The sequence below is a fragment of the Ursus americanus genome, chromosome 14 (genome assembly GCF_024610735.1).
Source record: "Ursus americanus isolate L20-20 chromosome 14, mUrsAme1.1.p, whole genome shotgun sequence".
In the NCBI taxonomy this organism is placed as follows: Eukaryota; Metazoa; Chordata; class Mammalia; order Carnivora; family Ursidae; genus Ursus; species Ursus americanus.
Genome location: NC_142140.1, coordinates 43,468,464 through 43,607,740, shown reverse-complemented (window position 1 = coordinate 43,607,740; position 139,277 = coordinate 43,468,464). Strand labels below are relative to the sequence as shown.

General features: G+C 56.2%; 3 protein-coding genes across 7 annotated transcripts in view; 2 read left to right on the top strand and 1 right to left on the bottom strand.

Moving 5' to 3' along the window:
- Window positions 1–19,346, top strand: part of KLHL26 (kelch like family member 26) — a 27,086-nt gene extending 7,740 nt beyond the window's left edge. Inside the window, exons 2-3 of the mRNA XM_045778664.2 lie at window positions 14,143–14,325; window positions 16,535–19,346. Of these exons, the coding sequence (XP_045634620.1) occupies window positions 14,143–14,325; window positions 16,535–18,116 (1,765 nt within the window). The 3' untranslated portion in view covers window positions 18,117–19,346. The remainder of the gene's footprint in view (window positions 1–14,142; window positions 14,326–16,534) is intronic.
- An 8,732-nt stretch (window positions 19,347–28,078) lies between these two features.
- Window positions 28,079–102,795, top strand: CRTC1 (CREB regulated transcription coactivator 1). Of its 4 annotated transcripts, XM_045778418.2 has the most exons (15): window positions 28,079–28,242; window positions 68,315–68,431; window positions 69,655–69,702; window positions 71,254–71,391; window positions 72,385–72,446; window positions 74,161–74,255; window positions 76,502–76,587; window positions 80,263–80,303; window positions 80,818–81,038; window positions 86,201–86,334; window positions 89,465–89,776; window positions 91,895–91,999; window positions 95,066–95,152; window positions 95,743–95,923; window positions 97,282–102,795. In XM_045778418.2, the coding sequence occupies exons 1-15, from the start codon at window positions 28,117–28,119 to the stop codon at window positions 97,491–97,493; spliced, it is 1,965 nt and encodes a 654-aa protein (XP_045634374.1). In that variant the 5' UTR covers window positions 28,079–28,116; the 3' UTR covers window positions 97,494–102,795. The 4 variants fall into 4 exon arrangements, with proteins under 4 accessions (XP_045634374.1, XP_045634375.1, XP_087723279.1 ...); XM_045778419.2 differs by lacking the exon at window positions 69,655–69,702; XM_087867153.1 differs by lacking the exon at window positions 91,895–91,999.
- A 414-nt stretch (window positions 102,796–103,209) lies between these two features.
- On the bottom strand, window positions 103,210–110,904 carry COMP (cartilage oligomeric matrix protein). Of its 2 annotated transcripts, XM_045778547.2 has the most exons (19): window positions 110,752–110,904; window positions 110,419–110,504; window positions 109,974–110,025; window positions 109,346–109,515; window positions 108,518–108,655; window positions 108,168–108,242; window positions 107,915–108,073; window positions 107,703–107,807; window positions 107,508–107,615; window positions 107,142–107,301; window positions 106,454–106,572; window positions 106,201–106,253; window positions 105,916–106,097; window positions 105,597–105,775; window positions 105,437–105,485; window positions 104,871–105,067; window positions 104,073–104,245; window positions 103,487–103,626; window positions 103,210–103,400 (listed from the first exon to the last, which is right to left on the bottom strand). In XM_045778547.2, exons 1-19 carry the CDS (start codon window positions 110,828–110,830, stop codon window positions 103,354–103,356), a joined length of 2,271 nt encoding a protein of 756 aa, XP_045634503.1. In that variant the 5' UTR covers window positions 110,831–110,904; the 3' UTR covers window positions 103,210–103,353. The 2 variants fall into 2 exon arrangements, with proteins under 2 accessions (XP_045634503.1, XP_045634504.1); XM_045778548.2 differs by lacking the exon at window positions 108,168–108,242.
- Window positions 110,905–139,277: the final 28,373 nt, after the last annotated feature.

The window sequence follows — 139,277 nt, the reverse complement described above, 5'->3', positions numbered from 1 at the left end:
GAGTATTAGAGAAAGACTCATCAGGCAGGTGGGCAGGCAGGAAGTAGGACGAGGCCCCACTTGCCTGTGGCTGTGCTGCCTGTAGTGTCCAATGGAGATGGGAGGCAGAGGTGGACTTCCGGCCTGGAGGGCTTGAGGGCTTGTCTCTGCTCTGGAAAGCCCTCGTGCCTCTCCTTGCTCAAGGGCCTCAGGTCTTCCAGAGAGCAGCTCCTGGTGCTAGGAATGTCCCTTCTCCTGAGAAGAGGCTTTGGCCTAGCCTTAGCCACCCTGGGAGGTCTCCCCAGTTTCAGTTCTGCCCCCCTCCCTGCTCTGAGCTTCGCCTTGAGAGCACTCACCACACTACTGTCTCCTCCCGTCATCTGTTGGTACGTTATGTTGGTTCCACTTTTGAGCCACATCCCTGTCTGGCCCCTTCTTCCATCTCTTCCTCATCCCTGCTCTGAGCCACCATTGGCTCTTGCCCTCCCAGCTGCTGCCCCACACTCCAGCCAGTGGGTCCCTCCTGAGATAGGCATCAGACCATGTTGCTCTGCCTGCCACCTGGGGCAGGTTCTTCACTCTCAGAACAAATTTTACTTCTCCACCCCCACCCCCACCCTCATAGTGAGGCCTTGCCCACCCACTGGGCCCTCTGCTTCCCCAGCCCTACTGGTCTCCCAACAGCACTCCTCTGGCACCCCTTGGCCTTTGACCAAGGCTCTTCCTTGGGGAGAGTGTCCTGTCCCAGTGCTTTGTACAGCTCCAGGGTCGCCTCCTTGGGGCCTGGTGGCTCTGTCCACCCGCCTCTCTGCATCCTCTGCCCTGTGCTCACGGTACATTCTGTTTGCTTAAAGACCGTGTCCCCTAGAATGTGTGCTCCCCAGGGCAGAGCTTCCCCGTGCTGGCTCTGATTTGCTCCAGCAAATAACCCACACCTAGTCTGTGACAGGATTTTGAGGGGACCTGGCCTGACCTAGAGGCTTCTGGAGCAGCCTTCTGCACGCTGCGGGCTGAGGATCCCCCTTTTCCTCACGGTGTTTAGTGGCATGGTCTGGGTAGAGAAACAGAAGCAGGCACGATGTCCGTGAACCAGCCCATTAGAGAGAAGCCAGCGAGCAGTGCCCTGTTTGCGTGTGCTTCGTCTGGGTAGCGAACAGGATCTCAGCCCGTGTGCTGAGGACGGAAACGGCCAGCCACTCTCCCTGTCCAGCTGCCTGCAGTGGGAAGTGGGGGCCGGGGCTGCGGGGTCCCCACTGCCGGCAGACCCGCCTTCCTCCTGTGGTAGCCGCTCCGCAGCTGTGCAGACGAGCTCTTAACACTTGTTAACCCCGAGTCTCCAGTCTCTTCCTCCTGCCCCCTCCCCTTTCCCGGTTCCCTCCGGAGAGGGCTGCTCAGGACTCACAGAACCCGTCCCCCTCGGCTAGGAGAGCGCTTCCCTAGCATTCCTCCTGTGCGGCGCGGGAGCGGGTGTTGGGGCGCTGCCAGCGCGGCTTCAGACCCCTGGCCGACCGGCCGAGTGGCTGATTCCTTCGCACACACCGCCTCACCACACGCTGAAAATATTGTGATCCGGGAGGAAGTAACCGGCACCTTTGGGGAATCGCAGACCTTTCCTGTGAGGGAAGCAGCTTCCGGAATTGAACAGCTCAGCCTAGAGGAAATCTTGAGGGGCGGACCTTTGGGCTTTTAAAGGCCTCGAGGGGGGTCACCCGAGATCGAGGCCCGAAGTTGTTTTCTGACGCCACAACTGCAAAATTCCACAGGGGTCAGAGACGGAGCGGGCGGGAGCGGGCTGGGCTGCATATCCGGAGAGCTCTCCTCTCGATGGGCTGTGAGAATTTGAAGCAGCCTGCTGAAGGAAGCGGGAGCAGAGACCCGATCGCCAGAATCCACCGAGAGACCGGAGCTGCGAGTAGGGCAGTCTCCCAAGGTGGGGTTGAGGGGGTGGCACTGTTTCCCGGAGGCGGCAGGCCCGTAAAGGAGCCCCCATGAGGACCCCCGAGGCAGCCTCCATGTAGAAAACTGACAGGACTGTGTGTGAAAGTTGTTAACTGTGTGCTTGCCTTGGTGAAATCTGGTGGGTTCCAGGAGGGTGTCTCTTGCTCTCTCTTCTCCCCTTCTCTGTCGTGCAAGGGGGTGAGGCAGGGCAGTTGGGAGCACACAAATGTTTACGCTCCACGTGAGTCACTTACGGAAGCAAGGGGTGGTGTTTTTCTTGCTGAGGCTGATGGCATCGCACAGACCCGCAGCTCCAGCCTTAGGCTTGCTTCCAGCATTTTAGCATTTAGAGCTTCGTGGTGGGGGACATGGGGAGCTTGCTGACCTTTCATGGGGAAGCGGCTGTCTTGTCATAGGCAGGCAGGACTCAGGCTGAGTATGGCCACTACCCACTTGCTACAGATCACCCAGCTTGGACTTCCTCAACCCCCCCCCCCCCGCCGCTTCCCCCCCAATCCCTCGGGTAGAAAGCCTGTGCAGCTCAGGGAGAGGTGGCAGCTGGAGAAGTGGTAACTCCATGGTGTTTTTTTCAAAGGCTGATCTGGAATGTGGTGGACAGGAGCCCTGGATCAGAGGCTTCTGAGATTGAAGGCCCCCTTTGGTTATGAGTGCCAGAAACTCAATTCTCTGCCTTCAGTTAGAAAATAAAAGTTCATTGTTCACATTAAAAAAAAAAAAGGTTTAGGGACAGTTCTAGTTTTAGGTACATCGAGATAGATTCAGGGCTCAGATGATTCCCTTGGATTCTGTGACTCCTTTCTCTCAGCTCTGCCTTTCCTCCTGGCTGGGCGAGGTGACCCCACCTTGCTCCGCACTATCTTAGCAACCCCAGGGGGAATGTGAATCTCCATTCTGGTTACTCCAGCAAAAGTCCCAGGGAATGCTCTGATTGGATCACGTGGGTCACACCCCCATCCTGTGGCCGGGGATCTAGGAGGCTCTAATTAGTCACGAGTCTCCCTTTTCAGCCCAGAGATGGGTCTCCTGATTCCTACTATTGGGGAATAAGAGGTTCCCTGAGGAAAGCAGGAGGCCCTTACCAGAAGAGGGGAGGGATATTGGCACCCCCTAAAATGGAGGTATTCATGACAGGCCCCTTCTGACGCCTGAATTTGTGCTGCTGTTGGAAGGGCCAGGCTGAGCCATCTCCATATCTGCCTCTGCCAGTGTCTGGCCTAGCACCTCTGGTCATGAGCATGTGCCATTTGGCAGAATGGTCTCCTTTGGGGCCTCAGCACCTGTCCTGCTGGGTGAGGTAGCTGGGCTGGACACTGAGATGCTGGAATTTGGCAGTTCTAGAATCTCACTGGGTTTTCGAGCGAGCGGTGCTTTGGGGCCACGTAGTCATGCACCTACTTGCCTGACCTGTAGAGTGAAGGGGTTTTGCTTATTCACGTGGCTCCATCTCCAAGCCCAGTGCAGGGGAGGTGATGTGGGGGGACGGGCTCTGACTGGGATCAGCCTTGTGTCAGTGGGTGGGAACAAAATAGGCATGGCCTCAGCCTGAGACTTGTCTGCTAGTCTGCCTCTGCTGCCCCTCACGTGGAGGCCCTGGCTGGGCTTTGAGGGGAAAAGGAGGCTGTGGAGAACACTGGCTGGGTCATGAGGGCAAGCATGGCCATAGAGGAGACCTTCTCCTTTCAGAATATTTGGAGGGTAATGTGGCAAATGTGCATGGAAGGGCTGGTGTGGACTTGGAAGTATGACATAACAGGAAGGTTAGGTATGGGGTGCCTGGGTGGCACAGCGGTTAAGCGTCTGCCTTCGGCTCAGGGCGTGATCCCGGCGTTATGGGATCGAGCCCCACATCAGGCTCCTCCGCTATGAGCCTGCTTCTTCCTCTCCCACTCCCCCTGCTTGTGTCCCTCTCTCGCTGGCTGTCTCTATCTCTGTCAAATAAATAAATAAAATCTTAAAAAAAAAAAAAAAGAGGAAGTTTAGGTGGGGGCAGGAGGAGTCAGCTCTTCACCACAGGGAGCAATATGGGCAAAGGGTGGAGGCCAGACATTCTAGAAAAAATCCTGCTCAGTGCATCCTGGATTGAGCCCAATCAAAGAATAACATACCCAGTCCCAGAACTTGGACCAGGAGGTTGCGTGGAGGGGATGAAGAGAGCAGATGTATGTAGTAGATATCTGCAGCAAGTAGAGGTAGGAGTCGGGCTCCAGCCAGCCAGTGCTGCCACCTGGTAACCATCCACCAGCCACCTCACTGATCCATCTACCCACCTATCCGTCTGTCCGTCCATCCATCCATCCATCCATCCATCCATCCATCCATCCATCCACTCATCTACCCACTCAGCCATCCAGCCATCCAGTCAATGAGCAAGACTGAGCTCTGAACACATGGTGCCGGGTGCTGGAACACAGCGGGAGACAGAACCTGCCCTGCCCTCCCGGGTGAGGCTCCTATTGCAGCCTCAGAGAGATAGGCTGGAAACGGATGGTGTACCAGATGGAGCAATGATCAGGGAAGACAAATAGAGCCGGCCTGGGGTCACAGAGTCATAGGGGCCTGGGTGTGGCTCTCCCAGTGTGACCCGGCAGAGTGGGATTACGTCCCTCATAGTGGCTGAAGGATTAGTGGGATAGTCCACACCCTTGCCCTGCCAGCTCTGAGGAGCCATATCCTTCCTGCTGGCCAGCTCTACGTTCACTCACGGTTCAACGTCCTTTGAGAGTGGTCTCAGCCCAGCTTTGGTCTCCCCATCTGTAACACGGAAGTGATATGGGGCCTACCTATCTGAGGCTACAGGGACGCCGGTACCAGCCAGGGCCTTGGGTGGGTGCCTGACCTCTCTGTGCTTCAGTGTCCCCGTCTGTAAGATGATGATAATAGTGGTATCTCCCTTTCCATATTGCCCACGGGGAGGTGAGCTGGGAGCCGTGTCTGTACGCACCCTGGCCCACAGCCCTGCATGCAGTGGGTGCTCGTGCTCCAGGGCAGGGAGGCGCGGAGGTACTGTGAAGGCAGAGAGCTTGCTGCTCGTGAGGGAAGTAGGGTCCTGGTGTCCACTTTTCTTTCTAGGCTTGAGAAGTGGCCAGAGTGGGGCAGATTTGGGATTGGAGGAGTACTGCCACAGGGTCTTCTGTCCATTCCTGGTAGTTGGCCCGGTCGCCATGTGTCCTAGGCTTAGTCAGAGGCTGGGGTGATGGCACAGGGCCCAGGCAGGAGGTCACAGCCCAGCTTGAGGGACACTGGGCTGACAGTGGCCAATGAAGAATGAGGCTGTGGAGGGCCACGGGGGGCTGAGGCAGGAGAGTGATGGGCTTCGATGTTGGTGGCTTACCCAGGTGGGAGGGTGGGCAGTGTCTGCAGAGTTCTGGCTGTGACCCAGTGAATATTTGGGGAATGCAGGGATCCAGGGCCTGCCTGGAGTGGAGCCGGCACCTAGCGGGGCCGCCCCAGGCCAGGCTCTGTGGACACGGAATCTTGGGCGGGCTTCTGGGTGGGCTCGCTGGGGTCTCATTGTGAAGCTTGTGCTGTGTGGGGGCAGACCCCAGCCACTACTCCCAGCCCTGAGGAATTTACTTCTTGGGACGCCTGGGTGGCTTAGTTGGCTAAGCATCTGACTCTTGCTTTCAGCTCAGGTCTTCATCTCAGGGTCATAAGTTCAAGTCCTGCGAAGCTTTACTTCTCTCACCATGCTGGATCCTGGGTCCTTGGTCCTTGGGAGGATTCGGGATGGTTCTCTCAAGGTGAATGTGGGTTCCAGAACCTCTGGCTGCCTGTCTCAATGACCTCTCCACCCTCAGCCTCCCTGGCTGTCACGTGGGGGCTCTCAGGAGTTGCCAGCCCCAGAAGCCTGCAGGTGGTATGGTTACTTCCTGCTGGGAACTCCCTGACACCCCCTCTCTTCTATCACCGTGTCACTGCCTGGTGAGCCCAGACAGGCAGGAGCCAAGGACATACACGTAGGGAGATGGCTGTGATGGTGATGCCATGAAGAAGGTGGAGTGAGCAAGTGTGGCCTGGGGCTCCTTTGCAGGACTCTGGGAGGGCATCTCTACAGGCAACATGTTTCCAGGGTGGACTCAGAGTGGGCTCTGGCCCTGCTCCCGCCTCCGGCTCTGGGAGGCAGGTTGGGTGGGAGGGGGCGGATGAGACTCTGCCCCTGTCCATTGGTGTGGTGTACTTGCCCTCCTGGCACAGGTCCACTCATGGGTGCACAGATATGCTTTGGCTCTGGGCATCCTGTCTTAAATTATCGAAGAAGATGTGGGAAAAAAACAGCATGATGACCGGGAGCGAGGAATAAACAACCACTGATGGCCTAGAGAGGGCCCAGGCTCGGTGGGGGACATGGGATCTAGGGGCCCTGGCTGGATTTCTTCTCTCCCTTTCTAGGTCTTTGGCTCCTTTCCTCTGGGTGTCTGTCTTCCTTTGTCTGGGTCTCAGTCCCTCGCTCTCTGAGTCTTTGTTCCCCCTGGATCTCTGTTAGTGCTTTGGTGTCCTGGCTTGCCGGGACACTGCAGTGAGGGCCTTCATCTGCTCCTGGGCTCCACGCTTGTCCTCCCAGAAGCCCTGGTCTTTTGTCTGCTCCCTTGGGAGCCCAGGGATCAAGCCCTTATCAGGAGGGATAGCCCCAGGAATGGGCCTGTTGCTGCCTGAGGGGTGAGGAGGGCGGGCCGGCCTCTGGCGAGCAGTCCCAAGAGAAAGCACACTGACGTGAGCATGGGGGCTGCTGGCCAGCCTGAGCATTTGAGGGCCCGTGCAAGGTGCCAGAACATGGTGACTCTATCCTTTGGGCTGGGAGCACAGTACCCGGAGCTGTGAAATATTGTGGTAACTATGGCAACAGTAGCTGGGGGTGTCTGCCTTTGTGGGGCATATGGGACTCTGGCTCAGATGCACTTTTACCCACGGAGCTGCGTGCCTAGGAGCCAGCGCTTTGGCCTTGGCAGTCAGCAGGTTGTGGTAGAACAAGAAGTAGAAGCCAGTGCTAGAGCTGCCTGTGACTGCAGGGGCTGTGCTGGGCCTCAGTTTCCCTGTCTTGGAGGGGGATTCGTGAGGTTGCATGGGAAGAACCACGCCTGGCATGTGCTCAGTCAGTGGGCCTGCCTTGTTAAGAGTCAGAGGTGGATGGGAGGGAGAAGGCAGAGAAGTTTCCAGTATGGCTGGAGGACAGGGGGTAGGGGGAGGGTGTTGTGTGAAATAGGGCAGAGAGGTGGACCAGCTGGCCACCAGAGCTTCTCCGTCCCCCACCCGGCCTCTGGGTTCTGTCTCCTTCTCTGGGTCTCTATCCCCCTTTCTCTGGGTCTCTGTCTACTCACCCCCCTCCCCCCAGTCCGGTCTCCCTCCCCACTTCATTCTGGGTCTCTGTCCCCTCGCTGGGTCTCTGTCCGCTCTCTCTCCAGTGAAGTGCAGCATCTTCCCTGCTGATGCACCCGGGACCCTCGGGCGGAGTGGCCTGGAGCTCCCTGGTACGACATCGGCCGGGGTGTGAGCCAACCAGCTGTGCTGCGCTGCTGTGCTCCGTGGAGCCACATGGACAATAAAACCAAAATTGGCTTTGAAAGTGGAAGTGCTCTCCGTTTTGAGGGGAAGTGAGGGAATTTGCATGTCAGAACAGCATGTTAAAGGGGCAATACCGGCAGACTCTGTTCTGGCCCGAGCTTTGGGCTCCATGTGGGGGTGGGAAAGGATTTTACAAAACCCCAAAGAAATGTTTCCATGAAATTCTTTCTTGTTCTTGCCTTTCCTTTTTTTTTTTTTTTTCGACATTCCAATGAAAAGAACTGTTCCGGGGCTTCAGATCTCTCCTGTAGGGTTGGGAAACCAACCATGGAGACCAGGGTCAGCAGCCAGATGAGGGCAGGAGTTGGGCAGCACCCACCCCACCAGGTGTCGCTTCCCGGGCAGCCCCCACCTCCACTGTGGGGCCCTGTCACTGTGGCATGGGGACCGCAGTTGGTGTGGTTCTGCACTTCCTGTGGCCTCCCCCGCTTGGCCTTCTTATCTTGGGCTGGGTCCCCCTAAAGCAGACCCTCGAACAAAGATTCTAGCCCATGGTGTATCTGGAGGTGACCTCATGAAGGACTGGTGTTGGGGGGAAGGAGCCCACATACGGGGTGCCAGCCAGGAGCTGGAGACAATGTGGGCAAAGGGCTTGGACAGCTGAGGATCTCCCGGGGATTGTGGACGTCTTGGCCACAGGTGGTCTGCCTGGGGGTGTTTACCCTACTCAGTCTGACTTTATGTTAGCCCTGGTGTAGGGGAAACTCCAAGGGATGCAGTGGCTGTGTCCCCACGTCTAGACCAGGCCTGGGCCCGGCCAGGGATGCCTAATGACAGCGGTAGGGGATGCAGTGTGGGAGTAGGGGGTCAGGACAGCCTTGAGCCCAAGCCAGGCCTGAGGGGGCACGCGTAGCCCCTCAGAGGCCAGATCCAGGCCAAGGGTGCAGCTGGGGCGGCAGTAAGCGGCCTCCAGAGACGTCCTGACCCGGCTGCTGACGCATTGGCTCCGATGACTCAGTGCGGGTGACCGTGGCTCGGGTGGCCGTCTGGAGACTCGGACAGGCTCAGGGCTGCCGCCGCCGCCTTCCTGGGGGCCCGTGGCCCCGCCGCGCCGGCCGCCCCCTGTCTGGGCTGGCCTGAGTAATGGGTCCTTCCCTTAGTCATCGGTCCCAGGCCTCAGCCCTCCCTCCTCCTGCCCACCTCCGCCCAGCCAAGCCTGTCTGTCCTGGGGACTCCAGCCCCTGCTGGCTTCTTCCCTCCTTCTCTGAGCTCCCCAGAGCTGTGAGGTGTGTGTGTGGGGTATTGATTGGGGCTTCAGGGACAGCTGTGCCATCTGTGAGATGAGAGAGGAAAAACAGCCTCGTAGGGTACCGTGAGCCTTGCCAGGGGCACGAGGAGAAGGGCCTGGGGGAGGACGAGGTGTGTACAGAAAGGGGCTGTTTCCTCCCCACTCAGTGCATCTCAGGCCTCATACCCTATAAGCAGCTATGCAGTGGGCTTGGTCGGGGGCTCTGGGCGAGGGCTGTCCTAACTCCTGCATAGGAGCATTTTCATGCTTGGAGTGCGCACGGCCTCTGCACTCAGCTGAAGGTCAGCCCTTTGTCAGAAGGTACAGTAATTCTTTATACCCCTTTGGAAGGTAGTTATCTGGCTTCTCATCTTTGGCCCCCAGAAACGGTATTTGGTGAATATCCTCCTGCATCCATCATCTTGCACATGTAAGTATATCTCAGATAAATCCCAGAGTAGACTTGCTCGATCAAGGATGTGAGACTTTAGAATTTTGCTAGGTCTGTTGAACTGCCTTCCTGGGGATTGTTACACTTCACACTCCCACTGGGAACCGAAGTGAGTGTCTACTGCCAGACAGCGAAAGCTTCTGCTCATATGAGGGGTGAAACCAGTCCCTTGCTGAGTGTACTTCTCTTATTGTGAGCCATGCTGACTCTTAGGTCTCTCCAGCCAGCTGTGCTTCTTTTCCTATGAACCATCAGCCCACATCCTTTGTGTACCTTCTGTGAGATTGCTGGTTTTGTATTGATTTTTTGGTGCTCTTTATATATGGAGGACCATAGTAGACATATGTCCAGGAACCAACCAGCTCCAGGATGAAGTTGCCCCTGGTGTGAAATCTTTCTTCTGGAGGAAGCATGCATGTGCATGCCAATCCCTGGAGCTTAGAGGAAGCACATGAAGTCATCAATCAGAAACTTCTAAGAAGAAAATGAAGCCAGCTGAAGCAAAATGGCAAAGGCTGGGGTGGGGGAGGGGGCACACACGTACAAAATCTGTGAGGCAAGGTGTCCACAGAGAGGCACCTGCTGTGTGCCAGTGCTCTGTGGGTGGTTCCAAGCTTCAAGGTTCTAAGCACTTGGCTTCAGGGGCATGTGGGTGGCTTGTATGGGTGGTGGCAGGATGCGGCCCCTCACTGGGCCATGCCACCTCCTCAGCCCAAAGGGAAGCCGTGGGAAGTAGCTGCAGCCCCTCATTCACCAGGAGTTGTTGGGGACGAGGGGGAGCCTCATGGCAGCCCTATGACATCCATGCTTCTGCCTGCCCCATTTGACACCCAAGAAAGTGAAGACCCAGGGGACCAGGGTATGTGTTGAAGTCACAGAGCTGATGGATGACAGAGCAGGGGTCAGAATCCTGCCCTCTACCTCTCACACCAGTAGCCCATGGGGCAAGGGCCGTGGTGTGGCCCTGGCAGGCTTCCTAGAGGAGCGTGTCTCACTCACTGAGCTGCATCTCCCCACCTTTGGGTCCTAGACCAACCTTGAGACACTCTGCTTAGGTCCAAGCTCTGAATGTGTGTAAGGGATCCTCGTGTTGATGCTGTCTATGTGTTACCTTCTTACGCCCCATAGCCTCTGCAGTGCGGAGTGGGGTCTGTGGAGAGTGGCACTGCCATCCCCAGGCTGCCCACACCTGCCGAGTCTGAGTCTGGGTCTTGACGTGGTCCCTGGTTATTCACACGCATGGTGAAATTTGAGATGCACCTTTTCTCCACTCCCTGGCCCTGGGAGGGAGGGCCCGAGGGGTCATATCAGCTGTCCCTGGCCTCCAGGCCACTGTGCTCCACAGAGAGGTCGAGTGCCTGGCCCCAGGCAGGAGGGGCCTGTGGTGTGATGGAAGGTGGTTGCCTGTGCTGTCTGGGTGCAGGCCAGGCCCCAGGTGGGGCTGAGGGAGAGGGTGGGCTTCTCAGGGCAGCGTTTTGTGGAAGCCAGGCCTTTGGGACCAACACCCAGGATGCAGCTAAGCCCTCTGCTCCAAGGGAGAGGCTGAGTGTCACTGTCTAACTGTGGAGGTGGCAGGGCTGGGGACACCCGAACTTTCTGGCCTCTGCACATTTCTGCTCCAGGCTCCTCTCCCCTCCCCAGCTGTGGGACACTCAGCTGCAACGTGAAGCCGGTTCTGGATGATTTGACCACTCTGGGTCTCCATTCCCCAGACTGTGCACCAGTGAAGGCAAGGCCTCTCCATCTTGTTCACTCTGTGTGTTACCACCCATGGGAAAGGGGCAAGGGGCTGACAATGCCAGTGAGGTGAGAGGAGGACGGGGGGGAGGGGGCTCAGACCTGAGCCTTGGAGGCTTAGAGGCTCATGTGGCATGCGGCCTCATCTCAGGCAGTCTGGATGCCTGTTGGGGTGTTGGTGAGAGGACACAGTGGGAGCCTGTCTGGAGATGTCCCGGTGGGGGCTGTACACTGGAGGGCAGCCCAGACCAGAGGATGGGCACACTCTGAAGACTGAGGGTCCGTGAACCAGTGACATTCTTGTTGTGATCCGCAGAACTTGGGGTGCATTGTGGGAAACTGGAGGAGCAGAGGCTTGAACTCCCAGCAGTGGCCTGGTCAGGCATGATGGGCTGCATGTGGGAGGGGAACGGGGGCATGCGAGGTGGGCATCCTCTTCACCTGGCAGGGAGAGGCGACCAGACCCAACTAGAGACTTGGAGTCTTTCTGGGCCTCTGTGGCCTTCAGGAAGGCTGCTTGGCAAATCTCCCAGGCAAACCCAGGCTCTGGCCACTGGCACCACCAGTGTCCCAGCATTACCAGCCCAGGGGAGCACGGTGCTGAGGTCTGAAACATGCGCTACAGCCTCTCAGGGGTGGGAGGTCTGCCAAGTGCAGACCATGTCTCCCCTGCCATGTCCTGTGTCCCCTATGCCATGGCCCATGCCCCCCCCCCCAGGGTCCAGGCCCTACAGCTCCTCTGTCCCTTGGTTGGTTTGCCCCCCTTTCCTGAGGCTCTTGTGGAGGGGCCACTGAGGCTGGTGGCCTGTGCAGGTCAGGGACCTCCAGTTGGCAGCAGCTGCATTGATTGAACGCCGACAGTGTGTCCTGTGCTTGGCATCAGCTCTTTTATCCCCAGTATTGTTTTGGGAGCTGCTGGACAGTGAGGGCTGAGGAGCCTTCTTTCTCCTGCTTTCTTGGAAAGACCAGTGCCCACATTCCTGGCCTTCATTTGTGGGCAGGCGTCCGTCCCAGGAATGGGAAAGCAAGTTCCAGAGAGCTGGAGGCTGTGGGGAGAGAGCAGAGTACTTGGCCTTGGCCTGGGGTGGGTGAGGCATGGGCTGGGAGAGTCCTGGTGGGGGTTCTTGACCCCACAGTGGCCTGACCCTAGAGGTGATGGCATTGTTCCCTCCTGTCGTGTTCGGGGAGGGGGTGTGAAGTGATGCATTAGGGGCTCCTAAACCATTCATTCTTTAATATATTCAACAAGTTTTCCAAGATGAAACAGCAAAGGGGACAGTGGTGCTGGAGGGGAGGGGGTGTGGGGGTGAGCGGGGCAAGGGGGAATGGACCACAGAAATTCTCATATACTGTGAGGGTGCTGGTGATCATGGCAAGGTTTTATGCAGGACCTGAGAAAGCTCAGATATCCTTTTGTTTAGTCTTATTTATTTTAATTTGATGTGAAATTCACATAACATCAAATCTACCATTTTAAAGTGAACAATTCAGTGGCATTTGGTGCATTTGCAGTGTTGTGCAAACATCACCTCTACCTAGTTCTATCTATTTCCCTCACCCCCAAATGAGACCCTGTGTCCATTAGCTGTCACTCCCCACGCCCCTCCCCCAGCCTGGCAACCACGAATCTGCTTTCTGTCTCTATGGATTTGCTTGTTCGGGATGTTTCATAGAAAAGGAATCATACAATTTATGACCTCGCGTGACTGGCTTCTTTCACTCAGTGGGATGCTTTGGAGGTTCATTCACATTGTAGCTGAATCAGCTTCATTCCTTTTTATGACTGAGTACTATTCCATTGTGTGGATGACCGCACTGTGTTTATCCTTGTACCCTTTGGTGGACATTTGGGTTGTTTCCACCTCTTTTCTTTTTTTTTTTTTAAACTTCATTGTTTGTTCTAAGACAGCCTTTGCCTCCTGAACGCTATTTTGAGGTGCAGCAGTCTCTGTTTAACTTGCTCCATCCCCCCCATTGAACTACCCCCATAGGAAAACCCATCCTCTTAGGGTAGATAGTCTTGGTTTTGTGGCTTCCCCACAATTTGCTATGCCCCACCCCCTGCCCACTTCATTGGCCATGACAGACAGGGAGATCCCACCCACTCCATCACATCCTGGGCCTGGGTTCAAATCCTGCTCTGTTGTCTTACAGCTCTGGGACTATGGACACTACTTATTGTGTCCCTATCCCTGGAAAGTAGGACCAGTGGGCCTTTCCCCTCCACTGGGCAGTCACCAAGTAGACCCCAGAGCCAGAGTCTTTGGAAAATGAATTTGTGGTCATGTGGCTGCCCTCCCCTGGGTTGTTGAGCACAGGAGCTCACTGGGCAGGTGTCAGAGTAGCTAGGCCTCCAAGGAGGTTGGCCTCTCCTGGCCTGTGACACCCCTGACTCTGGGGACCAGAGCTGCCTGGAAGTCGTAGGTTCCCCCTCCATGCCCGCACTGGGGCTCTGCGCCAGCACCTTAATCCCACGGCCACCCTCAGTGGGGACAAAAGAGGGCTTTGCCCTCTGGGGTGCCTTGATAGGGCATGGGGGACAGTCATGTGACATGGAGAGTTGGTCTGTCCACACTATGGAATATTAGTCAGCCACAAAAAGGAGTGAAGCATTGATTCGTGCTACAGCATGGACGAACCGCACAGACGTGCTGAACGAGAGAAGGCCGACACTCAAGGCCACACAGCGCATGATTCCATTTACGTGACGTGTCCAGAGGAAGCAAATCCAGAGACAGAAAACAGATTGGCAGTTGCCAGGGGCTGGAGGAGGGGGGTGAGGAGGGACTGCTGATGGGGTGGGGTCTTATTTTGGGGGGATGAAGATGTTCCGGAACTAGCTAGAGGTGATGGTTGCACAACGTTGTGTGTGTACTAAATGTCACTGAATTGTTCGCCTTAAAACGGTGAAGTTGATGTTATGTGAATCTTAGCTCAATTAAAAACCAAAATGGGCGTTAGAGCTTCCTCAGGTCCTCGGAGAAACCCTGCCCCTTTCACAGTGGCAAATGAAAGCCGGAGAGGCAGTGTCCTTCGCTAAGGCCAGTTGCCAGGCAGGTGGTCGATGCGATGGGGACCCAGGTTTTGTTTCTGCTCCAGGGCTCGTTCTGGGGATTTTGCCTGTGCCTGGGACAGCTTCAGAGCCCAGGTGAGCGAGCCCAGTGTCCTGGGCAGAGACTAGACAGACCTGAGGCCTCTGAGCTCAGCCCTGACCTCTGCTCTCCTGCAGCATGGCTGACAAAAATGGAGCTCTCAAGTGCACCTTCTCGGCGCCCGGCCATAGCACCAGCCTCCTGCAGGGCCTTGCTGCCCTCCGTGCCCAGGGCCAGCTGCTGGACGTTGTACTCACCATCAACAGAGAGACCTTCCATGCACACAAGGTGGTCCTGGCTGCCTGCAGCGACTACTTCAGGTGAGCACAGGTCTCGGGGGACAGGCCAAAGAGGGCCCACCCAGCTAAGAGGGAGTGAGCTCAGCGCCAGCCAGCCAGCTAGCCCAGCCAGGATGGCTCTGAGGGAAAGTGGCTGGTGTTGGCCACTCCTTCGGTAAACCTGGAGCTTTTTCTAGGTTTGTAACTTTCTCCAACTTTTGGGGGACATTGTGCAGGCAAGCAAAACATGCCTGGGGGATAGAGGTGGCCCATGGGCACCCAATTAGCAGCTTCTGCCCTGGGGGAGAGGCAGGGCTTGGCCTTGTTTTCATTCTGTCTTTATTTGACACCTGTGTGTACTGGCACTGTGCTTGGCCTTGGGGTCCAGCAGAGATAAGACAGACACAAGTCTCCTCCCCCATAGGTTCCTGTACTCAGGCTGAGGAATAGGAGGGATGCCCAGATGGGGCTCCCCACACGTCCCAGGCTGTGTCTTAGTCCTCTCATGACAGGTGAGGACTTCCTGGGTATACTGGTCAGTCTGCTGCGAGAGCCCTTTCCTACATTCCCCTTCCCTGGGCTGGGCTGTGTCGGGGAGTGAGGGCCCCTTGGAGCAGGGCTAGGGGCGTTCTCACCAGCTGGGGGCTGTCATGGGCTGAGGACAGTCTTCCTCGTTTCCTCAGTGACCAGCTGGCCAGTTCCTCCTGCCAGGCTGTGACCCTGCCAGAGAGAGCTGGGGTGCTGTCCTGGGGGTGGTTCTCTGGCCCCACTTTGCCAGTGGTAGCCGGAGTGCCCCTGCAGACTGCCTTGCAGAGCCCCAGCTTAGGTGTGTTCCAAGGGCTGCATGGTCCTCGAGGCTAGGGTGGCAAGGCTGGGATGGCTTGCCCGGTGCGCCCCCCAGCTGCCCGCCCCCCAGGCTCAACAAGGCTGTTCTGGGGAGCCAGAGCAGCCAAGCCATCTGGGGCGCCGTTTCTATTTTTATTCTGGATTTGGGGACGGGTGGGCCGGCCCAGCCAGAAATGCCCTTTAAAGGCTCCTCTGCGCTGGCACTGCAGCCGGCGAGGCCTTAAAAGGCAAAGCTCCCTCCCGTCGCCGTGGCTGCCTCTGCCTTCGATGAGCTGATGGGACTCATGGGGACAAGAAGGGGCAGGGTCCGGGGGGCTGCCCGAGCTCTGCTCCTGGAAGGCTTCATGGTGCTGCACAGAGTCTTGGGCAGTTGTGAGTTCTTGGCCCTGCAGCAGCACGAAGCTCAGCTGTCCCCACTCTGGGACCTGAGCCCAGGCCACACTGGGTGTGTGACTAGGGGACAGGCATCTGTTGGATGAAGGGATGAGGGAAGTTCCTTCTCCTTGGTCAGCCGTCACACTGTGTGCTTGCCCCATGAGAGGAACCTCTCATGAACTCCCAGAGGGTGCTGGGGTTCTTGCCCCTCTTCCGATGGGGTCTCCCCAAGGGCCGTGGGGTGGTGTGACCCAGGTCCTGTTTTTCTTACTGGTGCTCACATTAGCGCCACTTCCCAGAGCAGGACAGAAAGGCTGACAGCTAGTGTCACTCACTGGGGGTGGGGGGTGTCTCACAGTGGACTAGGGTCCCTGTGGGCCAAATGGTGGGTTTTCCTGACTGTCTGGGCCTCTCTCTGGAGATGACAGTGACCTTGGTGGGGCTTCCTAGTGGGTACTCTGATCTGGGGACCCTCACCCCCTCCCCATCCCTGTGTGACAAGACTAAGACTCGGGCTCGGGAAGATGGAGCCACCTGCCCATGTGTGCCTGCTGGTGAGGGGCTGGGCTCTGAGAACCATGGTGCACGGGGTTCTTGGGGTCCCCACCTTGTCTCCTGAGCCTGCCGTGTGTGTGGTCTTATAGGGCTGGGTGCCAAGGTGGGGCTGGCACTTGTCTCATGGCCAAAATCAACGTTTGGCTTTTTCCTGCCCACCTGTACCTGCCCCGCCATGAGTGGGCCCTCGGCCTCCTCCCTCTGAGCCAGGTCGGTCCCAGCGCTCCACACCTCTGTGTAGGCTGGACGTGGCCCCACGCAGAGGGGCAGAGTGGGGAGCTGCTGTTTGTAGGAAGACGCATGGCTTGGTGGATTAAAAATCTTTTTTTTTTTTAACATGTCTTTTAATGAGCATCTGGCCCCTTTCCCTAGTTGGCTGTGCCCTGCTCATGGTGTCCAGGGGCCAGGCTATTCCTGGGTGGCTGTGAGGCCCCTTGGCAGCCCTGAGCCCACATGCTGTGTTTCTGAACTTCAGGGCCATGTTCACGGGTGGCATGAGGGAGGCGAGCCAGGATGTCATCGAGCTGAAGGGCGTGTCTGCCCGCGGCCTGCGGCACATCATCGACTTTGCCTATAGTGCCGAGGTGACGCTGGACCTGGACTGCGTGCAGGACGTGCTGGGTGCGGCTGTGTTCCTGCAGATGCTTCCCGTGGTGGAGCTGTGCGAGGAGTTCCTTAAGGCCGCCATGAGTGTGGAGACCTGCCTGAACATCGGCCACATGGCCACCACCTTCAGCCTGGCCTCACTCAAGGAGTCCGTGGATGCCTTCACCTTCCAGCACTTCCTGCAGATCGCGGAGGAGGAGGACTTCCTACACCTGCCGCTGGAGCGCCTCGTCTTCTTCCTGCAGAGCAACCGGCTGCAGAGCTGCGCCGAGATTGACCTGTTCCGCGCGGCCGTCCGCTGGCTGCAGCACGACCCGGCCCGCCGGCCGCGTGCCAGCCATGTGCTCTGCCACATCCGCTTCCCGCTCATGCGGTCCTCAGACCTGGTGGACAGCGTGCAGACGCTGGACATCATGGTGGAGGACGTGCTGTGCCGGCAGTACCTGCTGGAGGCCTTCAACTACCAGGTGCTGCCCTTTCGGCAGCACGAGATGCAGTCCCCGCGCACGGTCGTGCGCTCCGACGTGCCCTCTCTGGTCGCCTTCGGTGGCACGCCCTACACCGACAGCGACCGCTCTGTCAGCAGTAAGGTGTACCAGCTGCCCGAGCCGGGTGCCCGCCACTTCCGGGAGCTCACGGAGATGGAGGTGGGCTGCAGCCACACATGCGTGGCCGTCCTGGACAACTTCGTGTACGTGGCCGGGGGCCAGCACCTGCAGTACCGCAGCGGCGAGGGTGCGGTGGACGCCTGCTACCGCTACGACCCGCACCTGAACCGCTGGCTGCGCCTGCAGGCCATGCAGGAGAGCCGTATCCAGTTCCAGCTGAATGTGCTGTGCGGCATGGTGTACGCCACGGGCGGCCGCAACCGGGCCGGCAGCCTGGCCTCGGTCGAGAGGTACTGCCCGCGGCGCAACGAGTGGGGCTACGCCTGCTCCCTGAAGCGCCGCACCTGGGGCCACGCGGGTGCCTCGGCGGGGGGCCGCCTCTACATTTCCGGCGGCTACGGCATCTCCGTGGAGGACAAGAAGGCGCTGCACTGCTACGACCCTGCCGCCGACCAGTGGGAGTTCAAGGCACCCATGAGTGAGCCCCGCGTGCTTCATGCCATGGTGGGTGCCGGCGGCCGCATCTATGCCCTTGGCGGCCGCATGGACCACGTGGACCGCTGCTTTGACGTGCTGGCGGTGGAGTACTACGTGCCCGAGACAGACCAGTGGACCAGTGTGAGCCCCATGCGGGCCGGCCAGTCGGAGGCTGGCTGCTGCCTGCTGGATAGGAAGATCTATATCGTGGGGGGCTACAACTGGCGCCTCAACAACGTGACGGGCATCGTGCAGGTATACAACACGGAGACAGACGAGTGGGAGCGTGACCTGCACTTCCCAGAGTCCTTTGCAGGCATTGCCTGTGCCCCTGTCCTGCTGCCCCGGTCAGGGACCAGGAGGTAGCTCCTGGGACCCCTGGGACCTGGCCCAGCCTCATGCTGTCTGTGCGAGGGGTTTGGTGAGCTCACGCTGGGGCCGAGAACCACAGAACCACCCCTGGCCCGTGGGCTGACGTCTTGGGGCCTGCTGTGTTGGTAAGGCCCCCTCCTGGGGTCCCTCATCCGTCCCGGAGCAGATCCTGGCTTTGTGCCCACCGAGGGAGCCCGCCAGCGATGAGGCTGGTGCGTCATGGCAGCAGCCTCACACCCGAGGTTTCCTCACCTGCCCCACATCCCCGCTCACGGAGGGGATCGGGGTCTCCTTTGAGGTGTGGTTGTGTGGCTTTGTCCCACTTCTCTCCTCCCCCAGCTCGGCAGCCTCAGACATTCCAATGCGAGCTCTTTGACATCGACCCCCAAATCCACGGTTTGTGCCCTGCCCCCCCAAGTTTCTTGCACCATCTATTTTTTAAAATAAACACCACCCCTAAACTCTCTAACATGTGGACGTCCGGAGCTGGTGAGGTGGCAGGGGGGCACCCAGCTCAGGGCTGACCTCAAGGGTGGGCATGGTTCTGCCTCTAATAAGCCCAGGCTGCTGGGGTGGGAGGGTGGCCTTGGAGGAGAGTCTCGCACTTGTCTCCATGCCTGTTCTCGGTCCCAAAACCTTCGGTGTGTGCGGTTGTCCACTTTCAGAAGGAAAAAACACAGCCAGCTCTCGGAGACAGTCCTCACGGTTGGCCAGCCTTCCATTTGGTGCCGGGCTTCTTGTGGGGCCTTGATGAGGAGTGGGCTGAGCTGCCCCCGTTCCCGTCCTCACCCCCTGGTTCAAGGGGGACACCTGCTTTAGGACTCATAGTGTGTCTGCATTCCTACAAGTCTCATGATTTTTATTTCTCTCCCTTTCTCCCACCCTCCACTCCTGCCTTGTCCTGTGTTCAGGTTGTCAGGCCACCAGGCCTGGGCCCCCTCAGCAAGGGAAGTCAGGTGGGTGGTGCGCCCTCTTCCCTTCAAGGGCTTTGTGGCACCTCTGGCCACATTTGTTTTGGTGTCAAACCTCTAAAGCTGTTTATTATTATTCGTATTATTATTTTTGTTCTGTTTTGGTTTTTTTAAGACACCGGCATTGCTGTCTTATAAATGGGATTTGTACCCTCGGGGCAACTTAAAGTGTCTCTTCTGCTGCTAATGGACGATTGATGTTGTGTCTCTGTGACCCACTCACCGTGTAAAGAATTAACCTCATATCTTAGCAGATGTCGTCTCCTAATATTTTCCTTCATTTAATAAAAATGTTATGGTGAAAAGATGGAGCAGGCCCAGCGCCGAGCTTGTGGGGCCTGATGGGTCACAGATTCCTCATGTCATCTATGTGGTTAGGGGCTCCCTTCCCCTCTTTTGCCCTTTTCTAGCATTGCAGAGGAGCTGGAAGGGGGGCTGGCCTTTGGCTCAGGGGTGCGGGGCAGAGAGAAGTGTGGCCAGAACTTCCACCAGGTGCCTGGAAGATAGGGCAGACCTGCCTCGGCTGGGTGGCCTTTGGAGAGACTCTCTCCAGGTTGTTACATGGGCCTGGTGGCTTGGCCCCTTGCCACCAGACAGCCCCCAGCTCCTGGCAGGTTGTCTCCATCTGCTCAGTCCTGGGGTATGAGACTGGGGAGCTGGGGAGCCCCTCTCCCTGGAGGCCGTGATGGGGGAGACGCAGGGCAGGTCCTAAAGGAAGCGTGAAGTCATCACCATTCCATATGGGCCCAAGAGCTCTGTGAATCGCCCCCAACCCCTGCTCTCATGGCTGGCCTTGCCGCGAACCGGGCTGTATGCTGGTGGAGAAACCCTGTTGTGCACGGACAGCTTTCTGAGGGGAGGCGTCCAGGTTCACCCTCCAAATGCACCCACAGGCCTGGTGCTCCCGTACAGCAGCCATTGGGGCCCCAGAGCGTGGCCGGATGTGTGGGTGGGGGGCAGCATTGAAATAAAAACTGGGTTGGGAACCAGGAAGGAGCCCATGCTGCCAGGGGCATTGAAAGGAAAGCAGCAGCCCTTGGGGACCTACCAGAACATTCCAGTCCCTTTTCACCCCCCCCAACCTGAGCTCCCCCAAAGAGAACCCTTCCCTGCTAGAGGCATGGCCCCTTCAGGGGGGCAGTGAGAATCTTTTGCCAGCTGCAAGTCCCCCCAGATCAGCTCACACCTCAGAACATCTTGTCCCCAATGAGCTGGCAGGGGTGCCGGCGCAGGGGGGTGGGGTTGGGGGGGCGCTGCCGTATCTAACTGGGTCGATTGTGCATAACCGTCTGGGCTGGTTCATGGAATGTTCTCAGGGGCCCCCTGCCCCTCCCTCTTGGCCCCCCCCGGAAGAAAGGAAAATTATTTTTCGTATTGTAAACTTTAAACACGAAAAAGCTGTTTTTAATTTAGCAGAAACTGGCTTGAATCTTCACTTTGTGAACGTTTGTGTCCTTCAGAGAAAGGCGGAACATGCATTTGCACACACAGGCTTACACAAATGCACGCACATGCGTAAGCTCACATGCACACCTACACTCACGCATTGTGACATGCACACTCACATGGTCACACCGGTGCTCGCACGTAGCCTTGCTCATATGCTCAACGCCATGCTCACGTGCTTGCTCACACAAACACACTCACACTCACCCTTGGACCTGCCTGGGCCTCTGCATAGCACCCTAAAGGGGTCTGGAGCCTGTCACCTCATCTCCTCCCTTTACCTTTCATCCTGGGCAGCTTGGGCCATGAATGGAGAGCCACTGTGTGTAGGGACTGAGCTTGGGGAAAGCCCGTCTGCTTCCAGATGGCCTGCTTCCCCACCAAGGCCCTGGATGTGGCCGGCAGGAGCCTCCCTCCACACCTGGGCTCGGGCTGTGGGAAAACACTGTCTCCCGGGACGGTGGGATTCAGGCCCGCTAGAGGCAGGCCAAGTGTGACTTCTGGGGCCTCGCAGCAAGCGAGGCCAAGGGGGCCTCCGGGGAGCTGTGTGAGGTGGGAATCTGCCCCGGACCTGGCCAGCTTGGAAACCTGCCCCTGGCTTTGTCTCCGAGAATGTAGCTCCTTCTCCTGTGTTCTCACAGGCCCCGGAGATTTTGCTTCTCATGGTGGAGACTCTGTGCATGGGTTTTATTAGGGGCACCTGGCCTTGGAGGCATGGTCCGAATGTTTACCGCACAAGCGAGAGGTCCTGGGTTGGGGAGGTGGGAGCAGAGCCTCATCCACTCCAGGTCCATGGGTACCATCTGCCTGTGGGCCCCAAGGACAAAAGGGCCATGAAGCCACACTTCTGCATACAGCAAGGCCCCAGCTTACATCTTGTGGCTGACCCTGCTTATTGCCATCCCGGCAGCCACTTCTCCCTCCTCACCAACAGAGCCCTGATTTGGTGCCAGCTGCAGCGTGCCCAGCCTCGGGGGTTAATTTAGGATTTGGCTGAGCCATTCTTGGCAATGCCTTTTGCCAGAGTTGTTTTTGATTTGGGCGCATTTCCCAGATCTGGCCAGCAGGCTTTAAGTGGAGGTCTGGGGTAGGGGTTTCTGGACACAAGAGAGGCCTTATTGCCCCCTTTCCTCCCTTACTGCTTCCTGTGAGGACATGATGCCAGGAGCTTCTGCAGCCATCTTGTGGCCATGAGGAGCAAGTTAAGCGAGGTGCAGAGATGCCACCTCCCAAAGCCCTGAAATCACAGGGCCACCTGTCCCCTGGAACCTCTGACCTCCAGACTCCTTTTTATGAGAAATCACAATGCCTGTGTTGCCTAAGATACTAGTGGTCAGACATTCCGATACTTGTAACTCAAACAGTTTCAAAATTATATTATAAATGTAACATGCTGGGGATTGCCCATCTTATATAAGTCAGGGTTTTTATTGCAAGCAACAGAAACTGCCTCAGGCTGATTTAAATGGCCAAAATGTGCATTGGAAGGCTGTTCGTTTCCTCACAGAAGTGGCAGGAAGGCAGGAAAACCAGGCTCAAAACAGTAGAAACCAAGGGGGCGAGGCAGCCAGGGCGATGAGCTGAAATCATGCCGGGGAACTGGTTGGTGGAGACACTTCTGCCATCACCATGGAATCCAGATGCCTCAGGTGGCACTGGCATCTGCCTGTGCTTGGTACTCAGCCTTAGCTGCCCCTGGAAACCAGATGCCCCTGTCTCGATGCTACTTCTTTGCGCCACTTGTTCCAGAGCATGAACATCCTGTTGGCTTAGCCCATGCCCTGTGTCAACGCCCTAGCTGCCTGGGGAGTGGGGAAAAGAGTACCTCAGTGTGTTAGCTGCCACTGCTGGGTAACAAACAGCCCCGCGTCTCAATGGCATGCAAAAGTGGGTATTTGTTTTTCCTGTGTCTGTGACTCAGCTGGGGGGTGATTGTCTGGGCTGCCCTCTTCTGGGCATGCTCTGCCTCCAGGTGCAAGGCTGTGGAGTAGCCGGGAGTCTCAGATCCACCTGTCTCACAGCTTCGGACTAGCAGCTGGCCAACTTATGTTCTATAGTTCTACAGCGGACAAGCAGAATCACGTGACCCTTGTCAGGTCCCGGTTTGGAAACTGTCTCTTCCTTCTGCCCCTATGCCTTTGGCCAAAGCAGATGACATGGTCAAGTCCAGAATCAGGGCCGGGGACATACCCTTAAACTTAAGAAGGAAGACCTACCTAGGAGTGTTGCAAAGGGCAGGACACAGGAACAAAGGGGGACTGAGGCCCATCGTTTGATCAGTCATTCCAGTGGCTTTGAAGCTTTTGTTGTCAGTGGGGCCTACTTGACATTGTGGGGACTCCCCAGACTTGGATGGAGACTCAGATCCTGGGCCGCCAAAAAGAAAAGCCTGCTCCACGGCTCCTGTCGTCAATCTACCCCGATAGCCAGTCCTCTTTTCTGTCATGGGGTTTGGGGCTAAAAGCGTCCTGGGCTTTTGGGCTGCAGGGAGAGAGTCTGTGTGGGGAGTTCAGTGGGAGCATGTCCAAGTCTCAGGGCACCGTGGTGTCATTGGAAGGCCTACCCCAGACATCCCCTCAGCATGGGTGGTTTCCAGGGAGGCACTGGACTGTTGGCGCTGCCCCTGTCCTGCCATCCCATAGAGCCGTCCCCTGGGCCCCTGCCCCCTCAGTTCCAGCTTCTTGCTACCCTCTTGGGTAGCCCTGCCCTGTCCCCCCACTTTCAGCTACACTCAGTCTGGGATGGGGGGACAAGGGGCCTAGGTCCTCAGCGAACCCCTTCCTATTCCATGGTAAGGGGTGAGTTCCATGCCTGGCATTTCTGGCTTCTTTCAGGTTCTCCCCTTTTGCTTCGTAATCAAACCCGGCTCTTGCTTTGCCTTTCAAAACTTTGATGAGGGCCTGGTTTGGAAGTCAAAGACGGGCCCTGGATGGTTTTCCTCTTTGCCTTTCCGCTCCGATGGCCCGAATTCACCTCTACGAGATGTGGGTACCCCGGATTGACTAAGATTCCATATAAGGCAGTGCAGAAAAGCAAGGCATGAAAACTAACATCTCGAGGTAGGGTTTTCTTCCCTAACAGTTATTGAATGCTTGCGAGGAAGGCGGCGCTGAGCTAAGTGCTTTACACGCGTTATCTATTTAATCTTTCCAAGAGCCTGCAACGAGGAGTAAGTACCACCATCTGCATTTAACACAGGACAGCCTGGCTCAGAGAGGTGAAGTCACTTCTCCGTCGTCACACAGGTAGAGAATTGGTAAGGGCTGGACCACAAAGGAATGCTCAGGAGTTTAGGTTTATTTTATTATTATTATTATTTTTAGAGATTCATTCGAGTAATTTCTACACTTAATGTGGGGCTTGAACCCACAACCCCGAGACCAAGAGTCGTGTGCCCCTCCGACTGAGCCAGCCAGGCTCCCCAGGAGTTTAGGTTTTAATTTAGCTTGTATTTAGAAGCTTCATGCTGAGGAGTGCTATGGCCTGGATGCAGAAGAAGGGCATTCTAGGCAGGGAGACAGCCTGTGGCAGAATGCAGCAAGGCTGGAATGGTGGACATGAGAAAGGGAAGAGTGGGAGAGATGCTGGAGAAGCTGGCCAGGAACAAAAGGAGCTAGGCAGGACCGTGAAGCAGAGGAGAGAAAACCATATCCTGCAGGCGGCAGGAAGTGGTTTAAAAGGACTCACTTCTTAGGTCACACTTGGATGTGCTGTGCAACTAAAGTGAAACTATTCAACGACTGGACACTGCCAGCCCCTTTGGGTCAGGGTTGGCTGGAGAAGAACCTAGGGCCAGGTGACCCTAGAGGGAGGAACACAGCTCTCCTTAGGGGTCAGGATGGGCTTTCTGGAGGGGGGGGCATTTCAGGTGGGTTTTGAGGGATGAACAGGAGTTTCCCAGGCAGAAAATGATTACAAATACTTCCTAACTCTCCCTCTGTGCCTAGTTTGTGTTAGCTGTGGGGACCCAGTCAGGTTGAGCAACCAACTCGTGATTTCGGCTCAGGTCATGGTCTCATGGGTTGTGAGATCAAGCCCAGGGGTCAGGCTCTGAGTTCAGCAGTCTGCTTGAGATTCTCTCCTTCTCCCTCTTCCGCTGCCCCTCCCCTCACTCGTGCGTGCTCTCTCTCTCTCTCGCTGTCTAAAATAAATAAATAAAATATTTTTTTTAAAAAATGAGGCTTAAAGTGCACAGAATCCTCAACGGATAAAGAATAAGCCTGAAGACTAAGGAATTGGTATGTCTGTGTCCTTTGTGCATCACACAGGGAACTTGAGCCCAGGAATGTTTGGGTAGGGTGAATATGCTTTCAGCTTCTGGTCTCAGTCGGACTAGCGGGGAGCAGATAGGACCCTGGAAACAGCTGCTTTCAGAGAGTGGGATGTTCCCAGGTCATGGAACACACACGGGGACAGATTTCAGGGAGGGTCTCTCAGAGGAGAGAGGAGAGACCTGAAAGATGAGAAGGTGCCAGCTGTGAAGGGGCCACAACGATGCAGAAGCAGTCAGCAGAGGCAACAGTGCATGCCGAGATCTGGAGGTGGTACAGGAAGGCGGCTGGACTGGCTGGAATGAGAGGCCAGGGAGGCGGAAGGGGGATGAGGGCCTCCTGAGTCGCCAGGAGGAGGGTGGATTTTTTCCTAAGTTGATGGGGAGCATGAGATCCACCCTGATTTACAGAGACCATGGGCTGCTCTGAGAAGCCCGCCCAGGCCATACTAGCGTTAGCAGCTTTCTTTGATGAGTGAAGAAAGCAAAAACAGCAGGGCTGTGTTCTGCCCTGGTCACCAGACGCTTCAGCCTCGCCTTCCTCGGGACTGGGGGTCAATGGAGCGGGAGGAGGGCTTGGGTCACTGTCCGGCCATTGCGCAATAAACAGGCTCACAGCTTCCTCTGACTCATCACCAGGGTTTAGGACGGATTGAGTTACCGCCTGGGTGTGGGGTGAATGGGGGTGAGTAGGGCGAGCACTGGCTCTTCACCTCTGCTCTGCAGGCATGGCCCGGTTCGGTGACCTGATAACCCCTGCTACCTACCAAATCTTTTTATTTTCTCTGCCCAGAAACTGTCTTAGTGCAAACATATGTAAGTGATCAGGGTAACCAGCAATTTCTGAGCACTTGTTATAAGCCAGGCACCTGACATGTATTAACAGCATTTAAACCTTACAAAACCCAGTGCGGAGAAGGAAGCCAGGCTCTGCTGTCAGGCCTGAGGTCTAGTCCTGGCTCTGGCACTTAACTTGGTACAGGCAGCTGCCATTCCTGTTCTGTCTGTATTTCCTTTCCAATCTTATAGGATGGTGGCTGGAACTGGAAGTCATATTTGTAGAAGGCCCAGCTCTGCACGGGACTCCCAGAGGCTGTGGTCTCAGTCAGCGCCAGAGACAGAACATAGAATTCAAATTGACTTCAGCAAAAAAGAGAATAAATTATTGGCTCATATAACTGAAAATACAGGAGTGTTTAGCTTCAGGCATGGCTTGATCCAGGAGCTCAGTGTCTCTCTAACTTTGGCTCTGTTTTTCTCTGTGTAGGGTCACTCTCTTGGGACATCTCTCTTAAGTAGTGACCTCTGGCACTGCAAATTTGTGTTATCCTTCAAACCAGCCATCCGAGCAAAAAGGGTGCTTCTCTTTCCAGTGGTTCAAGCAAAAATTCCAGAACTGCATCTCACTGGGCAAACAGGATCACGTGCCTGCCCTGAGCCAATCATGAAAGCAAAGCAATGGGCTCTGATGATTGGCAAAGACTTCCAACTTGGGAAGATGGGTTTGTGGGGAGAGAGGGTAATGAAGCCCACGCCATCCACATATCATGGACTGAAGATTGCAGAATGCTGCCTGAAGGGCCGTTGGTTGTTGGCAAAGGAGAGAGCAAATGCTTGTTAGGCAGAAAGGTTAGAAGATCACGAAAGTGCTCAAAACCATATGAACAAAAAGGATAAAATAAAGTAGTGGTAGTGCCCAGGACAATGCAAATTAAAATCTATTTATATATATTTAATATGGACATTCCAGTAAGTACTTGTAAAGTGTGAATAAAAGCATGTTCAGAAAATACTGGTGATCCCCCTAAGATCACCACCAGCAACCCCTCCAGCCATCCCTCACCCTAGTAAAAAGTGTGCTTTTTAAAAATCTTTCTTTCTTTCAAAAGTGTGCTTTTTGTTCAGTCAGAGCTGTCTCACAATTCCCTTGCTGCCCCTCTTGGCTCCTGCCCCGTCCGTGCCTGGAAATCCCTGGAGCCTCCTGAATATAAACCTTTGATATTGGTGGTCATGGTCCCTCTGCTTGGAAAGGGACAGTTAGATGTCAGGACATTTCCTGTTTTCCTCAGTCACCCTCCTGCTACTGGGAAGACCCTGCTACCCTTTTCACTGCTGGATCTAGTCTAAGTGGGATTTCTGGACCTTTCCTATAGCACCCCACAGCAAACCTGTGTTCCTTCTGGCTTAAGGATCCAGAGAGTAGAAGCTGGTCAAATGTAAGGTGATAGGGAAAGCAAGGTGTTAAAGATAATGCCTGGGATTTAGGGCGGTGGGGGCTGATGACAAGGTTCAGGCCTCAGCTCAAATGCCCGCCCCCCCCTACTTCCCTGACAGTGGTGGCTGGGAGCCTCCCTCCCTATCATCAATATCTGCCAGTCCATTACTAGTTTTCTTTTCTTTCTTTTTTTTAAGATTTTATTTATTTATTCGATACACAGACACACAGACACACACACACATACACACACAGCACAAGCAGGGGGAGCAACAGGCAGAGGGAGAGGGAGAAGCAGGCTCCCCGCGGAGCAGGGAGCCTGATGTGGGGCTCGACCAGAGGACCCTGGGATCATGACCTGAACCCAAGGCAGACGCTTAACCGACTGAGCCACCCAGGCACCCCTAGTTGTATTTTCCACATCACAATTATTCCCATCAGAAATGTTCTTGGGTCATTTGTTGGTTGGTTATGTCTGTCCCCCTCCCTAACTGCGCACCCCGTCAGGTCAGGGGACCACGTCTGCTTGCTCACGCTTTTCCCCAGCGTGCCTGGTACATACAGGCGCTCAATAAAATATTCGTTGAATGAATGAATGCATGAATGAGGAAATCCCTGAACTGGTCTCAAAGCTGAACTAGTCCGAGCCCCAGCTCAGCATCGGGGTGCTACCTGTCCTTGTGGGTTGCTGGCCCCATCCTTGTAAATTGGAAGGTTTTGTGTCCGGCGGTCTCCTTGGGGGCTCCAGCGCCCCAGCCCGTCCGCGAACCAAGCTTGTCCAATAGCCAGGCGGCCGCTGTCCAGCGGGCCAGGAGTCTACTCACTACGCATGTGCTCAAATCCTACTCTTTCCACCTCCCCTTCCCCCGCCTCCTCTATTGGACCCGAACGCGCTGCTGGGGCGTGCGCATGCGCTCTCGCCCCCACGCCGCGCGCCGCTCCCGTACGCCTGCGCCGCACTCACGACCACCAAGGCGCCTGCGCACTGCCCGCCGCCCGCGGGCCCGGCCGGCGCTTGCGCGGTGGCACTGGCGAGTGGGGGGGGGGTGAGGAGGTGGAGGAGGAGGAGGAGGAGGAGGCGGCGGCGAGAAGATGGCGACTTCGAACAATCCGCGGAAATTCAGCGAGAAGATCGCGCTGCACAACCAGAAGCAGGCAGAGGAGACAGCGGCCTTCGAGGAGGTCATGAAGGACCTGAGCCTGACGCGGGCCGCGCGGGTAAGGGGGCTGTCCGCCCCGACCCTTCGGGGCCGGGAAGGGAGGGAGGGGGCGCGTGTCCGGCGTGTGCGCGGGGCGGGGGGCGCGCGGCGGGGGCGGGGCGCGTGCGGCGGGGCGGGGCTTGGCACAGCCTGAGGGTACAGGTGTCCCTCCGCCCCGGGCATCGGGCATCGTGGGCGGGACAGGTGCCCCCACATCACCGATACCTGAAAGGGTTCAGGTGCCCCCACATCACTGTTACCTGGAGGTGAGGATAGGTGTCACTACATCATTATTATTTGGAGGGGACAGTGGTCTCTACATCATTACTACCTGGAGGGAATAGGTGCCACCACATCATTGTTACCTGAGGAGGGACAGGTGTCCCTACATCCATGCTACCTGAGGGGGTCAGATGCCCCCATATCACTGCGACCTAGGGGAGACAGGATGACACCATGAGGTGTATGAACTGGGTGCTGCTTGCAAGCATCATTGTTACCTGGGGAGGTGGGGTAGACGTTCCCACATCGTTGGTACCTGGTGCGGGAAAAGTGCCCCCACATCGTTGCGACCTGAGGGGAACAGCTGTCCCCACATCATTGCTACCTGAAGGGACAGGTGTCTCTACATCTTTGTCACCTGTACCTTCGCTCCCCGGGGTGTTGGAGGAAGGACAGGTATCTTCATTTGTATACTCGAGCTGGGATAGGTATTTCTCCCTTTTGGATTATCTGAAGGAAAGTTTTGGTGCTCTCTCCTGTGGGGACCTGAGAGTGGTCAGGAAGACAGAGTGTGCTCTGTCCTGGAGCTTGGAGTGGAGACAGCTACCCCTTCCCCATGTAGCCCATATGTTGGGGACCAGGTTGTGTTCCTCCCACTGAGACAAGGGACAGCTGGCCACGGATGGCTCCTGGCCTGTCAGGACCAGGGTGGAGGGACAGTTCTTCCTTAAGTTGCTGGCTGTCTTTGGCGTGCAGGGGCAGGCCAGGTTACCTGCTAACCTCACCTGGGAAGCTACTGTGGGCCCCGAGAGGAGCTGGGGGCCTGGCTCTTCTCCTGGGCCCAGCTCTCTGGACACATGACTGCACTGAGGTCCCAAGCTCCTCGGGCCTCAGTGTCCTCTGTTGTCAAGTGTGTCTAGCAAGGCTTTCCTTGTGGGTCAGAGAGGAGAGCACGCTTTACACAGGTGGCAGTAAGTCTCTGCTGCATTCCTGCAGAGTGGCAGGACCCCCCCCCCCCCGTCCTGCATCCTAAGGCCTTGGGGAGGGTTTGAATGGGACCTGCAGACACCCATATGGCTGATTTCTGGATTAGGCCTCCGATCTGACTGTTCCAAGCAGACATACCTCTGTGACATGAGCCTCAGGCTCTGATTCTTCAGGTGGAATTTTCAGGTCATACTCTTTTCTCATTAGTTGCTTGTTTCTTTGTGAGATCATGACTACATAGGCTAGAATGTGTATCTTCATTTCTGTGCATTTGTTTGGCACGTGTGGATGGAGTGCTCATCATTGACCAGGTGCCTGCTTCACAGCTTATGTTTTGCTTAGCATGTAGAGGAAGAGATGGTCGGTGAATGAATGAATGAAAGCAAACAAGCAAGCAGGCACCCTGACTGTCCCCATAAGTCAGGGCTTCTGAGGGCAAGAATGTCCGCTTTATCTTGTCTCATGCAGTAGGTGTAGTGTGACAGGAAGAAGGGGGTCATACTAGGTTGATGGCTGTTTTAATGACCTGAGGTCTGGTTTCTGCAATGGAGTTGGAAATGTATTATTGTTTTATAAAGGTTACATTAAAATAACAGCTTTATTGATACATCATTTGTGTACTGTATAAATCAGTCGTTGAAAGTGTAAAAATTAGTGGTTTTTAGTGTATTTTACAGAGTTGTGCAACCATCACCAGCATCTAACTCCAGAACACTTTCATCACCCTCGAAAGAAATCCCATCCCCATGCGCAGTCACTCCCCATTCCTCCCTCCCTCAGCCCCTGGCAACCACCAATCTGCTTTCTGTCTCTATGGATTTACCTATTCTGGACATTTCATATACATGGGATCCTACAACATGTGGCCTTTTGTGTCTGGCTTCTCTCACTCAGCATAATATTTTCAAGGTTCATCCACATACGCCAAGGTCCTAAGGCGTATATCAGAGAACTCCATTGCTTTTAATGGCCAAGTAATACTCCACGGAACGCGTGGAGCACATTTGCTTGTATGTCGTCTATCGATGGAGTTAGAAAAGATTTGTAAGATATGCAGACAGCCATTCTCTTGGTCCTGGTAACCATTCTCTATTTCCTTCCTCTCTGTCGCCTCCCTTTACACTGGGAGTTGGGCATGAGCCCTGGGCGGAGGTGAGCTTACACTGGATCTTGTGAGACAGAGCAGTGTTCTGTACAGGGGGCGATTCTGTCCCGCAGGGACATCAGGTAGTGTCTGGAAACATTTTGGTTGTCTTGTCTGGGGGAGGGGTGCGCTCCTGGCATCTAGTGGGTAGAGAACAGGGATACCGCTCAAGACCTCACGATTCATGAATGGCCCCCACCACAGAGAGTGATGCGGCCACAGACATCAGCAGTGCTGAGGCTAAAAACCCTTCAGTTTGAAGGATATGTTGAGGGGGCAGGGGTACAAGCTTTGCACCTGGGCGGATGGAGTTCACAGCTCTGCACCCACCTGTGTGGCTGTGCCGTCTTGGACGGGCTGGTGGCTTTTCCCTCACCTGGGACCTGGGTGAGCCAGCTCTTTCCAAGCCTGTTTGTGTGTTGCGTGTGACGAGTGGCACATCCGCAGTGCTTGGTGCAGGTGAGCGAACCCACGTGACGCAGGCTCCCCTCCTGCCCTCCTGTGGCTGCAGCCCTCCCCTGTGATAGATGCCAAATTTTGCCTATACCTGCGAACTGGTGGGATGTGGCCGGTTTCGTACCTACTCCTTCCCACTAATTCTTTAGGACAGCATGCTCACTCTTGGAATGAGCAGGGCCTTGACTCATGCTCCCAAGCGTCCGTCTGCAGTCCTTGGTGGTGATAGGCAAGCCATTACCCTGTGGAAGCCAGCAGTCATTCGGCCTGATGCGTTAATCCATGCTGTGACCTTACCCAGGGGCAGGGACTCTAAGGACCAGGTCGCGTGTGGCCATGTAGTGTTGGGGAGACCGCTTTCAAGTCGCAGAGGGGTTGACACATGAGTATTCCATTCTTGTCCTCAGACTTGGGGAGCCTGAGGTGCGGGGAGGGCTGCGGTGCTCTGCTGTGGGACTTTGGGCAGGTCTCTTAACCTCTCTGGGCCTCAGAATCCTGACCTATAATGTTGGAGCAGCACATTTCAGGGACTGTCCAGGGACCGTGTTGGGTGCTGGGGAAACAGCAGCATCCGAGGCATGTGAGGGCCATGGTCTTGGGGAGCCAGTGTGGTTTTAGCGGGGACAGGAGAGAATTGCTGCAAATGAACAAAACAGATGTTCTCGGAGAGAAGCGACAGAGTGACTTGCCGGGACTGGCCAGGGTGGGAGGTTGACACCCAGACAGTGAGATGCACCCCCCCCCCCATAGCAGGGAAGAGCGCCCCAGGTGAGGGACAGGCAGGTGCAGAGGTCCTAAAATGGGAAAGGTTTTGTGAGGTTGAGGACAGATCAGAAGACAGCGAGGCTGGCACGTAGAAAGAGCGAGAGTTGAGGCGAGGTTGGCGTGGCTTGGCGAGCCCTGAATTTCACTGAGGGACGGGCCCTGGGAAGGTTTGTGATGGCGGATGGCCTGATCCTTTGCTTTATTGAGATACAATTCTCAGCATATTCAGTCTGCTCACTTAAAACATACCATTCAGTGGTCGGTAGCATGTTCACAGAGTTGTGCGACCATCACCAGTCAACTTTGGAACGTTTCCATCACTCCAAAAGGAAGCCTCACACCCCCTCCCCCAGCCCCTGGCACCCACTCATCTGCTTTCTGTCTCCATGGATTTGTCCATTCTGGACATTTTATATACGTGGAATCATGAAACACGTGGCCTTTTGTGTCCGGCTTCTCTCACTCAGCACGAGGTTTTCAAGATTCGTCCACACTGTAGGGTGTGTCAGTGTTTCATTCTTTTTTTAAAAATTGTGGTAAAATATATATTATAAAATTCACCACCTTCACCATTTTTAAATGGGCAGTTCCGTGGCAGTAAGTACATTCACAGTGTTGGGCATGGTGTCATTTCCTTAAGGCTGAGTAATACTGCTTTTGGGGGCCCGGCCACGTTCCATATATCCATTCATCCATCGATGGACATTTGGGTTGTTTGCACCTTTGGGCCATTGTGACTATCACTGCCATGGACGTTTGCCCCCAGGAGCTTGTGTGGCCGCAGGTCTTCTCCGTGGAGTGTATACCAAGGAGTGGAGGTCACACGGTAGGTGCCAGGTGATAGGGTCACTGTCCGTTTAACCCTGTGAGGACTCTCCATGTCTCACAAAGATGGCTGTGAGCTGAACTGGCAAGGGGGTGAGAGGGGAAGCAGGCAGATGGCGAGAGGCCGCTGTGGCACCTGGGTTTGGGATCGGGGAGCGGTGGCTTGAGCAGGGAGGTGTCTGTGGCGGTGACCAGGATTAGTGGCTTTGGGTGATATTTCGGCAGCAGAGCTGCCCGGATGTGCAGGTAGATCTTGTGCAGGGGAGCGAGGGGAAGGAGTGTGGGGTGTGTCACCTGCCTGCCAGGGACTCAGGACACAGCAGGCTCTGCGTGTGATCACTAAGCATCCTAGGCAGCGGCACCTGGGCCAGAAAAAGCCCACACTCGAAGCAAAGCAGTCCGCGGTGGCCCAGCAAGGGCTGCCAGTTATGGCTGCACCGAAGGAGGGTGTTCTCCTGGCCCTACCCTGTTACGGGGGTGGCTCTGCACAGGCTGGAGGAAAACGGGTCCCTGGGCGGCAGGCATAGCGCAGCGGTGGCTCGGGTTCGCTGAGCGTGAAGGCCGCCCCCAGTCCTGGCCCCAGTCCTGGCTTTGGCACTGTTTGCCTCTGTGCCGGCTGCTTCAAGTGTCTGTGCCATCTGCAGCCTCAACACACACGCACGCAGGGCTCCCCGAGCTGCTCTGTTTGAGAGGCTGGAGTGAGCCATCTCCCGCCCCCAGAAAGCCCCAGCAGGCTCAGTGCTCTCCAGGCTGTGAGCTGCACACTGAGGATCGGGTTGAATAGCGTAGGGGCGTCTAAAAGGACGTGCCCACGTCCTGACCCCCAGAACCTGTGGCCGTGACATTACGTGGAAAAGATGTCTCTGTAGATGAAATTAGGGTAAGGATCTCGAGATCATCCTGGATTTAGGGTGGTCCTAAATCTCGTGACTGGCGTTCTCGTAAAAAGAGAACCCACGGCCGCCCACGGGAGAAGGCCATGTGATGATGGTGACAGAGGCAGAGACTGGTGTGCTGCTCCCATGAGCCAAGGATGCCTGGAGCCCCCAGAAGCTGGAAGAGACCAAGAAAGAGCCTCCCCTAGAGCCTTGGGAGGGAATGTGGCCCTGCCCACACCTGGATTTCACAAGTCTGGTCTCCAGAACTGTGAGAGAATAAACTCCTATTGGACCCGGGCATACGTATTTCTTGCCATTAACTCTTGCTGTCACAGAGGTGGTGGCTATGGGGTGCATCACATACCCCTTTGTGTGTGACCCATGGCTCTTCTCCCTCTGAAAGTCAGTGCCTAGATCAGACTGGGTGCTCCAACTCTCCACAGCCTGCAAGAGACAAGCTTCTGAGTTGTCGTTTGGAAGGAGGCTTTTCATGGGAGCCCCATCCCTGTTCCAAGCCTTTCCATGCATGCTTTCCACAGGTGACTGTTGGGTGTCCCCCACCAGCCTGAGGTCCTGTGCAGGAACCCCTCCCAAAGCTCACACCCAGCCCCAGACACCCCTGGTTCCATGCACACTACAGGTCCAGGAAGGTCTCCTGGATTCCTCAGAGCAGGCGGGTCCCACCTCTGTACACCCTGGCCACCTGCCACGGCTTGTCAATCTATATCCATGGCAGTTCCTCTCCTGAGCATGTACCCATGACATGAAAACAGGGGCTCAAGCAAACACTTGCTGGGCCAGGGGTGGGGGGTGTCACCAGCTGAGAGACAGGCATGGGAACCAAGGGCTTAGTCCCGAAGGTGCCTTCTCACTTCCTTGACTGTGACCCGGGGTTGGAAATTATTGTTTCGTGGCATTTCAGCACCCAGCAGCAAACATAAAATAGAAACAGCTTTCTCCAGGAAGTCCAGCCCCCCGTCCGTGGGGGGTAATTGATAAAAATCTGTTCCCTTCTGTTTAATGTAGAATGCTAGTGGGGACCCACCGAATTGGTTTTGTAACCTGCTATTCTGTAGTTCAGCGAGCTATGCTTGTTTTTGTAAATAAAGTTTTATTAGAACATGGCCGTGCCCGTTCGTTTATGTCTTATCTGTGGCAGAGTTGAGTCATTTTGACAGAGAGCGCATGGCCTGCAGAGGCGAAGATATTTACCCTCTGGAGCTTTGTAGGAGTTTGCGGACCCCAGGACAATGGGTCTTGCCCGCAGTTTGAGACATGCTGACTTAGAGCAACAGGGAAAGTTGGGAAGACGGTAGGCGGTGGTTCTGTCCCTTTGGGGGCCTCTAAACCACCTGTGAGATAAAGGATGAAGACTCCTGGGCTCGCCTCAGATTCTGCTTCTGCAGATCCAGGTGGGAGCCTGAATTCTGAGTGGGGACCAGAAGAGCTGGCCACACAGGCCTCGCTGGGAGTCCTGTGCCCTGCAGTCACCGGGGCTGTGCCTTGAAGAGGGAGAGGGTTGGCCTTGGTCAGGGGTGTGAACCAGCTGTCTGGCCCTTTGTCTGGCATGATGGTATTTGTGGGTCTGTAGAGCCAAGGAAGGTGTTCCACTGTCATTGTTCCTAAAGCTGGCCTGAGGGACGGTGCAAGGTGATTCTTGTCTTTGCAGTGGTCTTTCTGGTCCCGGTTGGGGTTAATTAGATCTCTCTGGGTCAGAGCTGGGCCATTGCAGGCACTGTGGAAGGTGACATGTCAGCCCTTTGCTTCTGCTTTCTGTGCTGGAGGCTTTCTGGTTGTAGCTCAGGGGTCTGGGGCTCCCTCTGGTGCTGTGCCGTGAGGCGTGAGACCCCTCCCTCAGGGGTCGGGATTTAAGAGTCCGTGGTGCTAGTGATTTCTTTTCAAATGGGATCCTCTGGAAAATGCTATGCTGAAGTCCGGGGTGGGATCTGGTCTGGGAAGAGACTGGTCTGAGCTCAGTGCAAGGGAACATTAGAGACAAGTGGCACGGGGGGGGTCACCCCAGCCAGTTTTGCCTCCAGGGGCATTTGGCAACATTGGGGACATTTTTGGTTGTCATGACTTGGGCTGGGAGGACGCGCTTGGCATGTGGTGGATGGAGTCTGGAGATGCTGCTCAGCCCCGGCAGTGCCCTGCACAGCCCCAACCCAGGGAGTGATCCAGCCCCAGGTGCTGGGGTTATGCAGGTGCGGAGGGGCCAGGTGGAGGCCCCAGTGCCAAGAGCTACAAGCGTGAAGCCTAGTGACAGGTATAACACCCCTGGGCAGCCGATGGTGTTCTCCCTGGTTTATAGAGGGGGAAACTGAGGCTTGGAGAGTGTCATAGCATTAGGGACCGGTGAGCTGGGATTTGACCTGAGTCTCCTGTACGTTTTCTCTCTTCTCATGCTGCGCTGGGAGTTTGCCAGCGATCAGGGTGGAGCAGAGCCTTCCAGGCTCCTGAAGCCCTGGCCTCAAGGAGCATAGAGGCAGAGCAGCTGGGAGGGAGGCAGGGCGGTGGGCCATGGGGAGCCATGGAAGGTTCCAGCAGGATGGCAACACAAGTGACACAAAGATGCAGGGAGTGGCGGGAGCCAGACTTGCTAGAGCCCATGTGCGTATGCCCAGTGGGTAGTTGTAGTAACCCACGAGGAAGCCTGCGATGAGAAATGGATCGAGAGGTGATTGGCTCCCAGTGTGGAGGGGTTGGTTTGAACCCATGTCTGAATTGGGGGCTCGTGTTTTTCTTAACGTGGGCATAGGGGACCCTGTTGTATGCTGAACTTCAATTCATATCCATCTGTTGAGGATCATGGAGGCTGTCCCTGTTTTTTTGCAAACCATACATTCATTGTGTTTGTCCCCAGTGCATGCACCCAGGTATGGCCCCACCTGTGTGTCCTTTTGCCCCACAGCAGGGAGGGGACATGTAGCAGCTTGGGATGGGCCATGGGACAAAGGGAGGGCTGATTTGGGACATTTAGAGAGTCATAATGATAGAATTAATTAGGAGGTGAGAGGAAGGAGGGCAAGGTGGAGGTTCCTTGGCTGTGATGGGGGAACCAGAGAGAAAGGGGTGGGGGTGGGCGAGTCCCGCTTTGCCTTAGAGCTTATGGGATGGAATGGCCCCCTGGTCCTGGCTGGAGTGTCTCTGACCCCCTCCCCTTCCTCCTGCTACCACATCCAGCCCAAGCCCAGGGCAGAGGTGGGTGCCCTGCCCTGACTGGGTGTGGCCATGGTGCTGCTGGCCGGATGGGGGTCCAGGTGCGCAAACAAGGAAGCCACGGCCTGCCTCCCAGGCCAAGGACATGGAGAAAGTCAATATTTATTATTTGCCAAATGGAAACGAAGTGCAGAAAGTGTGGGGGGATTCTGTAGCACCTGGTGCCCGGCCCAGGGCCACGGCTGCTGGGCTTCTCCTTGCTTCCTCCTGGTAGAATTTAGACCTGGCTGAGCTTTCTCTGTGCTCTGCTCCCTCTCTGTGAAGCAGGGGTCACAGTGGTCTCTGTCTGGTCGGACTGTGGTCAGATCTAGGTTAACACATGTAATGCATCCAGAATGGGGCCAGCACATAGACGCTCACTACGTGGTCACTGCTGCTAAGATTCCGGAGGTGTGTGCACAGTGAACACATGGTGGCGCTCAGTGGGCACTCTTCAGATGGCAGGCGTTCAGCAGGCACACTGTGTGTACTAACAGGTGCTCAGCAGCACTGGGCAGGAGGCACATGGTGGACTGTTGGTGGGCACAGAGCTTACATTCCATAGGCATTTAGCCCACACAGAGTGTGTACTTGGCAAGCATTCAGTAGGCACACAGTGTGCATTCAGCAGGCACACAGTGTGCATTCAGCAGGAATTCAGCAGGCACACAGGATATATTCAGCAGATACTCAGTAGGCACATAGTGGGCATTCAGCAGGTGCTAAGCAGACACTGGACTGTGACCTTCCTGAAGGCAGGCCTGTCTCCAGTTCATTCTGGAATTGCCTAGGTGCAAGTGTCCTTTAAAAGGGCCAGTTCCCCACCATGCAGTCAGGCTTCCCTCCTGTAGCAGGAGTGTGATGTGTGTTCCTGTTCTCAGTCTGGGAACACATATGAGGTGCTGAGGGGCCTCGGAGCCAGGTGGGGAGCATGGTGGTCTTTCCAGAGCTTCAGTTTGGCTGAACCACTTCTGGGAGAAAGTTTGAGTATTGACCAGACATGGTGTGTTATGGGGTGGACTGCAGACCCATATGGGCTTGGGGCAGCATGGTGCCCTGGAACAGAGCATAAGAAGTCTCAGGGTTGCCCAGTGAGGTCTCCCTGCAGTGGTCACAGTTTGGACTGGAAATTCCATTCCTCCAGTCGATATTTGTTTATTTATTTTTAAAGGTTTTATTTATTTGAGAGAGAGCACGCACATGAGTGAGAGGCAGAGGGAGAGGCAGGAGGAGAAGGAGACTCCCTGCCAAGCAGGGAGCCCAATACAGGGCTCAGTCCCAGGACCCTGAGATCATCAGTCAGTATTTATTGAGCACCTGCCTGGTGCTGTGTCCTGGGGATGCCTTGAGAACAAGTCACAGGAAACAGTGGCCAGCTGGTCCCCAGCCCTGAGGTCATGGCTCTAAGAGAGTGAAATGGGGTGGGGACCCTTTGGGGGAGGTGATGTTTGAGCTGAGCCCCGGGGATGGTGATGAGCCATGGTGATGGAGAGCATGAAGCTTGTCGTAGGGGAGAGCCTGACGTGATTGAGCTCAGTGAACGATACCTCATGGGCCCTGGTCAGCGGTCAGGGTCTGGTAGTTGGCTGCTGTGGGAAGGTTTTAAGCAGAGCTGTGATATGAGATGTCAGTTTAGCAAAGTCCCTCTGATTGCCTTATGGGGGGTTTCAGGGACCTGAGAGGGGGCTGGGGCAGGGGTCACCTTCCCTTCCTGCCCTCCCCCCCCCCCCGAGATCATGGGTGCTGGATTCATTACAGACCGGGACTTGCTGGCTTGGGAGATGTTCTTTTATCCGAGAATAGGGAATCTGATTCCCCAGGAAGGTGATGGGGGGAGTTTATATTAAATAACTTCGACTTTGTGCTCCGGTGGCTCCTGGACCCAGGAAAGGCATTTTTGCAGTAGAGACCTGAACTCCTAATTTCATATGTGAAATTCCTCTTTCTCTGTGGTTCCAGCCTGACACACCACTGGTCACGGGGTTTTCACCCCAAAGCTGGGTTGTGGCGTTCTGTCCAGAGGAGTGAGTCTCTGCATTGAAGGACAGACTTCCTGAGTCAGCTTTTAGTGGACCAGCACTTGTTGGCAGCTACAGCCTCAGAGCTCCATGGTCTTTCCCTCACTGTCTCAGGCCCCACTGTCGAGTGGTGGAGCCCCCCGAGAACTTTTGCAGGCAGCCTTCCCTGCCTGCTGGGCTTGCAGTGAAACTCTCGGCCACACCTTTTTTTTTTTTTTTTTAAATAAAAAAAAGACATTATATTTCAAAACTTCGATGAAAATTGAAAACAAAACCCAGAGCACTTCCTGTCTTTTCTGTGCATCTGACACGGCTCACCTGGGCGCAGAGGGTGGGTGGGTGCATGCCAGCTGGTCATTTGCCTGGAAATCTCTGGGAGGAAGTGTCGGCCCAGCCAGGCAGAGTGCCCGGGGCTGGCTCTGCAGGGCCAGCCAGTCCTCGGGCTGGGGGGCTGGATAGCTGGGGACATGGGGAGGCAGAACACGTCCCGCAGAGGGGTCTCTGTGTCCACTCTCAGCCTGGCTAAAAAGCCTTTCTCGGAAGTTCGGTGGTTCTCAAGTTTAACTGAAGAGACCAGCTCCTGCAGCCCTCTTCCATGGACCCTTCTGCACCTGTGAGCATCGTGCTTTCTCAGTCCCTTCTGTCCTCCCAGGCAGGCGGGGTTTGATAGCTGTAATTAGGACGGGAGCGGCTCATTAAATCATCACAGAATCAATGCGCAGCCCCGGGAGTGATTTGTAGGCCCAGCAGCCTCCGTCTTTGCCTGCAGGTGGCAAGGAGATGCTAATTCCCTCACCGCTGGCTCAGCACATGCAGAGGGAGGAGCCCTGAGGGTCCATAGCAGGGCCCTGCTGGGGGCCACTTGTACCCTAGAGCCTGCCCACGGCCCCGCCCTGTCACCCCAGCAACTGGCCAAGTGGCTCCCTCTGACTCAAGCCCTGCTCCTGCTGGCTTCCCTCAAATGACTTGCTTCTCCGTGCCTCAGTTTCCCATCGGTAGAGCTGTACAGCTTAGGACGTGCCCACCCCAAGTGCTTGGTTCCGTGCCTAGCCAGCAGCAGGGTGTCCTGTGGGGCAGCTGTGAGGGCAGGATCTTACCCTTTGGACCCACGTGCCGTGGCTTGACGTGTGACAGATGCCACGACATGGCTTATGAACCATTTGCTCGGTTTCATTTGTGGGGGGCAGTGGGTGTATTCACTTCTCTTCACTTTTACTTTTGAGATAGTTGTAGATTTCAGCGAGAAGTACAGACCATGTCCGTTCCTCCTCACCCCTGCCCTTGAACCTTTCACGTGACTAGCGTGTGGGCTGGTCAAACCAGGACAGCAGTGTCGCCACGCTTCTATTGACTAGACTCCGGACTGCGTTTGGATTTCCCCCAGATGTCCCCCAGTGACTTTTCTCTGGCCCAGGATCCTGTCCAGGCTCCCATGTTGCGTTTGGTCGTCGTGTCTCCTCGGTCTCCAACCCACGACCATTGCTCAGGGTTTCCGTGTCACCCATGACCTTCAAGCCCTTGACAAGTACTGCTCACTCTTTTTGTCGCTCAGGGTGGTTTGTCTGATGTTTGCTTGCAGTTGAGCTGAGGTGGTGTGTTTTGGGCAGGAATCCCACAGTGCTAATTTTTCTTTTTATATTTTTTCTTTCCTCAAATTGTGGTAAAATGTACATAAAATTTACTATCTTACTCATTTTTAAATGTGTGATTCGGGGCGCTTGGGTGGCTCCATTGGTTAAGTGTCCAGCTCTTGATTTTGGCTCAGGTCCATGATCTCAGGGTCGTGAGATCGAGCCCCGTGTCGGGCTCCGTGCTCAGTCAGCTAAGGATTCTCTCTCCCTCCCCCCTCCCCCAACCCCCACCCGTGCATGCGCACGCGCTCTCTCAAATAAATAAATCTTTAAAAGTACATGTGTGATTCATGGGCATTAAGCACATTCGCATTGTGGTGCTGCCATCTCCACTGTCCATCTCCAGAACTTTGGAGGGAACTCTGTCCCCGTTAAACATGAACGCCCCCCTCCCCTCTCCCCCTGCTCCTGGTGCCCGCTGTTCCACTTTTCTGGCCCTGTGAACTTGACCACTCCTAAAAATGGACTCATAGGCTTTTTTTTTTTTGTGACTGGCTTATTTCACTCAGCATAACGTCCTCAGTGTTGTGGTACGTGTCTGTGTTGTAGTGTGTGTCAGACTATCTTTTCAGGGTTGAATAATATCCCATTGTGTGTATGCATCACATTTGATTCATCCGTTCATCTTTCCGCGGGCACTTGGGTTGCTTCCACGTTTTGGCTCTTTGGAATAATGGTGCTGTGAACATGGGTGTACGAATCCCTGCTTCCATTTTGGGGGCATATTCGCAGAAGTGGGATTGCTGGTTAATTTTTTGAGGAACCGCTAGGCCGTTTTCCACAGCGGTTGTGCCATTTCGCGTTCCCACCAGCAAACGCACAAGGGTTCCGGTCTCTCCCCAGCCTCACCAACACTTGTCCTTTCATGGTGTTTTTTATCCTGAGGTGGTGCTTTGATGTGCGTTTCCCTAAGGAGTGACATCGAGCATCTTTTTCTGTGCACGTTGGCCGTTTGTAGATCTTATTTGGAGAAATGTCTATTCAAGTCTTTGGCCCGTTTTTGAATTTGTTTTTTGTTGTTGAGTTGTAGGAGTTCTGGACACGTTCTGGATATTACTGCCTTATCCAGTGTATGATTTGCAAATGTTTTCTCGCGTTCCTTGAGAACGGGGCCTTTACACTGTGTTGTGTCCTTTGTTGCACAAATGGTTTTAATTTTGATAAAGTCCAATTTATATATTTTTTCTTTTGTTGAGTGTGCTTTTGGTTTTATAGCCAAGAAGTCACTGCCAAATCTAATATTATTAAGCTTTTCCTCTGTTTTCTTCTGAGTTTTATAGTTTTAGCTTTCAGTTTTTGATCCATGTTGATTTTTATATAAGGAATAAGATGTGGGTCCAACTTTATTCATCGCATGTGGAGATCCAGTTTTCCCAGCACCTCGTTGGAAAAACTGTCCTTTCTCTCTTGAATGGTCTTGGCACCCTTGTCAAAAATCATTTGACCATGCATGCAAGAGTTTATTTCTGGGCTTTCTATTCCATTGGTTTCTAGGTCTGTTTTTATGCCAGTACCACACTGTCTTTGTTACTGTAGCTTTGTAGTAAGTTTAGAAATCAGGAAGTGTGAGTCCGCCAACTTTCTTCTTCTTTTTAAAGATTGTCTTGGCTATTCAGGGTCCTTTGAGATTTTATATGAATTTTATGGTAGCTTTTTCTATTTCTGCAAAAATCATTGTTGGGATTTTGATAGGGATTGCACTGAGTCCGTAGATTGCTTTAGGCAGTATTGCCATCTTAACAATATGAAGTCCTGCTCTCCTCCTCCCAGCCGTGTGACCCTGGGCAAGCATATACCTGGGTCCTGTCAGGCTCCCATCACCACTTCTCAGATGCGCTTGTGGAGGGGGTCAACTCTGTCAGTGCGCGAATAGCCCCTAGGACTGGACCTGCACGAGTTGGTGCTGTGTGGAGGAAGCTGTGTCTGCTGGCTGCCTTGAGGAAATACTGACTTAGAGGAGAGACGAGGCTGTGGGAGGGTGGGGCTGAGCTGGGAGGGCTGCGTGGAAGAGGAGAGCTCTGTGGTGGGACAGGAGGGGGTAGGGAGGGGAAGGGTCTTTGGGAAGAGGAGGAATGATGTATACGGAGGCACAGAAGCTTGGCGAGGGATTGTCTGGGGCATGACTATGGTATGAGGTGAATCTCGGTAGGGGGCGAGTGGTTGAGAGGAGAGTGAGAGGTGGAAGTCAAATCTGGAAGGGCCCCAGGAGCCAAGGTGGGGAGCTTAGGCGCGAACCAGAAGCTAGCCGATGTGGTAGGGAAGGGGAGACCCAGGATTAGCTTTTGGGAGAGCTTGAGAAAAGATTGGTTGCGGGGAGCAAGAGACCAGGTGTGGGAGGCATGGGGTCCTGGGGTGCTCAGGAGCTGTGAGAGGTGCCTGCCAGGCCGGTGAGGGTGAGAGGCCCGAGGGGGCATGGGCTGCAACACAGGAAGATCATGGTGCCACCTGCCAGGGCCAGGAGGAGCAGGAGTGTGGAATGGAGGATTCGGGAGGACACGAACCTGGTCGGGGGGCTGCTGGGGTAGGGGAGGAAGTTCCTCTGAGCATCGGCGGGGGGGGGGGGGATGCGTTCTGAGGGCAGGGCCAGGTGGCACTCGGGAGTTGCTGGCTGACTTGGCGTTCAGGGCCTCCCCGGAAGGGGTGGCACATGAGGGACACAGAGGCCTGAGCCCTTGCAGAGTCATGTTTGAAGGAGTTGGGAGGGGACCACAAGGTAGAGGCCAGAGGACGAACTGTGGGATGAGGGGCAGGAGGGGATCCCCTTATGAGGGTGGCCACGGGTGCCAGGCTGGAGAGGCTCCTCCAGTGAATGAATGTGTGACCAGTACCTGCTCTGAGTCTGCCTGGTACTTGGAGGTGCAGGGCTGCAGCCGCTTCTGGAGCAGTCGGTGCCATGCAGGTGACGCATGGGGACAGCCACATTGAGCACAGTGGTACCCTGAGTGAGGTTTGCCCAAGGGATAGGAGAAAGTGCTCCTGGTAGGGGGCACAGGAGCTGCAGAGACTTGGCATGGGAGAAGGCATGTGCGTGAGAAGGCAGGGCCCAAGGGGACGATGCTGGGAGTGCCCTGGCTGGGCCTCATGTTCCCACGGGGACAATGGACTTCATGCTGAGGGTGGCGGCGGGAGCCCTGCAGTGAGGGGCACAGCTGCTGGTTCAGGGAACATGTGGGGTGATGGGAAGCAAGGATAGTTGTGGCACCTTTCATAATTCTCTGATAGCCACATGGTCTGAGTTGGGGTCTGGACATGAAGGAGGGAGACGTCAGGAGGAAGGCTGTCCTGCATCTGCATGGGGGCGAGAGGAGGACAGACAAGAGTGTCTGGCCAGGGGCTGTGTCCATGAGAGGCTGTGGACAGGAATTGGGGTGAGCTGACATGCCTGTGGATACCCTCCTGCGACCCTTTGGGAAGCTATAAGTACAGCTGGGGGTGTGACCTAGCAGCGCTCAGCCCCTGGGACAGGTGCCTCCAGGTTTTTCCTGTCCTGGGCAGTCTTGCCTGTATTTGGACGGCAGCTCACCATCCACATGTCTCATGGGGCCCATCCTGGAAGGTACTGGAGTCAGGGGTCCCATCCCCATATGCTCTGTGCCCCATCTACCAAGAATGAACCACCCACTCCCACATTGCCTGCCCTGCCCCACTCTGGCCCCTCAATCCAGCTCCTGCTGGCACAGAGGGCTCTGTGCAAGGGAAGGTGGCTCAGGTCACTTTGGCTTTAATCTTTCCGGTGGATTCTCATCATACTTAGAGTGAGGTCCCACGAGGCCCAGAGCCTCTCCCCAACCCCAACCTCCTTGTTTACTGGTGGGCGGCCTGGCCCCCTCATCCCCTCCATGCTGGTCCTCCCCCCATCATGCTCATTCTGACCCCAGGGCCTTTGCACTCGCTGGGCCTCCTGCCTAGAGTCCTCTTCCCAGCTCCAGTGTCACCTCCTTGGCCACCTGCCTGCTCCCCCACTCCGCTCCCCCTTCCCATTTCCTGCTTGTTTTCAGCCCAGGCCCTCTTACTCGGAAATCCTCAGCCTCCTTCCTTTTCCACCGGTCTCTCTGCCTAGAGAGTACCAGGACTTGTTTGTGCTTTGGGCTTGGGGGCAAGCTCATGAGCCAGTGGAGCTTGTCCCCAGACAGTATGGGCCTGCTGGCTTCCTCTGCCAGCCTCCTTTACAGCACCTTTGGTGACAGGTTCCCTCTGTTTCCAGCTACCTTCCCAGGCCTCCCTTCCTGCTGGCCCCAGGCAATGCCCTGTGGACCCTCCCTGGAGGGGACCGGCCCTGCCAGCTGGGCCAGACATGCAGGATTTTCAGGGTCTGCTGGAGGGCGAAGCTGGGAGTCAGTGTGAGCAGCCGGGCTTCTGGGCTGTGTTGAGCTATTTCCTCAGGTGGGTGCTTTGGGTAGGGGTGTAGTGTGGGCTACCCTCCCGGAACCTCTGGCTCTTGAGCAAGCTTATGCCTAGGCCTGGCTGCTGACCCCTCTGCTTTCACTGCTGCCCCCACTCTCCTCCCCCACCCCAGGGCTTTGCAGGTCTCTCAGCATCCACTCGGGCCTGGGCTGCTAATGGTTAAATGCTGAACAGGCAGCAGTGGATTTCTTTGGGGTTTTGGCTCAGGGTGAGACCTGCATTCCGGGCCTTGCTTGGCCCACATGCAGCATCCTAGCTCTGCACCTTCCCGTCCCAGTTGGCCTGCTTCTTGGGGTGGGGTGGGGGCTTCCTCCCTCCAGGCCTTGGGTCAGGCCACGCAGCTGCCGAGCTGGAGTGAGGGCAGCAGGGATGAGCTAGCTTGGAGGCCCCGGGTCTGCAGCCAGCTGGGTGACCTCAGGCTGTGCTGACCCTCTTGGAGCCTGGGGTTGCGTGTGGGGTGTGAGGGGACCCATGGTGCCTTTATGCCTGGCCCTGCGCTGACTGATAAAAATTCACCAGCCAGGAATCCAGGCCCTGAGTTGTTGGCACTTCTGGTGTTTCAGGAGAAGCCAGCAATTCTGATGTTTAAGTTAATTTCAAAAAAAAAAAAAAATTTTTTTTTTTAGAAATTGGCCACCAGTTTGCATTCTTTAAAATGCTTCTCAGACCTCAGGAAGGCTGCAGCTGCAGCCACTGTGCTCCTGCCTGCCAGGTGGCGGCCTCTGATGTGGGCCAGTGGACCCTGAGGGTGTCTGGGTTGCAGTGGACAGGAGGCGTGCCACTATTGGGATGGGTGCCTTGTGGGTCCACCCATTGCTGGGCTGCCTGCAGAGGGGATGTGCAGTGGCCAAGAAGCCACGTGGCCCGGGCCCTCTGGCAGTCCATGCTCTCCCTCTGGGTACTCACATGGGGCCATAGTGGCTTCCCAGTTAGATGACACTGCTCTGAGGGCAGGGACGCTGTCCTTGGTGACAGTCTTCTACCCGTGCTCCTGTCTCAAAGGCACAGGCTTGGGATGAGATGCTCCGGGCCCTGCCCACTGCTCGCCTTCACACTGATGTGCACTTTGCCCTTGGCCAGAATGTTGGGAATGCTCTTCATTTCTTCTCCATATTTTTTTGTTGTAGTAAAATTCACATAACAATTCGCCATTTTTTAGCAAGCAATTTAGTAGCATTTAGTACCTTCACAGTGTTGGACAAGCACCACGTCTGTGTGGTCCCAGAATAATTCCATCACCCCTGCAGGAAGCCCCGTCCCCGTTAGCAGTCACGGCCCCTCCTCTGGCCCCTGGCAACCACTTGCCGTCTATGGATTCGTGTGTTCTGGACATTTCATGTGGATGGGATTGTATGATTTATGGCCTTCTGTGTCCGGCTTCTCTCAGTATGATGTGTTTGAGGTTCACCTACGTGGTAGCATGAGTCAGTGCTTCAGCGTTCCTTTTTATGGCTGAGTAATATTCCACCGCAAGGACGGACTACATCTCGTTTATCCATCCACCCATCAGTGGACACTTGCATTGTTTCCACTACTTGACGATTGTGACTTGTGCTGCTGTGAACGTGTGTGTGTTAAGTTTTTGTTTGAACACCTGAGTTCTTTGGATCTATACCCAGGAGTGGAAATTCTGGGACACGTGGTAATTCTGTGTTTCACTTTTTGAGGAACCACCAGACCATCTTCCAAGAGCAGACTTGCAAACCACTCCTTCCATGCTCCTGGCTGCACCTCTACTTGGGAGCTGGTGCTCTTGGCTTACTTCTGGGTCCTCCACCTGCCCTCCCCACACACTCCTGATTTTATTGGGTGTGTTATTACTTTACATTGTTGAGGTTTGTGGCATTTGCTCATGGCCCTGTAACTGTAAAGCTCATTGCTGGTTGGTTTTAGCTCAGTGTCTAAGGAATCGATGAAGGTTGGGATTTCTGCCCTGGTGCATCTGGAATATTCCATTTGTGTGCTAAGAAGTGAAGGTCCAGGGATGTGATGCAGTACACCCTGGGCATGGATCGGAGTGGGGACCCCTTTGTGCCCCCAGGGGTCACTCCTGGATGCCTATGCCATGGCTGCCAGTGAGTCCCCAGCCCAGCTGTGCCCCAGACCCATGCAGCCCATTCTCTGTCCTAGTAGGAGGGCCTGTGAGTGTGACAACCCACCTTGAAAATAGCAGCCACGTGCCCCCTGTGAGCAGCCTGTGCTGGCCTCCTCCCTGTGAACAGGGCCACACAGCCCCCCACCGGCTTGCAGTCTGTGTCCCGATGCCAAACAAGCCATACACATGGGCAGACCGTCTGAAGCAGGGGATCACGGGTGCCCCAGAAATCATATCAGTTCCGTTTCTGGGAAGATGGTGTCGTATGCATGCCGACGTGAGGGAGCACCATCGGTGGAGTCTGGGCAGCCTCCCAGTATGGAGCTGGGATGTGTTTGCAGCAGAAGTGACGCTCTGAGAGCAGACCGGGGCAGCCTCCTGTCACTGGTCAGCTGTCACTGCTGGTGCGCTCGTGCCACCCTCCCCAGAAAGGTTTCTGCAGAGTTTTCAGTATTGCCGGTGGCGGGGTTGGGGTATCGTCCCCCCCCCCACGCCGAGGGGTGGTGACGACCTCAGGGGCCTCCATCCCCCAGCCACATCCTGCTGCCTGCACCCGCCTTGCCCTCCAGTGCCTCTGAGGCCCCCTCCGCTCCCCCCCGGGCTGTGGCACGCACAGCCTGAGGACAGTCTTGAGGTCTCCTGGGAATGTTCGGGAACAGTTCGGCTACTGCGTGTATTAGTGTCCAGGGGCCACCGCAGCAAATGACCACAAACCCGATGGCTTAAAACAACCGGAATTTATTGTCTCATATTCTGGAGGCAAGCAGTCTGGAATTAAGGTGTCGCCAGAGTCGGTCTTTCCTTCTGGGAGCCATAGGGGAGGAGCCTTCCTTGCCTCTTGCAGTTTCTGGTGGCTCCCAGCGTTCTCAGTCTGTGGCCACATCCCCCCAGTCTCCGCCTTCCCCTGTGTGTCTCTGTCCCAGCTTCTCAGAAGGACACCCATCATTGGGTTAGTGCCCACCCCACTCCAGTATGGCCTTGTCTTAGCTTGGTCACATCTGCAAATAACCGTATTTTCAAAGTCACATTCCCCATACAGTGGTTAGGACTTGGACATCTCTTTTCAGGGGGACATAGTTCCACCTGCAACAGAAGCTATGTGAGTGAGGCAACGGCACAGTGAAGGGGGTAAAATGTCCCCCTCGATTGCCTACGCCCTCCACGGACACCCCTGTCTTCCCGCTTCACCATGCTCCTCTGTGCGTGGGCATCGCACTTTTGCTTTTGTCATGGAATTTTCATATTCTAGAACAGAGTGCTGTTTGCCTGTGTGCAGGTGGACACCCCCCCCCGCCCCAGGGCTGGTGTCTCTCTGAGTTGGCCTGGGTCTTGAGGTTCGTTTTGGCTGAAGAGTGAGCATGCCTGCCCTGCTCGGCGCCGTATCGTGTTCCTTAGTCAGGTTTGCTGTGGTTGGTATTCCCTCCCAGCGTGCCTTCCGCTTTCTGCTGCACGAAGTTGCCACCTGCCTCCCTGCAGTCGTAGCCTGGGGCACGTGTGCAGCTGTGTGATGCTGGGGCCACAGGGGGAACGATGCCCAGGCCAGGCCCCGTGCTGGGCTGCAGGCAGGAGAAGCCTCGGGGCTCTGAGGATTCCATGGTGAGCACAACACCCGTAGCCCCCCCTTGTGGGTCCTGCAGCCCAAGGAGGGGACCTTGGTCTGTGGATCCTTGTTGCAGCTCCGTGGAGCTGGGTAAGTGTGTGTGTGGGGGGGAGCAGGGCCTGTGTGCTGGTAGAGGCTGCTGGGGAAGTGAGCGCCAGAGGGCCCAGTGAGGAGAAACTCTCTACTCAGGTAGGCAGTTGGGCGAGACTCTGGCTGCCATCTGCAGAGGGGTTGGGGGCTGCGGAATTGATTCGGGTGCCCAGGCAGGAGACTTTTGCATTTGTGGGGCCAGAGGTGGCTAGAGGTGGGAGAGGGTGATGGCTGTGGGTGGAAGGGCCTGGTGCTGGAGCAGGTGTGGGAGTGAGTCGGGGAACTGGGGCTGAGAGAGATGCCGTCCCAGGGGAGGACGTGAATGTGTGCATAGGTCAACGTGCGCACCTTCATGTTGTGAGTGAGCACGCGCATTTGTGAAAGGCGAGTGCACGGGAGTGTCTGGATAAGTAGTGTGCACTCGTGTCTGCACGTATGCATTTGGCAGCTGGGTGTGTATGAACACATTTGTGTTGGTGTGTGTGCCTGGGTGTGCGCACGTGCTTCTGTGCACACACGTGTGAGCAAGAGTGTGTGCATATGCTTGCCTGGGATATCGGTACAGCCCCCTCGGGAGGATGGCAGGCGCTGGGTGGGGGCATGAATTTGGGGGGGCTTCAACAGAATCCTGACAAGCGTGAGGTGGGGGCAGAAATAAGGGCTGCTAGATTTGGGAGTGGGCGTCCAAGTGGGATTCAGTCAGGAGCCAAGGGGAGGGTCCCCCCGCCTGGCATCCTCTCCCAGGGGGTCCCCTAGGGGGGTCCAGCGTGTGCAGCTCAGGACAAGGTCTGTCTCTTCAGGTCCTCTGTCCTGGGTGCATTCATAAACTCCGAGCAGTAGTCCTCGGGGTCAAGCCCAGCTTCAGTCCTCTCGGTGGTCCGTGAAGAGGATTAGGGTTGCCACCGCACCCCGCATGCGGGGCAGATCCACTGTGTGCTGGCAGAGCCAAGGGGCCAGGCCTTCCTCTCCTCATTGGCAGCCCCAGTTCGACCCCAGGCAGCTGCAACACTGCTCCTGTCTTCCTGGGCCTGAAGGACGAGACAGGGCTGCGCCTCAGGTAGGGAGCAGATGAGGCTTCGGGATGAGGCAGGGCCTCTTAGAGGAGGGGGCTTGGCATGCCAGCTCCAGGCTGGGGCACAGCCATTCCCAGAGCGGGCAGGAGGCGGGGGGGTGGGGGCGCAGGCAGGAGGAGGGGCTGGCGCAGACAGAGGCCCTGAGGGGGAGGGACTTGGCCATCTCTGGGAGCAGGAGGAAGACCCGGGAGGTGGGACAGGGAGCAATGGAGAAGCTGGCAGGGCACGGCCAGCCTGCTGATGGGGTCTGGTTTGATTTTCATCGGTGATCTATTTATTATTAAGGTGACTTTGAGATAACATAAAATTAACCATCTCAGATGAACAACCGAACGCCACCTGGTACATTCACAGTGCTATGCAGCTGCCACCATCATCTCGTTCTGAAATATTTCCGTGACCCTCAAAAGGAAACCCTGACCCCACGAGCAGTCACTGCCCGCACCCCTCCCCCAGTCCCTGGCACCGCTCATCTGCTTTCTGTGTCTACGGACTTGCCCGTTCTGGACGTTTCACTACATGGAGTCATGAACCATGTGGTCTTGTGACTGGCTTCTCTCACTGGGCATGGGGTTTTCGAGGTTCATCCGTGACGTAGCGGGTGTCCAGGCTTCGCTCCTTTTTGCGGCTGAATAACTCCACTGTATGGATAGACTGTGTTCTGTTTATCCATTCAGTCATCGACGGACCCTTGGGCTGTTCGTGTCTTTTTGGCTGCTGGGAACCGCGGTGTGCAAGTGTGGGTGTAGATGTTAGTCTTCGTTTTGTTGGGGTGTATGCTGAGCACTGGAGTTGCTGTGTCCTCTGGTAACTCTGTTTAACATGTCCAGGAGCCGCCAAACTGGGGTCAGGTTTTCTTTTAAATAGGATGGCAACCTGCTGGTGTGTTCAAAACAGGCGTGTGAGGTGATTTGAACTTAATTAATCAAGAAAAGGAAAGGAAGTGTTCCTGGCAGTGGTGTGCAGAGGAAGAGAAGGCTTCAGGCAGGAGAATTGGGGAGGAGGTTGTGTGGGTGTCCTGGTTTGAGATGACATGAGCTGGGACCAGGGAAGGGGTCGCACATGGCCCTGGAGGCTGAGCTGCTGGGACTTCCTCATGGAAGGGACAAGGGGGAGAGGGGAAGGGGTGCCCGAGGAGACGCCACAGTGTTCCCCTGCCAGACCCTTACCTCCTCGGTGCAGCCCTCGGGCCCTGCTTCAGCCCATCCTGGCCAACCCTCTGGCCTGACCTCTTCACAGTCTCTCTGCTGTGTTGCCTGTCCAGCTACCCGAGCCACACACGGTTCTGTGCGGGGCCCATCTCACCAGGCCAAGCGTGTGGTCTAAGGGCAGTGAGGTAGCCGTAGGGGTGACCCTGACCTGTCCCCATGCCTGGAGCAGGTGCTGCCCAGGGTATGTACGGGCTTGGGGGGCTCGGGGCAGGACAGGCACCCAACGGGCACAGAGGGGGTCTGGGCAGCCTCCAGGATCCTGCCTTCCAGACCACAAAATGGCTTTCGTTGTTATTATGTAACTCCGTAGTTGTGCTATGTCTAAAAAATGGAGCATAAAGCTATTTTGGGCCCATGGTAATGAGGGCATCTCGCTTTTGTCTTATCTTCCCGTGGCCCCTGCCAGCCATCCTGGGGGGAGGCGGCATTGAAGGAGCTGCTCGCAAGAGGTGGTTTCATCCCAGAACCCGAACAAGGCTGTGTGTCAGCATGTGGATGCCGTTTCCAGAAGTCATTCGTTTGAGCCTCAGCCCGAGGCAGCTGCTGGCAGATTGCCCTGTGGTACCTGGGACCGGGGAGGCCGGCAGGCGCTGACCGCCTCGCATGAGAAAGGCTGACTTCCTTGTCGCCTCTGGGACCCCGCTCGCCGAGGCCGGTCCGGCACCTGTCAGAAACTCAGCCGGATGTTTTCCAGGTGGGATGGGCCAAGGGAGTTGTGGGACGTGTTAGGGCAGCAGCATCCCTGTCTGGCTCCCTGCCTGGCCCGGGGGCTAGTGTCCGCTGTGCTGACTGGTGATTTGTGTTATCCAATTGGTGATGAGATTTAAAAGTAAACTGCGAAGGATCTGTCCCCTTGGCTACAAACAGGGAAGCGCACCTCCGCACTCCAGAAGCTGTGTGCACCTTAGGGCTGCGTTCAGAGTCAGGGCGGCGAAAGGATCAGTTTTCAGTTTTCTCTGTCTTCCCACATACAACAGGCATGTATGCGTGGGGTCTCGTGGCAGGCCAGGGGCAGGGCTGGACGCAGACACAGGCCATGGGCACACTGGACACCCCCTACTCCCCATCAGCTATATAGCAACCCTGGTGGAGTGGGTTGCATGGGGCCCCCCAAACACAGGTCCTAAACCCTGGAATATGTGACTGAGGTCCAATTTAGAAAAAGATTCTTGGGAGACATGACTAAGTTAAATATTTTGAGATGAGATCATCTGGAGTAGGGTGAGCCCTGAATCCAATGACTTGTGGCCTTCTAAGAAGGCCGTGTGAGGACAGAGGCGGAGACTGCTACAATGCAGCCACAAGCCAAGAAACACCAAGGATTGCCAAGAGCCCCCAATTTTTAAATTAAGAGAAAATTTACCATGCAATTTTTTAGAGATTCATTTATTTTATTTTAGGGCAAGAACGCAGGCACAGGGTGGGGGAGGGGAGAGGGAGAGAAAGAATCTCAAACAAACCCCCCCTCGAATGTGGAGCCTGACGTGGGGGCTCGATCCCACGACCCCAAGATTATGACCCGAGCTGAAACCAAGAGTCGGACCCTCAACCGACTGAGCCACCCAGGTGCCCCTAAAATTCACCATTTAAAGTTTTTTTTTAATTTTATATATTTATTTGACAGAGACAGCAAGAGAGAGAACACAAGCAAGGGGAGTGGGAGAGGGAGAAGCAGGCTTCCTGCTGAGCAGGGAGCCTGATGCAGGGCTCGATCCCAGGACTCAGGGATCATGACCTGAGCCGAAGGCAGATGCTTAATGGCTGAGCCACTCAGGCGCCCCTAAAATTCACCATTTTTAAGTGAATAGTTCAGTGGCATTTAGTGTCCTCACAACGCTGTTGCAGCCGTGATGTCTCTCTAGTTCCAGAACATTTTTGTCACTCCCGAAGGAAACCCTGTCCCCATGAACAATCACTCCCACTCCCCCACCTCTTCGCTCCCAGCCCCTGGCACCCACTAACCTGCTTTCTGTCTCTGTGGATTTGCCTGTTCTGGGCATTTCATATACATGGAATCCCACACGATGTGGCCTTTTGTGTCTGGCTTCTCTCACTCAGCATGAAGTTTCCAGGGTCCCTCCATGTCGTAGCATGTGTCCGAGGTTTATTCCTTTTTATGGCTGGATGATATTCCACTGCACGATGGAGCACGTTTTGCTTATACCTTCATCATGGGGTTGTTTCCACCCTTCGGCGGTTGTGAATGGTCCATCTACGGTTTGTACATTTGTTTACCCCTGACCTTCAGTCTCCCCACATCTGTCCCTGTCTGCCCCAGCGTTCCTGCCCTGGAAGCCGGCGCTCAGGAAGTACCTGTGAGCCAGGTATGGATGCGGAGGCCTTGGGAAGGGCGAGTGTCTGTCCTACTAAGGCCCGTGGGTGTAGAGCTCTACACCCCAGAGGTGGGGTGTTCTGACCTCTGGGGACATGTAGCGCCACCACACCACAGTTTCAAGTGTCAGACGTTTGTGGCTCTGGCAGGTTCAGGGCAGTGTTCCCAGCGATGGGCTTGGTGCCTGCCGGACGGAGGACCTTGTGGGGAACTCTGGGGCATGTGCTTATCTGTTTGGTGTTTCCTGCCTTGGGGCCCTTCGGAGGTGGGGATGCCTCAAAGAGCCATGAGCCATGGATGGTCAGAGGGGCTTCTGAGCAGGAGGGATGTGGGGACCAGATGGAGTAAGAGGGTCACTCCCTGGCTGCCATCCCCTCAGGGCCCCTGGAAGGCAGGACGTGAGTCGGTGTGTCAACAGTCATGACATCCTGCATCACCTGCAGGGAAGCGTGGCACAAACGCAGGTCCCGGTGGCATCCTCGGGGCCCCCTTGTCCACTTTGCGGAGGCCGAGACAACGCTGTAGTGACAGCTGTTAGGTCTTGGGCTGGGGCACAAGTATGTTGTTTTTTGTGCTTGCTGGATGTCAATTTCATTTTCATGTTAAAAGGAAGAGGTAACGGGGTGCTGTTTGTGTTTCAGGGGGTTGGGTTTCCTGGTATGAGCTTGGGGTTCAGGGCCCACCCACCTGGCCTTAACTTCCGCTGGGCAGGGGCGATGGCGGCACCTGTCCTGGCTCAGGGGCACCGTGGGTATGCGTGTCCTGGGGCTGCTGTAACAAGGACCACACGCTGGGGGGCTTAGAACAGCAGGAGTTTATTATCCCACAGTCCGGAGGCCAGAAATCTGAAGTCATGGTGTCAGCAGGGCCACGCCATCTCCGAAGGCTCTGGAGGAGGATCCTTCCTGGCCTCTTGCAGCTCCTGGGGGCCCTGGTGTTTCCTGCCTTGTACCATGTGACCCCAATCTCTGCCTCTGTCTCTGCATGGCCTTGTCCCTGTGTCTTTGAATGGAGGGCCCACAGGAAGATTTCTTCATCCCAATATGCTTATCTTCATTTACATGGGTAAAGACCCTTTTTCTAAATAAGGTCAGTCGCAGGTTCCAGGGGTGAGGATGGGGACATAAGATTTCAAGGCCTCAAGTGAATCTGCTGCATGTACCCGAGTTGACCCACCTTGCATGCTTAAATGACACCCACATGAGGTGGGGGGAGGCGCCAGCTGGATCTTGCTGTCACTGCGTTCTTGACTTTGTCAGTTTAGGGGCTTCCAGCCCTGTTGCCTGCCCACCCCCTACCCACTTCGCCTCATCATGGTTACCTGCCCTTCCCAACCTAGTGCCCTTTTTGGGGGGGCCTGCCCGGAGCTAAGGATGCCCCTCTGTCTTGAGTATACCGGGCTAATGTCTATGACCCGCTGTCCATATGTGGGATCACACTCCTGCCACTTCCCCGGCCCCTTGGCCTGAGTAGGGGGAACCTCCTCTCTAAACTCTGTGGGGCCTCTGCACCCCAAGCATCCCCCTTCCCCGGCTCCATCCAAGTGGGGTGTCCCTCCCCATGGTCTTCAGGGGGCCTTCCCCATTCTCACAGAACCCCTCCCTGTCCACAGCATTGCACTAGCCTGTGTTTGGGTTTGCGTCAGCCTCTGGCCTGGAGGGCATAACATGGAGTGTTGGGCCTCGCTTTGAGCTCGGGTGGCCTTGGTCACTCCAGTTATGTGGTTCTTCACAGCCCTTCCTTTGTTCTGGAGAATTCCTCTCCTGTCCCAAGGGACATTTATGGAGCTGCTGGCCACCCTGCTCCCCCGCCCTCCCCCCTGCACACCCCAGTGTCCAGCCCCTCTTGGGGACGTCCCTGGAAAGGCAGTTGGCCCGGCCTTATCCCGGGTTTGCCTGTGCCTGCATGGACTGATCTCTGCAGAGGGCACCTTCCCTCCTTTCCACCTCGGGCTTAGGGGCACGTGTCCTCTGCTCTTCTCCAGAGTGGAGGCTCCACCCTGGCCTGGCCTGATCCTGCAGCAGTTTAGCTCCTTGCTGTGATGACTGACGATGTAGGAACATCTTTGTGCATAAATCTGCATTTTGGACGATCTCCCTCAGGAGAGCTTCCCAGAAGTGGAATTACTGGGTCAGAGGGCAGGAACGTTGTTCAGGCTCCTTACAGACCCTGCCAAATGACTATCCAGACGCTGCCGGCCACCTGCCTGGCAGGGTCCCAGTTGTTTCCGCTGTGGCTGATGGGTGCTGGCTGGGTCCGTGTGCCACCCAGTTTTACCCCTCCGCCCTCAGCTGATCAGCGTAAGAAACGGAGGCTCAGGAGGGGAGGCGCTGCCCGGGAGGCCCAGCGCTGGCTGCAGGGGAAAGCCTGAGGCTTGAGCTTGGGGGGCTGTTGTGGGAGGCTCTTGGCGTGGGCCCTGTGGCGACACAGGATGGGGTGACTGTGATGGGTTGAAGAGTGTCCCCCACCCCCAAATTTATGTCCAACCAGAACTTGTGAACGAGACCTTTTTTGGAAATAAGGTCTTTCCGATGTCATCAGCCTCACGCTGAGGTTGTCCTGGAGTAGGGTGGGCCCTCAATCCAGAGACTGGTGTCCTTACAGGAAGACAGCACAGAGACACACAGGCAGAAGGCTGTGCGAACACAGAGGTGGGGGTCGGAATGAGGCGTCTGCAAGTCCAGGGACACTGTGGACTGCCGGCAGTCCCCAGAAGCCAGGAGAGAGGCCTGGGACAGATTGTCCGTCTGAGCCTCCGCAAGGATCCAGCCCTGCCCACACCTTAATTTCAGTTGTCTGGCCTCTGGTGTGGTGAGGGAATACATTCCTGTTGTTTGAAGCCCTCTGGTGTGTGGTCCTCTGTCACGGCAGCCCCAGGAAGCCTGGAGAGTGCCCAAGAGTGGGCGTGGACAGAGCGCCTCTGGGGTGAGGGTCCCTGCCCTTGGACAAGCACCCCTCTCCTGGTGCCCTGCCACCCGCCCTGTCCTCACCCCTCTCCCTCTTTTCTGGCTCTTTTTTTTTTTTTTTTTTTGTTATGAGGCGAGGAGCTTTATTAACCTTGTTCTGCACTTTATTCCCAAGCTTCTTCAGCTTAATTAGCTGACAGAATGGGCGGTGGAGGAGCAAAACCCGGAAAGAGCTGCAGGGTCCAAGTGGTTTGGACTTAAAAATATCAGAGATCTAGATCTTATCAGCTCCTGAAAGCAAGTCACACTAGGATGGAGTCATAACCAGCAGCTCCAAGTGACTTGTTTAAGCCTGATCTTCTTTAGAAGTTGACTTGATACCGTTTGCCTCCTTCTTGAAGCCCCTCTGGCCGTGAGCTCTCCAGCCCTGCAGCCTTCCCCGAGCCTCTTGGCGGCCAGGGCCGGGCAGCTCCTGTGGAGGCTGGGAGAGCTTCCAGAAGTCACAGGTGAAGCCAGCTGCTGCGGGCCCTTTGGACAGGGCCTTGATGTGTGCCGGGCTCGGCCGCCTGTCTCAGGGGACGCTGGCCAACAGCGAACACGCTCAGCGGTACTGCGGGGACCTGGCACTCAGGCACATGAGGGGTGGGGTGGCTCTCTGGTGCTGGTCATCCTGTCCCCTTGTGGGCCAGTGGGCTTCCTCTCCCGTGGCCACCATGACGTGGACTCAGGGGGAGTATTTGGCTAAAATGTAAAAAGCCACCTGAGCAGTGCGGGGTCCTCTGTGGCCTCCAGCAGACGACGGCAGGAGGCGGCCTGCATCTGTCGTTGGCTGTGCCGGCAGCACTGGCTTTGCTTTTAGGCCGCATGTGGACCCCGCCGCTTACTGCCCAGTCTCCCGCTTGGGGCCCTCCTGCCTCCCCTGGGCCTGCCTGGGCTTGTACAAGGCAGAGGTGGGTGAGTGAACACTAGACTCCGCCCCCCCCGGGTCCCTGTGCATAGGCCCCTGTGGGTCCAACAGTGACGAGCTGCGGCCCTGCACTCAGTGTGTGGGTGAGGGAATTGGGGGAGGGGTCATGCTGCCCAGGCCCCTGCTCCCTGGATCCCCCCCCCAGCCCTGTACGACGTGGTGCCTGCACACAGGCCAGAGGGAGGCATGTGTAGCCAGGGCTGAGCTTTGTTTTCGGTGAGACCCCACATCCCCGTCGCTCCACCTAGTGCAGCCCCCAGGACCTGGGGATGGGGTTGACACGAGGTCATAGATGGGCGCTCCCATGACCTAACGGAGAGGTGTGTCTTGGGGATGGACCCTTCTGCACCTGCTGACGTGCCAACTCCCCTGCCTGGTGAGCCCACTGTGGTGTTACCAGCCCCTGAGTCACCATCACTTGTGCAGCCCCCTGGTCTGGGCTCTGGTGTTGTCCTCCCTGCCCCTCTGCTGTGCCTGCCCATCCGAGCTGGCCTGGCCTTGTCCTTCCTCCGTCTGTCCCTGGGCCTTCACTTCTGCCCCTGCTGTTCCCTCTGCCTGGATCCTTACCAGCTCATCCTTGGAGGGTCCTCATGGTCGGCTCTCCCCACCTGTTTAATTTTAGGGTCCCCTCCTGCCCCAGGCTTGGCTCCGGCTCCCTCTGGGCCCCCATGGACTCTGCCCTGCAGCAGTTTGTTTCCTGGGGCTGCCGTAGCAAAGAACCGTCACCTGGAAGGCTTAAAATGACAGAAATTTATTCTGTCACAGTTCTGGAGACTAGAAGTCAGAGATCAGGGTGTGGACAGCATTGGATTCTTCTGGGGACCCTGAAGGGGAAGCTGTCCCAGGCCTGTCTCCCAGTTCCCGGGGGCTACCAGTAGCCGTTGGGGTTCCTTGGCTTGTGGCTGCGTCACCCTGATCTCTGCCTCCATCTTCACATGGCCTTTCTCCTGTCTCTGTATACTCTTCTTTTTTAAAGACTTTTTTTAAGTAATCTCCACATCCAACGTGGGGCTCGAATTCACCACCCCAAGATCAAGAGTCGCATGCTCTACTGACTGAGCCAGCCAGGCGGCCCTCTGTGTCCTCTTCTTATAAGGACACCAGTAATAGGATTTAGGGACCTCTTTAAAACCAGGGTGACCTCATCTCAAGAGTCTCAACTAATTATATTTGCAAAAACTCTCTATTTCCAAACAAGGTCACATTCTGAGGTTCCTGGTGCGTGTGGGGGCCACTGGTCAGCCCAGTACAGGGGCTGAGCTGGTCCACCTCGGGCTGTTGTGCTTTGTCACACTCCCTTGCAGCTGCCTGAGCTGTTCTCCAGTACTCTCACGCACGCGCCAGCCCCTGATCCCAGCGAGTAGACGCATCATTTTATATTTGGGCATTGGGGTCCCTGGTTTTCCACCCATCATGTCTCGATAGCCCGGCAGCCCCAGGGGAGCATGTGCTGTTTGTCACCCTCACCTCACTGACTCTTGGGCTCTCCAGGGCCAGGCCCCGAGAAGGTCTCTCGTCATGGGCCACTGCACCCTGCACCCTGGGTGCTCCTGCTGGGACATTCCTGGGGTCCTTGGGCTTTGTCTGGGACTGGCTAGCTGTGGGTGTTCCCAGAAGACTCAGGCTGAGGTTTCCAGTTCCAGGTACAGCTCTCAGTGGTGCTTCGTGGAGGTAGGCACCGGGCCCTGAGGTGCCCATGGCGGCCTGGCAAGCAGGCCTCCAGCAGTTAGGGCAGGCCGGCCGCCGGACAGACACAAGCAGGCAACATACCCGTGAAAGGGTGCTGTGCACTGAATTGTGTCCCCCAGATTCATACGTAGAAGTCCTTGTCACCAGTGTGACTATATGTGGAGATGGGGTTTGTGAGGAGGAGGTGACTAAGGTGATGAATTGGGGTCATAAGGGTGGGGTCCTGATCTGATAGGACAGGCGTCGTTATGAGAAGAAGAAGAGCGAGGAGAGAGCATTCTCTCCACCCTCACGCACCACCCGGAAAGGCCGTGTGAGGACATGGAGAAGGTGGCTTTCTGCAAGCCAGCAGGAGGGCTCCTACAGGGACGGCACCCTGGTCTCAGGCTTCCAGCTTCCGGAACTGGGAGAAATAAGTGTCTGTTTTTCAAGCCGCCCAGTCTGTGGTATTTTGTTACGGCGGCCGGTGTTGATACAGAGGGTTATTTTAGAAGTAGGGGGTCAAGGAGAGCTTCTTGAGGAAGTGATATTTGAGCTGAAACCTAAAGGATGAGAAGGAGCTCCATGGAAGGTTCCAGAAAAGAATGAGTTGGGTGCAGGGGCCCAGAGGCAGAAAGCAGAGCAGAAAGGGCCTTGTGGGCCTTGCTGGAGAAAGACCCTGGATTGTAACTGAGGCCCCCTCCTGTCGCCGAGTGAGTGACCTCAGGGCGAGCCTGTTGTCCCTCAGTGTTTCAGTTTCCCCCCTTGTAAAATGGAGGTGAAGCCATGTCTCCCCGTCTCAGAGCTGCTGCAAGTCCCCACCCAAGTTTGGCTCGCTGCCGGCTGGCAGGGCCGGGGTCTCGTTCACAGGGAAAGAGGCCCCCGTGAGCCAGCTGTGCTATGCTCAGGCCCCGAGGGACCCTTCACACATCCCAGCCGGAACGTCTGTGCTCAACAGCCGCCACCAACAAGGGAAACAAAACGTGCTCACAGAGGACCCTCTGATTCAGCCAGGGTTGGGAATTTGGCAGCGGCAGCAGAGCCTGATTAAAGGCATTCCGAGGCGCACTCCGTGTTTGTGTATCTGGTTCTGTATTTACACTTTGGGAACGAGTGAGGAGGCAGCTGGGGAGTGTCTCAGTCGGCCAGGGGGCCGGGGGCAGGGGTGACTCAGCCTGGAATCCACGCTCGGCCACACGCCTGTGACGCTTTCATTCATTCCCTCATTCATTCAGTATTCCCTCCCGCGTTCAGCAGACATTAGATGAGCCACTCCAGCGTACCAGCACGCTTCCGCGGGGTCAGCCGGGCACTCCTCCCCGCGGAGCCCTCTCGGGCTGCCAGCGAGGTGGGACCTGGGCAGCAACAAACTTCAGAATTAACCCGCAGTGTACCAAAGACCTAACTGTAAGATCTAAATCTAGAAAACTCCTGGAAGGAAGCATAGGTGTGAATCATTCTGGACTTAGATTAGGTGTGATGGGTTTTTACTTTTTTTTTTTTTTTTAAAGATTTTATTTGTCAGAGAAAGAGGGGGAGCCGCAGGCAGAGAGAGAAGCAGGCTCCTTGCTCAGCAGGGAGCCCGACGCGGGACTTGATCCCAGGACCCCAGGACCATGACCTGAACCGAAGGCAGACACTCAACCGAGTGAGCCACCCAGGCATCCTGAGGGGGTGGGTTTTTAGATACGAGAGTAAAACAGTAAGCAGCAGGGGCACCTGGGTAGCTCAGTCCATTAAACATCCAACTCTTTTTTTTTTTTTTTTAAAGATTTTATTTATTTATTTGTCAGAGAGAGAGACAGCCAGCTCGAGAGGGAACACAAGCAGGGAAAGTGGGAGAGGAAGAAGCAGGCTCCCAGTGGAAGAGCCTGACGTGGGGCTCGATCCCAGAACTCCAGGATCACGCCCTGAGCCGAAGGCAGACGCTTAACGACTGAGCCACCCAGGCGCCCCTAAACATCCAACTCTTGATCTCAACTCCGGTTTTGGTCTCTGGGTTGTGGTTTGAGCCCTCCATTGGGCTCTGTGCTGGGCATGGAGCCTACTTTAAATAAACAGACAAACAAGCAACAAAAGAAAAACAGATCCGATTCTATCAACATTAAAGATTTTCGTGCATCCAAAGACCATGAAGAAAGTGAAAGGATGGGATGCCTGGGTGGCTCAGTCGGTTAAGCATCTGTCTTCAGCTCAGGTCATGATCTCAGGGTCCTGGGATTGAGCCCCGCATGGGGCTCCTTGCTCAGTGGGGAGCCTGCTTCTCCCTCTGCCTGCTTGTGTGCTCGCTCTCACGCTCTTTCTCTCTGACAAATAAAAATCTTTAATTAAAAAAAAAAAAAGGTGAAGAGACAACCCACAGTGTGGGAGGAAATATTTCTAAACCACGTCACTAATAAACAAGTAATATCCATAATATATAACAAACTCTTGGAACGCAACAAGAAAAAGACAAACCACCCAGTTTAAAAAATGGGTAAAAGACTCAAATCAACGTTTCTGCCAAGCTGATACACAAATGGCCAATAGGCACCTGGGCAGTTGCTCCAAATCTTTAGCCACGGGGGAAATGCACATCAAAACCACAGCAGGAGACCACCGCACCCCCATCAGGTGGCAGAAGCCAGCAAGTGCTGGGGAGGATGTGGAGAAATGGCGACGCTTCGGGCACGGCTGGCAGAAATGTAAAATGGTGCAGTGGACAGCAGTCCCTCAGTTCCCGAACGAGAGAAGTACAGAATTACCGCTCCATTCCTAGCTATGTACAGGTGAGGAGGCAGCTGGGGAGTGTCTCAGTCGGCCAGGGGGCCGGGGGCAGGGGTGACTCAGCCTGGAATCCCCGCTCGGCCACACGCCTGTGACGCTTTCATTCCTTCCCTCATTCACTCCTAGCCATGTACCTAGAGATTGGAACACAGGGACTCATGCAGATACTGGTACCTGCCTGTCAGTCGCAGCAGCACTAGTCACAGTTGCCAAAGGGCAGAAACAACCTAAATGTTCACCAGCAGCTGAATTGGTAAACAGAATGCGGTCCATCCCTGTAATGGAATATTACTCAGCCACAAAGAGGAGTGAATCCCTGACACATGTTACAACACGGATAAACCGGAAAAACGTGGTGCTGAGTGAAGCGCGCTGGCTGGCTCAGTTGGTAGAGCACGTGACTCTTGATCTTGGGGTCGTGAGTTCAAGCCCCATGTTGGGCGTGGAGATTACTTTAAAAAAAAACAAAAACAAAAAAGTGCTGAGTGAAAGAAGCCAGTCATAAAAGGCCACGTGTTGTGTGATTCCATTTAGGTGAAAGGTCCAAAACAGGGAAATCTTAGAGACTGAAGGCAGGGGGGTGGTTGCCAGGGGGAGGGGAATGGGGAGTGACTACTGATGGGGATGGGGTGTCCTTTTGGGGTGATGATGGAAACTGTCTGGACCTGGGTGGAGGTGATGGTTGCGTATAACGTTGCATATGTTCTCTGTGCCACTGAATTGTACATGCTAAAAGGGTTCATTTTATGTTATGTGAATCTTACTTCGATGAGTAAGTTTAGAAAGACAGAAAAAGCAGTCCCGGACCTTCCTGGTCAGGCACTTGTGCGTGCACAGCTGTCTCCCCCAGAGCCCCAGGTTTCCAGTCCTTTCCAGAGAGTGTTCACTCTGTCCCTCCCTCTCATGGGTGGTTCTTTGCCCCTGTACTTGGGCAGCTGGGCCTTCTCCCTTAGGCCTCATTTTACCTTGCAGTGGGGGCAGGTAGTCCTGTGTGGTTGTGGGAGAAGAATTGTCCTTGCCTGGGACTCTGAGTACATCCTACATTCGCATGTTCAGACAAGGGTTCTTCCTGTGGATGCCAAGCCACTGCATTGTGCCAGGGTCCTTGTGGGGCTGACAGTCTGATGAGGGGAGATGGACCTCAGTCAGGTGGGTTTGGACAGCGAGCCGTGGAGGAGGTGATCCTGTGGAGGTGAGATGCACAGTGTTGGGCTGAGCCAGTGGAGGAGGGGGTGCCAGTGCGAACACCCCGAGGCAGCGACCTGCTCTGGTGGTAGAGAGCAGAGGGCCAGACCATGCAGGCGTTTTCTGGTGAGGGGTGGGGGGACTAAGGTCCGCTTGGAGCACACAGCTCCTCCCTGGCCCTCTGCAGCATGGCCCCATGCCTGCCTTGGCTTTGCAGAGGACAGAGCTCAGCCTTCAGCAGGTCTGCTCCCCTTAATCTCATTAGAAGGCCAGCCAGTTGCCATGGCGATTGCTGGGAGGGTTGGGGGGGGGAACCAAGGCCAACTTCATCTGGAGAGTGAGGACTGGGAGGGGCTGGCAGGTAGGGGTGTCGCTGCATCCTGCACAGGGTCCTGGAGGACTGGGGGCTGTCCTGGAGAAGTGTGTGTGTTTGTCATGCCAGACCTTCCCAGGGCTGCCAGCCCCCCATTCCCAGCCTTGTGGCTTCCCCTCTGCCTGGCTGGTGGAGACCCCTGGGGGCGGGTGGGAATGTGTCCAGCAGGCCAGCAGAGGGTGTGGGCATGGAAGGAGGTGGAGGATGTGCACTGTGCTGGAGGATCAGCAAGGTGGGGCTGGGAGAGGCTGGAGAAGCCACCATTTACATAGGGCTCTGCAGAGGGAGTGGGTGTCAGTTGGGACAGGGGAGAGGACTTTGTGTGGGGTAGTGGAGGGAGATGGTCCAGGTGGTCAAGAAGTGGGGGTGCCCTGCCTGAAAACAAGGGACCTTGGGCTGGGGCAGGACCCCAAGTGGCTTTTTACACAGAGAATCGTGTTGGGTCCCACCTTCATGGAGTCAGTGTAGACTTGTCATCAGATCGATGCTCTAACTGGAGGCTCCCAGAGGAGCTGGTGTGCTCTCATCCACGATGCCACGTGGCCTCTGACACTCTGTGGTGCCAGCTGTCTGCTGGTCTGCAGGGTCATGCAGGGGTTCAGTTCCAGAAGTGGAGTCTGTGCCCTGCTCAGCCACTTCCAAGCTGGGTGACCTTGGGCAGTTTTCTTGCCTGGCAAGTCACTTTTCCCATCTGGAAGGTGGTGTGTGCTGATGCTCCCCTCAAAGGGACTGTCTTGGGTTGAATTGTATCCCCCTAAAACCTATGTCCATGCATTTACCCCAGAACCTGGGAATGTGACCTTATTGGCAGGAGGGTCTTTGCAGATGTAATTAAAGGGCTCAAGGTGAGACCATTCTTGATTAGGGTGGGCCTGAATCCAGTGACAGGTGTTATAAGAGAAAGGAGAGGGAGATTTGAGGCATACACAGGGGAAAGCCACGTGGGGACGGAGGCAGAGACTGAAGCGATGTGGCCATAAGCCCAGGAACCCTGGAGCTGCCAGGAGCTGGGATAGGCCTGGGACGGACTCTCCCTCAGAGCTTCAAGAGGGAACCAACCCTGCCCACACCTTGATTTTGAACTTCTGTCTCCTGAACCGTGAGAGAGTAAATTCTTACTGTTTTAAGCCACGCTGTTTGTGGTCTTTTGTTACGGTAGCCCTGGGACGCTGAAGGTAATATGACTATTATGATAGCTTAAATGTGCTGGGAAGGGCTCTGTGCCTATGGCGGGGGCTGAGGGACACCTGGGGTGCCATCTGTAATGCTTGGGGTGGGGAGACGTTGAGTTCAGGGTGGCCAGGGTCTGTGCTGTGCTTCTAGGCCGTCCACGATGGATATACCTCTGACCCCTAGGGCCTGGTGCTGCTTGCTCAGTCAGTTCCAACCTCAGAGCAAGAGGGTTTGAGAACTATGGACTAGGAATATTGTTCTGGAAAGATACGAGGCTGCAGCAGGCTGATGGGAGGTGAGTACACCTGGTAGTACTTGGTGTCCAGCGTGACCACACACATTCCTGGCACTGGACGCAGTGTGACCAGCAGACTGTGAGTCTTAGGTCCCCACAGTGGGGACCGGATGGGAATGTTGGACAGGGTCCAGTGCAGCAAACCCAGTGAGACACACTGGAGGCTTCACACGAGTTGGTCTGGGTCAGTCAGGCATGCTGCACCACTGCCACTTTCCTAATTTTGCTCCAGTAAGGCAGGAGGGTGGCTTTAGGGGAAGCTGGGTGAGGGGTGTTGGGGAACAGTGTACCATCTTTGCAGGTTTTCTGCAAATCTAAAACTTCTGCAATGAAAAGTTTATTAAAAACAACACAAACCAAGCTAGAGGCTGATGTGATAGTGACTTGAAGGGGCTGCTCCTTGGGTGGCATATCAGGGAGGCCCCTGTGGGATGGGCATGGAAGGGGGCTGTCACCACAAGGCCAAGGCCCTTGGGGGTGCACAAACTCAGGGTGCTTTGGGGCGAAGGAATGGGGAGAGCAGAAGGCAGGGAGGTTATGGCAAAAGCATGGGTCATGGGGCACCCCTCCACCCTCAGCCCAGGCCCTCTGAATCTGGAGTAGGGTCCACTCATAATCGGGAGGCCCGGGCTATCTGACCACAGGCCACAAGCAAGGGAGGGGAGCCCTGAGAGATGCAGGTCTCCTATTCTAGCACGTGGCTGCCAGCAAGTGACAGCCTTGTCTGAGCCTCACTTCCGCATCTGCACTGCCCTTTCCAACAGCCATGAGGATGGGGTGGTGGGGAGGCAGAGGCACCCAAGCCCTGTAATAGGGTTGGGAGCTGTATTGGCCTTCTGAAAGGCGCTAGCGTAACCTCCAGGTGGGCCTGTCACCTGACTTGTCAAAGTCGGCCCTTGAGAGAAGGAACAGCAGTGTTCATTCATTCACTCACTCACATGTTCATACACGGATTTGTTCCATGAGCAGGTGCTGCTGAGTGACAGGCGCTGGCTTGGATGCTGGGTTTACAGAGCTCTGTTGGCGAAGTTAGGGGAAAGTGCTGTTGTTGGGGGGCACAGAGTGAGGACCGCTGGCCGGAAGGATGCACGAGGGGCTGTAACTTGGCAATAGGAAGAGGCTTGAGCATCAACATCCAGCAGTTCATAAGGTCCTGCCCGGTGGTGTCACTCCGCTGTCCTTCCTTCCCGTGGGCCCTCTGAGGCAGCAGGTTCTTGGTCAGGGCCCCAGGCTGGCATCTTCTCACCTCAGTACCCTGCTCCTGGGGGTTCCCGGCAAGGGCTGGGAGGGCAGTCAGCTCCTGGAAAGTTTAGGGGGTCCCCAAGACCACATTCAGGTCAGCAGGTCACTTGAGGGACACAGGACTCACTGGAAGCTGTTACACTCACAGTTAGGGTTTATTACAAGCGAAAGGACACAGTGTTATAATTGACAAAGGGAAGGGCTGAGTGGGGTGGCGTCCAGGAGAGTTCCGTGGATGGAACTTCTGGGTGTCCCCTGTCTGTGGAGTTGTGTGGACAGCTTTCACTTCTCCTAGCGCCAGTGTGTGACAACACGCGTGGTGTACTGCCATCCAGGGGTACTCCCTGAGCCTCAGTGTCCAGGGTTTTTAATGGGGCTGCATGGGTGACCTCCATCTCTAGCCCCTGCAGGGGGCGAGCTGATTCCACATGGCCCAAGACCCCTACCCTAAATCACACTGTTGGCATAGACCACCCAGTGTGGCCCAAGACCCCAGGCAAACAGAGATAGTCTTGTCAGGCAGAATGTTCAGAGGGCTTCCACCTCTCAGGGATGGGGACAAAGGCCAGACTTCTCTAGGCCAGGGGGACACTTTCCTGCGCTGCCAATATGCAACCAGGGACAGGCACAGGGTGCCCCCAAAGAAGTGCAGGGTCCCACACACCTTCCACTCCAAACCCAGAGGCTGTACTCCAAAGCCCGACAGTCCTGCAGCAAAGTGGGGAGGTGGGTGGGAGGCCATTGCTAGAAAGAAAGGCTCAGACAGAGGTGGGGCCTGGGAGGGCTGGTGTCACAGGGGCCTGTGAGCTTGAGCATCCTGTCAGTCCCCAGTCCTGTAGATCGTCCCCGACACCAGGCTCCTTCTGGCCTGGAACATGGCAACTTTGTGGAGTGCTTGGACAGGATGCTGGAGCTCCCTGCGCTGGCGGTTCAGCCTGGGACAACAGTGCATGTGTTGGAAGCACTTGCTGTGTGGCATACCAGGCATCCCCTCCCACTCCTGGACAAATGGGAAGGGGAGACCAAGGCCACGAAGGGAGGACGCCCCATGGTTCTTGAGAGTTGGACGCAATGCAGGCTCCTGCCACAAGGCTCAGACACAAGGAAGCCCGTGGGTGTCTTGGGTCTGAGGTGACTTGTGCCCATGCAGGAGTGGGGACCCACCCTGCTTGGTCTCCCCCTTCCCCTGGCCAGAGGCTGGCCTGTTTCATCTCGCATGAGTATGAGGTGGAAGGGACACAGTGAGGTGGTCACAGTGAGCGTCTCCAGCCGTTGGAGACAGACCCTGGGCCGGGCCCCGCAGATCCCAAGAACTACCGGTGAAGGATGGAACAAGGTCAGTCTCCCTCCTGACTCCACTGCAGCTCGCAGGAAACAGCTGTTTACCTGGGTGAGGTGCTCTGCTGGGCGGGTGGCCAGTTCCCGAGCCTCACTTCCCCCTCCAGGATCCAAGGCCCCCCAGGAAGTAGGGGCCGGCGTGGGAGAGTGGGGCGGCGCGGGCAGCCAGCTCACGGAGCGCTGCCAGGAGCTGTTTGTGAGGGAACGTGAGCCGGCCTTGTTGTGTACACAGTGTCGACCCTAGCAACCGCCCCAGCCAGGGCCGGAACGGACGCCCACCCTCCCTGAATGCCCGGCCACCACCCCTCAGGCACGACGCCTGCCTCCCAGTGGGGTGGGCCAGGCATTGTGGACCTTCAGCCCTAAGGGCCGCGAGTGGCGCCGACCACGCCAGGGACATCTGCTGTTGTTCCCAGGAAAGTGGAATCAGCTATTCAAGGAAGAGGAGGCTAGGTTCCAGCCTCACCTCGAGGCAGCTGCGGCCAGTCAGGGAACTGGGCTCCTGGGTCTGAGGTGTGGCCCAGTGGGACAAATCCCCGTGTGAGTGACCGGTGGAGGCCTGTGCAGGCATTCGGCCATCCCAGATGAAGGCCCTCCTCTGGACCCAGCTCCAGGGAGGCCAACAAGAGAGGCAGAAGGAGCCTGGGGGCTTGGGCAGGACCCCTTAGCACTCGGACGGGGTCTGGCCGACCCGCTTGCCCTGTGTGTGCTGCTGGAGGGATCACACGTCCTGCGCTTTGAAAGTCAGCGCTGTGCTTCTGAGACAGTGCCTCTGATTCAGGCCATTGGAAAGACAATTTCTCCTGTGTCCGGGTGTCAGTTTGCAGTCTCTGGCCTGCACCCCCGAACTTAGTCTTTGGCTGTGATAAGAAGTGGTTCCCCTGGGTGGGTGAGGGGCCTTCTCCACAGGCTCTAGGCTCCAGGTCTGCCTGATACTCTCTTGTTCATTCACAGACCGTACAGGTGAACCAATAAGGCTCCCCCAAGTTCATGGAGGCAGCTCCCCACAGGGCCTGCTGCCCTACCTAGGGAGAGCTGCCTGGGGCACCTTGGGTTTCTGATTCTGCTGTTTTGCGTGAAGAGACACCCGACTCCTTTGAGTATCTGAGTCACAGGGTCCCGCACCCTCTGTGACTGGTGCCATTGACCCCATCACTTGGTTCCTTTCTGGGCCCCCCGGGGTGGCATTCTTCATGATGTGCTTGGGAAGTCGTTGGGCCCGCATTGCAGCTGCTGGCTTCTCTTGCAGCTCCAGCTCCAGAAGTCTCAGTACCTGCAGCTGGGCCCAAGCCGTGGCCAGTACTACGGTGGGTCCCTGCCCAACGTGAACCAGATCGGGAGTGGCACCGTGGATCTACCCTTCCAGGTGAGTCCCCATCCCCCCCACAGCCTCCCACCTGGTGCACGTCCTATGCGGGGCCCACCCTGGCCACAGAGCAAGTGTGTGCGTCAGCCGCTGCGGATAGCTGGGGTCACCAAATAATTGCCGCAGCCCGCCTTCCCCCGCCCCCACCTACTCTTTTCCTGTCCCTGGGATGGCTTGGCCAGGCCTTGCCTGGATCCCCCTGCCTGTCCCCTGTCAGCAGAGCCCGCAGTGAGGCTGTGGTCTGGCCAAGAGCGTTTCGGCAGCCGCTACACCTGTTGGCCGGCTGTGCGGCATCGGGAACCGCTCGGGGCCTCTGGGGCTTGGCTCCATCCTGCCTCACTAATCCGCAAGCCCAGCAATTCTCAGAAGGAGGCCCTGTGGCCTGACCCCACTTGTCTGCAAACGTTTCTTGGCAGAGACGCACACAACGCGGCTCCCGCAGGCCACACAGCCGCCGCACACGTCCTTATCATAAATAATGAGAGATAAGGCCCACCGCCTGGGTGCTGGGCTAGCCTCTCACCCTGGCTGTGCCCTGACCCCGGTCTGCAGGTGGAAGCAGGGGTGAGGTGGGCCTGGGAGTGGGGCCCGGAGCTGGGGCCACCCCCAGCTTGTCTGGGCTCTGTAGGGACAGGTCCACCAGACGGCCACACACCCGCCCCTTTGCTGGGACAGAGCCTCAGAAACAGCCACGTCTGTCCATGTGTTGACAGGCCAGGTGGAGCCAGGCCCGTCCCGCATGGAGCTCAGTCCCCCACCCACCCGAGTCAGTCCCCACCCCAGCTCCTCCTCCTCCCACACTACTGCTGGGATGCAGCAGGGCACTGGCCCGGGGTCCCCTAGGCTCGCTCTGGGTCCACCTGGCTCAGCTCCGCATCTCCTAGACTCCTTGGAGCATGGCCCCCCTCAGATGGCCTCCTTGCTGGAGTAGACACGTGGGGCCGTTGCGCCGATCCTGAATGTGCTCCAAGAGCCTGACCTCTTTGTCAAGGCCCTTCCTAGTTTGAGTTTTCTCTCCTCCTCCTGCCTCTCCCCTTCCTCTGTTTCCCCCATCCCCTTCTCCCTCAAGGAGAGCATCTCTCTGGGCAGCCCCCAGTACGGCCCTAGCTAGGGCTGGCATAGAGCCTCCTTGGGCCAAGGGTATACTGGGGCCTGTCGGGCATCTCACTGGGGGGCCAGACGAGGCAGGAGTGTCTCAAAGTCTCGGTTCTTTGCATTTTCAGCCCAGCGGATATCTGGGGGAGGCCCTGGCAGCGGCTCCTGTCTCTCTGGTAAATGAGCCCCTGGGCTGAGGCCTCGGCGTCCTTGGCACGTGCGCGGGTGCTGGGTATCCCTGCGTGGTCGCCCCAGTGGCCTGGCGGGAAGTGCCCTGTCTGCCAAACGGAAGTGGATCCACTCTGCACCTCCCCCTGCCCTGTGTGGGGAAGTGCGTGTGGTTGCGTTGAGAGGCCCCCACCTGGGGGATCTGAGCATGGGCATCAATGCTGCATGGTTCGTTCCTGCGACACATGCACATGTATGTGTGTGTGGATACCAGGTGCAGCCTGGTGAGCCGGGCTGTGGCCGGGCCCGAGCTTCTCTCTGCCTCTGGCTCTGCTTCAGCTGCCTTGGTTTCCCGCCACCCCCCCGCCCCCGCCGGCCTTGTAGGCATCTCTGGGAGGACAGTGACCACCCCTGCCCTCCAGTGTTTGTGCGTGGATGGCAAGGTTCCCACCTTCCCTCAGTCACTGAGATCTCCAGGTCCAAGGCCTTTTGGAAGCAAAAGTGCAGAAAGACCCAAGCTGGCAGGATTCTTGCTGGGTCAGAGAGAAACAGGGGGCCCCAGACTCTAGGGAGAGCTGTCAGCCCCGAACACTGGCCCAGGCGTTTGGATGGGTAGGGAAGAGCAGTGATTCCAGCCAGTGGCAGTCTTCCGGAAGGAAATTGCTTTTGCCTGGCTGCCCAGAGAAGACAGAAGGGCCCAAGGGCCAGATGGCGGGGTGGGGGGACTGGCTGCCTCCAGAGCTGGCTAAGGTTGCCAGTCTCACCCCAGTCAGATGGTGAGGGGCCCCACAGCACTAGGGCAGGCAGGGAGCAGGCTCCCAGGGGCCCCGGGGGCATGGAGCTGGGAGAGGGAGCAAGGAACAAGGTCTGGCCAGAGGCCTTGTGCCAGCCCCAGGTGCTGGAAGGAAGCCCCTTCCGGCTGAGCCACGGGCCAGAGCTCCAGAAAGCGCTTGCACTTGGCTCTGGTGGTGAAGGGATGAGGTGGTGGGGGAGGGCGTGGGGGGCTCATTTCAATCAAGACCGGCCAGGGCTCAATAAGGAGCCTCTGGGGAGCCAGCACTTGGCCAGGTGGGCCCCTTGACGTCCTCGGCTGGAAGCCCTGGGGGCTGTCTTTTGGCAGGCCCCTCCAGGGATGACGTAGGTGGGGAGAGGAGGCCAGCCAGGCCCAGAGAGAGAAGGCGGAGGCCTGTCTGCACCTGGCGAGGCTGGGGGGCGCTTGGGCCGTCTGCACCCCTGGCACCCCAGCCGGCACCAGGCCCCGAGCTTATGCTGCTCTGCCTGGCCCGTGCATGCCAGCCGCACTGCACGCCTGCCGCCCGGCACCCAGGATCCCCAGCTCGCCCCTACCCCGGCAGTGCTCAGAGGCTGGGGGCCCCGGCTACAGGAGGAAGCCCATCCGGGCTGTAGAGTGGTGACAAAGGGGTGTCTCAGGAGTGGGGGGGCCTGAAGTCAGATCCTGGGGGCAGAGCTGGGTTGGATCTCAGGCCACGGCTGATAACTATTTGGGTTTCTCTCTCTTTTCTGGTCTCCTTCTCCCTACCCATCCCCCCCTCGCCCAGACACCCTTCCAGTCCTCGGGCCTGGACACCAGCCGAACTACCCGGCACCACGGGCTGGTGGACAGAGTATACCGAGAGCGAGGCCGGCTGGGCTCCCCACATCGCCGGCCCTTGTCAGTGGACAAACACGGACGGCAGATATCTTTTACCGGAGGACGGGAGGGGGGCTGTTGGTGACTGTAGCACCTGGAGTCTAGCTGACTGAGCTGCCAGCTCTGGACTGGAATAAGGTTGCCCCAGCCCTCCAGGGCTCCCGGGCAGCACTGAGGGAGGGCGCAGTTGCAGGGACCCTGGTGGAAGCAGTGTGGCTAGCCAAAGAGCCTTAGGCTCAGGCGGGGGCAGACGGGGACCAAGGCCCCAGGCTGCTGGAGCAGGCAGCCTTCAGGGAGGGCTGGGGAAGGTAAGGTGGGACCCACACTGTGTTGGATGTCTGGCTGGGCACTGGAACCCAGAGAGGCTGTGAGCAGAGTGTCCACATCTTGGGGCCATGCAGAGGGCAGCCCAGCCCAGGCAGCCGGGCCGAGGGGGGTCTGAGCCAGACCCAGACAGATCCAAGGGAGGCTCCATCTGAAGACACAGAATTCTCCTCTGCACCTTGGCCAAGCAGAAATCGTCGGGAGTTTCTCCCCACCCCCAAGACTTGGCCGCCCCTTGGTGCTTGGCCAGCCAGCACCGCACCCCCCATCACCAGAGTCTGAGTGGCTGCTCTCGAGACCCCCCAGCATTTGAGAACAGAGAAGCCTGTTATTTCCCACTTCTCATTTCCGTGGCTGGGGCAGCCCGACCAGCTGGGCCCCAGACAGAGCCCTCGGGCCCGGGGAGCCACCCTGTCAGCCTAGAATTAAGACCCAGGTCAGCTGAACGAGACTCCCCACTGCCCCCCCACGGGCCCCGGTTTCACAGCCTAGGCCCCTCTTGGAAGGGGCGCAGCTCGCACGTGTGCTTGCAGGGGGTGAGTGCTGAGTGCTAGGTGGACAGGACCGAACCCCCGGGGCTGCTCGCAGCCAGGCAAGAAAGGCCCCCGCCCTATGGCCCCAGCTGTTTGCAGGCTCCCAGCAGCCTGGCCACGAGATTCCTGGGGCTCGGGGTGGGGCCTGAGCCAACAGTGCTGTCCCCTTAACTCACACTCAAGCGGACAGCTGCCCGTACGGCACCGTGTACCTCTCGCCGCCCGCGGACACCAGCTGGAGAAGGTCAGTGACCCAGAACCGGCCCTCAGCCCTCTTGTTGGAAACAAAAACAAACTTACATCATGCTTGTGCTTGGAAAACCAATATGCAGTCACTTTAAAATGACAAAACTAAGAAGTATCCAGAAGTTTCTAGAAATCAGCTCTATCCCTGTAACACCAAAGTCATAGCTTTGGAGTCTTCCAGGGATTTTTTTTTTTCTCCTTCCATGACTTTTTTCTTTTCTTTTATAGACAGAGTTGGGATTAGGTTGGACATTCAGTATTGTAACTTGCCTTTTTTTCATTTAATGCTAAATTATGAGTGGTTTCTCACATTGCTGAACAGTCACTGAAAATGTGATTATAAAAGTATTATATATTTTTTACAGAAGATTAGGAATACACATAAGTGTACCTAGAATAGGGAGGAAAATCAATAATGCCATCACCTACAAAGGTCTAGAATAACAATCATATGATTAATATTAATATCTACAGCAGGTAACAGGATGGCTGTGCACCAGTGTGAACTTACTGTTACCACAGAAGATTATACTTAAAAATGGTTAAAATGGTAAATTTTATGTTACATCTATTTTACCATACATAAAAAAATATATATGTAGGTGATTTCACCAAAGACCAAAAGTAATTTGTTAAACCCATCCGTGTTTATGAAGTATAATATGTCATGTAACGTATCATTCAGCAGCGTCATTTAGCTGCTCCTGAGGATATATTCTGTATCAGGCCCAATTCCAACCATCATATTCATTAGCTGATACAAAATGTGCAGAGCTTTGTGCAGTAGGTGCTTTTATTCTTCACATTTTAGATAGAAGGAAAGTGAGCACAGAGAGGTCAGAAGACTTGCTCAGGGACACACAGCTGAGGGGGGTCCAGGATCTGGACCAGCTTCTCACCACTCATATGGCCCCACAGTCAGAGAGTCACCTGGCCCAATCCTTTGTAACCTGCTCTTCTCCTTGAACTAAGTTTCCTCCATGTCACTCTCCGTGGCTAGGATGTCCCTTTTGGACTCATGCTGCTCTTACTTTCATCCCCAGATTGCCAGCCATGTGGCTGGACCTGCCCAGCTCCCCTTGGGTGGCCACAGTTTCCTGGGTACCCGAGGGGCTCTTCTGGGCACCATCCCTCCAGGCATCTGCTGCTGGGATTACATTGAGTTACTCCAACCCTGGTGCAGAAGGCAGAGCTCCTGGCAGCTCTCATGCCACAGCCCTCCCCAGAGGCTGCATTCTTTCTGGGTCATTTTCTGACCCTCCTCTCACTGCCTCTCCTTTCTGCTCATTACACCTCCTTTGCAACTGAGCATCCTGGGGGGGGGGCACGGTTGCCCATTGGTGTTTGTCACCAGAAGGGGTCCCAGTGATGTGCTGGGACTTGTACCCCCAAGGCTGGGCTGCTGTGGGACCGTGGGACCCCCTCTCCAGAGAGTTTTAGCAGGAAGGCACCATCCTTTCCCCCAAAGCTGAGAAGCCCACAGACAGGGTGGCAGTGGGGAGGGGCTGGTTAGGAATGGAGGGACATCTCTGCTGCAGCTTTCGGTTCTTTTGAGAACAGTGTCCTTGGGGTTTTATGCAGGTGTAACAGCTCACAAATATGACCCACTATTTCCACGCTGTCCCGTTGAGCATGTCCTGGATAGAGTGGGGCCAGGACTCTCCCATCGTCCCCTGTGGGGCCAAAGCTCACTGTCTTTCTCCTCTCCTCAGGACCAATTCTGACTCTGCCCTGCACCAGAGCACAATGACGCCCACCCAACCAGAGCCCTTTACAGGCGGGTCGCAGGATGCACACCAGAAAAGAGGTATTGGCAGGGCACATGGGCTTCTTTCCTCGGGTCAGGCAAGTCCAGTGGGTGGCCCCTGTGCTCCCAGAGGTCACAAGCTCATAGGTGGACAGACCCGCAAAGACCACCCACAGTGGGTGCTGTGGGACAAGGGGAGAGGCTTGAACATTTTCAGAGATGGTGCTGCTTGAGTTGGGTTTTGAAGCATGCGTAGGAGTTTTCTGGGCAGAGAAAACTGCCCCTTCAAACGCACATTGGCTTCCATTCATGGATTCAGGGCATGGCCACACAGTATGCGGGGGCAGCAAGCCCAAGCCACAGAGGCATTTATCAGCTCGTGACCAGGCCGTCTAGAGCTAGATGTTCAGTGGTGCAGCTCAATTCAGGGCCTCACGCTGGACCAGTTCCCGGCTGTGCAGCTCAGAACCCTCCTGGTTCACAGTTTCTGGGCCCATTCTGCTTCCTGTGGATGGACGTGGGGCTGGTTCTTTCCCACCTCTTGCTTACTCTCCTCTCTGACTGGTGTCTGCATACACCGCTGAGTAGCTAGGGCAGATCTGTGCCCAGGCCCCCAGCCTCTCCCCAGAGCTGTGTGCAGGGGCAGTGTCCCTGGGACCTTCTGGGAGGGTACATACCATCATAAAAACTGGGGCAGCATTACCCAGAGAGGGGAGTGATGTGCTGTGAAGCTGTGGGAAATCCCACCCAGGCTTGATCTGCCTAGAGACACAGAAACCAGAGGATTAATCACATACAGTTAAGGTCCAAACACTTACCAGTTTTGGGGGTAATTGCACTGTGTGAACGTGTACACATACGAGGGAGATTCTGCTGGTAGAATAAGGATTATCAACCAGAACTTCACCCCTTGGGGGGCGGGGGCTGTGCACATGCCATCTTCCCGGGATCCCTGCTCATCAAACAGTGAAGGTGAGATTGCAGAAGGAACTGTCTCCATAATAAGAGTGAGGATTCCAAATGCCGCAGGGGTGAAGAGGACAGGGCACCTGGTGCTTCCCTCCTGTTCCCAGTATTGGGAGCAGTTCTGAGGGAGCCGTCTCCTTGGTGGGTTCCCCAAGAAAATGGGACTTTCAAGCTAGGCTTCCAAGGCAAATGTCATTATCCCTTGGGACTCTGTGACCATGGAAGGGAGCTGCAACCCAGGGGCCCTTGGCAGCTCAGTCAGAGTCTAGTTGTCCTTGGGGTGGGGAGAGGGGAGACGTGTCACCTGCCCCTGTTTCTCTAGAAGGAACCCAAGCAGTGACAGGGTGGGAGTCAGCCTGGCTGCTCTCCAACCTGTCACAGCTGGTCTCTCTGGGTTTTAAGAAGGAAGAGTTGACCCATCTGGCTGTGTTCAGTATGGCTCTGTTGTAAGTAAAAGGCTGAACCTCCAAGCTGCATAAAGAAACCAGGTCTCATAAAGAAGATGTTTAATCTCACCTTAACCGAAAGGTCCAAAAAAAGGGGCCTTCAGGCACAGCTGGTTCCAGGGCCTTAAATGATGCCCGTCCAGTCCCTCAGACCTTCCCTCCCCTCCTCTCCTCCTGTGGGGCCAGCTGGCATTGCAACTAATTCTTGAGGCCATAGCTACAATGATTAGGTCAACCCTGGCTGACATTGAGCATCATGGGCTAGGAGGCACGTGACCACAAGGTGGCAGGTGGGGCAAGGAGGCAGGGAGACTTTCTCTGCTGTTCCCTGCAACCTGAGACCTCCAAGGCCTGAGTCAGTCCCATGCAAGGTAGAATTAATACATGTCCTCAGCTCCAGAGCTCCTATTTTCATTTCTTTCTAAGTCACCGGGTCTCTGGCTTATTTATTTGTTTGTTTGTTTGTTTATTATATTTATTATTTATTTGAGAGAGAGAGCTTGCTCATGCTTAAGCAGGGGGAGGGGCAGAAGGAGAGGGGGAGAGAGAATCCCAAGCAGACTCCCCACTGAATACAGAGCCTGATGCAGGACTCGATCTGATGACCCTGAGATCATGACCTGAGACAAAACCAAGAGTCAGACACTCAACCGACTGAGCCACCCAGGCACCCCACTGACTTACGTTTTTTTAAGTGTTTTTTTGTTTTGCTTTGAATGAAACCCTTTTTTGTACTTGAGTGCAATCCCTAGAAGTCCCTGTTGGCACAGTTACACTTGTGTCACGGTCATGACTGTGTATGTCAGGGGAGCTCCCCCGGTGGTGCCACAGAGCTTCAGAGTGAAAAGGTTCTGATTATCCTTCTCTCGCCCACCCCACCCCACCCCACCCCAGTCTTACTATTAACAGTTCCAGGAATGGAGGAAACCACATCGGAGACGGATAAGAATCTTTCTAAGCAAGCATGGGACACCAAGAAGGTAAGAGAGTCTTAAGGGCTTTCGGAAACGATTTTCCCTCTTGATCTCTTTTTCAAGCATAGCCTGGCCCAAGGTGGAGAAATAGCCTATTGGGGGAGTTTTGCCGTCCCAGAAGTGTGACCCTCACTCAGATTTGACCAGTCGTATAGGCCTATTTAACGTGAATGGCAGAAGCCCTGAAAAATGAAAACCCACGTTTGCCATGGAAGCATATATACTAAAAGTGCAACGGTGCTTAGCACAGCCACTGCCCAAGAATGACACACAAATTCATGAAGCGCCTGGATTTTTATATATGGTGTTGGCTGTGAGCTAGACTTACTGTGGTGACCACTTCACAGTGTATATAGATATCAAATCATTATGTAACCTGAAACTAATACAGTATTATAGGTCCATTATAGCTCAGGAAAAAAAAAAAGTTGAAGCTATGAAGGTTAAGTGATTTGTCCAAGGCTGTAAAGATACTCAGGGTTTAGAACCTATACCTCCTAATTCTTAGCCTGTGATCTTTCTCCTAACCCATAGTATTGGGTAGTCGTCAATGTTTGTAAATGTCGACAGTCATCCTTAAACTTCCATTCATCTGCACAGTAACTACAACATTTATTAGACTACAGAGTCTACTTGGAATTTCTGTATTATTTCCAGGTCCAGAATAAATTTCTCAAGTTCAACCTATAAAACATAGTGGTAAGATAGAATTTGTGCCATGAATACAGATTTCAAAGAATTTGCGTAGAACAGAATGCACTTAACACCAAAGCTAGTTTGAATATTAAAAAAAAAAGAAGAACTAACACCCATTGCTGGGGGTGGGGAACCCACTGCTGTTCAAATTGTGGTGAAAGGGGCAGCAACATGAATTGCTCATCCCCTCCAGGAAATCATAGGGAGGTGACAAATGAGCAAACACCGATGTGTTTCTCAAAGGCATGTATTCAGGGCTTTTGAAATAGATTGGAAACAACCTGAATGTTCGACAGTAGGGGTTTATAAGGAAATTATCCACAGTCCCTCATGTGGAGAGCTCCACATGCGTGGAGTTGGGATTTTTTTTTTTAAGTAGATTCCACACTGGGCGTGGAGCCCGGTGCAGGACTTGAACTCACGACCATGAGATCAAGACCAGAGCTGAGATCAAGAGTCGGACGTTTAACCAACTAAGCCACCCAGGTGCCCCTGGAGTCAGGATTTTTGAAGGAATTTTAAAGGCATGAGTGACACTCCGCGTATTACTATTGTGTGGAAAGAGCAGGATAAAGCTATTTAGAAAGGTGTACAGCAGTTAGAAATGAGCAGCCACGCCTCATTTCATTGCACTTTTCTTTATTGTGCTGTGCTTTTTACCAGTGGAAGGTTTGTGGCAACCCTGTGTTGGAGCAAGAATATCAGCAGTTGTTTTCTCACTTTGTGTCTGTCACATTCTGGTAATTCTCACAGTAGTTCAGATGTTTTCATTATTATTATTTTTTCAAGATTTTATTTATTAGAGAGAGAGAACGAGTGGTGGGGAGGGACAGAGAGAGAGGGGGGAAGCAGACTCCCTGTCGAGCAGGAAGCCCTATGCGGGACTCGATCCCAGGACCCAGAGACCATGACCTGAGCCGAAGGCAGGCGCTTCACCAACTGAGCCACCGAGGCGCCCCTGTTTTCATTATTATTATATTTGTTGTGTGATGTTTCATCAGTGATTACAACTCACTGAAAGCTCAGATGATCAGTACATTTAGCAATAAAATATTTTAATTAAGGTACACTTACATTGCAGGATAGGGTAAACAGAACTTTTATATGCACCGGGAAACCAAAAGATTCATTTCACTTGCTTTACTGTGATACTTGCCTTATTGGGGTGGTCTGGAACTGAAACCACAGGATCTCCAAGGTACGCCTGTCTACACACAGATGCCTGGGGAGATGGCGAGGGGGGGCGTGTCCTCTCGTGTGGCAGGTGTGGGCGCCCCTGTCAGCCCTTATCCCTATCTGCATGTTCCAGTTTTGCACAGGGAATGCATATGATTTTCATATTCAGGGAAGAAAATAGCTCAAAAAAGAATTCTAACCCCAGCAAAATTGGGGAGCAACTGAAACGTGTGATTGCAGAGAGGTGGGTAAGGATGAACATCAGGGTCCTTCCGAGTAGCTGAATGGGCTGCTGAGCCCTAAAGTGAAGAGGTGAGTGTTGGTACAAACACACTTGACATCCTGAGAGTGAGAAGAGGGTGACAGCACCCAGCGTTGTGGCTCAGCTTTGAACTGCAGCGCGCTTGAAATGATACGTCTGCAAGGATGTCAGTAAAGGAATTCCGTTGGATTTGTTGGGAGTGGGGTGGCGCTGGGGGGGGGAGCCGGCAATGATGGGTGAATTTTTAATACTGTTTAGAAATCCACTCTTATCTCCATTAATGTTCATGGAATGCTTTTGAAAAGATTCTTTAGAAAGTCATTGTGTTCATGCTTTGCAAAAATCTGGTAATGAAGCGAGTGTTTACTCACAGAATTAAGGAGCCCGTGGCCAAGTAGAAACCCGTTCCACTGGCATTCTCTGCAGAGGCTTAACGCTGCTGGTCGCACACCACCCCTCAGGTTCCCCAGTCACTGCCAGCACCCCCACCCCCTCCGCATGCATGCTGGGCGCTGGGCGTGCGCATAGAGGCCACCGGCCCAGCCCTCCGCCAGCCCTCCGCCAGTGCATCCACCTTCTTATATCTGATAATCCCTAAAGAACACATCAGCCTGAGGGCCTGTGAGGCGGATGGGGAATTAGGGAATGTGACACAGCACGCAGGCTCTGTCCAGTCATGTCTGCCACCATCTGAAGAGTTTCCTCCTTTGTCCTTGAATTGAGAGTCTAGGGGCTCTGCCTAGAGCCTACAGTTCTCGGGTAACCTAGTGGCCCAGCTCGAGAGGAGGAAACCAGGGTCTTGCTGCCTATGGGGTTTCCCTGGGACCCCCTCCCCAGCCCACAGGGCTGCCAGAGTCTTCGTCCTCAGGTGGTGGGGGCATGGGAGCACCCACGGCTCCATGGGTCCCCATGGGAGCCATAGCTGAGGGACCGCTGGTAGGTAGGTCAGCTAGGGGTGTGGGCAACACCCTCTGTACGTTCTCGGTGCCCAGTCCCGGCCTCCTTGTGCTGCCCCACATGATGTACTTGCCTGCCATAGACAAATGCATGGGGGCAGAGGCAGCTCCTTCCCCAGGAGCCCCATGCGCTCTGATCCAGTAACCGAATGGAGGATTGGCCTCGGGGTGCCTGGGGTTTCCAGTTGCTGAGCTGGTGTCTAACCTCTGTGGCGTGCCCCTGGGGTTTTCAGGTGTAAAGAGTGGACAAGGCACATTCTTTCTCAAATGCCCGCTCTGACAAGGAACCATGTCACCCCTGCCTTCTGTGCCCCCCTTAGGGGCAGCAGAGCTAGGCTAGGATGTGCCTGCTTGCCAGGAAGGGCAGGAGCTGGAGGTGGGAGCTGTAGTGACCCCTCTGCATATCACTCTTGCTTTTGCCACTGGGCATGTCTGGGACAGGCCCCCTTGGTCTTCGAGGCTGCCTGGTTCTGGTTTGTGAGACATCCTGGGGCCTGATTAACTCCCCCTCTTGTTGGCATGGGCAGCTGCCCCCCGAGGAGCCACAGTGCATGAGGAAGCCCGCTCAGCCTCTGCTGTCTTCTCTTTCAGACGGGGTCCAGGCCCAAGTCCTGCGAGGTCCCCGGGATCAAGTAAGTCTCAGCAGGGCCCGCTGTGCATGCCCAGGGCTGTTGGGGCTGTTCAGATGACCCCCGGGCTTCCCGTCCGCTCAGGAGGCTGCAAGTCCTAACAAGAGGGCTGCCCTGCCGCTGGCAGCTCTCCAACAAGCCTCACCAGGGTCGGGGGGGAGGGGAAGAAGGGGCCCTCCTACCCCTCTCTGCCTGCGGGGACTGAGCCCCCTCTCCCTGCCACTCAGCCCCAGCTCACGAGCTCATCAGACGCACCCTGTCCCTGGGCAGCAGGAGGACCCTCACGCCAACCCCCCCCTCCTACGTAGATAGGCTGCTTCCTAAGGTCCCATTGGAGGTGCAGGCTGACAGTCATTTCTGAGCGTGGCAGCACCTAATTCCAGAGTATCATTTTGTGCCCCTTAATGTTTTTGCGCCAGTCTCCCACCCCCCAACCCCCCACCCCCACCACAGCTTCTGGGGGAGAATGGGCCGGGGCGAGAGCTCACCTCCCCCCTCTGTCTGGCCTTCCCCCCAGCATCTTTCCATCCGCTGACCAGGAAAACACTACAGCCCTGATCCCTGCCACCCACAACACAGGGGGCTCCCTGCCCGACCTGACCAACATACACTTCCCCTCCCCCCTCCCGACCCCCCTGGACCCTGAGGAGCCCACCTTCCCCGCGCTCAGCAGCTCCAGCAGCACCGGCAACCTCGCAGCCAACCTGACTCATCTGGGCATCGGCGGCGCCAGCCAGGGTAAGGCCAGGCCAGGCGGTGGGAGAACGTCCTTCCCTGGCAGAGCTCAGCATCTAGTGCAGATGACACATGGGTTTGAATGATGGTTTAACGGGGTGACATCCAAAATGCAGGGCATGGAGTGGGAGGCAGAACCTACCACAGGGGCTTGGCATTTCCCAGTATTGCCTGGGAAAGGCATCCCAGGCAGAGGGCACACAGCCTTGGCAGAGGCCTGGAGGTGGGAAAACTCCCAGTGTCCCCAGGGATCAGACAGTGGTTCTGAGGGTATACTGGGGGCTTCAGAGAGTCTGGGTGAGTCCACAACGTTCTAGGAGGCGAGCCCCCAAGGGTTTGACCGGGGGTATACCAGGCATTCCCCCTGCCTCTCCTTGTCCTCAGCTCTTCATGGAGGGACAGGACCAGGCCTGACCTGCTCCCTCCACACTCCCTCGCAGCCAGTGGCTGACGGTGTCCACCTACTTGGGACACTCCAGCCCAGGCCATGTCCATGGGCCATCCCACAGGCCCCTCACCTTCCTAATATCTTCCAGTGCTACCCCAATTCTGCTTCTCCAGGGACCAGTAGCACTGTTTCCCGGTGGCTTGATTCCTGTGTTCTCTTGCCTGCCCTGACCTGTTGATGCATGCCCTCAGCCCCACCACTAGGACCCAGTCCAACTTGGACCCCCACCACCTTGCATGGCCTCCACCTGCCTGCCCCCCACCCTACCCCCCAGCTCTCAGCCTCTTCTCACCCAGAATCACCTCTTGGCTCTTGTCTGCTCAGGACTTTGCATGGGTCCTCGGCTCCCTCCCAGTGAAAACCTGAGACCCCTAGGGCCTGGGAGGTCCAGTTCATCCTCCGACTTGGTCTCTGGCCCCCACCCCTACCCCTGCCCCCCACACCATCTCCTCTCCAGCCAATGAGCTCGCCTCAGGGCCTTGGCACATGCTGCCCCTCTCCCACAGGCCTCCTCTTCCTCCAGGTGGCCACAGGGCCCCTCACCCACTCCATCCCTGCTCACACCTCCTCTTCTCGGTGAGCTCTCTTGGCCCTATGCCCACACACCCTCACCCCCAGTCTCTGCATTGCTTTTCTGCATTCACCCTGCTGCTCTTGACTCAAGGCCCTGTCCCGTGGGCCAGGCCTAGCTCTCCCATGTCCCCACTATGACCCCCATGTCCCTGCTGTCATTCCTGCACTCATGTTGACTGTGGGGTATGTGGGTTTGCATCCAGGGAGGAGATAAGGCAGCCCCAGCAGCCTTACGGAGGGACAGGCAGCACGGGCTGTGGGGGGACCCCCTGTGAGTCCACACACGTCAGGACTTGGCGGCCAGTGAGAGCACTACCTTGCTGTGCCCTCCATCCTGCCTGGGAGCCATCGCTTGTCCCGTCCATCTGCCTGTCACACCTCTGCCCCAAGTGCGGTGGGCAGCACCATGCAGGGTTTTCTCAGGGAGAATCACACACTCAAATTTACGTTTGCCACAGCTCTTCTGGCTGCCCAGAGAGAACGGGTTATCAGGAGGGGCGGCAGTGCCAGGGCAGGGCCCCATCGAACTCTCTAGAGAGCCTTCTGGGTGAAGTTGGCTAGCCTGGGAGCTGGGTCAGTGTGGGGAGCAAAGGAACTTGAGGAGCCCAGAGTCATTCCTGGCTTTGGTGCTGACAGGGCCAGAGGCAGGTGAGGGGTGTTGAGAACAGTGCAAGTGTTCCTAGGTTTCTAGACAAGGAAATAGAGGCCAGAACAGTGCAAAGGGGAGCAAGACCCTAGCCTAACAGCACTGAGGCTCTGTTCCTGCTTGTATACCTCTGGCCCTGTGCCCACCCAGGCTCAGCCACCAGGCAGAGGGCGCCAGCCCCAGCTGTGCCCCCCCCCCCCTCCCCGGAAGGCCTAGAAGACAAAACGAGCAGTTTCAGGGGAGCCTGAGACCCATGGCCTCCTGAGTGGGCAGGCAGCATCCACACAGGCCTGCGCGAAGCCAGAAATCAGAAGGTTGGCTCTGGGGATGCTGGCGGGGGGGCCCCCTTGTGCAGACAGCGCTGTTTCCTGGCCCCCCGTTTTTCTCATCACGTCTCGCCGTGGCCTCCGGAGAACCATCCCCTCCTCCAGAGGGTCTTTGGCAGCCCCCCAGCGCCCGCCCGGGAGCCGTGCACCTCCGGCCCACGCCGAGTCTAAACAAGCACAGGGAAACACAACACATGTGCAAGCCATAGACGCGGGAACGAGCGCAGACCCCAAGTGTGGGGCCCAGACCCTGGCCCGCCTGGCTGGGAGCGTGAGCCCAGTAATGTCTGACATGTGTTCGGTTGTTTGCGAACCTGCCGCTCTAGCAGCTCGCCCGGCCGGGGCTTCACTTTCTGGGCGCATTTTAAATCAAGCCGAGCCGCCGGCCCTGGCACACGTGGACATCGCCTCCCCGCCCCCCAGCCCACCCGCCAGTCGGAACGTGAGCCCTGCGAGGAAGATTGGAGGCTTCCGCCACCAGGGAGACAGCGGCCCCTCTCGTCCTCTTAAACATTTGCTGAGGTCGTTTTCCTGGTTGTTGGCCAGAACTCGGAGGAGGGCAGGCCCGGGTCCTCCTTCCTGGCACAGCTCCGAGGCTTGCCGGCCCCGCACACAAGGCTTGCGTGCCTCAGGCTGGGCCCCTGCCACCTGGCCTGCCCTCCCCTGGCAGCTCTTCCTGCCTGCCCCAGACTTCCCTTCCAGCTGGCCTCACTCCTTTTCCCAAAGGTGATCCAGGTTGCCAAAAGGAATTCAACAGCAAGGCGTCCGTCCGCCCTCCCGGCCCCACTGGCTTCTCCTGGGGTGGTGGCCGCCCAGTGTGAGACCAGGAGCTCACTCTGCAGCCCAGCAGAGGATTAAAAACTCCCTTGTATTCCGGACAGACAGAGGCTGGCAGCCCAAGCGCCAAATCGAGCCTACCGGTGTATTTTGTCTGGCCCATGGTTGCGTGCGTGATGTTTGAGTCCACATTTAAAAATCAGGAGAGTACATGTAAAACTCTGGATTTCCGGCTTCTCTTGAAGAATCAGAAGGCCGAGCGGTGGTGGGTCGAGGTCCTGTGCCTTGAGATGGTCCCATTTACCACAAGCCCCTGTTGCCCTACTGATCCTCTGTCTCCTGGCATTTACCTCTGCTGCTTATGGAGCCCTGACATTTCTGCTCCCTGGGTGTGCGTGTTCTCAGCCTGGAGGACAGAAGAGGCCGTGGACGCTCAGAGAAGGGGAGAGAGCAGCCCGTGGGCCTGACTCTGACTGTTCTCTGACCAGGCGTCTCCTGGACTCTTCCTGCTCAGCCTTCTCGTCCATGCCCCCCTTGATGTTGCTGTGTCTGCAGCAGCCTGATTCTGGGGCCCAAGGTCTGTGCATAACCTGGAACCCGGGGCTCTGCCTTGGGAGCACTCAACGTGCCAGGCCCTCCTGCGGCGCACGGCTGAGTGGAGCTGCCAGGGCGACTGAGGGGAAGTGCAGGCATGACCAGGCTTGCCTCGCACAGTGAGCAGCTGCCCTGGGTGGAGAGAAGGCTGCCCGTCATCTCCCCTCAGTGTGTGCTGGGTGCGCTCCCCCTGGCCTGTGAACCTGCCGTCTCACCCGCTGGAACAAGGTTGATCTGATGCCCTCGGCAGGATGGGCCCAGCTACCCCGGGTGAGTCAGGCTCCTATATCGGCCTTGACTGCAGGCCAGACGGTCTTCAGAGCCTGCTCCCAACCTCATTAGGGCCCTCGCAGTGAACTCTTGAGAGTGGCTGTTATCATTTCCATCTCAAGGATAAGGCAACCAAGTCTGGGAGATCAGGCCAAGCCCCCAGGGCTCCCCTAAGCAGCAGGAGGCCTGTTGCCTCCCTGGCACAGCGCCCTAGGATGGGGCAGGCCCCAACCGCTGCCGTACTGAACTTGACCTCACTCAGCTCCTTCACGACAGATACATCCAAGGATAGGATTGCTGGGGGAAGGGGCCAGGGTGAGGGAAAGGGCAACATGGAGCCCTCCTGACAGGAGCTCAATCAGGAACATGGGTATTGGAAGAAGATAGAGAGTAACTGAATTTCTGGCAGGGCTGATGGTCCAGCACGGAGGGCACACGAGGTGGAGGGTTGTGGGGGGAGGGGTGAAGGAGCAGTTACAGGAAGGTACAAATTTGTTGAGGAGGATAAGGAGAGCATGAGGCTTTAGAGGAACTGCAGTGTCTGGACGGGACCAGCTATCTTTTTTCTTTATTTAAAAGGTATTATTTATTTGAGAGAGAGAGCACAAGCAGGGGGAAGGGCAGAGGGAGAAGCAGACTCCCTACTGAGCAGGGAGCCTGACGCAGGGCTCGATCTCAGGACCCTGAGACCATGACCTGAGTCAAAAGTAGATGCTTAACCAACTGAGCCACCCAGGCACCCCCAGGACCAGCTTTCTTCTAACCAAATCCCAAGCCACTTTAGGCAAAAAAGGGCACTAATTATCTCCCAAAACCAGGAAGACCAGTGTGGCTGGATCAGGGCTCAGGTGCTGCCTCTACCCCTCAGCCCCTGATTCTCCAGCTGGCTCTTCCCCTTGCAGCCACGTGATGCTCCCACTACACAGCCCCAGACGTCCCTCCTTGGAGTTCCATCAAAAGTCCCAGGGCAGGGGCGCCTGGGTGGCACAGCGGTTAAGTGTCTGCCTTCGGCTCAGGGCATGATCCCGGCGTTATGGGAATTGAGCCCCACATCAGGCTCCTCTGCTATGAGCCTGCTTCTTCCTCTCCCACTCCCCCTGCTTGTGTTCCCTCTCTCGCTGGCTGTCTCTATCCTGTCGAATAAGTAAATAAAAATCTTAAAAAAAAAAAAAAAAAAAGTCCCAGGGCAGGCTCGCATTGGGCCAGTCTGGTAACATGTCCATCTGGGAGCCAATCATGTGGTGATCCAGAGGCAGGGAAGTGCTGATTGGCAGGGCCTGTGGGACACACCCCTCTTGGAGGCATGATAGGATCAGTGGGAGAGTGTTGGCCAGCAGGGGATGGGTCAAGAAGGAGAACAGAGCCCATACAAATAAGTATTGGGGCCGTGGAGGGGGCACACTGGGTTTGGTCATCAGGGCACAGTAGATTCTGTCTGATTGATTGGGCTGTTCTGGACGGTGACCGTGGTGTGTGCGGTCATCTTGAGACTAGAGTCACGCCCACCCTTCTCTTCTGTCCTCCCTTTCAGGGATGAGCACGCCAGGCTCCTCACCACAGCACCGCCCGGCTGGCGTCAGCCCGTTGTCCCTGAGCACGGAGGCGAGGAGGCAGCAGGCCCAGCAGGTGTCACCCACCCTCTCCCAGCTGTCACCCATCACTCAGGTGTGAGGGCGTGGTGGGGTGGGGAGGTGTGGCCCTCTCAGCCTCTCGGGGTAGAGCTCCCTCTCCTTCCTGGGAGCTGTAGAATCCTGAAGACAAAAAGTTTCTCAACACTTCTGGCTGTTTGTCAGATTTTCCAAGCACACGGAAATGCATTCATAACTGGCCTGGAGTCTCCCGTACCTGTCATGGGCAGATCCGTGTGATTGTCCTTCATGGTGTTACTTTCCCTTCAGGATCTAGTTGAAATTCTCCAAAGTAAAATGTTTAGAGTTATTTTTTTAAACCTTTTTTTAAAGATTTTATTTATTTATTTGTCAGAGAGCGCAAGCAGGCGGAGTGGCAGGCAGAGGGAGAAGCAGACTCCCTGCCAATCAAGGAGCCCAAGATGGGGCTCGATCCCAGGACCCGGGGATCACGACCGGAGCTGAAGGCAGACACTTAACTGACTGAGCCACCCAGGCGTCCCTAGGGAGTTTTTATTATTATTTTTTTTTCAATTTACCATGGTTTTGTTTCATCTGCTTTTTTGGTAGCCCGTGCACGTCTGGGAATTGGTTCCTTTCATCTAGGTTACCCAGCGTGCTGGCGCACGACGTCCGTAGCACGCATGACCGCTTTATTTTCTGAAGTGCATAATCCTATTCCCACTTTCATTTCTTTTGTTTTTCTTTAAGATTTTATTATTTATTTATTTATTTGACAGAGATAGAGACAGCCAGCGAGAGGGGGAACACAAGCAGGGGGAGTGGGAGAGGAAGAAGCAGGCTCACAGCGGAGGAGCCTGATGTGGGGCTCGATCCCATAACGCCGGGATCACGCCCTGAGCCGAAGGCAGACGCTCAACCGCTGTGCCACCCAGGCGCCCCCCCCTTTCATTTCTGATTTCAGGAATTTGATTCTTTTTTACTTAGTTTAGGCCCACAAAACAAGTTAGGAACTGTTCCCTCTTAATTCTGTTCTTTTTGGGAAGCGTTTGAGCAGCACTGATGTAAACTCTTTAAATATTTGGTAGAATTCACCAGCAAAGCCACTGGTCTCAGCTTATCTTCATTGGGAGGGTTTTTTTTTTTTTAATTTTTTTAAAATTCCAGTTAGCATACAGTGTTCTAGTAGTTTCAAGTATACAATACAGTGGTTCATCACTCCCACACATCACCTAGTGCTGATCATGACAAGTGCCCTCCTTAATCCCCATCACCTATATGCCCCATCCTCCCCCCACCTACCTCCCCTCTGGTAACCGCAGTTTACTCTCTATAGTTGAGTCTGTTTCTTGCTTTGTCTGTCTCTTCCCCCCACCCCTTTGCTCATTTGTTCTGTTTCTTAAGTTCTACATATGAGTGAAATCATGTGGTATTCGTCTTTCTCTGATTGACTTATTTTGCTTAGCATTATACTCTCTAGCTCCATCCATATTGTTGCAAATGGCAGGATTTCATTCTTTTTTTAATGGCTGGATTTTCCATTGTATATACACCACATCTTCTTTATCCCTTCATCAATCAGCGGACACTTGGGCTTCCATAATTTGGCTGTTGTAGATAACGCTGCTATAAACATCGGGATGCTTGTATCCCTTTGAATAAGTATTTTTGTGTTCTTTGGGCAAATACCTAGTAGTGCGATTGCTGGATTGTAGGGTAGTTCTATTTTTAACTTTTTGAGAAACCTCTATGCTGTTCTCCGGGGTGGCTGTACGGGTTTGCATTCCCACCAACAGGGCAAGACGGTTCCCCTTTGTCTGCATCCTCGCCAAACCCGTCGTTGCTTGTCTTGTTGATTTTAGTCCTTCTGACTGGTGTGAGGTGGTATCTCATTGTAGTTTTGATTTGCCTTTCCCTGATGCTGAGTGATGTTGAGCATTTTTTCACGTGTCTGTTGTCCATGTTTATGTCCTCTTTGGAAAAATGTCTATTCGTGTCTTCTGCCCATTTTTTAATTATATTATTCATTTCTTAGGTGTTGAGTTTTGTAAGTTCTTTACACGTTTTGGATACTAACCCTTTATCAGATGTGTCATGTGCAAATACCTTCCATTGGGAGGTTTTTGATTACTGATTTAATCTCCTTTCTTGGTATAGGTCTATTCAGATTTTCCATTTCTTCTTGGTTCAGTTTGGTAGTTTGTGTGTTTCTAAGAATTTGTCCATTTTGTCTGTTTTATTTTTTAAATCCCTAATAGATAATATTTTTGTTGTTTGTTTTTAACATAACCACAGTGGCATTATCTGCCTCCAACAAAACTCTCAGGCATTCCTCCATACCTTCCAATGCCTGGCCTACACCTGGTTCCCCCCTACGTCTCTGTCTACTTGTTTAGACCAGGATCCAAACAGAGGCGCAGGTGGCTCCTGACACTATGTCTTCAGTCCCTCCATCTGTGACCCCTTTTCCTTCTCCCCTCTCCCTTAGACCTGCCTTCCTTTTCTGGAGACTCCTTTTTTGTTCATGAAGTAACCACCACTGATTAGAGGCTGGGCTTCTGCTAAGTGTTACATCCTGTAGTTCCTGGTCGCATGCTGTGTCCCGTGGAGGGCAGGAGCCCTGGCCTGCCCCAGGAACTCTCCGTGCAGATTCACAAATGTTGAAAACTTCCCTCTAATCAGGCAAAACGTTTCCTCTTTCCAACTCCAAGAAGAGCTGAGCTGCTCATGACCCAGTGGCCACACCAGCACGTCCATCCCCCGCACCGTCTCCAACCCCTGCAGCGCGGGCTAGGCGCAGGCTGCCTGCTGGGTTGCTGGACTATGGTGCCCTGTGCCTGCCCGCAGTGGGCAAACTCTAGCTCAGAGAGGCCAGGGACTGCCTGAGCCTGAGTCGGTGCAGTAGGTGGTGCCCACCTTTCCGTGTGGGGCAGAGACGAAGGAAAGGCTCATTGGGGGCAGGGCACTTCCAGCTGCGTTAGAAGTCCAGGCCCTGTCCAGCTACAGCCTAACCTACTGTGGCCCTGGGCGAGGCCTGCCCTCTCTAGGCCTGTGTTTCCCCAGTCTAGGGTCTAGATGTCCCTTTGTTTATCCATGACATCTTTGCTGAGCATATCAGGCCATGGGGTATCCCCAGGGACCAGGTACTCCCAGCCTGGCCCCTACCGCCTAGTGGCCTCCCACCTGACGCCCTCCTCTTCCCCCAGGCTGTGGCCATGGATGCCCTGTCTCTGGAGCAGCAGCTGCCCTACGCCTTCTTCACTCAGGCGGGCTCCCAGCAGCCACCGCCGCCGCAGCCCCAGCCCCCTCCACCGCCGCCACCCGCGTCCCAGCAGCAGCCACCCCCGCCACCCCCACAGGTGCCTGTCGGCCTCCCTCCAGGCGGCCCCCTGATGCCAAGTGCCAGCTTGACGCGGGGGCCCCAGCTGCCCCCGCTCGCGGTCACGGTACCGTCCTCTCTCCCCCAGTCCCCCCCAGAGAACCCGGGCCAGCCGCCAATGGGGATCGACATTACCTCGGTAAGCCCGGGATGGGGTTTTGTGGGGCCTGGCTTGGGGGGCTCATGCAGGAGGATTCTGGGGGGCTGTGGGAGACCCCCATCGGGCTCCCAAGGCCCCAAAACACTCAGGTGTCTGGCCGAAGCCTTCTCGAGGTTCCACTTCAAGGCCACCTTGGCCAGGGCTAGGGCTGAAGCAAACACTGCTGGGCTGGGGTCGTCATCCCATGTGTAGATGGCAAAGCTGAGACACGAGCAGTGATCATTTGCCCCAAAGTTCACTCAAGATGGGCCACCCCGTGTCTGGCTGCCAAGGCTCCCCCATGGCCCTTGATGCCCAGTGCTTCAACCCTTCCCACCTGAAATGGCTCCCTTGGGGGCAGGGAGGACGCAGAGCTCTCAGGGCCTGGGGGACAGGTTCTGGGAGCCAGAGGGACAGAGGGGAGCTTGGAGGAGAAGGGATAAAGCTCCCCTGTGGTTCATGCAGCACAGTGCCCTGGGCCCAGAGGTGCAGTTTAGACCACAGGACCCTTTGCCTAGGCCTGGGCTCAGGGTAATGGGTGCTAGTTTTGACCTCTGCACCTCCCAAAGCTTCTTGATTGTTCACATTTTTGCCCTGGTGGCAGGGGGTGGCCGTAGCTACCTTTGGCCATATTCAAGGAACAGGAACCACGTTTGGGGTATAGCACGCCCTCTCCACTCAGTCCTTGGCTTGCAACCCCAAGATAAATGTCATCAGAATATCACACACTCTGCAAAGACAAGGTCCCCCTGAGCGGGCAGGGTGGGTAATTAGAGACCTGTTTCCAAGCTGCTCTGATCCCTCATAGGGCAGACCCCAGGGGTCCCCCAGACAGGAAAGCACGCAAGCCTTTTCTTTGTCAGACACACAGCTGGTGTGGGAGCAGCTCTGATGGTAGAGCCTTCCTGGGGTACCTCATTCCCTGATGGCCTGCAGCAGCGGTGCCTCACTTTTGAGCTGGGCTCACACAAGGGAGGCACAGGCGCCCGGGCCAGGGGCACAGACATTACCTCCCCAGGCTCTCAGGCCAGTGCATCTGCTGCTGGGCACCCCCACCAGGGACATCTGGCTCCTTTGGGGCAGGGGCTCTGGTGTCCTCTTCCTTGGGTTTGTGCCGACTCAGCCAAGCAAGGAGAATGTCCCTCTGGACAATTTCTTCTTTTCAACTATGAGAGGGCTCCCCAGCCAGTCATTGCCAAGTGATTGTGCTGGCACCTCCAACACAGATACCTTGCTAATTGAGCCCCCATGGCTCACCCGGGCTCTATCCCTGTCCCAAACTACTCAGAACAGGCCACTGAGGAAATGGGGGAGACCGAGCATTTATGGGGCCCTGGGCTGGTCGTCTGGGCCTCAGTGAACAACAGGTCCAGAGAAGTCAGGCAGCCTGTCCAGAGGCAAACAGCGGGTCCTGGCTAGACTGGGAACAGAGCAGGGTCTACATCCAGGTTCTGACCCAGCCCATCCTGGCCCTGGTGAGAAGCTAAGGCCCTCTGTCCCTCTGTGTCCTTGCTGCCCCTCGGAGGTCTCTGGACAGCATACCCATCAGGCTTGTCCCAAGTGATGCTGCTGGTAGTGACTGCCCAGTCCTGGGTGTCTTGCAGTGAGCCCCTGATGGCCTTTGCTGTCGGTCCCACCACCCCTCGAGGTGGGCAGGACGTGCCAATGCAGAGCTGGGGCGCAGAGAGCCGAGTGCGCTGCCCGCAGTCGGCAGCAGAAGGCAGCCCCGCCCTGCCCCGCCCGGGCCTTTCGTGCCCACCTGTGTGTGTGTGCGCGCGCACATGTGTGGCTGTGTGCACACGTATATGGGTGTGGGTGTGCATTCATGCGGGTGCTCTGAAGCCCGCTGAGTCAAGGTGGACCCCGCCGCCCCCTCCCGTAGCCCTACAGTATGATTCCGTGAAGCTGGGTTCTCTGACCAACCCCCCGCCCTCTGGGAGCCCCAAAAGGCCCCAGGCTCCGACAGGGCTCAGGGACCCACACCTCTTGCGGTGCTCCTGGTACTCTGCTCACCTGATAGGTGGGGGATGCCTTTGGGGGGTGCTCTGTGGGGAATGGCCAGGCCCAGGACGCCAGGCCTGGGGCCCCTCGCGCGTCCTGACCTGTCTGTCGTCACAGGCGCCGGCTCTGCAGCAGTACCGCGCTAGCGCCGGCTCCCCGGCTAACCAGTCTCCCACCTCACCTGTCTCCAATCAAGGCTTCTCCCCCGGGAGCTCCCCGCAAGTAAGGGACGCCGCCTCCCCTCTCCCAGCGCCCCGCACCGCAGCCTTGCTTTGCGTCCCCCACGTATCGACCCCCCACCGTCTGTGCCTCACGCCTCATTCCATCGCATCTCGTCCGCGCCGACAGGGCAGGGAGAAGAAGGCACTGCCCTGCCAGGCCCAGCCCAGGAGCTGCCACGTCCCCACTGTGTCTCTGTGGTCTCTGTGGAGCCCCATCTGGAGGTGGTGGTCTCCTCACTCCAATCAGTGAGCACCTGAGTGTTGGCCACACCCTGGCTTCTTGCCCGGCAGTCAGGGACACCTGTGTGCGGCTCAGAGCGTGTGTCAAACAGCCTGTGCCCACGTCCCCACCTGCACCTGCCCACGTGGGACTCCCGAAAGTGGACGGGTTCTCCCGCTTTGGGGCATAGCTGAGGTGACAGCTGGCCTGTGGTTGGGGCTCTCACTCTCAGATTCGTCTCCCCTCTGCCTCACAGGAAGGCAGGTCCTCACAGGAAGCTTCTCTGAGTAGCACTGCAGCCTCAGGGGCCTCTGTCCCCATCTCAACAGATGAGGAGAATGAGGCTTGCCTCAGGCAACAGAAGGCCTTGACCACATCCGTCACTCTTGAGTTTGCCCCCAACACCATTGGACCCCAATCTCTGATACACGTACATGCACACATACTCTCCCTCCAGGTTCCTCAGAATTCTCCTTAGCACCTCTCTCAGCCCATGGCCAAACTCTATCTGGAACATTCCACCAGAGGAGAAGAGGTGCCCACAAAACTGACATCCGGGCTCAAAATTTCCATGCTGCAGAGCCTCCTCAGGACCCCAGCACTCCATCCCCAAAATGTCACCAAACTGAGAGACTCCCAGGAGCCGCTGCCACAGGGCAGTGCCCAAGGCCCTGAAGCCTCATTCTTGGCCCAAGGGGGTGATAGAATTTTCCTTCCCTGCTAAGGAAGGGAGAGGAGCTGTCCCACAGGCAGGACCATGCAGGAACAATGTCAGCCTCCCTTGTCCCAGCGGACATACCTTGCTGTGCCCACTTCCCCCGTTCTGAGAAATGCACCCAAATTGGGCCCTGTGTTGAGATGGTGGGTGTCCTGTTCAGAAAGGCTGCTCTCATGGTTCCATCTGCTATAGGAGGGGCTCTCCTAGGACCCTTCCTCCACTAGCCCACAGTGGCCTGGGGTCCTGCTGGGACCATCCGTGTGCAGCTTCCTACTCCACAGGCAGGTGGGGAGGGCATCAGTGAGCTCAGGGCAGGCCAGAGGTCAGCCTGGTGTCTGCAAGCTCTAGATATGTCCACACTGGCTCCCAGCCCTTCTGGCCCCCGAAAACTGGCTAGTTGGGTCATGTGGTGTCACAGGATGCTGAGGGATGGGAGAAGCAGGTCCAGGCAGGGGAAGTGGCAGATGGGCCTGTTCCTGGGGCTGGTCCTTGAGTAATGTCCCTTTTTACACAGGAGGCGGGACAGGAATTCAAGGGTGGAGCAGATTTCTCAGGAGAGATTTGCCTAGACCAAAGTGGGTTTATCCATCCTAGGCAGAAAGTGTGTTGCCGTCTCGTCAAGCCCACGTCTGTGTGTTGGTCTGTCATCATTCAGTGGGTGCTGGCAAGGGAGGCAGGCAGCTCAAGCGGCTGTGAGGTCGGGGCTGTCAGGTTGTCTGGACTCAACCAGACATGGGCTAAAGATGGCCAAGAGGCTCACTTGGGGGCAGACCGTGCTGCTGGGTGGAGGCCAGGCCTGGCTTCGCAGGGTCACTAGGTTGCGTTCAGTGGCCCTGTGGGCCAAGGCCTCCCCTCCTGTCCCCAGCCTACCCAGCCTTGAGTGCATGTTGTATTTGCCTGACTGTACCCTGGGCCTGAGGCAGCAGGCCTTCAGTACTATGTTCCTCCCTTCCATTCTGAGTGGACCTTTCTGGCAAACTCTCATGGCAGCCTGACAAAGAAACCTTAGCCTGGGTCCCCCACTTGTGACAGCCCCCTTTGAGGCCACGGCCGTGGAGATAGACACACATACCTCGGAACAGACCTGCTTCCTCCTTTGTGGGGAAACCCAGCCACAACCTTGCAGCCCCCTTTTCCAAACCTGAAGCTGGCTATATTTAGGGCAAAGGTGGCATTTTTGCCACATTGGCTGTTTTTCTTTCTGCTCTCGGGTCACTCGCTAAGGAGGAAAGTGACTTGGGTCTGGGCCACGGATGTGTTTCCTGAGGCCTGGTACTCCACGTGAGGTCTGGCCCCACACTGGCTGTCCCTCCTCCCTTGCACATCCCACCGGGCTCCATCCTGCCATCTCTCATTGGCATCATGGGAGTAGGCAGGGGCTCCAAGCCCCTGTTCTGGCATCTCTACTGCCTGTGAGGGTCCCCAGTCCCCTGCTCTTCTCCTAGAAGCAGACCTGGCCCCTGGGTGGCCTTGGAAGAGCAGGAGGTGGGCTCCCTGCCCACCTGTGGGCCCTGGGGTCCCCCAGGCAGGCAGCCAGGGGCAGATAGCTGGGCAGGGGGCTCTCCGTGTGCCTGTCATGTACTCGCTTGGCTGGCATCCGGCTCCATGGTGCCCATCCTGTCCACGTGTATATGGCCTGCCACCATGTCCCATGTCTTCCTGGGGGCCTGACAAGGGTCACCGAGTGTACTTCCCATCCTGAAATTCAGAGCACCCCCCGCCTTGGCCCCAGTCACGTGTTCTTCTCTGAAACCTGTCAGGGGGGTTTCCTGATCCCTGCGGCCCCCCGTCTTCTGTCTGATGGAAACAGGGTCACCCATACCTGGGCTCAAGTAGAGGAGATGGGGGATGGTGCTTTGGGGGTATTGGGGTACAGAGGTCCCCCAGGAGCAGGTGGTGGAAAGAAACATCCTGAGATTGGGGGGGCACCCCTCCATCCTAGAAGGTGTGGGCTCTCTCCCACGAGGCCTGCGATAGGTGCTCAGCCTCTTTCTCTCCTGAGCATCCTCCCAAGAGGTTCCCGGGGCCTCCCCGTGGGCACAAGCAGCCTGTGGAAGGTTCCCCGCCCCGGCAGCCCCCAACCTGGTCTTGGGGACCGTGATGACAGCAGGCCTCTCTTCTGTCTGCAGCACTCCTCCACCTTGGGCGGCGTGTTTGGGGACTCGTACTATGAGCAGCAGATGGCGGCCAGGCAGGCCAATGCTCTGTCCCACCAGGTGAGCGGGTGCCCGGGTCACAGCGCCCACAGCAGACGCTCACCCGGACCCCGCCCGCCCCTCGGGCGTGAGCTCCGCTCCTAAGGCTCCCTCCTGTCTCCAGGCCTTGGAGGTGGTGGCTTGGCTTTGCCTCCCCGGGCACCCGTGCTGGGCCCATAGAATGAGGCCAGCAGCAGAGGGGGCGGAGGGGTGGGTGGTGAACACTGGCAGGGACAAGGCAGTGGCTGTAGCACCGGCGCCTCGGCGTGGGCTGTGCATGTGGGTTTGCCGGGAGGCGGAGCTGGCTTTGCGTGGAGGTCAAGGTCAAGGGCATGTGGGCATGAGAAGGGTTGGCCGCTGCCTGGAGCAGGTCACTCACCCGACCATCCTTCCATCCATCCATCCATCCATCCATCCAACAAGCCCTGAAGGAGCCATGTGTGGACAGACCCGTGCAGGTTCCAAGAGGGCGGAGGGGGGACCCTCAGTATCTGAGCACGGGCGCTGGGCATCTTGCAGAGGAGCTGGTCCCGGCTGCTGCTGGACAAGCCAGCCAGCAATAGCCAGGGGTTCAGCAGGGCCGGCCTCATCCCCGTGTGCTTCCCCCACAGCTTGAGCAGTTCAACATGATGGAGAATGCCATCAGCTCCAGCAGCCTGTACAGCCCAGGCTCGACGCTCAACTACTCGCAGGCGGCCATGATGGGCCTCACGGGCAGCCACGGCAGCCTGCCGGACACACAGCAGCTTGGCTACCCCAGCCACAGCAGCATCCCCAACATCATCCTCACAGGTGAGACCAGCTAGCCATGGTATCCTGGGTGGGGGTCTTGGGCAGAGTGCCTCCATGGGGCCTGGCAGCTGCAGGGGCCTCATCCCTGGGAGAGATGGCGCCCCTGCCCTGCAGGGTGAGCCATGAGAAGACCGGGCCAAAGGAGGCCATACCCCACCAACCTTGACTCATGGCTGGGCTGTGCGGAACAGGCCCGGGGCACACTGGCCCCCTGGACTAGGATTCCCGTGTTCTAATGCTCAGACCTAGAACAGGACAGAGCCAGTCACTCACCCAGGCCTGCGTCTGCTACCCAGGTCCCTGAACCCCATGAGCTGAGTGTACTGGGGTCACAGGGGACTAGGGGGTGGGCTGTGCCTGGCAGGGCTTGTCACATGCAGCCAGTATACACGCAACAGCTCATGCACGCTGTGATGAGCATCCCCGAACGGCCTGAGCACAGTGCCCAGGTGTCTAGGGACATGCACTGCACATGTGAGTAAGTCCCTGCTCCACGTAGCATGGAACCCAGACCGTTTGCTGCCTTGGCTGCATCCTGTAGCTTCTGGGTTTTAGTGAAAGAAGCAATTTCCTCATAAGCCAGGACTGTCTCAGGATCTAGAGTGACACCCCCTGCTGGTCCCACGGACATCTCCAAGATGGAGGAGTCCATGCCCAGAGCTGCCCCCACCACCACCCTGAGCCGAGGTGCTTCCTCCCAACCTCGGAGGTGTGAGCAGTGGTCTGCAGTAGATGCTCTGGGGGCAGTAGCTTCAGATGCGTGAGAAGGCGTAGGCCCCTGTGACTGCTCCAATAGCCCAGAAAGACAAGGACCTTCATACTCATGTCTCAGATTGGGAAACTAAGTAAGGTCTCACTGCAAGTAGAAAGAGAGCACAGGTTCGAACCCCGGTCTCTGGGGGCGGGAACTCACACACCTCAGCCTGCTTCTCAGTGATGCACACAGAGGAGACGTCCTGGCAGAGCAGGGAAGGCCCCTGCCCCTGCCAGCTCATGCTGAATGTCTGTGACATAGGTCTCATCCCAGGGCTTCCCAGCCTTGGCACTGCTAATATGTGGGGCTGGATCTTTCGGGGCGGGGGGTGGCTATCCTGTGCATTTCGAGGTGCTGAGCAGCGTCCCTGGTCCCCACCCACCTGAAGCCAGTAGCATTCCCTCTTCCCCAGTCATGACAGCTAAAAATGCCCCTAGACATCACCAGTGTTCCCTAGAGAGTGAACCCCCAGATAAGCACCTCTGGTGTGGCCCAAGCCCTTCTTCCCTGAGCATTGACAGGAGCCATGGAGGTGCAGGGCATGGGAAGAGAGAGCCAGGACCACGCTGAGACTCTTGTTCGTCCTGTGTCCCTTCCCTTCCAGTGACGGGAGAGTCCCCTCCCAGCCTGTCTAAAGAACTGACCAGCACACTGGCTGGGGTCGGTGATGTCAGCTTCGACTCCGACAACCAGTTCCCCCTGGACGAACTCAAGATTGACCCCTTGACCCTGGACGGACTGCACATGCTCAATGACCCCGACATGGTCCTGGCCGACCCGGCCACCGAGGACACCTTCCGGATGGACCGTCTGTGAGCTGCACACCCAGCCCCCGGCTCCATCACCCCGCCGGTCAGTGGTCCCGACGGCATCTCCCTGAGCCCAGGGACGGCCGCGCTCCGTCCTTCGCAAACGGCCGAGCTTGTGATTCTGAGCTTGCAATGCCGCCAAGCGCCCCCTGCCCATCCGCCCCCCCCCCCGCTGTCCACCTCCCTCGGGAGGCCGCGTGTCACCCCCGCGGACCCTCCCTGCGCGTGCTCTCTTGCCCCCCACCCTGGGCCATGAGCCGTCCCCCTGTAAGATGCGGAAAGCGTGTTGGGCAGGGCCGCCGGCCTGGAGGGGGCGCTGTGGTCCACGGCGGTGGTGGGCTGAGGTGCATTTTCCGACTGTTGTCCAGCTCTCACTGCCTTCCTTCGTTCCTGGTACCCCCCCCAACCCGCCAACCCCAGCCCGAGGTTAGGTAGCGAGCCAGCCCCACCCTGCCAAAGGGAGAAGGTGCCAGAGAGGGGCAGACACAAAGTGAAATAAACACTATTTTGACTGCTGTCTTTTATATTTCTGAGCACATTCAGAGAATGCTAGACTCCGTCCCATGGAGGTAGAATATAAAAGGTGTGAACAGAGCATGCAAAGCAGCTAAATCTTCCTGGGACCCACGCTCCCGCTTTGCCCTCCCCCAGCCAGGTCCTTCTGTGGCCGCCTTTGCCCTGAAAGTGAAGCCCCTGGCCAGGATGAAGGGGCCTGCCAGGGGGATGCATGTGGAGACGGGGGTTATTTCTGGGGCTTGTTTTCATCTCTCGACTTGTTTTCATCTTTTCTTCTCTGTACCGTGGTCACTGTTGCTGTTATTTAAAGAATGGGGTGGGGAGGGGGCGGCCAGGGCATTTTTTGTTGTGTTTTTGTTTGTTTGTTTCTTTTGGTTTGTATTTACACTTCGGTTGTAGACGAGTAGCTGACTCTTTCAATCCAGTACTTGCCCGAGAGCATGTTTTTATTCCAAAAATCCCATGTTATATATTTTTTAAGCTAACTGGAAGCGGTCTACTGCCTGCCGGGTCTGAGCGAAGTGTCCGGCCGTTCGCGCTAAGGCCCGCGTTATCTCAGAATGGAAGGGCTAAGTGAGGGCGGGTTGGGCCTGGTAGGGTCTCTGGCAGAAGGTCGAGGTGGCCAGGGGTGCCTCCCCTCCAGCCACGTGACAGACTTCCAGGAAGGAGCCACGGCTTTTATTAAGGGTCTCTCGAAGACCCACCTCTGCTTGGTCATCCTCAAGGTGCCTGCCGGTCCTCAGGGAGGACTAGTCCCAGACCCTGAGGCTGGCAGCCGCCGCAGACCCTCTGCCCTGAGAACCGGCTGACATTCGTTCCCTCCAGCCACCCCTCTCACGGCTCCTCCTGGTGGGACTGGACTCGGAGGCAAAGAGCAGTGTGCGCTGTAGCAGCAGCTTTCCAGGTGCTTCTCGAAGTGCCTCCGGAGGCTGAGGTGACCATCGGGGCTTGGCCACCGTGCTGGGGGCTGTCCCTGTGCCCGCCAGGCCCTGGGAGGCGGTGACAGGGGTGTCTCTGCTTTCTGTCAGCTGCTCTGAGATAGGAGCTTCTGTTTCGGTCCCTCCTGAGCTGCATCTTGAGCTCTCGCTGGCTCTGCGGCCTGCAGGCTGGGCCGGCACCTTCCGCTCGCTGCGTTTCTCTGTGGTGTCCCAGCAACTGCCTCTAGGTCTCGAGAGCCCTCAGCTCTGTCAGTGTGGGAGCCGGATTTCATCCGAGCGACATCCCTCCCTCTCGTTCCCTGGGCCGGGCCGTTTGCACCTGGCCAAGCGACTGGGCGGCCACAGGCGTGAGAAGGCCCCCTTCTCAGTCAGTTGGCCCCTGCTGCCCTTGTCCGGGCGGGGGGACCCGGGGTCAGTCCGTCCAGGTCGAGGGCCCAGCCTCTCACTGAGGCAGGGGCTGGGAGCAAAGAGTGAGACTTTTTTTTTTTTTTTTTAAGACAAACTACATGTACATAGAAGAGTTTGATTACCATTAGACTTGTGTGTAGAACTTTTTAAAAAATGGCCTTAATAAAATTATAAGTAACCTTCCTGGATGCAATTTTCAAACAAGGCATTGGGGATCCCCATGAGGGAGCCCCGTCAGCCCATACTTCCCATCTGCTCGGCGCCCGGTTCTCAGTGCAGATGGGCAGGAGAGGGAAGACGTCCACCCCTGCGGCCTGTGTCCAGCATCCCCTTGGCTGGGGGCACAGGTGACATTGTATTTGCGTGGCCACTTTGGCCCAGGAGGGGCATAGGTGCAGTTTTCCCAGGGAGGGGGTCCCAGCCAGGAGCCAGTGGCCAGGCGTCCCTGTGTCCTCAAAGGGTTCACACCCCTGCCTGGGCCTGGGCAGGCTTCCTGAGGTCTGCAACAGGGGGTTTTGCTTATTTCTTAAATATTGCTTCTCTACTAAGTATTCTTGAATTGCCAAGATTTCCTGAAACAGGACAGCCTAAGGAAACCAGCCCTTTGACTTGTGATGTGAAAATACTGTGATTTCAGGCGAGCTGCGCCATGAGGGGTGGGCCGGGACCCCCGAATATTGTACATAGACCCGCCGCCCGTGTCCTTGCTTGCTCGCTCGCTCGCTCGGGACAGGCCTGGATGCTCAGCCCACGTGAAGTCAGAGGCCAAGCCAGTCTGTCCCCCTGCCACTTCCCCCGAGTGCTCCCGATTTCAGTCCCCTCAGCTGTGCGAGCTTCTGCCCTGGGAACAAGCCGAACGGTGTGTTCCCACCTGCTTCAGTCCCCCAAGCCCCCAGGACAGTGAGTTGTTTACCCCCAGGGAGGCTTGTGGGCCAAAGTAGAGCCCAGGATCAGCCCTTCTCTGTGTCCTCCAGAGACGAGGGCTTATGCCACTGCTCATCAGAGTCACCCCCCACAGTGTCTGGGACTGACGGGGAGGAGAAGGGGTCTTGTCAGGATCGTAGTCCCTGTCACAGGTACCCATGCCAACCTCCATCCCCACTGAGTCCTTACCAGGGGGAAGATAGGCAGCGCTCTTTAGGACTCCCTGCAGCCCCCTCCTTGTTCTCCTCACACACCCTGCTTCCTCCGGACACTCTTCTGGGCAGGAAGTGTTGAGGGGACTGCCAGCCCCTTGGGGCAGCGGACCCTGAGCCCCTCAGTGGAAAAGCTCAGGAGGCAGGTTGACCCTTCAGCAAAATTTAGGGGCCCACAGCTGACAGCATCCAAAAACTGTCTATGCTCCCCTGTGGGGGACAAGACAGAGCAGAAGGGGCCCAAACTGGGTTGAGTCCAGTCCCCCCCGCCACTGCGGTCCACAGGACTCCCTGGGACCAGCCAGGCCAAAGGGAAGGGCAGCCCTATGTGTTTGTGGCCCTTTCCCCAGCCACACCTCCACGCAGACCTCCCTTCTGGCTTCTGAGCCACCCACCTGCACCAGGGGTGTGCCTTGAGGGCAGGGGCCCTGCCTTTGCAGCCTCTTTCTGGTCTTGTCTATTTGTGGGTTTGGGGGGCTGGGAAGAAGGGTTCTGATGTCTGTGTGTTTGGCCTGATTTCTCTGGGTGCTGAGTTCCCCGGAGGATGCTTAGCTGGGTGGGCCCTGTTGTGAGGCCCATGTGTCATAGTGGGGCAGGCAAGGAAAGATGTCCAACATCAGGAGACCCCCACATGGAGGGTGAGAAGGCTCCATGTCCATCCAGATGTCCAAGGGTGGAGGTCCGGTTTGCGGGCTGTGTGCCAGGTGCTAGCTGCGGCCTGGTCAGGCAGGACGGGAGCAGGTGCCAGGGCTGTGGGAGCTGGGCCGCCTTCCCTGCCGATCCAACACCCTGATGATGAGCCCATGGGAATGTGCCCCCCTCCCCAGGCCTCCACATCTCAGCCAACCCTGAGCTGGTTCATAACCAAACATCCTTCCAGACTTCCACCCCCCAACTGGATTCTGGGCTTTTTGCATTTCCAAAGAAGGCATCCCCACTCCTAGGTAGGTACAGGCTGGGTGTGGTGAGGCCTGGTGGTGTTGGGGGGCCCTCCACCTCCCACCCGGTCCTGACAGAGCAGCAGCAGCACCCATCACCCTCCCTGGCTTCTGATGGAGCCGTAGTTAAGAGGCCACAGAGGCTCTCAGTGTAGGGGTAGGGTGTGGGGGCTGCAAGGTCAAGGGTAGTACCCAGTGCCCCTGGTCTTGGCCCATCACTCCACCACTCCTGCTCCAAGTGGCGCTCCAAGTAAGGGAGCTTTAGGCACCTGAGCCCGTCCCACTTGGCTTGCAGAGCTTCGGAGGGGACTGTGTGCTTCCCCCACTGCTGGAGGCCTGCCTGGGTGTTGAGTGGGCAGCTGGGTCTGTTGGTGCCCCACCTCCTGGGAGTCTCACAGTGTGTGACTGGGGGTTCCTGGGACATTCCCCCATCAGGCCCTGCCCAGCCGGGGTTGACTCTCTCTCTGTCCTTGGTTTCTCTTGACCTTTGGCCTCTAGGGTTCCTGGTTGGGTGGGGTCAGGCACCTCTCATCACCCTCCGTGTGCCACAGGCAGCTGGCCACAGACACATTCTCTCCGAAGTGACCACTCCCCAGGAGGGAGGTGGGGTGACCTGCACCCCCAGGCCTGGGCACTGGAGTACTCTCAGAGGTATGGAGGCTGGGGTGGGGGGTAATGGGAAAAAAACCCTTGTGACCCAGGCCTCAGTTTCCCTCCTGTCACTGGCTCAGACCCATGGGTCTTGGGGCCTCAAGCTCCTCCCTGGCAGGGTGGGAGGTAGGGGCTGGATGTGAGAGTGATGCTGGCTCCAGGCAGTTCGCTCCGCCTTCTGCCCTCTTGGCCAGCCCTCCACAACCTGTCGCAGGATGCCGGGGACACATGGTTCCTGCAGGGGAGTGGCGTTGCCCTGTCTCGCAGGGTTCTGGAGCTTAGGGGCAGTCCATGCCCAACCCAGCCTAGCCCATCACTTCTGACCTCTTGCCCACTCGGGACAGGTGGACACAGCCGTGGCCTTTGCCACCAGACCCTGAGAGGAGGGCTTTGGCAGCCAAGGTCCACTGGCCCCGCTGTGCCCCACTGTAGGAAACTGCCCCCCAGGGGGCCGGGCGGGCCCACTGATATATGCAAACCGCCGGTCCGAGCCCTGCTCCGCCTGTGTTCCTCTGTCCCCAGGCTGGCTCTGCCTCCCCCAGCATGTACACTCTGCTGTGGATGTCCCGTGGGCCGTGGGTTGGGTGCCCGCGGTGGGTGGGGGCGGGCGGCTCAGGGCGCACTCGGCCAGCCCCTGCCCATCCTCTGTGGCGTGGACGCTTTTGTCTTTGTACCTTTGCACCCTTTGTAATGAAACGTAATAAAAATCCAATGTTTTCGTCTCTGCCTCCTCCCCTTTTTTCCTGCTCCTCCCCCCCACACTGGGGCTGGAACATGGGCCTAGTAGGGTATGACAGGTGGGAGCCACACACAGGCACCAGCCCCTCATCCCCACCCCTAGCCAGCTAGCAGCTAGTTGGGCCTAATGTCTGGAAGGGGAAGGACCCGCCCCCCCAGGATCCTGGGGCAGGCACTCGATGGTGGGGATCAAGGCCCATGACCTCAAATGGGTAGGAGGCAGCAGCAGGCCTGGGGCCTCCCACATTGGGGTTGGACACTGCTAGTCGTGTTGTTGGGCCCTAACCAGTCAGGAAGGGAGTCCGCATCGGCGGGCCTGGGTTTGGGGTCCCTGTCCCGGTGTTGCCTCAGAGGCCCCACCCCACCATCTGCCCGCAGCAGAGACAGCAGCCAGCCACTCCACCACACACACTTTATTCTGTCCTCTCTGAGCCCCTCTTGGACGGCCACCCCTTGGAGCCAGGTGTTGAGTTCCCTGCTTGTCGCAGTGAGGGCAGCCATGATGGTGGCCATCTTCCAGCAGTGGGTCCCTACCCCCATCCCTAGGCCTGCAGCAGCCTCTGAGTCTCGTAGTCCTCTGGGATGGTGTCTGGGGAGAAACGGCAAGCAAGCGAGAGGGGAGTGAGCTTGGGCAGGATGAACTCCCCACCCTCCCTGGCAGGACGTTCCCCTCACCATTGCATCGGTAGCGCAGATTAGCCCAGATGATGTTCTCTTGGGAGAAGCAAAAGACCCCCAGGCGGCCACCCCGCATGGTTGTGTCCAGGACCACGTTGCTGTCAGCCACCAGCTCAGGGCCCTCGTAGAACCGCACTCTGTGAGGAGGATGGGATGGTGAGGCCGGGCCCTGGGCTAGGCCCTTCCCTCAGAGTCCTTGGCGTCTGCTCTGGAAGATGGGTCCCCTCCTATCTGGGAGTGGGGGCCATGTGTCCCCCCCCTCGCCTGGGCCACACTCAGGGCAGGTAGGGCTTTGGAGCTGAGCCTCAGTTTCCCTGTGTGAGAGGATGGACACAGCAGGTGCTAAAGCAGAGTGCCTGGTGGGGACTGAGAAACACGGAGTGAGTGGGACCCCACCAATCTGAGGACCTGCTGCTGTGTCCTGGGTCTCAGGAGGGGTGTCATGTCCCAGAGCCAGACACAGTTATCTGACTGCCCATATCATTCCCATTTTACAGATAAGGGGACTGAGGCCCCCTGAACCTCCAGGAGCCCGGACAGAGCAAGGGACTCCTGGTCCATCGGCCAGGGGCGGGGTCCCCACCTGATGTAGCCCACTTGGGGCCGGTGCTGCAGGAACCAGCGGTAGGATGTCTTGTCCTTCCAACCCACGTTGCGGGGGTCCTTCCACAGCAGCCGCACCTGCGATGCTGTGTCCCCTGTGTGCCAGAGCGCGTTCCGCATCTGCTCCCCAGGGCCTGTGGAGGACTTCACGGCCTGCCAAGCCCAGGGACAAGGGAACAGAGTCAGAGACCGTACAGGCTACCGGAGCGCCCCAGAACCCTGCCTGCTGGGACAGGTCTTGGCAGTGGTGGGGGACCTGAGGGTGCCTGGATGGGACAGGAGACCTGCAAGGGAGCTTTCTTGAGGGTCACATGGAGATTTGCAGGTGGGATATGGGGGGCAGGGATGGTCTGGGATCTCGCGAGAGGATTTGGGAATCCCTGGACAGGTTTGGGGTCTGACAGGATTTGGAGGGGTGACTTTAGTGACCTATAGAAAGTCTTGGGTGCCTATGGGATAAACGGGGCGAGAGGATTTGGGGAATTTACTGCAGGGTTTCAGTGACATACTGGGGTCTAGAGGTTCTGCAGGAGGATTTGGAATCTGAGGGAAAGTTTGGGGCTCCATGAGAAGGTTTTGGGGCCTAAAGGAAGATGGGGGGCCCTGAGGGAGTATGTGAGGGCCTGTGGGAATCCAGGGAAGGGCTGGGAGGGCGCTAAGGTCCATAGAGTGATGGGGAGAGGGGAGAGGGGGCTGTCAAGACTTTGGGAGTCTGCAGAAGCATTTGGGGCCTCCTAGAGAGCACAGGGACCTAGAGGTCAGGGAGGGCCACAGACACCTTGAGCTGAATGCCGGGTTCGGCTACTGCGCGGAAGGGATTGGCCTGCCAGTATGTCTGCTCCATCTGCTTCCACATAACCACATAAAAGCTGGAGCTGTCCTGGTAGCCAAAGATGAAGCCCGCATAGTCATCATCTGTGACCGTGTTCACGTGGAACGTGCCTTCGAAGTCCACGCCATTGAAAGCCGTATAGCCTGGGGTAAGGGAGGGGAGCAGTGGGGCTCCAGGACGTTAGCCCTACCCCCACCGGAGCCCTGCCCCCCCGCCCCCACCCTTCTGGGTTCTAACTTGCCTCCTAGGCCCAGATCTCCACCCACAGACCCGCCCCATCCCCACCCACCGAGGCCAGCCATGACCACGCCCCTGAGCCTGCCAACCGCCTAGGGCCACGCTCCTTCAGAGTCCAGAACTGTCCCGCCCCTGAGCCCAGTCCCAACCTGGCTCTGCCTTTCCTGAGTTCAGACCTGCCCCTGGCCCCGCCCCGCCCCGCCCCGCCCCAGCCCTCCTCTGGCCCCGCCCCCTACTCCGCACTCAGCACCGTCTTGCCGCTCTCCCTGTCTCACCCACAGCCAGGCCAGGGTCGCTGTTCATCGTCTGCACGATCTCCATACCCTGAAGGGGTCAAAGGAGGAAGGGCCTCAGGCCGGCCGCGTGGGCTCTTGGTTCCCCCGCCCCCAGCTTAGGACCCGCTCCCACCACCTTCCTCCAGGGCCGGGTCCCAACCTGGTTGAGCACCACCCAGTTGGGATCTATCTGCGCGTCGCCCTCGGGGTCCAGTACGACAGTCTGGAAGGCCCGGAAGTCGGTGAGGGTGACCTCGGCGTTCTCCGGACACACATCGATCTTGTCCACTACCTTGTCCGCGTCGAAGTCGCCCTGGCACGCGTCGCCCACTCCATCACCTGAGAGACCACGTTGGTGGGGTCAGCGCCAGCCCCGCCCAAGTGCCAGTCACGCGCACACCTGCTATCCGTCCCGCCCACACTTGCCAAGGTCTCCACACCAGCCGCAATCCCACTACAGGCCCCGCCCCCTGCCTTACGGTCTAAGTCTTCCTGGTTTGGGTTGGGCACCAGGCGACAGTTGTCCCGACTGTCGGGGACCCCGTCGTTGTCGTCATCCTCGTCGCAGGCGTCACCCTGGCCATCGTGGTCTGAGTCCTGCTGGGCACTATTTGGTACTGTAGGGCAGTTGTCCCGTGAGTCCTGGTGCCCATCCCCATCCCTAGAATTGGTGGGTGGGACACAGAGACAGTGAGATTTCCCAGAGTGCTGGGTAGGGCCCGCCCACCCTCCATCCCCACTCCCACCCCAGATGGCTTCCTTACTTGTCTTGGTCGCTGTCGCAAGCGTCTCCCACAAAGTCGTGGTCTACATCCCTCTGGGGAGGAAGGATGCAGGAGTCGGAAATCAGGGCAGGGAAATTCAGAATCCTCCCACCCACCGCCAGTTCCAGAGCCAAGGTCATCCTGACCCCACGGAACACCCCCTCTCCCATGCTTAGACTAGGTTTCAGTCTCCTTAACTAGTCTGGAGCTCATCTCAGGGATCTGACCCAGCTGGGGTGTGGCCCACGCTCACCTGGTCTGGGTTGCTTTTCTGGGGACAGTTGTCACAGGCATCCCCTACACCATCACCATCGCTGTCCTTCTGATCTGAGTTGGGCACCCTTGGGCAGTTGTCCAACGAATTTCGGATCCCTGTGAGAAGCAGGGGACAGCACAGGATCCCAAGATGGGGGCGGGGCCAGGCTGACCAGCAAGGCAACTGCAAACCTGGGGCTAGCCTGGGACAGAGTCCTAGTGGCTCCCAGGAGCTACAAAGTTAAATCAAGTGCTCCTGCACGGGCCCAAGCCTCAGAGACTTAATGATTGGGCGGCGGGTGAGGGGACTGACTCTCACAGGGGAAGCTCAGGGGGACCCTCCGCGGGCACTCTGAATGCACCACCCTGAGTGTCTGCCCCAGGTGTAAAATTGGCACCTCCCTGGCCCTAAACCCCAAGCTCACGGCTCTGTTCTCCTAGTTACTCCCTGCAGCATCTGACACAGGGCCCACCTTCCCCTTCTCCAAATGTTCCTGCCTTTTGCCCTCTGCGTGGTATCCTAGCTTGCATTTTTTCCGCCCACCAGAACACAGTCCATGGTCCCTGGAGTCCAGGGCGAGCTCACCCACTGCGGCTTTCTTAACTAGCCTAGCTCCGCCCTCAGGCAAGCCCCGCCCCTCGGTGCCAGCCCTTCCCTGTCCCCTCCCCCCTGCTGCGGCGCTCACGGTCGCCGTCGATGTCGTCGTCGCAGGCATCGCCTTTGCCGTCCTGATCTGTGTCCTTTTGGTCGTCGTTCTTCTGGTTCCGGCAGTTGTCGCAAGCATCACCCCACTTGTCACCGTCCGCATTGCGCTGGTCTGGGTTCCGCACCAGCTTACAGTTATCCTGGGAGACAGGGCCGGTTAATGGGCGGGAAGAGGGCTGGAAGGGCAGATGTCACTCCCCAGACCGGCCCATCTCCGAGGCCCCGCCTCCTCCGCAGAGACGCCCTCATTCCTCCTGTACCCCCGAGTCCACATCCTCTGAGGCCACTTCCCTCACCCAAGCCACACCCCCACCCCGCTTTGCCTAGAATCCGACGTTGGCTCCACCTGCTCGTTGAGGACCCCGTCCCCATCGGCATCCGGATCGCAGGCGTCTCCGATGCCGTCGCGATCCACGTCCTCTTGCCCTGAATTGGGCACCGTCACACAGTTGTCCTAGGGGCAGACACATTGGGCATGAGGGGCGTGGTCGGGAAGCTCCGCCCATCACCGTCCAGTTCGCGCCCTTCAGACCCCGCCCACCTTACGGCACTGGCGTTCGGAGCAGCGAAGCTTCTCGTCCGGGAAGCCGTCCAAATCCGTGTCTCGGCCGCAGAGGAGCCCGTTGCCTGCCCAGCCAACGGCGCACTGCGGGTGGGGTAGTGAGTAGGTGCCCCGGCGTGATCGCCACCCATCCCACCCCACCTCACCCCTTCATACCCACGCCACGCCCTTCCCTGCTCGCCAGCACTCACCACGCACGATCGCGAGCCATCGCGTTCCAGAATGCAGTCGGCCTTCTCGTGGCACGGGCTGGGCGTGCCGTCGGGGCAGGAGCGCTGTGGGCGCCGCTTGCAGCCAGATGTCTGGTCGCCTACGAAGCCGGGCTGGCAAGGGCCGCACTGGAAGGAGCCCTGGGCCCGGGCCGCGGGCAGTGAGCTTGGGCTGCCTGCCACTTCGCACCCACCCCCGGTGTCTCGATCCTTCCCCACGCCTCCCGGGCCTTACCCGGGTATTGACGCACACGGAGTTGGGGACGCAGTTATGCTGCCCTGTCTCACACTCGTTAATGTCCGTGCAAACCTGGATGGCAGGGAGCACAGAGGTCACCGCCCACACTCACAAACCCTCAGACCTCCCACCCGGTTCACGTCTCTGCATCCTACCTCTCCCCTCCGTTCCTACCCCAACTTCAACCATCCTGATGAGGACCCTTTCCCTCTCCATCCCGCAGGCTCCGGTCCCCCACCCCTTCCCTGAAGCGAGGCAGGAAAATGGCCGCAAGGCTGGAGGACCAGTCTATTGGACAAAATGAGCCCCCCATTCCCTCCTGGCTCCCACTCCTCCATGGCCCTCACCTGCTTGTTGGCCTTGGCGAAGGCCAGCCCCACGCCCTCGTGAGCGGGGCCGCTGTACCCCGGCGGGCAAGCCTCGCAGCGGAAGCCCGGGCTGGTGTTGATGCAGCGGACGCGGGGGAAGCAGGGATGGGCGTTGCACTGGGGGAGGAAGGGCCAAGGAGGGTCAGAGGATGCAGGAGGTGGGCCCTCTCGAGAGTGGCACCTCACGATTTTGGGGGTTTGAACTTAGAAAATTCAGGGGCCGTCCTCCAGCACTTGGGACGGGGTGCCTTGTGGGGCAGACGTCATCGTCCCAGGGGTCAGACGCGACTTTGCCTTGATGGGGCCAGGGGAGCGACCTGGCGGCGAGAGGGGAGTGCCTGGAGGGGGCTGTTCCGGGAGCCGCTGAGCTCGGTGTTCAAGGGTGGGGGACGGAATTGCGAGGGCGAGCGTCCCCAGCAGAGGGGGGAAGTGGTCGTCGGGGCGTGCGTGCCCGGCGATGGAAGCGTCGTCCGGGCGGGGGCCCCGCGGTGGTGGAACGGGTGGAACGGCCGTTGGGGCTTGTGAGCCCCGGAGGTGAGGGAGGTCGTTGGGGCGGACCAGTCTCGGCGGTAGGAGAGTGGTCGGGGCGGGCGTCACTGGCTAGGGAGGGGGTTGGCTGGACCGGCGTCACTGGTGGTGAGGAAAGTGGTCGGGGTGAGGGCCCCCCGCCGGCAAGGTGGTCTGGACGTGCCCCCGCAGAGGTGAAGAGGTCCTCCGGGTGAGTACCCTCAGCGGGGGAGGAGATTGTTGGGGAGGTGGGAAGTTGTGGGGGCAGGCGTTAGGGGGGGCGGTGGGGGGCGAGCGCACCTCGTTGACGTCGGTGCAGTGCGAGCCATTGCCAGTGAAGCCCGCGGGGCAGGGTCCACAGCGCGCGCCGCTCGCCGTCTGAGTGCAGACCACGCCTGGGTAGCAGAAGCCGGGAGCGCACTGGGATAGGGGCCGCACGCTCAGACCCGAGGTGCGCACTGGCTGCATCCCTGCGGGGAGTGAAGGGGGGCGGGTCAGGGCCACGCCCGGGGGCAGAGTCTATCGGGACCACGCCCCTTCCTCTCTCCCAGCTCCCCGGGGGGCGTGGCGAGATCCCGGGCTTTCTGCGACCCCGCCCCGGACCACGCTCCGGGCCCGCCAGGTTTTCTGTCTCTGTGTCTCCGCGCCCGTCCGTTTTCTGCTTCTCCCTCAGCGTCTCTGCATCTCCCTGCATCTCTCGCATGGCCTCTGATTCTTTTCGTGTGTCCACCATCTCCCTTCCCATAGTCTCTGTCTCCCCTCCTTGTTCGTCTCTCTCCATCCCTCATGCAAACTCTCCATCTCTGCCAGCCTCCGTCTCTTCCTGTCTTTTTCCTCCCTGCCTTTCCTTCGCTGTCTCTGTCTTTGTCTCCCCGTCTCTTTTCCATCTCCCGCCTGCCGCGTCTCTGCCGCCCCCAGCTGCGCTCACCGCACGCATCACACTCCATCACTGTGTTTTTCAGAAACGTGATCTCCTTGACCTGCGGGCAAGGGGGGATGGGGTGTAGTCAGCGGGGCCCCATCCCTCTCTTCCTCCCTTGGGTCTCCCTTCCCCATCCCCCAGACACCCTTCCCGCAGGCCCACTCATTCCCCTCGGATCCCCACCCCACCCCGTACTCCCTATCCTCCCAGCCCCTCCCCTCCTTCCCTAGGACTTCCTTTAACCCCTCATGGACCCCTGTCTTCTCCCGCGGAATCTTCTACCCTTGGGACTCCCCTCTCCCTCTCTTCTACAACTTCCTCCCCGGATCTTGGTACCCAGAACCCTCTCCCTCTCCACCGGGACCTGCTTCTCCCATTCTTCTAACCCCAATCCTCTTCCAGGCCTCTTTCCTCTCCTCCCCACTCCCTGTCTCCCCACCCTGGTCCGCACCTGCTGCCGCAACAGCTCCCGCACATCCTGCAACGCCGCGTTGGTCTCCTGAAGTTCCCGAAGCATCTGCGGGCCCAGATCTGCACCTGCGCCGACAGGAGGCGCTGATGGGGCGTCGGGGTTTGAAGACCCTCACCACAAGTACTCAGGGCGCCTCGGCTGGAACCCGGGACGCTCTCATTCCTTGAACGTCCGCCCTGCTGCCTGCTTTCTCCGTCCTGCACGTCCCGGTGAACAGTCCCCGAGCCCCTAGGAGCCGCGCGACCCCAGGCCTCGTGGGTCCTCCGGTGTGGCTGGGGGTCGAGGCCACGCGTGGGGGAAGGAGCGGCTTACCTAGTGATATCTGACCCTGACCCGACGCGCCGAGGGCGGCCAGGGTGAGCAGGAGAACGCAGGCGGCGGCAGGAACCATGACGGCGACGGGGAGCTGGACTGCAGCTTGCTCTCTGCTGCCCACGAGGCCCGCGGGGCCTATTTATCCCGGCGGCGCAGCCGGCTCCGGGACGGCCCACCCGCAGCCCTGCCCAGCGTCCAGCCGCAAGGTAAACAGATGGCGCTGGTCTCTACGTTCAAGGCCCCGCCCGGTGTTGCTGAACCTGGACACAGCGGGGAAACTGAGTCACGGGGGAAACAGTGTAGAGGTCGGTGGGGCGGGTTGTCAGGTGGGACCACCCTCCAGACCTCTTTCACTTATTTATGGAGTGCCTGCTGTATGCCAAGGTTAGGACATAGCGGAGTATGAGGCGATCCCCATGGTGGCTCCCTCAGCTCACACTTGGGGAAACAGAGTCAAGAGAGGCTAAAGGTTAGGGCCTCCACCCCCCCTTCACTCTTAAGTCAGGCTGACTGGTCCTCCGCTCCTTCCTCACTTGCTTCAAAATGGGGCAAATGCCGTCTCTCTGTGCTTCAGTTCCCCCCCCCCCGTACAATGGAGGTAATAAGTATCATTGTTAATGATTATCATTATTACAGGAAAATGGGGGGATCAAACGAGAGCAGGACTCTCAGTTTCCCTGCCCAAGTCTAGAGAGTTCCAAGTGGCTCCCGGATCAGCTTTATGGTCTTCCCTCTCTGTGGTTCTCCGGCTGGTGAGTGGTGGGTGGGGGCAGCCTGGCCCGGAGCCGGCTCAGTTTCCCAATCTGTGTAATGGGCTGTGTGTGGGTCCATCCTCAGCAGGGGGGTGCACAAATTCAAGGGCTCCAGCTGGAGGAGGTCTGTGGGGGGTGGCCAAGGCTTCTGTTTGTGGAGACTTCGCCATACCTTCCGAGCTCCGCTCCAACTGCTGTGGGAACAGCCTGTAATAAAAATAAAAATTATTGCTAATCAGGAAAATCGTCCCTCCCAGCCAGCCTCCCTCCTGAGCTACAAAACACCTCAACTTTCTGGAGTTAACCCTGTCCACCCCACCCTCCAAGTGCTGGAAGCCTCTATTGTATAGATCAGGAAATGGAGGCCCAGAAAGGGGAAGTGGCTAGCCTAAGGCCACTGCAAGGGGCAAGGGTGAATTCAGAGTAGGGTCATAGCCAGATCTGTTCTCCTGGGAGGTTGCAGTGAAGTCACCAAGGGCTTCCTGGAGGAGGTGGAAAGGAAGCCTCAAGGAAAGAAGGACTCAGATCAGTAGAGGGAAGCACCTATGGCTTGGAGGTGGGGAAGTTTCAGACACATTTATTTATTCCACAAACACACATTGAGCACCTACTATGTGTCATGTCCTAGGCTGGACTCTTAACACAGGATGAACAAGCCAGACTGGGCTCCTCCCTCTAGGGGAGCCCAGGTTGGTGGGGAGGCAGCTGCATAATCACCCTAAGGAGCCAGAGCTGTGATGGGAATACGCAGGCAGCAGTGGGAGCTCCAATGAGGTGCCTGAACTAGCCTGGGGCAGGGTGGGGTGGGGGAGAATCTGGGTAGGCTTTTCAGAGGAGGAGGGAACACTAAACTAGGACCAGGAAGGTGAGGAAGACATGGCCAGGCAAAAAGATGGTGGTAGGCACTCCTGATAGAGGAACAGAATATGCAAAGGCCCTGCGGCAGAAATGAGCCTGGTCTGTTAGAAGGAATGATCTCAGAGTGGAGAGATGTTGGGGCTCAGGAGATGCGGTACCAGTGGTGCAGAGCTCAAGCTGTCTTCTAGGGCAATAGGGAGCCTCAGAGGGTGAGTAGGAGAGGGTGGGCCTGGTGGGGAGGCTGGGTCGGAGCAGTCAGCCCCAACCTGGGCATTTCTAGTGAAGCCTGTGCCCTGACAGTGCCCACCTTGCCTGCTGCCTGTGGCCGGGCCATGAGCTCACCTCCTGTTTTCCTTGGCGTCCAGCACACCTGGGGGCCACTCCCGGCTGGCACCGGAATTCTTGGGAAAACCACAACTCCGGCAGGGCCTGTGGGCTTGCGTGTGCCTCATGCAACTGAGACAAGGGCGTATGGAAGCCAGGCCTCTGCCACAGGCTGGGCACGAGGCTGGGACTTGGACGCACATGGCCTTGTTCATGGCCAGGCCATGGGGAGATGCAGGGAAGGGCATTCCAAGCAGGGGGAACAGCAAAGGCAGAGATCCTGAAGATGTCCCAGTTTGCAGACCAGACAACAGAGGCCCAAACAAGCAGTCTGGTTTCAGATCCTACCTCCTGGATCTCACCAACCCTGAAATCCTCCTTCCAGGCAGTGACTCCTTCTCTCAAGCACACTACAGCACTCTCACATTACAGAATAACTCACTCTAGGTGTCCTTACCAGTCTTCACGGATACTGTTCCCCATCACCCCAAATACCTTCTACCCTTCTTCAAGTCCAGGCTCTGATGCCTCCTCTTCCACGAAGCCCTCCATGCTCTTTCTGGGCCGGGCTCAGGGGCTGGTGGCTGTATGACAGCCCTCTGGGACGCCTGATAGAATATTCCTGCCAGAGAAGGTTGGGATGGCCTGACTCTGGGAACTGGGATTGTCTTGTTTTGTTCTGTCTCTCGTAGCCTGGGAATCTGTTGGTGCAGAGAGAGGAGGCTGTTGAGCTATGAGGTTACCTACTAGGATTAGCTGATCACTTCATATTCCTTATCATTCATGTGACATCGTTACTATTAATAATAGTAATACCGGCCCCCACTGTACTTTAGGACAGACTTGGGGGCCACATGGTCTAGGTTCAAATGTTGGTTGGGTACAGCCTTGCTGTGTGTCTTCAGGCAAGTTGCATGACCTCTCTGTGCCTCAGTTTCCTCACTTGTAAAATGGGGGTGATCACTGTTGAGAGAAGTGAATGAGCTAACCTGTGTCTGATGTCTAATTAGCCTTGCTATACAATATGGACTTACACACTGTGTCGCACCTCAGATTGTCCTTATTCACATTTTCCTTAGGAGACGAGACAGCTCGAGGTCACACAGCAGGAATTAGAACTGGGGAAGGCGGGACCCCTAAGGCCTTCACACACCCCCCTCATTGCCCCAGAACCCAGACAAGAAATGCTGGCCCAGGCCCCTCATTAGCTGTGAAGATTCTGCTGCCCAGGACCTCCTGGCCTGAGCCTTTGGCTGGCGCCCCAGCCAGCTCCCCTTCCCATCACACCAGACCCAGTGGTTCCGGGACCCTGGCCAGGCTGGAGCAGAGGGGCTGGTGCCTGTGTGATGGGGCCCCCGGGCCCTTCCTGGCAGGGGTTTGCTGGGCCAGGAGACATGTGGGCGCCCCCAGCTTACCCAGCCGCCTCTCCTCGTGAATCCAAAGGGAAAGTATGTCGGGAAGGCAGCTGCCCTGCCCTGGGCGGGCCCGGCCACAGGCCCAGGGTCTGGGGAATTCATCAGGGCAGTGAGGGAGGCCACTTGGCCGTGGCTGCTTCCGTAGCTGAGAGCCTGACCCAGCCTGCCTCAGACAGCCTCACTGGACCCATCTCTCCAGAAGGACCAAGTAGTTGGGGGTATGGGAGTGGGTGCCAGGGTGCCACCCAGACACTGGAGTCGGGCACACCCACCCTGACTTACACTGTGAACTTCTGGTAGCCCTGCCTACACTCCCACTTTCCATCTGCCCCAACCCTGTCCCCCTCCCGTCCCAAGTTCCCAGGAAGGAGCTGATTAAAAAAAAGAGATAACAGGGGCGCCTGGGTGGCACAGCGGTTAAGCGTCTGCCTTCGGCTCAGGGCATGATCCCGGCGTTATGGGATCGAGCCCCACATCAGGCTCCTCCGCTATGAGCCTGCTTCTTCCTCTCCCACTCCCCTGCTTGTGTTCCCTCTCTAGCTGGCTGTCTCTCTCTGTCAAATAAATAAATAAAATCTTTAAAAAAAAAAAAAAAAGAGATAACAATAAATATAGTGGCTACAATTTTATTGAGCAAGTGCCAAGGGTTCAAAACCTTGCCATCCCACATGTGTGTGTTTCCCCTTTCTGCTCCCCCTCCCCCAGCCCCAGGAGGCAGGAACTCCTCATGGGGGGGTGGGGCAGCAGGGCACAGTGATGAAGGTCTTGTTTTTCCAGCATGGAGGCCCTGGGTCGTGTATCCCAGCTCTGCTGTGGGGCCTGAGGCAGGTTGCTTAACTTGTCTGTGCCTCGGTTTCTTCTTTTTTCTTTTCTTTTTCTTGGGGGGGGCAGGTGGTGGGGGCGGGTAGAGCCACCTTCAAAAGTTTATTATATTGTAAATTCTGAATCCTCAAGGTTAGTGAGTGTGCTGAAGGGTCACCGCAGGGGAGAAGGAGAAAGAACTTCACAGGGAACCCACTGGAATTGACCCATGTGGCATTCAGTGGGTACTGATTTTGGAGAAGGGAGTTAGAGTTTTCCAGAGATAACTGTGGCAGAGCAAATGAGCACCCTGCTGCTCTCTCCTTTCCTCTCACATAGAAGGAGAGTTTTGTAGGGTGAGAGTAAAACAAGCCTGTGTCTGTGTTACAGGGAAACAGCCTGTGGGGCTAACTACACAGGTTTTGTCCTCTCTCTTTCTCTCTCTGCTTAATGAAATGAAGCATAGAAATGGCTAAAGTTCAGTGCACCTTAACAGGAGCAGTAAAAAGCCAGGTGAAATGGGGACAACACGAGCCCCCACATCTTAGGGATGTCATGAGACCTGAATAAGTTAGTCCACGAGAAGCGTGCTGAGCACCTTTCCACGGTGGCCCTCATTAACGTCCCCACTCTACAGATGAGCAAACTGAGGCTCAGAGAGGCCGGTTTGTCCTGTTGCCTCAGTTTGGGCGCTGGATGCTCAGAAAGGAAGTCACACACTCCCCCCCCCCCACAAAGGCCACAGGGAGAGGGTCCCCCCCCAGGCTTCTGCAGCTGTCGAGAGGATGGCTGGGTGGGCAGCAGAGAGCACAGGAACCAGGGCCCTGACCCGGATTCTTCATCCTTCCTCTTCCTCCCTCCTCCTGCCCCTCTCTGGCCCCCACCCCAGCTCATTAACAGGAGGCCCTTGTTCAGGCCAGGGATGGATGGGGCGGGAGGCCGAAGGCGGGGTGTGTTTACCCACCGGCTGCCTGGCAGGCAGAGGCCCAGACCAGGGCATGGGCCGGTGAGGGAGGGAGGGTACTGGGCAAGGGGGAGCCCCAGCCTCAATGTAGGAAGACTGGCACACAAGGGGTGCCAAAGAAATGATTATCGATCAGTGGGATGAAATTAGAAAATTTCATCCACCATACAGACCCCTTGCCACGTAGCCAACGGGGAGGAGGTGGTCTTGGCTTCTTAGCCCCAAGTTGGGTGGTCTCGAAGGTGGACAGATGCATGCAGTGGCATGGAGTGCTTGCCGCTCGGAAGGAGGAGCTGGCTGGACTGCAGGACACGGAGCCCAGGGGTCAGGGAGGCCACCGAGGGGGGATGTTGCTGCCAAGACCTGGACAGGTGAATGGGTTCTGGCTGACCCCAGGCAGAGGGCACAGCAAAGGCAAGAGCCCAGAGGTGAGAGGTGTCTGATGCCCTGGAGGGTCACCGAGGAGGCAGGTGTGTCTGGAGCAGAGAGGGAAGGGAGCAATGGAGGGGGGACGAGGGCCAGAACACAGAGAGGGGTGTGGGATGGGAGCCCTGTGCAGGGACACAGCCATGAGCCAGGTTTGGGCTCCGCGGATCAGTAGGTGGAGCTGGGTGGGTGGACAGATGGGAAGGATGATGAGTGGATGGGTGGGTGGATGTTTGTATTGTTGGGTGGGTTGGGGATGAGTGGAGGGATGGAGGGATGGAGGGATGGAGGGATAAATGATGGCTAGGTAGATAGATGGGATGGCTGGGTGGACGGATGGATGGACAGTCGGGTAGTTGGGCAGACAAATGGATGAGTGAGTGGATAGGTGGGTGGGTGGGTGAATAGGTGGATGGGTAGCTGGCTGGCTGGACCCCCCAGGAGCCTCGCTGGCTATGTGGCAACCCCATTCAGAGATCACTATAAGGAGTCAATGAGAGAATGAACTTGAAGCACATAGTTGGTGTTTTTTGTCCATTCTCTGTCCCCTTTGCCCTACTTGAGACAAAGGGCGGTGAACAGTTAGGCCTCCCTGCAGCCTCACTGGCTGCCTCTCTGGGCCTCTTACCTTTCAGCTCCTCCCCATCTCAGGACCTTTGCACAGGCTGAGCCCTCTGCCTGGAGCACTCTTCCTCCTGCTCTTTACCTGGCTGACCCCTACTTCTCCTAACTTAAAGGCTCCTCCCTCAGGCCAGACCAGGCTTCCTGGCCTGTGTGTCCATATTCCTGCACCGCAGAGGGAGACTGAGGTGTTTAATAAAACCCTCCAGGAATGGCCAAACCACAGCAACCGTCAGGGTAGTCTGAGAGGGAGCTGTGGGACGATGACGAGTACATGGAGCCCTCTGGAAAAGGGGTGATGTCACTGTTGCTGTTGGTCCACATGGTGCTGAGGGGGGGTCACTGGAACACCCACCGCATGAGGCTTCCTGACTCTACTTCCCACCGGTGTGAATGACTTATTCTTTTCTAGAGTCATGAAGTTCCAAACAATCCAAGAGTCATGAGACCACAGAACAAGGAGACACAGAACTCAGGAATGACAAAGCCATAGCTTCCTGGGGCCATGGGGTCATGGGACCACAGTATGCTAAAGCCACAGGACCGCGGGGTCCTAGAGCCACGGGACCACGGTGTTACAGAGACTCGGACCTAGGGTGATGTGGCTGCCAGTCAGTGGGAGCACAGAGCTGCAGGGTGGAAGAAGCCACAGGGCCCCAGGGAGGCTGAGACACGGCCCGGGGGGCATCCCACATCTGAGGTGCCACAGGAGGGGAGTCTCCGAGGTGACCCCAACAGAACCGCCCTCTTGGCCACGCCCTCACCTGTCGGCTGTCCAGGGAGGCTGTCCAGGGAGGCTCCCGGAGGCTGCAGGAGCTACGAGGTGCTTCCCACCCCCATATCCCGAGCAGCCACAGAAGGACCACGCCATCGCCGACGCCTGGAGCCCGCCCGCCGCCAAACACTCAGTGAGCCCTTGTGCCAGGGCCAAGTGAGGCTGTCCAGGTGCCTGGAAACAGTGCCAGCCTCCGGCCAGGCGCGCCGGTACGCTGAGTGCTCAGCAGCAAGTGGAAAAAGAATCAACGAGTTCCTTCTACATCCATATCCTTTCAGAAGCCAATAGCAACACGGCTCGGACGGGAGGCTGTATCCTGGCTGCATCCCACTCCGGGGGGCAGTAAACTGGTAAGCTGTCCCCCCCCCCCAGCACCCGGCTCTGCCCACGCCAGTAGTCCTGGTCCAGACACATCTGTGTATTAATGAGCTCTCCTGAGACAGCAACTGTTCACCCAGCAGACCCCGCACCTGACACCCAGAACAACCAGTCTGTTTTGGAGAGGGGAAACTAAGGCCCAGAAGGGGAGACAGCTGGCCCAGGATCACAGAGGGCCAGAGCCACGATGTGAACCCAAACTTATCAGATGCTGAGTGTGAGCTCATCAGCACCCAGCAGGGTGGCCTCTCAGGGCCCCAACCGCCTTCCTCCTGGCAGTTTGCTTAACAGTGGCACAGCACGGAGGGTGGGAACAGGGCCCTGGCGATTTCTTCCCTTTGCTGAGCTCAGAACACCTTGCTCACAGGCCTGTGATGGGCAATGAAACATCATCCTAGTGAGTGCATGCTGGGACCTGGTGTTGCTAGCGTGGCGGGACCTTACCCCCCTCTCATCTTACAGATGGGAAAGCAGGGGGCCAGGGAGTGAGGTTTGGACCTTCCTGGGCCCCCCCAGCACCTTCGGTGAGGCTCTTCTCATTGTGATGGGGACGTGGGCAAGAACAAACACAGGTGACTCTCTGAAATGCCAAGTTATAGGGAGAGAAAGCCCATCTCTTGCTGCTGTACCCCAATGGTAGGGCTACCTTCAGGCACAGCTGGATCCAGATCCCCAAATGGAGCCTCCAGGATCTGTGTCTCTCTGTCAGCTGTCTTCTTCCAAAAAAAAAAAAAAAAAAAGCTTGTGGTAAAATACCCACGACATAAAATTTATCATTTCAACAATTATAAAGGGTGCAATTCAGTGGTTTTTAGTAAATTCATGATGCCCTGTAATAATCCCTTCTATCTCAGAACATGTTCCTCTCCTCCCAAAAGGAAACCTGGTCCCCATTAGCAGGCACTCCCCATCCCCTCCGCCAGCCCCTGGTAACCACTAATCTGTTTTCTGTCTCTCTGGATTTGCCTGTTCTAGACGTTTCGTATAAACAGAGTCATACAACATGTGTCCTTTCGCGTCTGGCTTCTCTCACGGAGAGTGTCCTCGAGGTTCGTCCACGTTACAGCTTGTATCAGAGCTTCGTTCCTTTTCATGCCTAACTAGCATTTTCTTGGATGCGCGGACCCCATTTCGGGTATCCATTATCCAGCGGACGGACGCCTGGGTTGTCCCCACCTTTTTGCAATCGTGCATAGTGAGTGCTGTGAAGGCGTCCGTGCCAAGTGTTGTTTGCAGACCTGTTTTCACTTCTCTGGAGTATGTAACTGGCGAGTGACATTCCTGAATCCTATGACTCGATGTCTGACCTTCTGAGGAAATGCCACCCTGTTTTCCACAGTGGCCACGCCACTTCCTGAGGGTGCCGGCTTCCCCACCTCTGGCCAGCCTAGTGGGTGTGAGGTCGTATCTCGTCGTGGCTCTGACTTGCATCTCCCGGGTCCGCTCTCTCCCTGCCCCCCCCCCCCCCCCCGGGGCGGCCAGGTGGGCCAGGCTTACATTTCTCCAAGCCAAGTGCTAGAAGAAACCGAGCACCTTTCCCCCATAGGCCCAGCCGAGATTTCAGGGCTGGCTCTCATTGGTCCAGCTCAGGTCCCCTGCCAGGACCAATCACTGTGCTCTGGCCTGAGCCAGCCTCTGTAGGTGTGGGGGGAAGGGGGCGTCGCTGGTGGTGGTCGGGTCCCCCCTGGATGCCACTCTGAGTAGGCCAGTGGTAGAGACTGGATCCCTCACCCCTCACTCCTGCCTCCGTGCGCTTTCTGGATCTCAGGCTGTTACGCTCGACTTGCTTTATGGAGGTGATTCTGGCAGCGCGCCAAGTCCCCAGCCTCTCCCTCCGTCTCCAAACACTATGAGCGGCCCTTCTTGCCGCCCTCTGCCCTTGGGAAGGGTGGCAGTCCCAGCTCTGACCCAGGCTTCCCCGGAAGGGAGCCGCTGGGGGCGGCTGCAGGCCCGGCCAAAGCCCTTCTCCACTCTGGTGGCCTCTTGACCTCTCCTGGGTACCAGGCAACCTTGAACATCACAGGAAACAGGCTTTGCCCAGAACGGCTGCTACCGCCAGGCTGTTATTTCCAAAGGGCTGGCGGGTAGCAGAGGAGCCCACAGGAGGGGCCTCCTCACCCCATTACCAGTTGCGAGACAGCTCAAGTGATGTCCGGCTCCCTTGCTCCCAGCCCTGATTCAAGCCCCAAAGGGCTGAAACTGGGAAATGTTGAATTGAAGGGAACCTGTAAGGTCAGGGTGGTGACCACCGTGACCCAGAGCTGGGAGGGAGGGAGGCAGGGAACAAACAAGCCCAGAGAGGGTAAGACATTTGCTCTGGGCCACACAGTAAACGAGGGGCAGATCTGGTTCCAAGCCCTACCTTTTTTCCCCTCTTTTTTAAAAAATCGGCTTTTAGGGACACCTGGGTGGCTCAGTCAGTTGAGCATCTGTGTTTGGCTCAGGTCATGATCCCAGGGTCCCACGATCCAGTCCCTCATGGGACTCCAAGCTCAACGGGGGGCCTGCTTTTCCCTCTCCTCTCAGCTTGTGCTCTTTCTCTCTCTCCGTCTCTGTCTCTCTCTCAAATACATAAATAAATAATTTTAAAACAAACAAATAAATAAAAAATTAAAAATCAGCTTTTATTGTCATAAAAAAACACATAACATAAAATTTGCCATCTTTTTTTTTTTAAGATTTTATTTATTTATTTGACAGAGAGAGGCAGCGAGAGAAGGAACACAAGCAGGGAGAGCAGGAGAGGGAGAAGCAGGCTTCCCGCTGAGCAGGGAGCCCGATGTGGGGCTCGATCCCGGAATGCTGGGATCACGACCAGAGCCGAAGGCAGACGCTTAATGACTGAGCCACCCAGGCGCCCCTGAAATTTGCCATCTTAATCGTTGTTAAATGGCATCAAGTTCACGTTGTTGTGCAGCCGTCCCCAGAACTCTTTTCTTTTTAAGATTTTATATTTTTATTTGAGAGAGAGCACAAGCAGGGGGAGCAGCAGAGGGAGAGGGAGAAGCAGACTCCCCACTGAGCAGGGAGCCTGATGCAGGTCTCGATCTCAGGACCCTGGGACCACGACCTGAGCCAAAGGCAGACGCTTAACAGACTGAGCCACTCAGGTGCTTCTAGAATACCTGATTTTAAACAGCCAACTTGCCCCCCTGGCCTGGAAGATTTGGGACCACCGGGTGCTCCAAGCTGGGTCAGGAGAAGCTGTCACAGGAATAATGTTGGCTCTCAGCTGCTGTTTCTCTCCCCATCATAGAGATGGAAAAACCAAGGCCCAGGGATGTGACAGCCCTTGTCCAGCGAATCCTGCATCTCATCCCACCTGCCTCGGAGGCTGTGAGGGCAGAGCCAGCCTTGGCTTGTCTGACATTCAAGTCCCCAGCACCTGGCGGGGGGAAGGGGGTGCTTGGTGCCCGGTAGGTGCTTCAGGAGAACGTGAGCATGTGATTCTAGAGCCATGCCCCATTTTCCAGATGGGAAACTGAGTCACCCGGGTAGAGAGAGACTGGGATCCAGCTTTATGCCCTCTTGACCCCTGCCCCTGCTCTTGAACAGGGCCCCTGGGCAAGTCTCAGGCCTGTGGGCTGGCGGGGGTCCCGGGACCTGTTTTTCCACCCGGAGCTGGGGTTGGTGCTGGGAGGGGCCAGGTCTCGGGGCTGGTGATTATTTTTTTAACCTTTGTTGCAGCCAGAAACTCAAAGCTGAAGCCGTCCTGCCCCCCACACCCGGCCGGGTGGTGGCCAGCGGGGCCACACGAAGGCCTGACCCACTGGACGCCTGGCTGCTGGGGCTCCCCAGACCGCACGGTCACGGGGCCGCATCCAACTCCACATCTGGACTTTTCGATTTGGTCCCGGTTTCCAGCTGGAACAAAAGGACCTGGGGTGGGCCCTGCCTCTTGCACAAAAGTTGGGCGTCAAGGGCTTGGCCCCTGCCCCCTGCCTGCCTCTCCCCGGTGGACCCCATCCAGGCCCAGACACCAAAGGCCACTCTTCGCCTGCAAAGCCCGTGGTTCCATCTGGAGCCTGGCCATCCCAGCCCAGGCTCATGGGTCCAACCAGACACCACAAGCACACGGCCAAGGTGGGGCCGTTGGTCCCTGACGTCATCTCTCCAAGTCTTCCTGTCTCAGGCAAGGACCCCACCATTCCCTCAGCGCTGGGCCCAAGACGTGGGGTGTCTGAGACTCCTCCCTGCCCCCTTCTGTCTGGTACATCAATAGCTCTTGTCCCCTCAGCTTCCAAAATATCCAAATCCAAGCACTTCTCCTCTCCTGCGGGCCATCCCTGGTCTCTGCCCTCCCGACTCCTGCCTGGACGCAGCCCCAGCCTCCTCCCCACAGCAGCCATAGGGGATGTCTCAAAATCATAAATCAGATCGTGTTCCCCTCCCGCTCACACGCCCTTCATGGCTCCCCATTTCTCTCAGAATAAAACCCACCTTCTCTCTGTGGCCTGCAGAGCCCGATGTGATCTGGCCTCAGCCCGTCCCTTTGGCGTGTCTGCTCCTTCGCTTACTCGGCTGCAGCCACACCAGCCTCCTCCCTGTCCCTCCAGCACCCAAGCCCTTTCCTGCCCCAGGGCCCCAAGAGTCACCCCTTCTGTTTGGAATGCTCATCCTTCATATCTACACGATACTCTCCTGTCCTCCTTCAAGTCTTAGCCTAAATGTTAGCCCCTCAGGAGGCCTCTCCCCACCTTGGAGCAGAAATACCTCCACCCAACGTTCTTCCCAAAGCTCTCCATCCTTTGAAGTTATCATCTTGGTGTGTTTGTGTCAACACAAGCTGCGTTTTATCCCCAGGGCGTGCCATTGCCCCTGGCCCATAGCAGGTGGGGTTGCGTCTTCTTGGGGACAAAGGAACGTACCAGTCCCAATGACAAAGTTGGAGAAATGTCTATGCCTCCTCCCCCAGCAACACGCCAGGATTTATGACCAAGAATTGCTCTCGGCACAAGCCCGGATGGTTGCAGCTGTGATGGGAGACACACAGGCAGCCACGGGGGGGACAGGAAGAGGGACCTCCAAGCTTCCACCGAAGGAGGGATAAGAAGAAGCCAGGTCAGAGGCCGCAGAGGGTGCCTGGGGTGGTAGGCTCCCATGTGAGCAAGGGCCTGGAGGTGACAGAGAACAAGGCTGCGTTCTTAGAACTGGGTATGGTGGGGCCCGGCCCGCATGGGGTGCGGGGAGATGGGGTGACAGAGCCAGATGGGATGACATCACCTGGGGTGACAGTGTCTGGATTCCATCGCAGGGCAAGGGGGGGGCCATTGGAGGTGAGCGAGCAGAGGCACATCAGACCTGTACCCCATTGCCCGGAGCCGAGCCCTTGGAGGCTCCCTCCCCAGACCTCAGCACCCTGCGCGTTCAATGTGCTCACGCTCACTGAGACCATCTCCAGGCAGCTGTATACGAATTCCTGCGGAGAACTGTCTCCGACCCTGAGGCCACCCGCCACCCCCGCCACCACAAGGCTCAGGGAGGTCCTTCAGTCCGCAGGACTCTCTCAGACCCAGATAAGGCCCTGACAGCTGCCTGGCCCTGCCCGGGTCCCTCCCCCTCCCTTCAAGACAGTGGGGTCCCCCCAAAGCCATGGGTCTGGCCACCACCCCCCAGCCCTCAGTGGCTGCTGAAGACCTCTCTCCTTATTCCCCTGGAATTTTCCTTACAGGCCTTGCCAACGCCTCCAGGAACATATTAAAGGAAAATGTTTCCAGTCCAAGCAGGGCTGTTTTATGGCTCTCGGGGCCAGGAGTCTGACCGCAGAGTGGAAAGGCCTCGTCACGCTGCTGCTCCTTCTGCAGAGCGGCTCAGACACCCCCCCCCCCGCCCCCCTCTGCCCTCCTCGGAGGTCCGGGCTCTGCAGAGACTCTGTAGCTGAGCAGAGTCCCCGTCGCCCCTGTCCCCCAGACTGGGGAGAAATTCCCTAGAGGCTTGGGCTAAAGCCAGGGGCTGATGTATTTTCCATTGTCTATTCACTCAACAAACACCTGCTATTCTCCCACTGTGCACCAGTCCTGTCTGGCACTGGGGACACAGTGGGAACAAGAGGGACCCATCCTGCCAGAGCCCTCGATTGTCCTAAGTGCCATGGAGAGTTTCTCATGTCGACGTGGCTAAGCCCTAACGCCCAGTGGACCATTAAACACCAGCCCAGGCATGGCCGTGGGGCTATTTCGGAGATGTGATTAACATCACGCCATTTGACCCTGAGTAATGGGGGTGGGCCTCATGCAGTCAGCCGAAAGGCCTCGAGAGCAAAACCGAGGTTTCCTTCAGGGGGAACTAGTCCCAGCTTGTCCAAGGTAAAGCCAGACCTTGCTGGAGTCAGGACAGACTTGAGTCAGTAACGTACTATTGCAATAGGCCAAGGGCCCCGGGGTGGTGTGAACTCCAAATCAGTTTGGCCTTTTACAGGGAGAAGGGGGGAACGGGAGTAGGTGAGGGGGACTTTGGAGTCAGGGAGGTGAATAAGTACCAAAAAACTGGAAGGAGGGAGGGCTTGGTCCTTGCGAAACGCATCTGGGTCTGCTAACAGGTGCTTCGTGAAGTTCGGTTCCTACACGCTGGATGCTGGGAGACGGGGCCGAGCTTCAGGTGTTGCTGGAACAATCGACCAGTTCCTTCAGCAGCCTAGAGCTCTCTCAGGCGGGTCCTTTAAGAGGGGCTCGTGTCTTCCTAGGGATGCGGCCTTGAGCCTTTAGACACCATGTCAGTGTTTTGTTCACGTCTTCAGAGGGCAAGGTTCAGGCCTAGAGGAGAAGAGGGTTGAGTTTGGTTATGGAGGGTCTTGCTCAGCCTGTGGACTGTGACATCGGCTCCTGCCTGAGCCTCCAGGCTGCCCTCCTGCCCTACGAATTTCAGACTGGTCAGCCCCCACGGTTGCAGAAGCCCACGCCTGCAATCAGCCTCTTGATATATGCATATCCTGCGGTTCCATCTCTGGGAGAACTGGCTTGATATGCCAGGCAAGGTGGCCAAGCCCCCACTGAGTCATGGAGATGGCGAATAGAGTTAATGAATGTCTCTCTAGATGAGATGGGTGGCCAGCCACTGAAGGGACCTCTTAACTCACATCCAGAACCTGAGAAAGGAAGAAGAGAGGAGTAGGATGCGGAGACTGGGTGCCCCAGTAAAGAGCCACAATCCCTTTGCATGGTTCTCAGGCCTGAGCCAGACGGAAGAGGCGGTCAGGTGCCTTGACAGCCCTCAGTCCTTCCCCACAGTGACCTGCGGTCCTGAACTTGAGTCACCGTTCACCACAGAAGGGGGGGTGCCCAGACATTTCAAGGACCATCAGACACAGAGGCCGAGTTGACATTGAAAAGTCACTGTGGCCATCTGCCGACTGAGGCCTGGGGATCCAGGTAATGGACAGAGTCCCGGAGAAAGTTCGGCTCACCGTGGACTGGCTCATTGGGCTCCCCGTGTGTGATTAGAGCTGATAAGAGTTGGTGGACCTTCCTCGGACCATGGAGCTCCTGGCCTGGGGGATAAGAGTGGGGAGGCTGTCGGAGGCCTCTGAAACTGCCCCCCCCCCCCGCCAAAGCAGTCCAAGATAACCAATATCGCACCTGCAGCGAGGCCACCATCAAAGGCCTGAGGAATGGAGGCGTGGGTCCCTGTACATCTCCAGTTACTTCTCCAGTCAGCATCTGCAGACACGAGATGGGCCCCGGGGAATGACTGTGGACCCCCACAGGCCCGAGTGAGTAACTGCCCCGATCCTGCTGCTGGACCATAGTGGGGAGCCTTGCCAGAGCTTATCCCTGGTACATGCACGTGGCTCAGGGCCACTGGGTTGATGAATGCAATTTTCTATTCCAATGAGAAAGAAGGACGGAAAAAAAAGGAAAGAAAGAATGAGAAAGTTTCCATTCCCATGAGATGGACAAGAATATACATTTATAGTTTTTGCCCCGGGACTAGGATTGCCCGATCAGATACAGATGACCTATTCTGTTTGGGGGCGGGAGGGGGGCAATGAAAAAATTCTGGAACTAGATACCAGTGGTATTTATACAACATTGTAAATGTACTAAATACCAACGGATGTGTATGCCCAAAAATAGTTAAAATGGCAAATTTTATGTTACGTGTACTTCACTGCAATGAAAAAAGAAACAAAAATATAGGACACCCAGCTGAATTTGAATTCAGATCAACAATGAATTTTTTTTTGAGGATAAGTATATCCCAAATGTGTCTGTTGCTCAATAGGACTAATCATTTGGGAAACGCAAACCAAAACCACGGTGAGATATTCCCACATCCCCATCCGGTGCCTGCCATCAAGAGGCGCCTGGGGGGCTCAGTCAGTTAAGTGTCTGCCTTGGGATCGGGTCCTGGGATGGAGCCCTCGGTCGGGCTCCCTGCTCAGCAGGGAGTCTGCTTCTCCTTCTCCCTCTGCCCCTCCCCTCCACTTGTGCTCTCTTGCGCGCTCTCTCTCACTCAAATACAATAATAAAAATTGTAGAAAAAAAAAAAAGAACACCAAACACAAGTGCTGGCGAGGATGTGGAGAAACTGGACCCGTTGTGCACTGCTGGTGGGACTATGAAATGTACAATCGCTGTGGAAAACAGCATGGCCGTTCCTGAAAAAATTGAAACTAGATTAAATAATCCAGCCATTCCACTTCTGGGTAGGTCCCCAAAGGAATTGAAAGCAGGGTCTCAAACCGATGTTTGCACACCCACGTTCACAGCAACATTTTTTTTTTTAAAGATTTTATCCATTCATTCTACAGAGATAGAGACAGCCAGCGAGAGAGGGAACACAAGCAGGGGGAGTGGGAGAGGAAGAAGCAGGCTCATAGCAGAGAAGCCTGATGTGGGGCTCGATCCCGTAACGCCGGGATCACGCCCTGAGCCGAAGGCAGACGCTTAACCGCTGTGCCACCCAGGCGCCCCTCACAGCAACATTATTGACAATGGCCCAAAGGCAGAAGCAAGCCAAGTGTCGGTTGACAGAAGAATGGATAGCCAAGACGCAGTGCGTCCCTACGAGGGAATAGTATTCAGCCTGAAAAAGGAAGGCAGTTCTGACCCAGGCTGTAACAGGGATGAACCCTGAGGACATTACGCTGAGTGAAATAAGCTGGTCACAAAAGCACGAATCCTGTGTGATTCCACTTACATGAGGTCACTAGAATAGTAGGAGTTTTGGAGGCAGAAAGAACGGTTGGGTGCCAGGGGCTGAGGGAGGAGGATAGGGAGTTAGTGTTTAGTGGGGTTTTCATTTGGGAAGATGAAAAAGTTCTGGAGATGGAGCGTTGTGACGCTTGCACGGCATTATGAAAGTTCTTCAGATGACTGAAATGGGCAGGGGCGCCTGGGTGGCTCAGTCAGTCAAGCGTCTGCCTTCAGCTCAAGTCATGATCCTGGAGTCCTGGGATCGAGTCCTGCATCGGGCTCCCTGCTCAGCGTCTCCCTCTCCATCCGCCTCTCCCCCGCCTCATGCTCTCTCTCTCATAAATTAAAAAAAAAAAAAAATCTTAAAAAAAAAAGACTACTGAAAGGCACATTTAAAAATGGTTGAAATGGCAAACTGTATGTTCGTGTATTTTACCACAATTAAAAAAATTGTAAATGAAATTTGTTGCCACTTCTGTGAAACTCAAATTCATCTGGGTGTGCTTTTTAAAACACGCTGTTTGTTTTCTGGGTGTGTGTTTGTGTGTTAATAAATCTGGCACCCCGACCCTCAGGGGCGTGTTGACACTCCCGCACGGGTCTGCGGGGGGTTGCTGGGCACACAGGGACAAGCTAGCGGCTGCAGTCCAGCCTCGTGCAGGGGGTCCTGAGGGACAGGGGCATCCGTCCCCGTGAGCAGAGCTGTGAGGGAGACCAGGGCCACCCATTTTGTGGGGAGGAGAGGTGACCTAGGATGAGAGCATGCATGGATTCCTGGGCCGAGGCCACAGGGAGAAGGACAGAGACAAGGAGGTCAAGGGTAGAGGCATCCATGGGCCAGCGGGGCTGGACTCAGCGTGAGGATTTTCGTCTCAGCATCAACGTCCTCCAGAAGGCATCCGCCACGAGGGGCCTTGGGACCATTACACAGACCACATGACTTGGCCAGGTGACGTTGGCTGCCTTGGTCATTTCTCATGCGACAGGCTCACGAACAGAGCAGTCATGGGGCCGTAAAGGGGCGACACGTAGGCCAGCAGCAGGCACCCCCACTTACAATGATGATCCAGCTACTGCTGCTTCTGGAAGAGTCCTTCTAGAAGAGGACTCCTTCCACCTGGCCTGGACCTTCTCACAGCTCCCACCCCCAAGCCTCACCCCACCCTCCTTCCTCCCCTCCCTCTTGGAGTGGCGCCTGCACGGTCCGATGGCCCCACGAGCCTCTGTCAGACCCCCCGGACCTCTAGCACATCTACTCCCTTCTAGGTGCGCCTGGATGTAAGCTCCTTCCACAGACATCATCCATGCTTGGAAAGATGCATGTCTACCTCTCCCGTCTTTGTACCCATGGCGGTCCTGAGGGTACACTTCCTCTGTCCCAGCGTGTGCTGTTTTTCCCACTTACAGCATATCCGGCAGGTAACTCCTTATCTGTCTCCCAGCACTGTTTGTCCTCTTTTCATCGCGGTGACATTTACATAGCATAAAGTTCACCATTTTATTTTATTTTGTTTTTAAGATTTTATTTATTTATTTGACAGAGATAGAGACAGCCAGCGAGAGAGGGAACAAGCAGGGGGAGTGGGAGAGGAAGAAGCAGGCTCACAGAGGAGGAGCCTGATGTGGGGCTCGATCCCAGAACGCCGGGATCACGCCCTGAGCCGAAGGCAGACGCCTAACCACTGCGCCATCCAGGCGCCCCTCAAATAATTTTTTAAAAGATTTATTTATTTGCTTTAGAGAGAGAGAGAGAGCACACAAGCAGGGGGAGGGGCACAGGGAGAGGGAGAGAGAGCATCTTAAGAGACGCCCGTCGAGCCTGGAGCCCAACACAGGGCTCTATCTCATGACCCTGAGATCAGGACCTGAGCCGAAATCTAGGGCTGGCCGCTCCACCGACGGAGCCACCCAGCTGCCCCTCAAATAATCTTAATCAGTCCCACACAAAGTCCGCAGCCCCATTAGCTGCCACGCCCCCTCCCCCGCCGCCAGGCCCTGGCACCTGCCATATCTGCGTTCTGTCTCCATGGATTTGCCTGTTCTGGACATTTCATTCACATGCAATCCCACACGATGTGGCCTTTTGCGTCTGGCTTCTCTCACTCCGCACGATGTTTTCGAGGTTCATCCACGATGTGACGTATCAGGGCTCTGTTCTTTTTCATGGCTGAGTAATATTCTGCGTGCACACGACCCACGCTGTTTATCCGCTCCTCTCTTCTCAGACATTTGGGCTCTCTCTACCTTTTGGTGACGCTGCTGTGATCGTACATGTACAAGAATCTCGTCGAGACCCTATTTTCACTTATTTTGGGTACGCACCCAGAAGTGGAGTTTCTGGGTCATAAAATAATTCTATGTTTAACTTTTTGAGGAACCGCCAAACTTCTTTCCACAGTGGCTGCCCCATTTTACACTCCCGCTGGCAGTGCGCGAGGGTTCCAGCGTCCCCACGTCCTTGACAACACTCGTTATTTTCCATTTTGGACGACGATCATCCCAGTGGCTGTGACGTGGTCCATTTTCCTCCTGATTCTTTTGTCACCTCCTGACACACTACGCCAGTTACTGCTTCCTGATGACTTTGCTTATCGTCCTTCCTGCTGCTGGAAGAGGCCACACAGCTATCCGTGAACGGGGGCAGTGACACGGGGTCAGGGCCTCTAAGAAGGGGTTAGTTAGTTTCCCACCCCAGCACCTTCAAAAATAGCCACAGCGGAATTCCACCCAAAATATATCCCGGCATGCAGCCTGGTGCGGGAACAGAAGGGGGTCCCCAGGGGCTGCCTTCCTCCTCGGAGCCTTGCCACCCACAATAGAGCCTTGAGTCTCTGTGGGAACCAGAGCTTTGAGGCCAAGCCAAAACCCACCTCTCCAGACACCCCAAAGCATCCCTCAAAAAAGCAACGTATGGTCAAATTAGAATCAAGGTGGCCGCACACGGTCCCCCCCACCCAAGGCCTGCTGTGACCCATCGTCACCTCAAAGAGGCCGTTCAGAGAGCAGAGAAGGGCTATGAAATATACACACATGCCTATTTTTCTGTTCCCCACCAGCGTCGCTGGGGCCTTGGCCACACAGCCATGTTCCACAAAGGGCTCCTTTGAAGCAAGAACAGGGCCGCACAGGGGTGCCCACAGAAACCCACAAGAGCCCACTGTTCTGGGGGGCAGAACCCTACATGGGGTCCAGGTTTGCTGGAGCTGGCCTAATCTCAGCAAGGGCAGGAGGAGGGCCACATGTGTGGAAGCCAGGACCCCAACTTCTAAAAGGGCTGGTAGCTCGGCTGGGAAAATCAGCTGAATGATCCTAAAACTCCTTTTTCCAAAGTCGTGGAACTTCCCTGCGGCAGCCACAGCCGCTGCTTACCCTTGAGGGACCTCTCTTGGTGCGAGAGAAGAATTCCAGTTTCCTGGACTTGGAGGCTGGCGGGGGGGGGGGGGGGGGGGGGACTCGAGGAGGGGCTGGACCAGGATGTGGGGCTGAGCTGTGAATTCGGGACTGGCGGGTGGATTCGGGAGTGCAACCTGAGCTGGGTGAAACTCACCAAGTGGGACGGGCCTGGGATTGGCCAAGAACTACCCCGGGACCCAGCCTGGGACAAGAGAGACACACGCACACACCTGCGGTGGAAGCCCTGTGGGACTTCGGCATGGTGTGAAATGATTTTTTGTTTTTTAAATTTCAATGATGAATTGTGAAAATGTAGACAAAGCAAAGCAGAGCCGAGCATTTGTAAAGAGCTGCTGTCCTAAGTTGCACCCGTGGGGTGTTGGGGCCACTAGAATCCCATTTCCCGGGTGAGGCACAGAGAGGCCAAGACGTTTGAGAGAGGTCACACAGCAAGCCAATGGCAGGGCAAGGATGTGAATCCGGACCTGCTCTAGTTAACCCAGACTCATCAACAGGCTATCCCCTGTGGCTGAAGTGTACAATTTTTAAAAAGATTTTATTTATTTATTTGAGATGGAGAGCGAGAGAATGAGCAGGAGCTGGGGGAGGGGCCGAGGGAGAGGGAGAAGCAGACTTCCCACTGAGCAGGGAGCTGGAAGCGGGGCTCCATCCCAGGACCCTGAGATCATGACCCGGGCTGAAGGCAGCCGCTTAACCGACTGAGCCACCCAGGTGCCCCTGACGCGTATAATTTGATACATTCGGCATACGTCTACACCTATGAAACTCACTAGGATTAAGATAGCACAGCCCTCAGTCCTGAATGTTCCCTCCTGCCCTTTCTCATCCCTCCCTCGCATCTCTCTTCGGGCAACCGCTGATCTGTTTTCTGTCAGTTTATAATACTTTGCACTTTCTTCAATGGCGAATAAATGGAATGTTGCATCATGTGACCTTCCGGGTCTGGCTTCTTTCACGCAGCGTTAACGCCCTGGAGATCCCGCCTTTTCATCGTTGAGAAGTATTTCTTCCCGGCTTCATCCATCACCCCGATGATGGACCTTTGGGCTGTTCCAGTATGGGGCGATTACAGAGAAAGCTGCTGGGAGCCGTCTTGTACCCGGCGCTCGAGGGACAGACACCCACTTTCATTTCTCTCGAGGAAACACCAAGGAGGGGAAAGCTTGGCTCCATGGTGGGTCCACGATGAACCTGTGCGGAAACTGCCAAGCTGCCTTTCCAAGCGGCTGCGCCATTCTGCATTTCCAGCAGCCTGGACCAGAATCCCGGTTGCTCCCCATCCCTGCCAGCACTTGCTAGTGTCAGCTTTTTCGTGTTGGCACAGGAGTCGGGGTATCACGGTTGACACCGTGTTCTGGGTCGTGAGGTTCCGGTGGTTTTATATCCTACTTTTCTGTTTTGTCCAATTTTTTTTTTCTTTCCCAACGTCAAGAATATGTTACTTTTACAGTCAGGGACCCTCTGTCTCATACACACAAACCTTCCAGGTTTCTCCCAAATAAGAGAAACACACAAACGTTAAATGCTGATTAGACAGTGGCTTAGTTTTGCTTGGAAGTTACATTTAAAGGTACAGGGTTTCCTTTTAAGGTGATGAAAATGTTCTGGAGCTAGATAGAGCTGATGGTTGCACAATATCGTGAATGCACTAAATGCCACCGAATTGCCCAACTTTAGAGCCGTGAAAGTGGTACGTTTTTTAAATTTTTAAAAATTTTTAAAATTCGATTTTTTTAAATTCACTTTTTTTAAAAAGGTGCATCAGAATAACCTGACTACCTCAGCGAGATACCACTTTGCCTCCAGTTGCTTGGGCAAAATGACCAAGGGAGACAATACCCTGCATGTGGGAGTGGGGCTCCCCAGGGAGAATCTCACAGTTGGGGGGACTGTGTTTGCTGCTGTGTTTGCATGTGGAAGCCAGCTGGTTCTTCCTCCTGGAGTGGAATATTCACACGCCCTGCGATTTGCCCAAGAGAAATTGCTGGATGTGCTGGAGGCATCCACACCTGGGCAAACCTGGAATCTACCTCAATGCTGAATGGAGGTCAGAAAGCCAATCAGAAGCACGCCCTGAGGGATGGGCACCAAAATGGCCACAGCTCAGACATAGAATCACCACGTGAAAAGGAGTAAGGGCCCCTAAGATCACAGCTAGCACGCTGACCTTTCTAAAGTGACACACAATTCAACTAAAAATGTATATGCACTTTTTTTTTTAAAGCAGTCTCCATGCCCAGCGTGGAGCCCAACGTGGGGCTTGAACTCACGACCCTGAGATCAAGACCTGAGCTGAGATCAAGAGTCAGCTTCCTGGGATGCCTGGGTGGCTCAGTCGGTTAAGCGTCTACCTTCGGCTCAGGTCATGATGCCAGGGTTCTGGGATCGAGTCCCGCATCAGCCTCCCCGTTCAGCGGGGAGTCTGCTTCTCCCTCTCCCTCTGCCTCTCCCCTGCTTGTGTGCGCGCTCTCGCGCTCTCTCTCTCTGACAAACAAAAAAAAATTTTTTTTAACAGTCAGACGCTTAACTGACTGAGCCACCCAGGCGCCCCTATATACACTTTCAGTAATAAATAGAGGTAAAAAAATAGAGCACAAGTTTTGGCCAGAGAATTCAAGGTGAGGGCTACGTGGTGTGGGTCTTCTTTTGCTGGGGCTGCTGAAACACGTCACCACAGGCTGGGTGGCTTGGACCCAGGAATTTATTCTCATATTTCTGGACGCCAGATATTGAAGAACAAGGTGTGAGAGGGACCACGCCCCCAGCAAAGGCTCTCTGCGGGTGGGTGGGGCACTTACCGGCTTCTTCCAGCTGTGGGGGCTCCAGGCGGTCTTTGGCTTCTGGCCACATCACTCCAAACTCTGCCTCTGCGTCCACATGGCCTTCTTCCTGGGTGTGTGTCCTCTTCTGTCTCGTATCTGGACACCTGGCATCGGGTTCAGGGCACATCCTTGATCCAGGATGATCTCATCTTGAGGTCCTTCACTTAAGTACATCTGCAAGGACCCTTTTTGCAAATGAGGTCACATCCATAGGTTCTGGGGGTCAGGACTTGGCCCTATCTTTTGGAGGACCACCACTCAACCTAGTATAGGAGGCCAATGTTAATCACTGCTTGTTAGGTTTTTGAAAATGACTAGTAACCAAGTAAACAAAAGTGGTCACAGAAGCTCTAGTGATGAGAATTTGGCCAGACCAAGCGTTATTTCCTTTCTTATCCTTTCCATGTGACATCCTAAAAAAGCCCTCGGGGTTAGTGTTAAAATGCAGATGCCTGGGACGCCTGGGTGGCTCAGTCGGTTAAACATCTGCCTTTGGCTCAGGTGATGATCTTGGGGTCCTGGGATCGAGCCCTGTATGGGGGAAGCGGGGAGCCTGCTTCTCCCTCTCCCTCTGCCTGCCGCTCCCCCTGCTTGGGCTCTCTTTCTCTCTGTGTCAAATGAATGAATAAAATCTTGAGAAAAAATGAGAAGAGTATCCAGGTGAATCCCACCCTCCTCTCCCCCAGTGTTGGATTCAAAGGCAGTGTGTTTCACTGCTCTGAGCCTCAGTTTCCACTCCTGGAAAATGGGCTGATGCCACCTGCTTTCAGAGTTGCTGTGGTGCTGGTTGTCAGGTGATGCTATCCCCTTGTTGGTTTCTCCACCTCAGCACTTTCAACATTTTGTGCCGGATTTCCGGGTGGGCGGGGGGCGGAGACTGCCCTGTGTGTTGTAGGACTTCTAGCAGCACCCCTGGCCTCTACCCACTAGATGCCAGTATAGAGTTGCCGGATTCAGCAAATACAAACCCAGGATGCCCCAGGGGAAATATGAATTTCAGAGAGACATAAAATAATTTTTTAGCCTGAGTATATTCCAAATATTGCATGGCGTATATTTACACTAAAAAACATTGACAAGGGTGCCAATGCGATTCAATGGGGAAAGAACAATCTTTTCGACAAACGGTGCTGGGACATCTGGATGTCTGCACGCAAAAGAATGAAGTATCAGACCCCCACCGTATCCAGGAATAAATCTCTGTGACCTTGGATTGGGCAATAACTGATTAGAATGACACGGAAAGCACAGGCGACAACAGGAAAAACAGAGGAGGTGGACTTGATCAAAATCTAAAACTTTTGTCCTGCAAATAATACCACCAGGAAAGTAAAAAAGACAACCCATGGACCGGGAGAAATCATTTGCAAATCATTTGCAAATCATACATCTGACGAGGGACTTGTATCCAGAAAATAGAAAGAACTCCTACCATGCAATAATAAAAATACGAATAATTTAAAAGCGACAAAGGCCTCAAATAAGCAGTTCTCCTCCAGAAAACAACCTTAAAAAAAAAAAAAAGAACAAAATCAGAGGACTCATACTTCCTGATTTGGGAAATCACTCCAAACCACAGTAATCAAGACAGAGTGGTATTAGCATGAGGACAGACAAATATATTAATGCAATGGGATTGGGAATCCAGAAGTAAAGCCTGACGTTCGCCATCAGTTGCTTTTCAAGAAGGGCGCTTAGTCTGCCTGAGCTTCTATAATTCTGTAGATTAGGGGGCTTAAACGCCAGACATCCATTCCTCATGGTGCTGGAGGCTGGAAGTCCAAGCTCAAAGTGCCAGCCAATGCGATTCCTGGTGAGGACTTTTCATGGCTTATAGATGGCCACCTTCTTGCTGTGTCCTTGCCTGGCAAGAGGGGGGGGCGACACTTTCTGGTGTCTCTTCTTGTAAGGGCACGAATCCTGTCTTAAGGGCCCCAACCTCACGACCTCGTCTACCCTCCAATTCCTCCCAAAGGCCCCACCTCCTAATACCATCGCACTGGGGGTTAAGGGTGCAACCCATTCTGTCAATTATCTTTTCCCTTTCTTCATGGTACAGAAAAGTTTGCAATTTTCATTAGGTCCAGTTGGTCTAGTTTTTCTTTGGCTGCTGGTGCTTTTACTGTCAATGTCTAAGAAACCTTTGTCTATTTCAAGATCACACAGGTTAGCTCCTGTGTTTTCTTCTAAGAGTTTAACGGTTTTAGCTTTTCCATTTAGATCCATTTTGAGTTAATTTTTGTATATGATGTGAGGAAGGGTTCTGAATTCTCTCTCTCTCCCTCCCTCCCTCTCTCTCTTTTGCCTGTGGATATCCAGTTGTCCCAGCATCATTTGTTGAAAAGAATGTTTCTCCCTATTGCGTGGTGCATGAGTCAAGATTCTCCAGAAAAACAGAACCAACAGAACAGAAAGTGAGAGAGAGGGAAAGTGGGAGAGGGAGGGGGAGTGAGGGAGAGGGGGAGGGAGATTGAGAATTTATTTCTGACAGCTGGCTCACATGCTTATGGAAGCTTGGCCAATTCAACATCTGTTGGGTAGGCCACCAGGCTAGAGACCCAGGGAGGGTTGCACTTTGAGTCCAAAGGCAGTTTCCCGGCAAAATTCCTTTTTTCTTGAGAAGGCCAGTCTTTGTCTGTTAAGGTCCTCAACTGATTGGATAAGGCCCACCCATACTCTGGGGAGAAATCAGCTTTACTCAAAGTCTGCTGATTTAACTGTTCATCTCACCTAAAAAGTACCTTCACGGAGACATCTAAAACAATGTCTCACTAAACATCTAGGTACTGTGGCCTAGTGAAGTTGACACCGACAATTATCTGTCTTAAGTCCACCTCTTCTTAACTGGGCAGTCTTACACATGTCCTCAAATCATACTTAATCTTCAAATAAAGACACTAATAAGGTCATAATTTCACCAAACATGATACAACTCTCCTGAGTACAACCGGAAATGCACTAATCCTTTCTCCAGAAAGAATCCAAAGTCCTTGGGTGATGTTTATTCTTGACCCTGATATCCTATAGTTTAAATACTATGGTGTGAAGCTGACGACACTTAAATCCTATGATATAAAGTCAATGCATCATGTCACCTGAGAGGCGGAGAAAAGAAGAAAGAAAACAAAGATATTTGCTATCTCCATTATACACACATATTCATAACGAAAGAAGGAAGAAATTCTCATGACAATTACAATCCTCATCTCTGTAACTGGTTATATGGGCATAGCTGGTATTAACTAGCTTCTTCCACCAACCATTCCATATTGCCTTTGCCCTCAACAAGGACCTGAGTGGTCAGGGTTCTTTACTTCGTGGGGTGAGCCAAATCTTCATTCCTTTTTTTTTTTTAAAGATTTTATTTATTTATTTGACAGAGATAGAGAGATAGAGACAGCCAGCGAGAGAGGGAACACAAGCAGGGGAGTGGGAGAGGAAGACGCAGGCTTCCAGCGGAGGAGCCTGATGTGGGGCTCGATCCCAGAACTCCGGGATCACGCCCTGAGCCGAAGGCAGACGCTTAAGGACTGAGCCACCCAGGCGCCCCCAAATCTTCATTCCTGAAGGGTCTGGGCCATGAGCAGTCCTGGCCGAATTGCGTTGTAGTTTTCCATTGACCTTAATGGTAATACTAAGGGCATGGTAATACCAAGAGATTACTTCAGGGATCTCCAACATTCCAGACCAGACATGCTCTTCCTTACCTGCATTGCGGAGTCGCCGGCCAATTTCCCTTAGGGGTCAGGATCAATCACCCCCGCTAACACAGTAACTTCCTTCTTTGCCTATTAATTCCAAGGCATGAGGAATCTGGCGTGGCCAGGTGGTCATCTTAACTTCCAGCTCAATGGGATCATTGTTTCTCCTGGTCTAAGCATTCCTCTCTTCATTTCAAAGGGCCAGGAGAGCATAAGGTCATAGGGACGAGAAGCAGAAACTTTGCTAGTGGGTCACTAGGGGTAATAGTTCCTGGGTCCTTGATTCCTGGATCCTTGAATCCTGGTCAGGGGCAAAACAGCACCATATACTGGCCGCCGATTCGGAGCACGCGTAGCCTCCGGGAGAACCGCGCCCCAGCCCTCAACCTGAGTCTTCCAATGGCTATTCGACTGCTCTACCAAGCCAGCTGCTTCAGGGCAGTGGGGAACATGGGAAAACCCGTGAATTCCACACGCGTGGGTCCATCGATGCACTTTATTTACGGGGAAGCGGGTTCCTTGGTCGGAAGGAACTCTGTGTGGAACACCATGATGGCGGATCCTTCCCGTAATGGAACCATTGTAATCACCCTACCACTGGTGGCTGGCTGATCAGCTCAGGGAATGGGGCCATACTGGGGGCTCAGGGTTGGTCTCTGCTACTGGCAGAGTGGGCACTCAGCCGTGGCCACCCCCAGACTGGCCTTGGTGAGCGGAAGTTCATATCGCTGAGCATGACCTCTGTTCCTGCCACATGGCCGCGTGGGTCATGAGCCCACTGGGCAATGGCAGGGGTGGCTGGGGAAAGAGACTGCCTGGAATCCATGGAACAGGTTATCCTATCCGCTTGACTATGAAAATCCTCCACTGCTGAGGTCACTCTTTGGTAAGCATTCACTCGGGACATAAATATCTTCACACTTCCCCCCATTCCATGAGGGCTATTCACATACCTCTTTCCCAGATTTCTTTGTCATGAATTTTCCAATCGTCTTCCTTCCAATTCTGTGACCATCCAAACAAACCATCTGCAACAGCCCATAAATCAGTATCGAGTTGCTTGTTTGGCCATTTCTCCTTCCAAGCAAAATGAACAACTAAGTGGATTGCTTGAAGTGTCGCCCATTGGGAAGACTTCCCTTCACCGTTGCCCTTCGGGATGCCCCAGAGGGACAGTCGTGCTGCAGCTGTCCCCTTTAAGGGGTGCCTGCATATTGTATAAAGTTCGCTTCCTCTGTGAGCTGATCATAATGACCTTCACATGAGGCCATAGATACAGATACGTGAACAGTAGGCAGCAGAGCACAGGTGGGGACCATGGACATTTGGGCCACTTCCTCCTGTGGCTTACCTGTGCCTTTGGGATCTGCTTGGGCCAGATCTTGTATATACGCCACGTCCCTTGGATGGTGGAGCGCTGCTGTGCCTATCCACCTTTCGGGTTGATGTGTCAGACCGTATCAAGTTCATGGTGGGTAGCTCAGGTCCCAGGGTAACTTCGTGGCCCATGGGGAAGTAGTCAATCATTACTAAGGCCCCGTAGCAGGCTAGAGCTGTTTCGCAAGAGCAGCGTAGTGACCCGCAGAGGAGTGCAGGGCTTTGCTCCAGAATCCTGAGGGCCTGGGCCGTGATTCCCTTAGGGCATCCCCTTCAGCCACGGCCACTTTTTTTTTTTTAATTACTGTGAACTCTCACAGAGATTTTTTTTTTTAAAGATTTTATTTATTTATTTGACAGAGATAAAGACAGCCAGCGAGAGAGGGAACACAAGCAGGGGGAGTGGGAGAGGAAGAAGCAGGCTCATAGTGGAGGAGCCTGATGTGGGGCTCGATCCATAACGCCGGGATCACGCCCTGAGCCGAAGGAAGACGCTTAACCGCTGTGCCACCCAGGTGCCCCAGCCACGGCCACTTTGAGCACCATCGTAACTGCTGGGTCTCGTGGCTCAAGTGGCAGAGTCACTCGCAAGGCGGGCTGGGTCTGTTGCAGAGCCTTCTCTTGTCCGGGCCACCGTCCCCACCCCCCTTAAAACTAAGTTTTTTGAGTCACCCAGTAAACAGGCCAGAGGAGCACACCCAAATGAGGAATCCATTGCCTCCAAAATCAAAGAGGCCCACGAGGCGTTGTGCTTGCTTTTT

Coding starts and splice junctions, on each gene's coding strand:
- CRTC1 (XM_045778418.2), top strand. CDS start 28,117: ATGGCGACTTCGAACAATCCGCGGAAATTCAGCGAGAAGATCGCGCTG. Junction 81,039..86,200: donor CATCGGCGGCGCCAGCCAGG/GTAAGGCCAGGC, acceptor CCTCCCTTTCAG/GGATGAGCACGCCAGGCTCC. Junction 92,000..95,065: donor CCCCCGGGAGCTCCCCGCAA/GTAAGGGACGCC, acceptor TTCTGTCTGCAG/CACTCCTCCACCTTGGGCGG.
- COMP (XM_045778547.2), bottom strand. CDS start 110,830: ATGGTTCCTGCCGCCGCCTGCGTTCTCCTGCTCACCCTGGCCGCCCTC. Junction 108,243..108,517: donor TCGCCAAGGCCAACAAGCAG/GTGAGGGCCATG, acceptor CCTGCCATCCAG/GTTTGCACGGACATTAACGA. Junction 103,627..104,072: donor CCCCAAGTGGGCTACATCAG/GTGGGGACCCCG, acceptor TCCTCCTCACAG/AGTGCGGTTCTACGAGGGCC.